The 144,179-nt window shown below is 39.1% G+C and overlaps 4 protein-coding genes across 8 annotated transcripts in view; 1 reads left to right on the top strand and 3 right to left on the bottom strand.

Moving 5' to 3' along the window:
* Positions 1–46,595, bottom strand: part of dync1i2a (dynein, cytoplasmic 1, intermediate chain 2a) — a 53,620-nt gene extending 7,025 nt beyond the window's left edge. The window contains exons 1-11 of one of the 2 annotated variants that reach the window (XM_056243490.1): positions 46,507–46,595; positions 43,896–44,007; positions 41,721–41,835; positions 40,154–40,244; positions 31,507–31,560; positions 28,914–29,029; positions 11,235–11,321; positions 6,837–6,999; positions 6,660–6,759; positions 6,208–6,333; positions 1,917–2,063 (exon numbers count right to left, since the gene is read on the bottom strand). In XM_056243490.1, coding sequence (XP_056099465.1) covers positions 1,917–2,063; positions 6,208–6,333; positions 6,660–6,759; positions 6,837–6,999; positions 11,235–11,321; positions 28,914–29,029; positions 31,507–31,560; positions 40,154–40,244; positions 41,721–41,835; positions 43,896–44,003 — 1,107 coding nt within the window. In that variant the 5' untranslated portion in view covers positions 44,004–44,007; positions 46,507–46,595. The remainder of the gene's footprint in view (positions 1–1,916; positions 2,064–6,207; positions 6,334–6,659; positions 6,760–6,836; positions 7,000–11,234; positions 11,322–28,913; positions 29,030–31,506; positions 31,561–40,153; positions 40,245–41,720; positions 41,836–43,895; positions 44,008–46,506) is intronic. The other variant, XM_056243491.1, reaches the window with a different exon arrangement.
* A 1,550-nt stretch (positions 46,596–48,145) lies between these two features.
* Positions 48,146–53,561, bottom strand: LOC130078033 (tripartite motif-containing protein 16-like protein). The gene is made up of 6 exons (XM_056243492.1): positions 52,845–53,561; positions 52,573–52,668; positions 51,933–52,157; positions 51,212–51,371; positions 51,058–51,117; positions 48,146–48,785 (listed from the first exon to the last, which is right to left on the bottom strand). The coding sequence occupies exons 1-6, from the start codon at positions 53,193–53,195 to the stop codon at positions 48,250–48,252; spliced, it is 1,428 nt and encodes a 475-aa protein (XP_056099467.1). The 5' UTR covers positions 53,196–53,561; the 3' UTR covers positions 48,146–48,249.
* A 6,738-nt stretch (positions 53,562–60,299) lies between these two features.
* pdk1 (pyruvate dehydrogenase kinase, isozyme 1) lies at positions 60,300–70,433 on the top strand. The gene is made up of 12 exons (XM_056243497.1): positions 60,300–60,361; positions 60,687–61,029; positions 61,459–61,600; positions 61,692–61,763; positions 62,620–62,804; positions 63,055–63,150; positions 63,716–63,793; positions 63,914–63,990; positions 64,182–64,280; positions 67,218–67,328; positions 67,642–67,755; positions 69,624–70,433. Exons 2-12 carry the CDS (start codon positions 60,921–60,923, stop codon positions 69,762–69,764), a joined length of 1,224 nt encoding a protein of 407 aa, XP_056099472.1. The 5' UTR covers positions 60,300–60,361; positions 60,687–60,920; the 3' UTR covers positions 69,765–70,433.
* A 3,575-nt stretch (positions 70,434–74,008) lies between these two features.
* On the bottom strand, positions 74,009–141,729 carry ppp1r9ala (protein phosphatase 1 regulatory subunit 9A-like A). Of its 4 annotated transcripts, XM_056243494.1 has the most exons (21): positions 141,601–141,706; positions 141,129–141,154; positions 139,295–141,069; positions 104,160–104,292; positions 101,439–101,559; positions 96,367–96,471; positions 92,480–92,603; positions 91,375–91,533; positions 91,238–91,291; positions 90,916–91,145; positions 89,634–89,730; positions 89,462–89,540; positions 84,518–84,669; positions 84,169–84,430; positions 83,657–83,708; positions 83,439–83,510; positions 80,802–81,000; positions 79,476–79,520; positions 77,383–77,499; positions 75,248–75,436; positions 74,009–74,372 (listed from the first exon to the last, which is right to left on the bottom strand). In XM_056243494.1, the coding sequence occupies exons 3-21, from the start codon at positions 141,020–141,022 to the stop codon at positions 74,214–74,216; spliced, it is 4,077 nt and encodes a 1,358-aa protein (XP_056099469.1). In that variant the 5' UTR covers positions 141,023–141,069; positions 141,129–141,154; positions 141,601–141,706; the 3' UTR covers positions 74,009–74,213. The 4 variants fall into 4 exon arrangements, with proteins under 4 accessions (XP_056099469.1, XP_056099468.1, XP_056099470.1 ...); XM_056243493.1 differs by having other exon boundaries at positions 139,295–141,154; positions 141,601–141,729; XM_056243495.1 differs by lacking the exon at positions 79,476–79,520 and having other exon boundaries at positions 139,295–141,154; positions 141,601–141,729.
* Positions 141,730–144,179: the final 2,450 nt, after the last annotated feature.

Below are 144,179 nucleotides of genomic sequence, written 5' to 3'. Positions count from 1 at the left end.
GGACAAAGCCGTTAAGCGTTTTTCACGTTGAGCGTTTTAGAATGTATTTTATCCGCGCACACAATTTGAAAAGACTCAAACGGACACAGAGTGAAAGACTGGATTTAGTTTTTTCGATCAGGTATGGGTACAAGTGATTTCAAAACATTTCAGCCGGTTCTAATTTGATTTTTGGATACTGTGAACACGTTTAGCTAAAAAGACTGCCGCTCCAGTTTAGCGTTTATTGTTGTTTCTGCAGTTAAAAAGACAAAGTTGACAATCCTGGCCATACTTTCGTTATTTTAATCATTTCTTTATTTTTATTTTATTAATTGATCACTCAGGGTGATCTAATTTAACTATTTGTGACTTGTGTTTTGAATATTTGTTCCCCTGCACTTTAGGCATTTTGCACACATTTGTTCTGCTTCTTGTGACTTGATTCTGACTTATTTCGTTTTTGTATTTTTTTTTATTAAAGGAGCTGTATGTAAGAAATGTATTTCAATTCATCATAAAATGGCCCTGAAATGTCACTAGACATTAAGAAATCATGTACATTTCAAATACTTATATCACTGACAACAGTAGTCTGGCCAGGATATTGTCATTTAAAAAGTGCAGTTGCAGCCCTCAACTGATGTTGATGTTGTCATGTTGTGTTTTGGTCTGATGCTCCACCCTCCACCTATCTACCAATCACGAAGTCAGTAGTGTTGCGGCATCCGGGTTGCCAGCTCTGCTCTAGTTACCACAGCTGCAGCTCGTCACGTTCCTGCTGGATCCTGCTGCCGATCTGGCAACCTTGAGTCAGGGAGGAGGGGGAAGGGATACACCACTCTACAGTAATTTGAAAGTGATTGCAGTACTAGTTTTGGCCACAATCTTACATACAGCTCCTTTAAAATTTATATTGTGTTCTTAATTGTTGGTTATTTTTCAGTCCATCGATGTTGCGCTGTAGGCTTACTTAGAGCATGCTCGTACAGGCAATTCAGCCGATTTAATTTGATTTGCATGTGAAATGCAAATCCTATCTGCAGTGTGGCCTTTCTGCAGTTATTTATGTTATTTCTTAGTTTTATTGATCCAAAATGTTTTTATACATTTTCTTCTATATCTTTGTGTGATGTTCTGTAGATCGCGGCTTTAAAATGTTAAAGCCCCGCCCCCTCCCCAACACCACACACATGATTCGACTATTAGTCGACTATAGGCAGGACTTGACGAATCTGATTCGACTATGAAAATCCTTAGTCGGGGACACCCCTAGATTTAATGTAGTAACACGAACTGTAACTATTGTATTGTGACAGTCAAACGCTTACGAGTACTACACATCTTTTTCCAGCACTTCAAAACTATAGTATCATATTTAAATGTTATTTTTAATGTGATGACCAAAACATTTTTTGTTCATCCTTCAAAAATTGTTGTTCCCATTTATAAAACTGAAAGTTTCAAGATGTAGGAAAACTCACTCACTCAATCAAAAAAAAAAAAAAAAAACCTTTAAATTACCGTTGTAACCAGTAGGCGGCTGCAGAGGACGCTTATTTTCACTCCCTGATATCTATTTCTTCACTCGTTTTGCTTTTGAATTAACATTAAGACATTATGAATGACAATAATTAAAGTTAATTTTATCTACACCTCAAATTAAGCTCAGTGCTTTATTGTCAGCCCCTCTGTGCTGCCAAATACTTTTTGGTATGCTCCAAAAAAAAATGTTAGTCTGGAGCTCTGGGTTAGGGTGTCAAAAATATTAAAACCAATGTGAAAAATAAGCAGTATTTTGTTTTTAGGACATCACAGTAATAATATCTCAAGATTCTTGGACTGCAGCTACTGCTTCCCCTCCTTTTCTGCGTGGTGTGTGTGTGTGTGTGTGTGTGTGTGTGTGTGTGTGTGTGTGTGTGTGTGATGCCATGTACCGTGTGGGCCGCAGCAGAGAGAGGGGTCCTCTGGACAGGGGTGCGCCTGTTACTTCTGTTGTCCCACAGGACGATCTGTCCTGAATAAGTGCCACCGACAACCAGGTTAGGATGAAACTTTGCAAACGCTGCGGACATGACCGCAGACTACAGGAGAGAGAGAGAAGAGAGAGAGAGAGAGAGAAGAGAGAGAGAGGAGAGAGAGAGAGAGAGAGAGAGAGAGAAAGAGAGAGAGAGAGAGAGAGAGAGAGAGAGAGAGAGAGAGAGAGAGAGAGAGAGAGAGAGAGAGAGAGAGAGAGAAAGAGAGAGAGAGAGAGAGAGAGAGAGAGAGAGAGAGAGAGAGAGAGATCCAAAAAGTTCATAGACATATATGAATCAAGCAGTTTAATTCAGGTCTTCTGTAGAGACACTATTGCTTTATATGAAGATCAGATGTAATTTAGGCTTTAATTCATATAAACATTGATCAAATATAGTCAAAGGCAGGGGCAGCTGTGCTTGTTTGCCACGTGAGAACAAACCTTATTGGTTCTTGCGGACGCTCAAACTCACGTGAAAACAAAACTCATTGGTTCTCACGCATCAAGCAAGCAGATTTGACCCTTCGTTTACCATATTTGATGTGCTTCATGTATGTGTTGATCAATGTTCATCACACTCTCCAGTTTACCAGCCACAACATACTCAGCTAAGAAGATACTAGAAGATACAACATACTCAGCTAAGTAACAAGTCCAACTCCGAACGCAGCTCTCTCTCTCTCTCTCTGTGTGTGTGTGTGTGTATGTGTCAAGTCAAGTCATCTTCATTTATATAGCGCTTTTAACAATGGAGATTGTTTCAAAGCAGCTTTACAGAGATAAACATACAATTTACGGTAACAGAGATTGTTTTGGCTTTATAGCGATTTTAAATAATGTTATTTCCGGCTAAAGTTGGTTTTGATTGATTCACTTCCAGCTAAATTATCATTTGTTATTACATTAGGGGCCACTAAGACGACGGCGTTCTCTCTAAACAGACTTTAAACGCGAACCTGTGACCTGATGGCGTTCACATGCGCATTAAAAATTTATTCTATATAGTTATATTCGTTTGAATTTGTGTGCGCAGGTTTGTAATTTCCCAACAAACCATGCCTAAACAAACTACTTGTCTTGCCTCTAAATTTGATACAGAATTTTATTTTATCACTTCAAGGTACGCGAACCGGATTTCAACAACGCTTTATCTGTAGAGTGGGAAAGAGATCCTCCATAGGGAGAGGATGTGTGTGTGTGTGTGTGTGTGTGTGTGTGTGTGTGTGTGAGAGAGAGAGAGAGCGAGCTGTGTATCCGTTCCTGAGGCCAGCACATGTGGTTCTACTCAGGCTATCCACAACGGATCACCTCAGGCCAAACACACACTGAACATACAGTAACACATACAGTAACAAATACACCACCACGGAGATAAAAATCTCATGACTTTACTGAGTGTTTAAATCAACTAAGGTCAACAGAGCTCACACTGGGAATTCTCATGTTATAAGGTCTTACAAATTTCATATAAAGATTTTTTTCAATTAAAATTTCTCATAAATATCGGTAATGTTTTTTTGTTTTTTTTTGCTGTAGTTCATGTGTAATTTGAAATTTCAAAGAATTTCTCAATTTTGTAATGGTCAATGGTATTTAATGTAGTAATAACATGGTTATTAACACAGCGACCTCTAAAAATGTTTAAATCTTTGCACATTTACATGTTGCTAAGAACTTATTAATTAGATGCATTATGATTTTAGTTGAAATTATTAATGTTAATTTAGTGAAATTAACCCTGTGGTGAAAATCAATCTTTTAATGTTGTTTATGTCTATGTGGTGTTTTTAATACGCTTTATGGTTAATATGCTGAGCTGGTGTGAGTGAGTGGAGGCGGGGCTCATTTGCATAAACCGCGTATACTAAATGACACAAGGGTGTTCAGTTACATTCAATCTATTTTAAGGCATGACGGAAACAAAAATTCAAGGACAATTTTTTAAATATGTCATTTTGGTGATCAAAGATGAGTTTTAAGGGATAAAATGATTGACTACAGGTAAGGGGGACTTTAAGATCTACCAAGTCAGAACTGAGGAATGCAAAAGGAGTACGCAGATTTTGTATTTGGAGGGTTTAGTCATATTTAGTAAGCAGAATACTGAATATAAGAAGTGTTACTGACTTACAAACCTCACGAACCTGAGTATGTGCATGAACGCGCATGTGTTTGCAGAGTTTAAAGTAATAGTTCAATCATAAATGAATATTCCCCCTCACCCATGTTGCTCTAAGCCTGTATGACTTTCTTTCTTACATGAAACACAAAAGAAGACGTTGTGCAGAATGTTACTTTTTTTTTCCATACAATGAGTCAGTGTCTAGAACTGTCAAGCTCCAAAAGGACATACAAGTAATCCATAAGCCAATATTTCAAGTCTTCTGAAGACATACAATAGCTTTGTGAGACTCAAATAAAGTCAATATTCACTGAAAGTCTTCCTCTTCCCAGCAGTTCTCAAATCTCAGCCTCACTTGTGTTCAATTTAAGCATGACTTTTGACTTTTGATTGATTGAACACGACTACGACAATATATGGTTTATCCGAGTTCTTCAAGTCTTCTCGGGTATTTTCATGATAATAAAGTATATTTATACTTCAAAGCTAATAGACATAGCCTTTATCACTGTATAGAATACTATGAAATATTATGTTGTGTGCCTTATTCTGTGTAAGAAGCCACGTCGTCTCACAGAGGGATGCTCAACTGTTGTTATGAAGTGAGTTTGGAGTAAAAATCATGTTATTAAATGTTGTCTTTTGTTGGATAAGAGGTTCATAAATGCTTCTCATGTTTAGAAAGATGTTTGGCGTCTTGCTTTTTCAAATGCACATTATAAGCGACTCAAACTCACAGTGCTTTCATATGGAGCAGCGTTTCCTACGGATCACAGAGCCGTGCGTCACTGACAAGCTGCGCATAAAAATAATAATCGCAGCCTTTGTGATTTCAAAATGGTTTAAACGTTAATTGCAATTAATCGTGCAGCCCTACTTTTGATCCATGTAACCTTTAATTCTAATAAATACGTTTTTTGGGGGGGGGGGTTTCACAACGAAAATTGTACACAATTGTAAAAATAAAAATTACAAGAAAAAGCACATGTACACAGGTCTATCAGATACAAAAACACTTTAAATGTTAAATTAAATGTTATCAAATGTATATATGAAGAGTTTGGTTCCAAAACCACTTTAAAAAAAAAAAACCATTTAAAAAAAAAATTAGTTACTGCAAAAATCAGTATTGTATCTGGTTGGTATTGAAAAGTCAATGTTTAATTTTAAGTAAAATGCGATATCCGCCGTGTTATTCTGTTCTCACTTTCTTTCCAAACCGCGACAAACGCCAGTCTCCCTTCTCTTCAGAATGCGATATATCCGCTCTCAACCAATCACAACGCACCATTCCACGCAATGTAAACAGTAACGGCAGCGCCTTAAACACACCCGGCTTCCTAGTTTTTCTTATCTATTTTGTACTTTTCGATCAACAAACAAACAAAAAAAAGAATAATTTTGACGGCATTGATGAACCTGTGGTTGTTTCTGCGGTGGGTAAGAAACGTAAGGCATCGAAATCGAATCATTTACGTGAGGAGATTAAGAAGATGAGGCACTCGGGAGGAGGAAAAATGTTTTCAATCTTCTTTACAGTTCTTAATAAAACTATTATATTAATAAACTTACGTTGTTGTGTATTTTCAACAGTTTCAATATGAAAAAAAACACTTTTAAATTGATTCAATGGATTAATTGCATTTTGAATTTTAAAAAAAAAATGGATTTATTGCATTTTGGGGGAAAAATAATCCGTTTTTATAATAAATCTTTGAAAATCAAAACCTGGATTTTTTTTTTTTGTTATTATGACCTACAAATGCTATGTGAAAGTTTGAAACAGAAAATAGTGGTTTTCATCTTTCCACTTTCTTGGTAAAGAAAACACATTTTTACTCAAATTAATCTAAATGGATTTATTGCGTTTTGGAACCAAACTCTTCATATATTGTGTAAAAATATAAATATAGATAAATCCTATTTAGGCTACAAAAGTTATTCAGTCAAGTGCAGTGGCAGATTTTCTCTTTTTCTTTTGTTGTTTGATTAACATTAACGACATAAACCAGAAAACTGTCGATCAGACAATGCATGAGTACCAAATCGAGTTTTCAGGAGGTGCGTGTGTGTGTGCGCGTGTGTGTACCTGACAGTGGAAGACATACTCCGGTGTGGCCTTCTTGTATTTCATGTTCCAGACCAAAGCCACTCCATCAGGCTCATGTGGGGCTTCCTCATTGTTGTTATAAGAGGCGACCAGCAACTCTGGATACTGTGAACACACGTGTACAGGTCAGCAAAACAAAACCTTTGTCTATTTAAGAACAACTTTTGACTACAGGCATTAAGTCTGGTTCACATTACAGCTCATTCTGGCAAAGAACCGCCCACTTACACACATTTAATCTTTTTTTTTATGCTGACTGTTACAAATATGCAAAAAATGACATATAATACATATTACATCCATATTATATCACTTATCAGAAGCATAATTTATTAAAACTTGATCAATACCTAATTTCATGTGTAATTATCATTGCATGTACTGTATGCATGCATGCTTGATTTATAAAGTGAAGTTTTGAGGTCACGTACCAGTGGGGACCAATCCAGACAGGTTACCACTCGCTGTTTGGACCAGCGGTCATCCACAAACTGCCTGTTCAGAGACAGTTTCGCCCCAGCCTGCATCTCACTAGATACACACACATCTCACATTAAACAGTGCATATGAGCAGCTCTGTGATTTATTTTTTTAGGGCTGATGGTTACCCCTCCTTCTCCTCCATGTCCCGGCCGCTGTAGTCGAAGAAAACATCCACGTGTTCGGACAGAGCGCGCTCCACGATGCGTGTGCTGTGATCGAAAAACTCCATGAACTCCTCCGAGTGCAGAATCTGTAACTTCTCCTCCTCTGTTAGCTCATGAGGGGCCGCTACACTCACCAACAGACACGGAACAAACGACAGGTGTGGAATTGGATGAAATTAATTCCATTTATAAATCAGAATAGTTGAATTCTTGATTCTAATGGTTAAAGGGATAGTTCACCCAGAAATGAAAATTTGCTCATGATTTACTCACTCTCAAATCATCCTAGGTGTATATGACATTCTTCTTTCAGACGAATACAATCAGGAGTTATATTAAAACATATCCTGGCTCTTCCAAGCTTTATAATGGCAGTGAATTGCTGTTTCTGTTTTGAAGTCCATAAAAGTGCATCTATCCATGATAAAAGTGCATCTATCCATGATAAAAGTGCATCTATCCATCATAAAAGTGCATCTATCCATCATAAAAGTGCATCTATCCATGATAAAAGTGCATCTTGCATCTATCCATGATAAAAGTGCATCTATCCATCATAAAAGTGCATCTATCCATCATAAAAGTGCATCTATCCATGATAAAAGTGCATCTTGCATCTATCCATGAAAAAAGTGCATCTATCCATGATAAAAGTGCATCTATCCATCATAAAAGTGCATCTATCCATCATAAAAGTGCATCTATCCATGATAAAAGTGCATCTATCCATCATAAAAGTGCATCTATCCATTATAAAAGTGCATCTATCCATGATAAAAGTGCATCTTGCATCTATCCATGATAAAAGTGCATCTATCCATCATAAAAGTGCATCTATCCATGATAAAAGTGCATCTATCCATCATAAAAGTGCATCTATCCATGATAAAAGTGCCTCTATCCATCATAAAAGGGCATCTATCCATGATAAAAGTGCCTCTATCCATCATAAAAGTGCATCTATCCATCATAAAAGTGCATCTATCCATCATAAAAGTCCATCATAAAAGTGCATCTATCCATCATAAAAGTGCATCTATCCATGATAAAAGTGCATCTTGCATCTATCCATGATAAAAGTGCATCTATCCATCATAAAAGTGCAACTATCCATGATAAAAGTGCATCTATCCATCATAAAAGTGCATCTATCCATGATAAAAGTGCATCTATCCATCATAAAAGTGCATCTCTCCATCATAAAAGTGCATCTATCCATCATAAAAGTGCATCTATCCATCATAAAAGTCCATCATAAAAGTGCATCTATCCATCATAAAAGTGCATCTATCCATGATAAAAGTGCATCTTGCATCTATCCATGATAAAAGTGCATCTATCCATGATAAAAGTGCATCTATCCATGATAAAAGTGCATCTATCCATGATAAAAGTGCATCTTGCATCTATCCATGATAAAAGTGCATCTATCCATGATAAAAGTGCATCTATCCATGATAAAAGTGCCTCTATCCATCATAAAAGTGCATCTCTCCATCATAAAAGTGCATCTCTCCATCATAAAAGTGCATCTATCCATCATAAAAGTGCATCTATCCATCATAAAAGTGCATCTATCCATGATAAAAGTGCATCTATCCATGATAAAAGTGCCTCTATCCATCATAAAAGTGCCTCATCATAAAAGTGCATCTCTCCATCATAAAAGTGCATCTCTCCATCATAAAAGTGCATCTATCCATCATAAAAGTGCATCTATCCATCATAAAAGTGCATCTATCCATGATAAAAGTGCATCTATCCATGATAAAAGTGCCTCTATCCATCATAAAAGTGCCTCATCATAAAAGTGCCTCTCTCCATCATAAAAGTGCCTCATCATAAAAGTGCCTCTCTCCATCATAAAAGTGCATCTATCCATCATAAAAGTGCATCTATCCATCATAAAAGGGCATCTATCCATGATAAAAGTGCCTCTCTCCATCATAAAAGTGCATCTATCCATCATAAAAGTGCATCTATCCATCATAAAAGTGCATCTATCCATCATAAAAGGGCATCTCTCCATCATAAAAGTGCATCTATCCATCATAAAAGGGCATCTATCCATCATAAAAGTGCATCTATCCATCATAAAAGTGCATCTATCCATCATAAAAGGGCATCTATCCACGATAAAAGTGCCTCTCTCCATCATAAAAGTGCATCTATCCATCATAAAAGTGCATCTATCCATCATAAAAGTGCATCTATCCATCATAAAAGGGCATCTCTCCATCATAAAAGTGCATCTATCCATCATAAAAGGGCATCTATCCATCATAAAAGTGCCTCTCTCCATCATAAAAGTGCATCTATCCATCATAAAAGGGCATCTATCCATGATAAAAGTGCCTCTCTCCATCATAAAAGTGCATCTATCCATCATAAAAGGGCATCTATCCATCATAAAAGTGCATCTCTCCATCATAAAAGTGCATCTATCCATCATAAAAGTGCATCTATCCATCATAAAAGTCCATCATAAAAGTGCATCTATCCATCATAAAAGTGCATCTATCCATCATAAAAGTGCATCTATCCATCATAAAAGTGCATCTAACTATCATAAAAGTGCATCTATCCATCATAAAAGTCCATCATAAAAGTGCATCTATAGATGCCCATCATAAAAGGGCATCTATCCATGATAAAAGTGCCTCTCTCCATCATAAAAGTGCATCTATCCATCATAAAAGGGCATCTATCCATGATAAAAGTGCCTCTCTCCATCATAAAAGTGCATCTATCCATCATAAAAGGGCATCTATCCATGATAAAAGTGCCTCTCTCCATCATAAAAGTGCATCTATCCATCATAAAAGGGCATCTATCCATCATAAAAGTGCATCTCTCCATCATAAAAGTGCATCTATCCATCATAAAAGTGCATCTATCCATCATAAAAGTCCATCATAAAAGTGCATCTATCCATCATAAAAGTGCATCTATCCATCATAAAAGTGCATCTATCCATCATAAAAGTGCATCTAACTATCATAAAAGTGCATCTATCCATCATAAAAGTCCATCATAAAAGTGCATCTATCCATCATAAAAGTGCATCTATCCATCATAAAAGTGCATCTAACTATCATAAAAGTGCATCTCTCCATCATAAAAGTGCATCTCTCCATCATAAAAGGGCATCTCTCCATCATAAAAGTCCATCATAAAAGTGCATCTATCCATCATAAAAGTGCATCTATCCATCATAAAAGTGCATCTATCCATCATAAAAGTGCATCTATCCATCATAAAAGTGCATCTATCCATCATAAAAGGGCATCTATCCATCATAAAAGTCCATCATAAAAGTGCATCTATCCATCATAAAAGTGCATCTATCCATCATAAAAGTGCATCTATCCATCATAAAAGTGCATCTCTCCATCATAAAAGTGCATCTATCCATCATAAAAGTGCATCTATCCATCATAAAAGTGCATCTATCCATCATAAAAGTGCATCTATCCATCATAAAAGTGCATCTATCCATCATAAAAGGGCATCTATCCATCATAAAAGTCCATCATAAAAGTGCATCTATCCATCATAAAAGTGCATCTATCCATCATAAAAGTGCATCTATCCATCATAAAAGTGCATCTCTCCATCATAAAAGTGCATCTATCCATCATAAAAGTGCATCTATCCATCATAAAAGTGCATCTATCCATAATAAAAGTGCATCTATCCATCATAAAAGTGCATCTCTCCATCATAAAAGTGCATCTATCCATCATAAAAGTGCATCTATCCATGATACAAGTGTCCCAAACGAGGGGTTAATAAAGGCCTTCTGAAGCAAAACGATGCATTCGTGTAAGAAAAATATCCATATTTAAAACTTTATAAAGTAAAATAACTAGCTTCCGAAAAGAAACCGCTATTCACTGCCATTATAAAGCTTGGAAAAGCCAGGACATTTTTTTATATAACTCCTGATTGTATTCGTCTGAAAGAAGAAAGTCATATACACCTAGGATGACTTCAGGGTGAGTAAATCATGGGCTAATTTTCATTTTTGGGTGAACTATCCCTTTAACAAATGTTCCAGGTTCGTTCTTGTTATTCCAGTTTTGAGCCAAGCAAGATGCTTAATTGTTGTCTGAATGCACAAGTATATATCAGCAACATATATACTTTCAGCAACAACCACTGCCAATTTTCATTTTCTGCAAAGACAGAACATATGTGAATTGTCTTCTTCAATCACGAATAATATAATGTCAACAAATATCACTGTTTGGATTATTATAGTGAAACATATAAAACATCCAAACACACCAAATGATCTGTAATGCATTCCAGTGGAGTTGGTAGGACAATGAACATGAGATGCATTCAATACTTCACCTTCCTCTTCGTGTTTCTCCACTGGTTTCTCTTTCTCTGCCTCGACCTCTGGTTGTGGTGCTGGGGCCTCTTCCTCCTCATCTTCCTCTGCAACAGTAACATCACACACATCAGGATCATTTACACCAGAGCTGCAGTGTTATTAAAGGACACATGCTTTAAACTGTTAATACTTGACTCTGACTGGGTTAAAGGGATATTTCACCCAGAAATGAAAATTCTGTCATCGTTTACTCGCCCTCATGTTGTTCTAAACGTATATGAGGTTTCTATGTTGTGTTGAACACAAAAGAAGATATTTTGAAGAATGTCGGTAACCAAAGAGATGCTGGTCCCCATTCACTTCCACAGTAGGAAAACAATACTATGGAAGTCAATGGGGTCCAACTGCCTGGTTATCGACATTCTTTAAAATATCTTCTTTTGTGTTCGACAGAAGAATGAAATTCATACAGGTTTGGAACAACTTGAAGGTGAGTAAATAATGACAGGATTTTAATTTTTGGGTGAACTATCCCTTTAAGAACACTGCATTTGTAAACCATTGGTTAAAGTTCTTATGTGGATATTTAAGAGGTTACATGGTCACACTTTAGATTAGGGTCCAATTCTCACTATTAACTACGACCTTTGCCTCAATAAACTCCGAATTACTGCTTATTAATAGTTAGTTGTTAAGTTTAGGTATTGACCAGGGATGTAGAATATGATCACACAGAATGAGGCATTAATATGTGCTTTATAAGTACTAATAAACAGCCAATATCATAGTAATATGCACGGCACGCTAATAAGCAACTAGTTAATAGTGAGAATTGGACCCTAAACTAAAGTGTTACCGGTTATATATATTCAATGAGGTTTGAAGTGAGAAAGTTTCTGATTGGTGTTAAACAACTTAATGCAGCACGGCATTCTTTCAAATTGTATACTTTTGACACCACAATTCAGCACACCCACATTTACATATCAACACCTTTTCACTGTTCAGCAACTTGGCCTAAGGACAATATGAACTGTTGCATGAAGTCAGCCAATCAAAACAGAGGTCATTAACATATGTAAACGACCTCTTAAAGGAACAGTAGCCTTTTTAAATGTATGGGTCAGAGAGTGTGATAAATGTGTAACACTTTCCAATAAGGTTTCATTTGTCGACATTAGTTAACTACTTTCGTTAACATGAACTAGCAATGCACAATACTTCTACATCATTTATTAATTTTAGTCAATTTTACTTTCAAAATGTACTACAATTCAACAAATATCAAAAGGTGTGTGTTAATGCACTATGAACTAACATGAACATTTTTATTAGCAAAAGTTAATAAATGCTTTAAAAATGTATTGCTCATTGTTTGCTAATGTTAGTTAACATATTAATGTTTAAATAAATGAGACGCTACCGATAAATGTTATTAAAATCTAAAATTAAAATTTTTGGTCCAAGATACCTTTAAAAAAGCAGACCTGTAAAAACAGGACACAGATTACACCAGTGTTTTTTGAGCATTCAGAGTGGGAAATGTACTTTTATTTTTACCGATCGGCCATAGTGGTTAGTACATGCTCTATTTTATCTGCCATTTTATAAATAACTCACTATATAAAGTAGCTCCAAAATATGTAATGCAGATTTTTAAGTGTAACTGGTACTTGAAATACAATACATGTATTTAAGATAAGATTACCCATCACCGCTGGTAACACACAAGTGAACTAGCAGGTGATAGATGTTAATTTCACTCTGAATGCCCGTAACATAAAATAACCAGGACTGTGGGAGGATGTGCTTCATTTCACTGGTTCTGATTAATATCAATTGAATAGGTGGAGAAACCAAAGTGAATCAGCCACCAAATTCAAAGTCCAGGACTGCTGACAGGCAAACAAGAACAACCTGTAGAGAGTGTGTGTGTGTGTGTGTGTGTGTGTGTGAACATTGTATCTAGTCTGTCTTCTCTCTAATCTACAGGGGTCTTCGCCATCACAGAGGTCTTAACCTACAGCCCGTCCAACAGACTCCCGGTGTAACGGAGACAGGGACTATTCAGCAGCGCATCCCATAGACACACGCAGGGCAGCAGGTGCCAGTGGCTGAGACAGCTGACGGCTGGCTGTGTGTATTAGGCAGATGGTTTTGCTGCAATTGTGTGTGTGTGTGTGGTGGCACGGGGATGGCACAGGGGTTTCTGGCTGACTGCTTTTAGTCAAGACTCTCTCCGGATACACAAGTTCATGCAATTAGAGAGTCGGCAGGGGGTCCATGGGCCGCTATTCACCCCCAAACATGAGCAGCTAAATGAAGCTGCTGCCCTGACCAGCTGTAAGCCACACACACACACACACAGCTCATCTCCGACAATACTCACACCACTGAAGCCTGAACAAATGCAAAAGCTCAGGGGGAAAAAAAAAAACATGTTAAAAAGACCTCAAAGCAATAGCTCCCAAAATGCAATGTCTTCATTTATTTGCCTTCACGCCATTCCAAACTCGTATGACTTGCTTTCCTCCATGGAAAAGGAGAATACCTGAAGAATATTATGGCCCCATTGCATTTTCAGTAAAAAAAAAAGGAAATGGGGACAGGTCTGTCAAGCTCTGAAATGGAAAAAATATAACCACCATAAAAAATAGCATTAAAAGTAGTCCATGTAAGGCTGCATGACTTTGGGATATAAAAAATATTTTTAAAAATGCCATTTTTCTGATAAATGTTGCAACTGTGATTTTAAACCCCATGTTTGATTTTTTTTTTTAAATAATAATGTTGTTATTACAAGATAAAAATCTTAAACATAATAAAAAAAATATTACTAGGGATGTCCCGATCAAGTTTTTTGTCCCGAACTTGTATTTTCCTAGTGTTTTTTGCAGACTTCAAGTACATTAAAGTTATTAAAATCACTCCAATGCACACAGGGATGTGCAGAGAATTCCTTAGTAATTATATCAAGTCAAGACAATGGTAGATGTGAACAGTGTGCTCACAATTATGAATAGATAAACTCCTTGCATGTTATGTGTACAATGAGCAGAATAATTGCAGCAGAATGAAAATAGTGGAAATAAGGTTAGAAAGCATGAATCTCGCTGTGTCAGAATGGCAGAAATATCCGAAGCAAGACACAACCCATATGGCAACGATGTCAGATAGTCTGATGGGCAGATAAAACATAAACTGTAATGACTTTTGAGTAATTTGTTACAAAAGTGTGCATTAAATGTGCTAAACACGGAAGCTGGAACGTGCAACTATGAGCAACGAGTTGCTTCTTTTCCTTTGAATGGCGGTACCCACTCAAAGGTGCATAGCGCCACCTACTGCATGACACCTGTGTTTACATGTGACGATAACGGTATCGCATTCAGAAACGTGCACTTTGAAGCCTGTTTTCAAAAGCTTGAGTTTTCAGGTCCTCCAAAACGCCATTGCTGTATAAATGAACGGCTAAAACCCATAAAAAGTTTTTTTGATTTTAGTTGAAAATGTGTGTCATGTAAACGTCCCCAAGACAGTTCTGTGAGGCATTATACCGACAAAAACTTTGGCTCAGGCATTCCGGCTTTTTTACGCACATCGAGAAATGTATTCAGTAAATGTGTTTCCATCGTAGTTTGAGCGCATTGTTTTTTTGCAATTGAGCGCATACGTTTCTTTATGCACGTTTTTAGAATTGATGAGCATCTTGGCGTTTCCATTCAGGGTTTTTTCATGCGGTGTCCCAAAATATGCATAAAAAACAGGACGGAAACATTGCTACTGACTACAATAGGTCACGAGTTCCTCACATTTATTTATATTAATCGTGTAGCCCAAGTCTATAGTAAACCATAAGACAAGCTTGTCTGTGAGAAACCGAATGAAATACATTCACTGAAAATCCTCCCGTCCGCCACGGCTCTCAAATGAAATAAGGCAGCAAATGCCATTTAGCCACGACACGAGAACCACTAGTCAAAATGACTTCTTGAACCATTTTAAATGGGAATATGATCAGTTAATAATGACTTTCAATGTTTTCCCCAGACAAAGCTCTGACCTCAGGACACTATGAACATCGCGCTACAACTAAAGACTTTGAACATCCGTCTAATGGACTGCTGTTGGTTTCCATTTAATAGAAAATAAAAGTGTTTTCCATTCGTCAAAGATTCTCACCTAATGACACAAAGCCAAAATAATGAATTTCCTTGAATTTCTCGACATATTCGATAATCAAAACGATGGTTTTGTGTTACGCCCATGTTAATGGCATGCTGTTTTGCATGACCAGAAAAACTTGTTTCAATAGAGAGCGAAATCGCCCTTTCCTGCAATAATCAAAATGATAATGTCATCTGTCAGCTTTTACTTCGGAAACGTGTCCACGGCTCTCTCTGGAAAGGCCGGGTTTGAAGAGAGAGAGAGGGGGGGGTTCGCTCTGATGAGTTTATGGAGTCGTTCTGATGACACGGGCCATCTCGCCGTGCCGGGCCCGTACTCAGGAACGAGAGAGGAGAGAAGGTTAAAATCTTTCCTTTCAAGGGCCTCAATCAGGCTTGGAGGAAAACAGTAATCAGTGTCTTTCAGTCCGGGGCCCGAACGCAGCGCGGCCCTTTCTCTGCCAGCCAGACCCGAGCAATCAACCTGCCAGGCATTAGCAGCGGAAAGACAATCTGAAAATAAGGGGTGTAATGCACCTGCCAGCAAAAATGCCCATTTGGAGAAAAGCAAGTGATCCTGGTGACCCCACAGAGAGGACGAGAGAGAGAGAGAGAAACATTTAACAGAATTCACCCTGATGGCAGATCCCCTTCCCATCGACACCTCATCTCAAAGCTGCAGCAATTATAGCTTTTGTATCCCTCAAGAAATAAAAGCTTTTTTTGCGGGAGGGAGGGCGTAAGCAGAGAGAGAAAGAGAGCGGCCGGTAATCGGCAGGCTTTGTCGAAAGGACAATGTATTAATGCGAGCGCCCCATGGGGTCAGAGGTTGTTCGAGAACAAGACTAATGCTCTTTGATGTCCTCTGCAGGTGCACAGACTCCGTCGGACGCCCGCAGGAAAGAGGACACAGAGAGAGACCCTCCGAACGCTGACTTCCTTGTTTGTGCTTGTGAAAGACGACCGAGCAAACCGTAGCTCTGTGAATAAGACTGCGGGACTTCTGCGCAACTCAATGAGCGGGTTGTTTGTGATTGGCTTTACCCCTGGAAAAAGAAAAAGAAAAAGATGTGCGCTTCGAGCTCACACAGGAAAGTTCATTCGAACAGATCAACAAAGATCAATGTTCAGGGTCACTTTTGGGCATCACAGGCCTGGATTTTAAGGTCACATTTAATGTCACATTTACCCTTGTTCAGCATATGTTTGTGGGCGAAATCCAGTTATTTCAATAGGAATCCACAGGATTTGGAAATTCACATATGGCGGAAAAAGCAAAAAGTCGCTGTTTGGATTTAAATAGGCAAGTGCTTAAGAGTCTATGATTGGATCATTATTGCAGTGATTATTAAGTTTCTAGCATGTTATATGTTTGGCAACAGTTCTTCTAACCAATTGTTGGAGTGTGTATCTTTTCATTTCTTAAACAATCATGTAGGAAGCACATAATGGACATATTCCAGGATGACCATGTCAGGATTCATCAGGCTCAAACTGTAAAGGAATGGTTGTGATGAGCATGAAGAATCATTTTCACATCATTGAGAGTCTTTGGGATGTGCTGGAGGAGACTTTACAGAGTGCTGGACTCTTGCATTGTCAATACAAGATCTTGACCAAAAACTGATGCAGCTCTTGATGGAAATGAATGTTGTAATATTATGGTGCGTTCACGTGCTATGGAAAATATTTTCCACTTGTGAACTGGTATTTAGCAGTGTGTTACGTTCAAGTGCTTTTGTTGTCGTAATGTGGTAAAAAGATGGAGATCCAGACCTGTTATTTAGCTAAAACTATTTTAGATTGCTTATGTCATCTGCTACAGCAAGAAAATGATTTATCAAAACTCAAACGGTAAATAATATGCTGTATATTTTCTAGATCATGAATAGTACATATTTTTACCATTCACGACTCCATTTTGAAAAGGTCAAAGGTTATCTCATCTCGGCAACTCGTGCGTCACAATATTCTACGAGCTGCCCAGTGGAAAATACCACATGAGGGGGTGTTCATGTGCATTTTCTACGTCGGCTTTTGGTATTATTTACCATAATTACCATATAGCACGTGAACGCACCATTATTTCCATCAAGAGGTGACTTTTTGGTCACCTCGTATTTCTTTAAAGGTGCATTGCGCAACTTTTCATGTTAAAAATACCTGTTTTTCTATCCTATACATGCTTAAAGAACTGCCTGATTGGCTGAATGAGCCCTTCTCTGCGCACTGAGATTGCCTCTATAATCCTGTACAGTAAAATATATAAGAGGGATTCGGGCTCGACTGGGCGTGACGTCATGCGCGTTCACGCTCACCTGGCTATGTCTGGCAGGTTTGTGTATTCGCCGGCGCCGCCATTCTCCGCATCAGCAAAGACAACTCGTGCGTCAAATGTAGAAGATGGATTCAAAGAGACCGGCTTGTAGTCCATTCCAAACTCCACGTAAAGTAAAGAAAAGAAAAATTTTGTCTAGTGCCACCAAAAGGTCCAAATTGGAGTCAGACAGGCGTCGGAGTAAGACGAGAGTCAACCTCGGGAAGGCATTCAACAAATGGAGAGATCTCCGGTCTGCTCTTGGTCTCAAACGGGATCCTCAGTTGGCTTTTTTCTTGATAAAACGGTAAGATATAGCCCAGTCTCTAATGTTTGATACAGCCAATCTATGTATGACAACAAATGACGATGCGTAAAATGTGTAATGTTTTAGCGTAAGCTAGATACATGTACAATCAGAATTGGTTTTACTACCATTGTTAGTGAACAGTTTCATAAACTAGGAATTGTGTTCGGAAGAATAGTACAACATGAAACATAAAACATATCCAATAAAAGATGCGTGTGCTCCATGAGCGTGCACAACTCTGGTTGCAGTTTCGCTTGTCGCCAGAGGGGGCGTAGTTCTGCAAAAACTCAAAGACTTGCGTTTTGCACCTTTAATTTTGTTGTAAAGACATTATAAATAAATACACCTCTAATGCCCCAATGTATTAAAATCTTACACATTTAACATTGTTCAGTGAATGTTTGCTGGCAAAATCCAGTAATTTGATGAGATCGGGAATGGGCGAAAGGTTTCCCTATGCAGATTTCGCAACGGGTTAAAGTTGATCATGCAGATTTTTCGCGTCGACCAACAGAAAGCTCAATACCAAGAGCAAAACAGGGGCTTTATTACCCCTATGATTAATGTCGCAATTCCTGTGTCATTGACTGATAGCTGATAAATGATGAACTAAGTGTATTTAGGAGATGATGGACAATAGTGTTCATTTCGAGATGCTGGGATCAGTGAAGAGCTAGGCTGAGGGTTCCTCACTTTAAGAGAGATGCTCTCCATATGAGAGGATCCTTGTGATTAGTACGGGATATTAACCCTCCCGTGAGCACACGGGCAATTAAAACAATCATATTTAATTCAATTTTATACTCTCACAACCCCTGGTGCTGCAGCAAAGCAGAGCTGTGGATCGGGGAGTAATGAAAGTGATTTCCGTACACACGTCTACAGCTTTTTGAATGCGCACCAAGACCACAAAACGGACGGATGAAGCACCACTGGAAAACCTTCAGATATCGGTCATATCAGGTCAGATTGAACATGAAAAAAAATTCAACAATTAAGATGTGACAGACAACTAGTGTTTCCCGGTGTGGTTCTACTCACACACCGCTAATTTAGCAACTCGCTCTCACAATGCAGGTGTGAGTCTTTAAGATTTAAGACAGTCAGTTAATTTACAGATTGCACTGAATGCGTGTGAATGTAACCGTATCTGGCACTCGAACACAGCTTCTGTCCCGCTGGGCACAGTAACGGCCACACACACCTCCTGACCTGCACAGAGCTGAGCCTTTAACAGCCCCACATGCCTCTTAACCACAAACCACTCCATCAGAGAGAGATGGGAAAACCTCACAATGTCACCCAGAGTGATTTGTTATGTGCTGGAGGAGAGACAGAAGAGAGCGTGAGAGTTGATGAAATGATTATACAGTGGCAGGAATGGAAGGAGAGATGGTGTGTGTGTGTGTGTGTGTTGAGAGGAGAGCTTTTGGACAGTCTGCAGATAAGTCTTATTTAACACTTTCAATACGCAGTGGGATGAGGCTCAGCGATACAAAAGTGGGAAAAAAATGTATAGCTCGATATCTTTTCAGACTTTTTACGATATTTGATGTGTATCGTGATATGACTTTTATGTAATTGCTCTGAAATAGCTTAAAAATATATATAATTTTTTCCCCCAATTCGAGGTAGCATCCTATCATCCAAACAGACATTGTAGCCAAATATTACGGAGGCGTATTGCATTCACCTGAAGAAAAAAAAATCTACTCTGTTTTTCTGAATTAACGAGTTAATTATCTCAGAATTACGAGATAATTTTTCATGGGAAAAAAATGTTTGCTCCGTTTTTCTGAATTAATTACTTAATTATCTCAAAATTATGAGTAACTCATTAATTCATAAAAACACGAGTGAAAAAAATATTTTTCAAGACAAATTTCTCATAATTCTGAGATAATTAACTCGTTAATTCAGAAAAACAGCAAAAACTTTTTTTTCATGAAAAAATATCTTATTTTCTGAGATAATTAACTTGTTAATTCAGAAAAACAGAGCAAAAACTTTTTTCCATGAAAAATTATCTCGTAATTCTGAGATAATTAACTCGTTAATTGAGAAAAACAGAGTAGATTTTTTTTCTTCAAGTGAATGCAATACGCTTCCGTAAAATATACTCAAGTACAATTAAAAATTACTGCAAGAAGTAAAATACAGTAAAAATATATTCATTTCTCACTAAAGGGACAGGAGGAATATTTAACTGATACATAACATTAACAAGTAATAAACAGCAATATTTATCTACATACATGCGTTACTGTTCAAAAGTTTAGGGTTGATTTTTTTTTTTTTTTAAGGGGTCATCGGATGCCCATTTTCCACAAGTTGGTATGATTCTTTAGGGTCTTCATGTTAAGTTTGTAACATACTTTGGTTAAAATTCCTCAATGGTTGTGTAAAAAACACTCAAATACAGCTCTGTTCACAGCGACCCGTTTCGGTGCCTGTCTCTTTAAATGATAATGAGCATCTGCTCCCCCCATCCCTCTCTTCCATGGGGCGAGTCGACACAAGACATGTAAAGTGCTGACCGTATACAAATGGCTGAGGGAGGAAATATGCTAATACGGGAAATATGCTAATACGGGACAGTCCGTCAGCGGTCGTGGGCGGAGCATGACCAAAATGACATCATATTAATCTGAAAATCCAAACGGCCTGATTATTGAGTGTTTAGGCTTTTAGAGGATTTGTCAAAAAAGGAGTTAATGGATTTTTTTTTTCATTGTATGGTGGTTGTGTCCACACACTGCAAAGACACATTGATATGCAAACACCATATAAAAGTGAATTTTGCATCCGATGACCCCTTTAAAGAAGTCTATTATGCTTCAAATATTCTATTTATGATCAAATAAATGCACAGTAAAAACAGTAATGTTACGAAATATATTACAATTTAAAATAACTGTTTTCTATTTGAATGTATTTTAAAATGTAATTCCTGTGATGTCAAAGCTGAATTTTCAAAGCATAATTACTCCAGTCTTCAGTGTCACATGATCCTTAATGTCTTATTATTATCAATGTAGAAAACAATTGTGCTGCTTCATATTTTTAAAAGTAAAAGTCTTTACTCTCACTTTTGATCAATTTAATGTATAAACTGAATAAACATTAATTTCTCATAAATATTACATGATCTGTCTCAAAGCTGTTATACACTGTGTTATTTCAGTTTTACCTTTGATTTTTATATTTTTAGTTTAATTTTTAGAATGTTTTTTATGGATCTTGTTATTTTGTTAGTTTTTTTTATATTGCTATTTAGGGTTAATTTATTAAATTATTTAGTTTTAGTTTGAATTTTTTTAATAATAGTGCTTCCAATTAGACATATTTAACTTATAAAGTATTCTGTAATAGAAAGTAAGTTTACTGTAAGAATAGTAAAAAATTAAAAATGATCCCTAATAATATCTGCAACAATTATCAACTTAATCAGACAAATGGCAATTTAATTGTCCAATAATTATACAGTCATGATATCCCTAAAAATAGATCCCTAAAAGGGCTTTCATTAAAATGTTCTTTCATTATCTCTTAAAAAAACATCAAATAAACATCTACACACACACACACACACACACACGCACACGGCAAAGCAGTGATCTTGTGTATTTGTCATGAGTGGGCCGGTCACACACATGCACGAACGGCCACATGAAAGGGCACAACTGCAATTACACAAATCCTGACCTGCCTTTGGACACACACACACACACACACACACACACACACACACACACACACACACACACACACACACACACACACACACACACACACACACACACACACACACACACACACACACACACACACACACACACACACTCCAATATCTCCACTAACCTTCTACTCATTTCCTGTGCCCCCTATCGCTCTGTCTCTGTAAACGGATGTGTGTGTGTGTGTGTGTGTGTGTATGTGTGTGTGTGTGTTTAATTTTGCCTTGACGTCTTATGTTTCTCGAGTCTCTGCAATTTTCCCTCAGCTTTCATCTCCATGTTCACTACTAGACGGTGGGCCGAGGCCCCGTATCTGCTTTACTTTTCGAAATGAATGATCCCCATGGAGGGAGAACCTGAATTTGTAAAGTTGGGACGGTTGTTTTATCCTCAACGATATGAAAAGTGTTGCCACTCCCATTTGTTGCACATTTTCCCCCGAAATCATAATGCACGACCGTAAATATGCAGGCAAACGCGGTTGCCTACTATATCAGTCGAGCCAATAGCGTGGCAAGATACTGACATAGGATTATTATTAACCAATCAGATGTAGCTTATTTAGAACAGTTGTTACGCGGATGATTCAGCTGTCAGACACGAACAGCATCTGCGGCGGCAGCACAGTGACAATCGCCAAGGACATTGTTTTTGTGATTGTAAGTATTCATTTAATTAGAATATGATATCTATGACAAATGTTTGTTTTGTACACTGTGTTGTTCAAACGTATGTAAGCGTCTCGTTAGTGTCGTTTTAAGTAGGGTAGTTTCAGCTGGCTAACTGACATAGTAGCTAGCATGTCTAACGTTAGGTCACATCTCTGAACCAAAACTACAACATTACTAGTAGATTAATGCATCCTTCATTTTAATTCCAAAATCTAAACCAAGCTAATCTCCTGCATACGATCTCTTGCGATCGTATGCATGAGATTAGCTTGGTTTAGATTTTGGAATTAAAATGGATGTAAGCGTCTCGTTAGTGTCTTTTTAAGTAGGGTAGTTTCAGCTGGCTAACTAGCAGTAGCTAGCATCATGCGATTACATATTTGATTTGGTGTAAAGTTTTAAGTACTTAATTCTAACGGTAACACTTCGTCCAACTCACATAGGCTACAGCTCCACTGTATGTCCCCGGATAATTACCTCAGACTGTTTTGCAAACGTTCGCCAAAAACTCAAGGTAAACATGAACCTCTTGATATATAAAACATATTTAATTATCAGTTATATCTGACATAACATTAAAGGGTCAGCAAGCAGCCAATATTATAACCAGAGAGCTAAGAGCTCAAGAAGAACGGCATGTAATAGAAATAAGATTAGACTATCAAAGAACATATGCTATCAAACAGAGCAGAGTTTTAATGTACATAAACATCGTACAGATTTACTTCTGACTCTGTTCTCTCATTTTTTTGTGTGGTCAGGTACCGGGTATAATCTCGATAGCAGGTGAAGTGATACCGTGCTTCACTAGCCACCAAGTCCCTGCCTTGGATATGGAGAAGGAGAGACTCATCCCTTCTCCCTTCAGCGGCGAGAAGCAATTTCCCGGCATGGAGTGTTTCACACTGTGTTAGTTTTTCTTTTACCCTTTTCCTGGTGTGTTTCTGAACCTTGTACTTCTCATGTTTGCAAATAATGCATTGTACTGGAAGGAGGTGTGGGGCTTGCTTGGATGTGTAGAGATCACGGGCATTAGACCTCAGAGCCCGTGTTTTTACTGGAGTTGCCTCACCATCCTCTGCCTCTACCACTAAAAAAAGTGTAAAACAATAGATTGAGGTTCTGCACCCTTCCCCACATCACTGAATTAAGAAATGGTTTGAAACTTTAGGCAGGGGAAAACTCATCCTTCATATATTGGTTTCACCTGTTCCCTTAACATGGTTAATAAACCAGTTTCACAGCGTTCAGGTGTCTGGCCTTGTTGATGTTAATAATGCCATAATTGGAAGGGTACATTTTTGCAGGATGTTTTTATTATATACAGTGTATTAACAGTAATATATTTATATTATTTGTACTATTATACTGTTACTGCTATTACACTGCACATAACTGTATGTGTTTGATCGTACTGGAAATCCATATCTATTACACTCTTATAAGGCTACTGCTAATACATTGCACATTTATATTTAATTAATATTACTGTAAAACATACTACTTTCTTAAATGTATACTACTGTACCGAATGTCTTATACTGCGCCACCTATCTATACAATATAATACTGCACTGTAATATACTGCGCCACCTGTCTATACAATATAATACTGCACTGTATGTCTTTTACTGCACCTCCTGTCTGTACAATATAATACCAACCTTCATTTGCAGTTTCTTCAACTAATACTGCCTTCTCTCTTCTCCTTTGTGCTCGTTCTATCTTCGTGATATTTGTGAAATGGCTGTAGCACTCCCTGTGGTAGCCAATGTTAGCTGGTTTGACTAACTGGTTTGTAGGTTCCTGGCTTTGTAATTTGTATGCCTGTACTGCCTCTTCTGCTATAATACTTTCTCTGCATTCAAGGTCTTTCCACAGAAACACAGATTTAATAAATTTCTCCCAACTTATGTCTGTGAAGGGAATGGTGGGTCTATTTCCCTCACATATATGCATGCAGCACTTCATGTTTTTGCGATTTCATCCATAGTAAAAATGTGCGGGAAAAAGAGAAATGTGCGTTTTTATCATAGACATAATCAATACATAGACGCCCAATTGCCCGCTGGAGCGTACGTCAACGGTGCGGCCATATTGCGGAGGGCAACTTTCCCATAGATTTCATACCGGGAATTGAGAAAAATGTGTTTTGTGTGCTGCTTGGGGCTGTACAAATCGCCACACAATTGAAAACAGGTCTCGAGCAATTACTTTTCACAAGCAAGACTGAAAATTTGTTTCTGGTTGTATTTGGCCATTATATAATTAGAAATTTCAAAATACTACTGTTATTGTGTCACGAAATGTAGTTTTAATAGTTTTTCAGTCGACAATGTAGTTGTCTAAAGCTCAAATCTATGGTTTATTCGTAAAGATAGAGCCTATTTAAAAATTTTAACTGACGTTTTTGGAGTGAGAGATCCGGGCGCTCATGTACCCCACCTGGAACAGCCTTACCTCGGCTATAGTGCTTCTGACGTTTGCCGCTGGCTCTGATGTCTAGTGGTTAAACATGATATATAATTCGACTTGTGTATATCTAACAGGTAATCTTTGGTCTCATTAATCTATAATTTGTTCCTTGGCAAATCGTTTTGGCTGAGGGCAAAGTAAAGTTTCATAACTTTATATTTAGGCTATTTTAACGTTGTATCCTGCTGTAGATGTCTATGGTTTTCATGATGTTGTGTTTCCAAGCAATACCATGGATTAAATGTGTGAAATCAGAACGGTATATTTATTAAAGATTACAACGAAATGACAGGACATCGTATGACAAAAGATGGTTACATAAAATAAAAACAGTGACAATGCATAACGTTACCTCTACATTCACATTTTGTGTCAAACTGAATACGTAGCATAAGTGGGCAAAATTAGTTAACAAGTTCAATCTTTCCTGGGCTAAAATCACTTCTCGAAAAGATGTGCACAGAGCATAGACTGTAGGTCAGACAGCAACTTCATATCAGCGCGCCCGTGTGTTGACAAACGCGTCACCAACACCGACACTTTCCGACGCACGCTATTGGATGAAGGCAACAAATACGTCACGCATGTCGGACCCAACACGTAGCCGCCTGCTCTATTCGCCGGGAAAATAACCTGGACAAAGTTACCGATATTATAGTAATGTGCAAAGTATGTGAGTGGCAACAATTTTTATTTGCTTTGTTGAAAAGTGTAGTGGTTATATATAAAAAACTGGGTTATCCATCCCCAGAGATCGTCTGAAAACACGAAATCCCCCCTCGGCCCACCGTCTATACGGTCAGATCATTTCCAAAAAGGTTCACACACTTCTGATGTCTCACGCACACACACACACACATCTGAATAGCTCTGGGATCAGAGGCTTGCGCTCTAACTCTGGGTGTAAACGCAGTGCCACTCAGCAGCCTCCTCCTTTGATTGACATGTGTCAGTCATGCTGTGTGATGCTCGGGATTGCTTGTTTTGACCATGATCTGCATCCTCAGCATTATAGAATCAGTTTCTACTTGATTCGGAGACATGTTTCATTAGTAACCAAAAAGATTTCTGGCTAAAAGAGAAGATCAAAAATAGAGATGCACAATATACTAGTGACCACAATCATAACAACCAATACTGCTTTATTCTTTATTAACTACTGGATTTTGATTATTTGCATTAGTTTATTTGTTGATTTCAAACTGTAAATTCAGTTTCTATAACAGATTTGAAAGGAAATATACTATACTGTTTGTGATCTATACTCTACATTAGTGATAGACTAAAGCCGTTTTGAGTTTCTCAGCATTGGCCAATTACTATGTTCACTTGGAGCATTAAAGTGCCCCTATTATGCTTTTCACATATTATCTTTCATGTAGCGTGTAATATAGCTGTGAATGTAAACGGTCTGCCAAGATCTAAGTACAGATAAATGGAGTTATTGACTCCCAAATGAAAAGAAAAAACTGAAACGAGTCGTCAGTAATTCCGGTCTTACTTCTTTGTAGGTTTGTAACACATTTGCATAATGCCAGTCTATGATCTTCATTGGCTGCCCAGGAACAACATATAGCTTGAGCCTCAAACACTGTAGTTGTAGCTGAGACTGGAAGAGTTTGACTCGTGTTGTTCATGTCGAGAAGACGCTGTTTTATGCGCTTTGGAAGCAAATCCACTGTAATGCACTTTCAAAAGGATGAGGACTTGCGAGAACCAATCACAACTGACTGGGTCATCTGACCAATCAGAGCGGAGTGGACCAATCACAACAGACTGGGTTATCTGACCAATCAGAGCGGAGTGGACCAATCACAACACACTGGGTCATCTGACCAATCAGAGCGGAGTGGACCAATCACAACAGACTGGGTCATCTGACCAATCAGAGCGGAGTAGACCAATAACAACACACTGGGTCATCTGACCAATCAGAGCGGAGTGGACCAATCACAACACACTGGGTCATCTGACCAATCAGAGCGGAGAGAACCAATCACAACAGACTGGGTCATCTGACCAATCAGAGCGGAGAGAACCAATCACAACTGACTGGGTCATCTGACCAATTAGAGCAGAGTGGACCAATCACAACTGACTGGGTCATCTGACCAATCAGAGCGGAGTAGACCAATAACAACAGACTGGGTCATCTGACCAATCAGAGCGGAGTGGACCAATCACAACAGACTGGGTCATCTGACCAATCAGAGCGGAGTGGACCAATCACAACAGACTGGGTCATCTGACCAATCAGAGCGGAGAGAACCAATCACAACTGACTGGGTCATCTGACCAATCAGAGCGGAGTAGACCAATAACAACAGACTGGGTCATCTGACCAATCAGAGCAGAGTAGACCAATAACAACAGACTGGGTCATCTGACCAATCAGAGCGGAGAGAACCAATCACAACAGACTGGGTCATCTGACCAATCAAGAGCGGAGTGGACCAATAACAACAGACTGGGTCATCTGACCAATCAGAGCGGAGAGAACCAATCACAACTGACTGGGTCATCTGACCAATCAGAGCGGAGTAGACCAATCACAACAGACTGGGTCATCTGACCAATCAGAGCGGAGTGGACCAATCACAACAGACTGGGTCATCTGACCAATCAGAGCGGAGAGAACCAATAACAACAGACTGGGTCATCTGACCAATCAGAGCGGAGTGGACCAATCACAACAGACTGGGTCATCTGACCAATCAGAGCGGAGAGAACCAATCACAACAGACTGGGTCATCTGACCAATCAAGAGCGGAGTGGACCAATAACAACAGACTGGGTCATCTGACCAATCAAGAGCGGAGTGGACCAATAACAACAGACTGGGTCATCTGACCAATCAGAGCGGAGAGAACCAATCACAACAGACTGGGTCATCTGACCAATCAAGAGCGGAGTGGACCAATAACAACAGACTGGGTCATCTGACCAATCAGAGCGGAGTGGACCAATCACAACAGACTGGGTCATCTGACCAATCAGAGCGGAGAGAACCAATCACAACTGACTGGGTCATCTAACCAATCAGAGCGGAGTGGACCAATCACAACAGACTGGGTCATCTGACCAATCAGAGCGGAGTGGACCAATCACAACAGACTGGGTCATCTGACCAATCAGAGCGGAGTAGACCAATCACAACAGACTGGGTCATCTGACCAATCAGAGCGGAGTAGACCAATAACAACAGACTGGGTCATCTGACCAATCAGAGCGGAGAGAACCAATCACAACAGACTGGGTCATCTGACCAATCAAGAGCGGAGTAGACCAATCACAACAGACTGGGCCATCTGACCAATCAGAGCGGAGTAGACCAATAACAACAGACTGGGTCATCTGACCAATCAGAGCGGAGTAGAATAGTTTTGTTGTCTGCCGTTTCAAATGCACAAGCTCTTTAAAGTTGGGTGGATTCAGATCGGCTGTCAATATTTTTATCAGCTGGAAAATACAATTTTGAAAGTGATTCCAACTAAATTGTTCCTCTGTGTCGCTATCGCTATAGTTGTAGTTCACACTTCACTATTCACACAGAATTAGAATGATTATTAAATTACTCATCATTGTTACAGTGCAATTATATACAGTATTTAAGTACCGAGTAATAATAATTAACTACATGTACTTAATATAGGGTTGGGTTTGGGGTTAGTTTCATGTAATATAATTTACATAATTTATAATAATATAATGTAATGTAATTTGCATAATTTACTGTTATTACTATGGTAAGTATATGTAACAAGCAGCAAGGACACTGTAAAATAAAGTGTTACATAAAAACATTGGCCATTACTGATCCGATCACAGATATATCATGATCCCTGAATTCCCCTGAAGCATGTAAAAATCTGCAGTCTGCTGGATGTTAGGGTGTGTGTTTTAAATATATAACAGATATAACATATCAGAAATTGCTTTGTTTACTGGCCATAACATAAAAAAAAGAATGTTTTGAATGGTATTAGTCAGAACTCCTGGATGTGCGTGACCACAGCTTACCCTCTTTCTGCTGTGTCGTGGCGGGCGTCTGCGTCTCCTTGGTGTAGGACACCACCTCTTTGGGTGGGAAATCCACGTGGGTCGTCTTCGCCATTGCCAACTTCAGAGGACCACGTCTGCGAGAGTGCACAAACACACACAGACACACAAATCATACGGAGGAACTGTGCACACACTGCTCAAACACATAAAAACTCACAGGCTTTTAATAAAATGCTGCTGTCTATGTAGTAGAAAGGCTTTTATTTATTTTTTTACTTGATGCTACATTGCTAGAGAAAACAGATACAAATGCCTATTCCCTTTTGCCAAAAACACTCATAATGCACTTTTGATTTTGGCGCCACCCTTCTGTAGTTTTAATAAAAGTCCAGTTTCAGTTGTATTTTTACTAGGGCTGTCAAATGATTAATCACGATTAATCACATCCAAAATAAAAGGTTTTTTTACATAATATATGTGGGTGCACTGTGTATAATTATTTTGTATATATATATAAATACACACACATGCATGTATATTTAAGAAAAAAATATTATTTATATATAAAATATTTATATTTATATATAATATAAATTATATATAAATCTATATACAGTATATACATGAAAATATTTCTTAAATATATACAAGCATGTGTGTGTATTTATATATATATAAAATAATTATACACAGTGCACCCACATATATTATGTAAAAAAAACTTTTATTTTGGATGTGATTAATCACGATTAATCATTTGACAGCCCTAATTTTTACAACTACCGACATTGTAACAATACAATATTTTTTTTAAATTCAGCTCATTTATCCTTTAAAGCCTCATTTACACCTAGTAAGAGCCCTCACAGCTGATCTGATCATAAGTGAACAGCACTAATCACAGTGCCGGTGTGAACGGGTCCAATGAGTCTCAGGCCCGGTTTACAGCTGGTATGAAGATGCGTTTTAGTCGATCGGATCACAAGTGGACGACACTAAATACAGGAGTAAACGGTGAGCTTGTCCACTTTCGACCACTTCCGGGTAGTTGAAAACATTAGACCGGATTGCTTTCGTAGTGTAAACACTCATGAGGTTGAATGTGTTCAAACAGCCACAAAACACCGTCTACTCTCCGTCTACTGACCTAATGAGTGATATTATGAGAAGAGCTCTAGCCAGACGGGGTTTAAACTTTGTCGGCTGGAGACCCAAGTTTGGTTTGAAGATGAAAAACATACCCAGCACAATGTTCTCTCACCATTCCTGATTTCTAACACACACTCACAGCGTTCGGCTGGTCTTGTGTCTATCAGAGCAGAAACTAAAGCTGATGCATTGCTCTCCGTATGTTTTTCCATCGTCTCTGTGTGCGTTCATATGTAAATTACACAAGCTTATTTTGTCCATTAGATCAAACTTTTTTTTTTTTAAATGACATAGACCCTCACCTCGAAGAAATCAGGACAGGAGAGGTTGAAAGTGGACAACAGAGACGGATTACAACACCAGGTGTGAACGGGAATGTCTCTCGTCTACTTGTGATCGACTAAAACGCATCTTAATACCAGGCGTAAACAGGGCCTAAGAAAAGCCTTGTGATCTAATCACCCCTACCACATTTATAGGTGACTAGAAATGAATGTAACATTCTGACATGAAAACAAATATCAAAAATGTGGACACACTTGACTAAAATGTGTTACTCATGATGATCTTAAAAGGCTTTTAGTTAAATGCCTAAAAATTACTTTATTACATAAATATAACCGGACTATAAATTAATTTCAAACAAAAGCAAAAACCATATAATTTTTTTTTTTTAAATGAATTAATTAATTTTAATCGAAAAGTTGGACCGGGTTGTGAAGGAAAAGTTGCCAACAGTGCACTTGGTAACTCCTTCAATACTGTTGGAAAAGCTTGCTTTAAATACAGATAGTTTTGATTTGTTTAACATTTTTGGTCATTATATATGACCAAATATATATATGACCAGACCAAATATATATATATATATATATATATACACACACTTGTGTCATTTCATAATTTTGATGACTTTACTATTATTCTAAGGCCTGGTTTCACAGACAGGGCTTAGATTAAGCCAGGATTAGGCCTTAGATTTATTCGGACGTTTAAGTAGCTTTTATAAGCATACCTTAGAAAAAACATTACTGGTGTTCATCTCGAGACAAAACAGTGGAACTCACATATTTCAAGATATCAGTGCAAGTTGCTTTCAGTTAACAGCTCAAACATGCATTTTAGTCTGGGACTAGGCTTAACCCATGTCTGTGAAACCGGGGGTTAATGAATAAATGCTAAATAAGTGTGTCTGTCCAAACTATTGACATGTAGTGTCAACATGCACCAAACTCCCAGAATCACTCCCAGATGTTCACACAGGTGTAAACAGTCCCTAAATGTCCTCTGGAAATCACTGTGCTCACATTATAAGTCTGCTTACATTTACATGCACATCTGTCTGGCATTCACAACATGCCGTTGATCTACAGTGTTAATCCCTGCTCATGATCATATGCCACTCATGACTCCTCTACAGGTTTGAAAGAGTGAAGGAGAAAGAGCAGAAAGTGTGCAGTACCCCAGCTCAGAGTGAAGCAGAAGAGTAGAGGGGTCGCAGTCCCAGTGCAGAGTCCTGTTAGTGTCACAGGGTTACAGACAGAGACAGAGACAGAGAGAGGTTGTAAAAACACAATGTTACGACACTTCAGAGCAGTTAAGAAGAGACACAAGCAGAAAAGCTTCTATACACACACACACACACACCACAAACACAGAAACAGAACCAGATGTCCATGTAGTGCTATGTTTCTAAAGGAAATCATCTGTTCTGATGTCCAGGAGACAAACCACACTCCTCCAGCACAGTCCCAGACACATCAGTTATTGCATTATCACCTGATGATCACAATCATTTGAGAAAATCCCATATACCTTAAATGACAACATCATAGATTTGCTATAAATATGTGAATTTTAAGTAAAAATGCCATCAAAATCATGTTTTCATGTGACCAGATACAGTAGTGCATATTATCTGGTCACTAAATTGGTGCAATGTTCGGCCAAAAAGCTGTCTGTCACCTAATTGGTTAGTTTTAGGGGTCTGAGACCTGTCTAAACTCAGACCATTTCAGGAGCTGTGAGTATGGTCCATTTAAAGTCAACATGCAATGAAATCTGCCACCTTTTTCCCTCTGAGTTAAACAGGATATTCTCACTATTTGGCAGTTAGAAATAAGAGGGAGTGACACAAGCCAAAAAGAAAAGTAGCACAAGAGCTGTTTACATTATGATGAAAGATAAAAAATAAAAAACGTATACAAATATTCTATAGCTATTCATGAAAATACATACAAAATACACTGCAAATGTAGCTGGTGTATAATGTGTTGTGTTCGACGAAGCTTCTAGCTGAGCACCAGTGCAGGGTCTGACACTAAAGTCTTTGCTTTCTTCTATTAAGACAGTGGGGCATGAAATAGCCTTCATCTCTCAAAAGAACAACAGACTGATGCGAATCTAGAGATTATTTTGGGCCATTTTTGATAGAAAAAGACATAGTGATTTCTCCACTCCATTAAGGCCCCATATATACTTCAAGTGAAATCTGAAAACGAACTGGCGTGACGTCATTTCGAACAAAATCAGGCCAAAGCTTACTTTTTTTTGGAGTTCGTTTCTGGAGTTTGAAACAGCTTGCCAAAGTGAACTTTACAGAAAAGTTTGTTCCGGCCGATAAACACTGTTAGTCGGTGGCGATGACGTCACGGTAGCGTGTGGCTCTGAGGCTCCGCCTTCTTTGACGTGTAAATCTTCTCTGGTTCATTTCTTCGGTTCAGTTCGTCGAGGTCAAACGTGAGTAAAAACATGAACACAGACGCTTTATAGCAGGAATTGAGGTTGTTATTCCAATTGAAAGAGACACTTTAAAGCAATCAGTTGCACTTTATTTTTTAGTACGTGTACTTACAGTGTACTTACCTAAGAAAGTACTGGTAATATAAGGTACTACATGGGTTAAGTTTAGGTTTAGGAGTAGGTTCAGAGTTAGTACCTAGTTATAACCCAGTTATTGCAATTACTATAAGTAGTACATAGTTTGTACATGGGGAACAGGACTGTAAAATAAAGTGCTACCAGCCAATCTATAGTTTAAATAATCGTGATGTGACTGGATTGCTGAATTGCAGAGCTGGTGCAAACATCTCCACATCGCTATGATCAGATGCTTTCTTAAAGGTCCACTGAAGTGTCTAGAAACGCGCAGCATTGTTCAATGTGGTGACTTAATTTCCACTGAAACAGGAAGAAGGGGCGGGAAATATCGAACAGCTCCTCCCCTTTTTTAAATAGCCAATAGTGTTTAGTTTATATCACATCTCGGCCGGAGCCGTTGAGCTCAGTAAAACCCACAGTTTCCTCCTAATCTCTAACCGTTTCTCCTCCTAATCTCCTCCATATAGCTTTAAAATACAGCATTCGGTGCAGAATTCAAACGTGTCTGATACGTTTTCTGGTCTGCACCGACTAATATGAAACCAGACTTCATTTAAGCTCCAATGTGAAGCATATTTACACTGTCTGAATCGTTCCCTATCCCCTATACAGTGCACTATGTGCCATTCACCATGTAGAACATAGCAAATGTGTGAACAACATCTATTTATAGTGTAGGGGGCGGAGCTTCAGATTCTAGAGAGCATTTGATTGGACAGAAAATCTGATGAGAAGCTGAAGTGCAGAGTGATGTCATCAAAATCTTTGATACATATTGGCGGAGGAGAGAGACTAAGTTTTGAACGCTTATATCTTCTAAATGTAAATTTTGTCATTGTTTTGGAGCACACTAGCTTATAGATAACAGTAAGACTCACATATTCATACTAAAAGCCAAAAAAGACTTTAAAGCAGCACTAAGTAGGAATTCCGTTTTTGTCAAACAGCGACCCCTAGAGTCGTTGTGGGGTACTTGTACTGTCGTGAATAGCACCAAATCCCGTCTACGGAAAGCCTGGCCACTCCCTATTAAGTCCTATTGTACCGACTTTTTGGTTGTAGTTCCACCAGAGTTCCACTAGAGGCAATAGTCCGAGTGCAAAATTAATGGGAGTCTATGGGGCTAAACGGCTAAATTTGTCTTTTTCACCTGATTGTCATTGAGAAATCTTAGATTTGAATGTAGGTTTTGCAAGTCCAACATGGGTTATAGGTCGAAAGTTGAATGAACAAGTACTTATGTCCTTTCGATTTCTTACAGGTTGAGTTGTTTTTGCCCATAACACGCTAGCATTCTGCTAATGGACGCTGATTGGTCAGTGAAGGACTGATTACGACCAGAGATACCGCTTGATGGCATCGTGGCATCCGAAGCGGGACCACATATGTATTTACCTGTGTCAGTTGTGTAGTAGATGCCTAGAGAGAAAAGAAAGTGCAGAACGCAAAAGTTTTCTTATTGTGGAAAAAGCATTTTCTGTGATTGACCCAATTTTAGCAATAACAAAGATAACTGATGGATCCTTTATCTATGGTAATACGATATGGTACGACTACAGTGCAGTGCAAATAGTAAATATAAGATAAAGTGAGAAGTCATATTAAATAGTTTAGTCAATAAAATAAAGATAGAAACAGTACAGCAAATAAAATAGTAATGAAAAGGCTATATAAAATATAGGCTATATAAAATAAAATGACACAACCCTGTCTATTTTTCAGTTTTATTGATCAGTAAGAGACATTATAACAGTATAAGTAGCCTAAAAGGTATAAGAAGAGTTATACAAGACAATAAATAAAGTAAACGATTCAGACACAGCAGGATACAACGTTAAAATAGCCACAATATAAAGTTATGAAACTTCACTTTGCCGTCAGCCAAAACGATTTGCCAGGGAACAAGATTAATGAGACCAAAGATCGCCCGTTAGATATACACAAGACGAATTATATGTCATGTTTGACCACAAACGTCAGAAGCACCGAGTAAAGGCTGTTACAGGCGGGGTGCAGAGCGCTGAGACCCCGGTAAAGGCTTGGATATCACAACTCCGAAAACGTCAGATCAAATTTTTAAATAATCTTTATAAATAAACCACATATTTGAGCTTTCAACAACTACATTGTCGACTGAAAAACTATAAAAACTACATTTCGTGACACAATAACAGTAGTATTTTTAAATTTCGCGGCTTCTCTAGTCTGTCTATGCGCGAAAGCACCAGTGACTGAAGGATTGCCGTAAAGCAGGTTTCTGGTCGTACGATGTGTATGACGTCATTGACATTTTAAAAGACTTTTTAAAGCAAATAAGTGACTCTAAAAAATCTAACACCCAGCAATGTGTAATTTCTTTGCATCTTCTTTCGAATACAACATTCGAATTACTAGACAAAAAATTATATCCTGAGAAAAGTGGATTTTTAGGGGTATTGCTCCATAGACCTCCATTCATTCTGCACTCCGCCTGTGAGCGCCCTCATATGGACCCAGAGTGGAACTGCAACAGTTCAGAACCCGGAAGTTTTATGTGAGTGGGAGTTCTCCCCATATTAGACTTTCTCTGATAGCACTCACGCAGAGATGGCTCACACTCACGGCCGGATCCCCTCCCCCTGTACACCGGTACCTTTTCAGTAGGATGGACGCTGTAACGAGTGGAAATAAGGTATGGTCCCTTTAAGAGCTGCGCGCGCCCTGTTTAACTGTCGGCAGTCTGTATTGTATGTGCGCCTCGAACACCACATGTATACGGCGCCGGGTTATTTCTGTTTGATGCTCATTTTATCAGAATTTTATCAGATCTGTTTTTTGCCGTAAAGCAATTCGTTACCTCGCGCGACCTGATATCACACGATACACGGCCCGCCGGCCCAAAGTTGCAAGGGTGGTTTTGCGGCTCACAGGCACCAGGGGGGTGCGAGACGACCACCATTCAACACGAAATCAGTAATATAAACATTACAATGACTCCAAAGCTGTTCGGTTAAGGTAAAAAAGTTACTTAGTTCACCTTTAACTGCTGTTTTCTCACCACTGTAATTTTGTTGTGCGTTTAGTTTGTTATTGAGAACAAAGAACACAGCACATATTTATATATGATGAAATAAGCTCACGCAATTTACATATGAACACAACCAGAGACGACAGAAAAACACACGGAGATCATCAGTTTTAGTTTCTGCTCTGATAGACGCAAGACCAGCCGAACGCTGTGAGTGTGTGTTAGAAATCAGGAATGGTGAGAGAACATTGTGCTTGGTACATTTTTCATCTTCAAACCAAACTTGGGACTTCAGCCGACAAAGTTTAAACCCCGTCTGATAAAGCCCGTAAATAGTTTTATCTCTAAAAACAGTTTAGCCTATAAAGCTAGTATAACGCTAGTATATTGGGCATAGAGAAATGACAAATAAAAATCGCTTGTTAATACCACTAACAAGGCTGAAAATAGACCCACACTAACACGGTAGCATAATGAGGGTCCCTACCTACCAGTTGATCTACGAACGCCGATCCAAGCCTGCTGTTCGCGCTCACCTTATCACAACTTATAGCTCGTTCACATCTCACCAGCGCACTTGGATCGGCGTTCGTAGATCGACTGGTAGAGACTGTATTTCAAAGATGGCTTCTGCCTGTATACGCGAAGTTGACTGTATGTTTAAAATATCTTCTTATTAAACTGTCTGGACACTGACAAAGTTCTCAATGCTTCGGTTTGAAGGTAGGGACCCTCATTATGCTACCGTGCTAGTGTGGGTCTATTTTCAGCCTTGTTAGTGGTATTAACAAGCGATTTTTATTTGTCATTTCTCTATGCCCAATATACTAGCGTTATACTAGCTTTATAGGCTAAACTGTTTTTAGAGATAAAACTATTTACATTCGATAATCATGAAAACAAATCTCAGATAACGGTTGACTAGGTAACAATGTGTAATTAGACCAAAGGTTCATTTTGCGCCGGAGTTCTCCTTTAAAATGTTTTAGACCCTGTTCACTCCTGTATTTAGTGTCGTCCACTTGTGATGCGATCGACCAAAACGCATCTTAATGCCAGCTGTAAACAGGGCCTTAATGATTGGAGAAATCCTGCATTCATCACCAGAAAGAAGTGTGTTGTTTTTACTATAAAGTCCAGTCATGGCATTTTCATTAAACATTATGAGGTCAAAGCATATAAAAAAGAAAAGAAAAAGAAATATGCATCAATGAATGGTTCACAATAAATGCATAGCTATAATATGCATTTAGAAAATAGATAGGGTTCATTTTTATTTCACGCTGACTTTAAAAAGGCAATGAAATCTTCACAGATCCTGACACTAACCCGACCCACATCAGCGGAAGCACAACCTGAGGCTGTGTGTGGTCATGAGTGCATAAGTGGGAGTATGACTGTGATGAGGGAGAATGTGTGTGTGCAGTTGGTAACATGACCTGCATGTGTGTAGGAAGTGGTGAAGTGGTGCGGGATATGAGTAGACACGGAGCCCCGGGGGCATCTGTGTGTGTGTGTGTGTGTGTGTGTGTGTGTGTGTGTGTGTGTGTGTGTGTGTGTGTGTGTGTGTGTGTGTGTGAGAGCTTCTGCTGTAATCAGGGGTTAAACACTCTCCACGGCAGCTCTTCACTGCTCCCACAGGTCTTATTCCAGCATAAAAATCTATAACATTTCTATATTCATAGTTTTACTAGCTGGAGCCATTGCCTAGTGCTTAGCTCATGTGCCTCAGAAAAGCATTGTGGGAAATGCGTGTTCGATTCTGGCCAGTGTCATCAGGGAATAGAGATCGCATTTCCCCACTGTGTAATATTTTCCAGTTTCCCCTCTATTTTGACTATCAATAATAAAGTGGCAATATTGTTTTACAACTGGATTTTTTTTTAACCCTAAACTAGAATCTGGTTCTGATAATAGATATAATGTAAGGCTGAGCAACATTATAGGCAAAGGGTTAAAAAACCCCCAAAAAAACTGGTTTTACTATTGGAAATATAAGGTGATGCAGGGATGATGTATATTTTGTAGGTCAAAACCCGGAAACAAGTTTTTTTAACAGGTTTTTGGTTTACATTTTCATGTTTTATTCTACGACATGAAATACATCATTTTTAAATACTCCTAACAAAGGTGTCTAAAAGGGACTAGAGAGCTTGTCGGGGACATTAAACGTCATCAGCCGAACAGATAAACTCATCTAATAACTAGTCGCTTTCACAGCCTTACCACAGCTATAATTGAGCTTTTGCAAACTATTATAACTCAAACATTCAGGGAAAATGTTTTTAAACAATAAAGACTGAAAGATTTGCCAGAAGCTTAATGGCAGAGGCATTGAAGTCATGTGATGAGTGTGGTTCGTTTATAGCACGTTTAGCTTTTTACTTCTGCTGTTTGTTCTGAGGTTTCAAAATTCATAAAAGAAAATTGTGAGGATTATCGTGATGAACAAAACATGTAAAAAAAAAAAAATCATAAAATTTTGTTGGTCACGATAGAGATCATTTCCTACAATAATCCAAAAGCCGTAAAAATCGTTTAGCCAAACTTTCAAATTGGCCTAAAAACACATTGTCATTGCAGCCCTCCATACTATTATCATTGATCGGAGCTTTTTGCAGTGCATTCTGGGATAGAATATCCTTTAGAATATGGCTTAGAAGGCCGCATCATCATCATTTTGGATCAGCCTTTGCATTAAGAGCACATCTATGATGCTCTCAAACGCAGACTAGATGGGAGTCAGAACACAGCTGATGTTTCATGTTTTCCTTCGCTCTTCTCAGGGGTTTTCCAGCAGTGAATTCTCTTTGAAGTTAAAGCTGAAAACAGCTAATGACAGAGATGTATTCAGCAGAAGCTTTCCCAACCTGCTCAGACCTGCACAGCACAGACACAACAACCCTTTCCCTGACGCTTCGTCCTTCATGCAATGTTAAAGCCACACACCTCTCCGCTGCCACATGCATGACATATACATATACACTCACCTAAAGGATTATTAGGAACACCACACTAATACTGTGTTTGACCCCCTTTCGCCTTCAGAACTGCCTTAATTCTACGTGGCATTGATTCAACAAGGTGCTGAAAGCATTCTTTAGAAATGTTGGCCCATATTGATAGGATGGCATCTTGCAGTTGATGGAGATTTGTGGGATGCACATCCAGGGCACGAAGCTCCCGTTCCACCACATCCCAAAGATGCTCTATTGGGTTGAGATCTGGTGACTGTGGGGGCCATTTTAGTACAGTGAACTCATTGTCATGTTCAAGAAACCAATTTGAAATGATTCGAGCTTTGTGACATGGTGGAAGTAGCCATCAGAGGATGGGTACATGGTGGCCATAAAGGGATGGACATGGTCAGAAATAATGCTCAGGTAGGCCGTGGCATTTAAACGATGCCCAATTGGCACCAAAGGGTCTAAAGTGTGCCAAGAAAACATCCCCCACACCATTACACCACCACCACCAGCCTGCACAGTGGTAACAAGGCCTGATGGATCCATGTTCTCATTCTGTTTACGCCAAATTCTGACTCTACCATCTGAATGTCTCAACAGAAATCGAGACTCATCAGACCAGGCAACATTTTTCCAGTCTTCAACTGTCCAATTTTGGTGAGCTCTTGCAAATTGTAGCCTCTTTTTCCTATTTGTAGTGGAGATGAGTGGTACCCGGTGGGGTCTTCTGCTGTTGTAGCCCATCCGCCTCAAGGTTGTGCGTGTTGTGGCTTCACAAATGCTTTGCTGCATACCTCGGTTGTAACGAGTGGTTATTTCAGTCAAAGTTGCTCTTCTATCAGCTTGAATCAGTCGGCCCATTCTCCTCTGACCTCTAGCATCAACAAGACATTTTCGCCCACAGGACTGCCGCATACTGGATGTGTTTCCCTTTTCACACCATTCTTTGTAAACCCTAGAAATGGTTGTGCGTGAAAATCCCAGTAACTGAGCAGATTGTGAAATACTCAGACCGGCCCGTCTGGCACCAACAACCATGCCACGCTCAAAATTGCTTAAATCACCTTTCTTTCCCATTCTGACATTCAGTTTGGAGTTCAGGAGATTGTCTTGACCAGGACCACACCCCTAAATGCATTGAAGCAACTGCCATGTGATTGGTTGATTAGATAATTGCATTAATGAGAAATTGAACAGGTGTTCCTAATAATCCTTTAGGTGAGTGTATATATTATATATAGAGAGAGAGATAATACCTTGGTCCGGTGACTCCTTCTCCTGAGTCTTGGCTCCCTGCCTCACTTGGAGTTCCCACAGATTTGGCCGTGGGAGATACGGGTGCAGGAACTAAAGAAAGAGAAAAAGAGATCAACATACTTTCATCTGCATTATTGAAGATTCAGTTCATTAAAAGACATTTTTGCTCAATGTCTTTTAATGAACTGGTGTTTTGGTGATTTTTAGTGGATGTATGTAATACTACACACACACAAAAAAAAATTACAATAATTTAAAAAAAGGATTAATATCAACTAATTAGAAACAGAATTATTTTAAAATGGATATAGATATCCGTTAAATGATTATTAGTCTGAGCATCAAACATTTGACCAAGATTGTCAAAGTTCCTATTCCATTTGAACAATATTCTTAATTAAAATGACAAAGATACAGAAAATGTGAGTGCTTGATGAAATTGCAGACACCATCAAAACTACTGTGGTGCACTTCTGCCCCCTTGTGTTCAATCTATGAAGCACACTACAGGGGTTTCTTCATCTAGTGCACACTCATAGGAACTTGTGAAGTGCACATAGTCTTGCAGAGACAGATTTTGAGTATTTGGATGCAGTCACATTTAAATTTGTACAGCGTAATTTCCGGGCCGAAATGAAGTCATCTTCATAGGAATCTATGTGACAAAATTGGGGTCCCTTTAAATCTCTCTGACTCAGAATGTATAACAAAAAGAGAAAGAACACTTTCAAATATGTCCTATATCTCTGTGTTGCTACCTACTATTTCTATAAAGTCTAAACTATATATTTATTTGACCCAACCCTTTATTGATCTGTGCATAATAATAATAATACATTTTATTTATATAGGCGCCTTTCTGGACACTCAAGGTCACCTCACAAAACATGATTAAACAGAGCAATAAATATGAAAAGTTACAACTTTTGAACTTCTGATATAAAATCAGAGTACATGTGTGCATGTGTTATTTATATTAATTTTTCCTTTTATCCATGCAGATTTTAGAAATATTATTTTATATTGTGCAACTTATTAAGTTTTATTTATGTACTTATTTAGTCTTTATTTATTTATTTATTTTTTGGGGTGGGGGGGGGGGAGGGGGGGGTAAACTGGGGTAAGGGGTAAAAAAAACTAAAACCATGTCACTGTTAAAACTTCATATTTGAAAAAAAAAATCGATGTAATCTGGAATTTCACGTGATGGATGCATAAGACGAAACACATGGATTTAAGTTTGTTAAACTTTAAGCATGAATTTGCTGCGCTGAACAATATAAAGCGTCCGACTTTAGAAGTCACCTATGAGTAAGTGCTGCTTAATGCATTGTTAAACTACTGATAATGGATTTGCTTTGCCCGTAAAATGCCCGGCAAATTTCCGATAATGTGACTGCACTTGTAAGATAAATCGTGGCCTAATAATATACCAAAAATATGTTGTTATTATTATTGAACATTGGCAGGAGTCGTCGTTCAGAGTTTGATATCTTAGGACAGGTGAATCTGAAGGACATGCTGTGTGAAACTGACACACACACACACACACACACACACACGTACCCGCAGGTGTGTCTGACGTGATGCCCATACTCTGCAGAAGAGCATCCGCCTCTCTGCGCTTCTTCTCCAGGTCTGAGTCATCCTGCTGTGGGACGGCCACCTTCTTCAGCTCAGCCTGACACAAACAGACTCAATCAAACACTTCCTTCAAAAACTAACTTTCTATTGTTCCCAAAGAACAAAAAACCAGCAATCTGACTCTTCCGCCAGGAACCCTCCTACAGCATGTACTCAATTTTGACACAAATTGTAGTGTTGCCTGCATTCATCAAGCTCAACCCTGTTAAAGTTATAGTAAGATAAACATTTCTCTTTCTCTTATGGGAAATCTAAGTTGATCAATAACTGCAAACTAACACCATCCTTTTTTTACTCATGTAATGTGCCTGAAAATATGCAGATAGTGCTGAAGATTGTGGCGGATTCATCGCTTAAACAACATTGCTTTATATTACTATGACATATGTTAACCAGTGTAAATGTCGAGTATTGTTTCTATCGCAGTTATGCACAGTATGGTATAAAAGCCAGTGTTGTGCTAGTTACTAAGAAATAGTAACTAGTTACAGTTACTAGTTACTTCATTAAAAAAGTAACTCAATTACTTTGTTGATTACTTACACCAAAAAGTAATGCGTTACTGTTAAAAGTAACTTTTTAGTTACTTAAAAAAAAAACATTCTTTAATGTTCCCATTAATGCCCTTTTATGCGTTATGGTCTATACAAACACAAAAGTGACTTAAACAGAAAGTAATTTTTAAACACTATTTTTTTTTTTGTCAGACCTAATACGCCGAGTTTCGGTTCATTTATGAGACGAGCTCCAGTTCACGCGCCGGCGCCTCCATTTCGTGATTATCTATCGTCTGCTATATTTACTTCTTATTTATTAAATCCAGGCAATTGGTTGATGAAACATTGATTAAAATTAAGATACAATTAATACAAAACGAAATTCACTTTAAAGAAAGGTTTTGTGCTTTCTGTTTGATGTCTCTGCAAGTATTAAAGCATCTTTTAGTGCCGCTTTCAGAGCGCGTCGCGTCCGTAACATTGTTTTTTCCTCATAAATGCGAACACTAAAAATAAAATAAAATGAATATTTTGTTCTGTGGAGACTGAGAGCCAACCCTTCTTCATTCGGTGGGTAGCCTAGTAGTTTGCGCATTGCAATTCACATAATTACTAAACAATATTTATTTTAGGCCTATAAAATTCAGCCCGTATAAATGTGCATTTTCTAAGCTTAGAAAATGGACAAAATTCATTTGATTCTAATCATAATGTAACATTATTGTGAAATTGATTTATTTATAGGCTATTTGCTATTAGTATAGTAAAGCCTATGTTTTTATCCAACTAGGCTATGTGTGGGCCTTATGTAAAATACGGGACAAATCGCGTCCCTTATTGATTTGATACGGACTCGTCATTTTACTTGTAAATACGGGACAATTCCGTATTTTAAGGGACGAGTGGCAACCCTACCACCAACAATGCGTCGCTGCTGTAAACAGGCTCTAGGCTACACTTCAGCCAAAATTAATTAATTAAAAAAAGTAACGGACAACGCACCATATGGTAACGGTAACGGAGTTAATTTATTTAAAAAGTAATGCGTTACAGTATGAGTTACTGTCAAAAGTAACTGCCAAAAGTAACTGCGTTACAGTAACGCGTTACTGCCCAACACTAATAAAAGCATACTATGCACACTAAAGACAAGCTGTTTTACAGACACGTCTTACAGCAACAGACCTCTGGCATGTTGGGCAGCATTGAGCTGCATTCTTGTGTGTGAATGAATGTACATAAAGTGGAACTTATTCTGGTATATTAAAGGGATAATTCACCCAAAAATCAAAATTCTGTCATCATTTGCTCTCCCTCAAGTTGTTTCAAACCTGAATACATGTCTTTCTTCTGCAGAACACAAAAGAAGATATTTTGAAGAATGTCGGTAACCAGACAGTTGTTGGACCCCATTGACTTGCAGTGTTTTTTTCTCCATACTGTGGAAGTCAATGGGGTCCAACTGTCTGGCTACTGACATTCTTCAAAATATCTTCTTTTACGTTCAAGAGACGAGAGAAATGGTTTTGAACAACTTGAGGGAGAGCAAATGATGATTGTTGGGTGAACTATCCCTTTAATGCAAGTAAAAAGTCTGTACCTCTTTTTTCTTGCGTTCCTCCTCCTTTCTCTTCTTCTCCTCTCTAATCTGAGCCAAGCGTTGTTTCTTTCGCTCAAGCTCAGCCTTCAGCTCACTTTTATCTGACATGATGCTTCACAACACACACACACACACACAAAGAAAAGTTAATGTCAGGAAGCCAGAATATATGTCATGTTAAACAAGGTTTTTCTGTAAAAATAATGTGAGAAAAGGAAAAAAATAGACATTATCATACAACACATAAGGAATAACATGGAATTCGGGACTACAAGTAGTGGATCAAACAATTAGATATCTAATGCTCATGAATGCATAAAATATTAACAGATAAAATATGAGCTGCGACTATAATAGGCACACTATAAGCAGATTTCTCTGTTCTGTAATAATGTGCATTCAAAATTATTACATCTAAAATTATTTAGAGAGACAATGTCAAAAAGATAAGGAAAAAGAGCCAATCTCAGCCTTTTTTTTAATGATTTTTTTTAGTAGCTATATTTAACCTTTAGATAATTAAAAAAAATAGTTTGCATGTGTGTTTTTGTTGAGTATCATATTTGATCACATAAGGTTTTTTTTGGCTAATATAGTTTGATATAGTGAGAATATGAAGCTCATTCTCGAAGAGGAAAAAAACACTTAGATTTTATTCAGAGGCACAAACCAAGCAAAAAATTGAAATTTTCTGCTGTTACTGATATTGATATAGCCAACAAGTGAAATTCTGATTGTAATGCAAATCAATGAGATCTTTATAAGCAGGCTATTTACATAAAACGCATATTATATAAAGACTAGTCGATGTATAAATACATCTGCTATTAAAATAATGTCTTAGTAAGATCAAGATGATATTCCAATGCTTAGTTATGATCAAAGCTCTGTGGCTTTTATTGTGAGGGCAAAACATATAATGCAATGCAATACAATGATGATTGAGAGATGAACAAATAAATCCTCAAAAGCCTGATGTATCATATTTGATTCGCACATTGTAAAGAAATTTTGTATGGATAATCAAGCAAATGTTCATCTTCAATATTACTAACAACATAAATGTTATTCTTTTGTCTACTTCATAAAATCAATAAAGATTTCACAGCAAAAAGACATGCGTACAACAACCCGAGGCGGTTATACTTCATAAAAAGTATGAATTATCATGACATCAACTAGCCGTTAGGCTATATGTTAATGTAGAGGCTTTAGAAAGTGTATCAAATAGGCTTTAAAAAATTGACTGCTGGGTTACTGTAACACACAAGCTTGGGTGTGACTTATTTCTATGTACATCCTCAGCAAACACATAAGGCGCTGTCAGAGGGAAAGAAAGAGACATCCTTCCTTCACATAGTCTCGTCTCGGGCTCTTCAGACAGCTTTACAGGAGTCGTGTGTGTGTCTGTGATCTGACTCTCTCCACAGACCGCTCTGAATGACCACATTAAAACACGCACTTGAAACGGACTAGTTTACTCCAGTAACCAGGACAATTTCCACTGGAGACTCCAGGACTGCATGAGTCCTGATACAGAAGCATCACACCACAGCTCGTGATCTTAGGAGGAGTTTCACAGCACAATAAAACCACTGTTAAGCTCAACTCTTTAAGCATAGAGTCACACAACATTATTTTTTGTAATTTCAGCATAAGAGAACGCACTTCTTTCAACCAACTTCCTGTATGATCTAAGGTGGCAAAACATACTGATCTTTTCTCAGAATTATATTGTTCTTCTTCATTCTTGCGCAATGACTTTAACAGATGTTTTTGTGAATTTAAGTGAATATATTTAATAATGTATCCTCAAGTTCACACACGTTCATCACATTAACTATGAACATCTTTCCACTTACATCTGACAGAATCTCACAACACCTTTTGGATTTTAAACATCTAATGTTTTAAATGACACTGCCTTTGAATGTGTTTATACAATAAAATGCATTTCCATTTATGCATTAACTATATTAATGCATAATAATTAACTGTCCAAGTCTAACATTATCAGCATTTTCAGAGTTATAGCAAAGAGAGCAGAGACACAGATCGATCATTCAGCAACTCGTGGGATCTTAATATGCATTGATAATGATAATAATATCATTGTTTGTTTAGGCACTACAAAACTGAAAGTCCAATCATCTATATCAAGTCTGTGTACACTTCTCTGATTCTGAGAGCACATAAACATTTACTGTAATCCATTTTAAAGCGGATTTATCTAACGTTACTTTCAGTAATCCGAATGAGATTAACTTCTGCCTTGTTCTCACAGCAACTAACGTTAAACAACAGCCATACAGACTAACAGCATGCATTATATATATATATATATATATATATATATATATATATATATATATATATATATATATATATATATATATATATATATATATATATATATATATAAACAAAACAGGACTTTAATGTGTGTTACTGCCATCTGATTCACAGTAGCAGCCCCAGTAAAAACCTAGCGCTGGACTACACCCAACATATTAAAAGTGACATACTGAAGGATAAACAGTTGACTTGTATTATAAACATACTACTGAAATGTTTTCTCTTATCTGAAAGCATGTTGTGAATGTGAACAGACCTGATGGAGTTTATTGCCTGCAGAAAGCGATGCTTTTGTTGCACTGATCAGTTTCCGGGTGCGCGGATGTGGAGGAGGCGCGACTGACGGGTGCCGGAGAGGATCAAAATAACCGAATGTCAAAACGCTAAAATTCTCCATTAAAAGAAACCAGCAAACATGACACAGTTATTGCTTTTTGTTAACTTATTGCTATATTTTACAGTTATTAGCCTACCCTCTGGGGGCATACCATGTAGGTTATTTGTACTTTAGTGTTTGCAAAAGGTGTGAACATATTTATACTTTTATTTAATTTTACATTTCAATTTATTTTTTTATAAATCCCAATATGTGTGTGGAAAATTGCGACATTGCAACGTTTATACATCAGGCCTCTGGTCCCTGGACTGGAAACCATTGGCTTAGTGCTTGAAATGTCTGGTTTGAGTCCAGCAGGGAAGAACACAGAGTCTAGTAGGCTACTATACATTCCACCTGACCGTTTTATTGTGCCATTGCAGCAAGAAGCAGAAGATAGAGATGCAGAAGATAGCCTAATGTGTGTGTTTGTTTTGTTTTGTTTTTCAAAGAACAAGAAAATACAAAATGCTTAAAAACAGGACAAATATTAAACTACACAAATGTACACATAGGCCTGGCTATATGTATAGCAATCAAACAAATATTAAACATATGAAAAGATAACACCTGAAAAATCTAACCTATGTCTTCAGGGTTGCTTAAAAATGACAGGCAGGTGTGTGTTTGATTAGGGTTGGACTCCAGTATCATTCCTATCCCTGATCTATATGTAAGTGTTTACAAATCTAACAGAATGCTGTAGTGATTGGTAGATGTACAGAGGTGTGCACAAACCAATGTGCACAACCAAATTTTTCGACTTTCTCAGTTTGTGTAAATCCACTTGGGGTTCAGAGTATTTTCTCCTCCCTCCCTCCACACACGGCTCTCACAGAGCAGGACACAAATAGAGGACACAAATAATTACATTTATTTGCTTTACATTGAACTCTCAGTATTTGTTCACCTGTTTCTCATGGTTTCTCAATAGAATTCATTAAAGCAATTAATGTAAATTATCTCTAACGTCATAGCCGCATAGTTTTAATAGGGGGCACATTGTTACACAGTGTTACATGCTCCATCTGCGTAACAGGGATTTTAACCTGGCTAGTGTCTTCTGCTAGTTAGCTAAGCATTAAAGAAGTATCTAAACTTTTAAATAACAGATCGGAGATTAAAATAAAACATTGTCTTGTTTTAAATAACACTTGACTTAACTTCAGTAAGTTGGTAGTAAAGAAATTGCTGAAGATTTCTGAAGATTTTTCTTTAGTGCTGACAACTAGTAAATAAATACACTAAGTTTCGTCATGCTAGCATGTGGATACGTTTAAACCATGTGTAGCCCAGCTTTAGGTTGTGTCCCGGTCACCCCTATTTAGGACTAATGACCAAATGAGTTTAAATAGGCAAAAAAATATTAATAACTTTAATACATTTATCTTACATTATTATTGATCACTCTGTTATTTGTTGTTTCTGCTTTATTTTGTCCATATTAATTTGCACCCGCTCTTAGAACATTATTCTAATGAGAAATTTTTACTTTGTTACTTTACGTGTTGAAATACTTGACGTGATAATTTACTAAACACCATAATAATATCTCACTGTTCCCGATTTATCATGCAACTCAAAGCCACATTGCAGTAATATTTACAGTCAGCTCTCTGTAATCTATAGTGTTAGATCGCACAGTTTTACTGCTGTCCCATTTATAACCCCAAACCCAGGATAGAGCGGATGAGTGAATGTGGTCTGGACTCTGTGGATGAGGGTCATTGTGTGGGAGACGCTGTAGAAGGACAGAGTTCCTGCACTGTGATCCACATACACTCCTATCCTACAGCCGCTGAAGGGTACAACGAGCTCAGTATGACTGTCATTGTGAATGAATGAGCATCTGGAGGTAGAGCAGATCAAACTCCAGGACTGATCATTATATCCGAACACACACTCATCTCTCTGTCCCTTCCTGTTGATGTACATATAAGACACTGATACACCCACAAATCCACTCCCACTCCACTCAAGCTCCCAGTAACAGCGTCCACACGCACTCTCTCTGCACAACACCTGAGGATAATAATGAAATCTGTCTGGATGATCAGGATATTGCTGGACACTGGCAGTGAAAGTCACGACTCTGTTCCCCTCGGACAGTTGGAGGTGTTTATTCGCTGTGTTTGGGTCTAGAGTGAACTGACTGGAATCTGATGGAGATAAAACACAAAATAATTTATTCATCCACACCATTTTGGTGTGTCAATAGCTATGTTTTCATCCCTCTTATTTTTAAGCACATTTTCTGATATGACATAAAAAAAACGCTCGATGCAAACGCCAAGATGCGCATAAATTTAAAAAAATATGCATTAAAAACGTAGGCGCTCAATTGAGGCTGATCATTTTTTTATCCGATAAGAAAACATGCACATAATAAACTACAATGGAAACACATTTACTGAATAAGTTCCTTGATGTCCATCAAAAAAGACAGGTGACTTTGCGGAATGGGACGGCATAACTGGACCAATCAGCGGACCGATCTCGTTGCACAGCATCTGAAAGCACCTGAGCCAAAGTCTGTCGTCAAAGTGGTTCGGTATAACTACCTCCCAGAACTGTCTCACACAACTAAGTTTGAAAACAGCAGGCATTCTCCTCCGAAAGCAAGATAAAGCACTAGAAAGGCCCGCAGAAAGGCAAGGTCCGACCATGTGCTGAAGGTGCGGCGACAGATCGGTGCGATGGTCACCCTATCTCGGGACTCTGCCGTGTAGCCAGTGCTGAAGGGGTCTCATATGCATCAATGCGGATGCCATATGCCCCAGGAGCCTCTGAAATTGTTTCAGTTGAACCACTGTCCTGCTCTTGAATAAATTCAGGCAGGTCAGCACAGTCTGAGCGTGCTTGTTCGTGAGATACAGAGAAAAGAGATACTCTGCCCAGGGGAGAGTTTGCTCTTTTCCCAGTTGACCCAAAGCCCCAGATTGCCCACCGCCTTTCTTGGGGAGGATGAAGTACGGTCTGTAAAACCCTGACTTGATCTCAGCTGGAGGGACCAGCTATAGCGTGTCCTTCGCCAGCAGGACCGGGGCATCTTTGTTTGCCACTGAGAAACATGAAGCCTCAGAACCTGAGGGGACGCCGGGAGAACTGAATCGCATAACGACCTCTCAGAAGGTTTAGCGGTAGCTGAAATGGGCTGTCGCATTTCTTCTTGGGCCGCACCGGAGCAGATTTACACGCCTTTGGTGATGGGCAGGTGAAGGGGCAGCCCTCGGCGGTCGGTCTGGTCTGGTGCTTGATCGCCTCCGTCTGCTTCTGTACTGCCGAGAACTGCTGGCCAATGTCCTCAACAGTGTCGCCGAAGAGGCCAACCTTGAAGATGGGGGCGTTGAGAAAGCGAACACTGTTGGCTTCCTTCATCTCAGCCCAATTCAGCCAGAGATGGCGTTCCTGGACCACCAATGTAGACATTGTCTGGCCGAGGGTCCGCACCGTGTTTTTTATCGCCCTGAGGGCGAGGTCAGTCACAATGCGCAGTTCCTGCATCAATACCGGCTCAGAACTACCATCATGCTAGCCTGGCAAGCCAGACCTACATCAAGATGTTAGGTCTGGGAACTCACAATTGGCATACCTCAATCCGAGGGGCGGGATAAATGGTTGTCTTTCAATATCCCTCGGCACGCAATATGATAGCGCTACAACCAACCAGAGCAACGAACGGCTGTGGCTGAGTGAGTCCCATGCGTTTTTCCACCAGTGAACCAGCTAGTTGGTATATTAAACTTTTGCCGTATCCGGTCGTCAAAACTCTGAACACATCTTCCTTTTTTAGGAATGACTTAAGTGACGTTCTCTTAACTCCAAGTCATCCAGAGTCGCGGGCAAAGCCGATTCGAAAAACTGCTGTTCACCAGCAGCATCTTCTTTGTTTTCAAGCAGAGGGAAATCCCCTATGGAAATCACGCGGAACCGTCACAACTCTGCCGTCATTATGTTAAGCCCGCCCACCAACTCTACACGATCTGATTGGCCGGACCAGTTTTTGTTTTTTCCAGCTTAAAAGTCTATGGAGAGTTGCTAGACCACACTTAGCTGCAAAATAATTTTTGCTGCCGCTAGGGTGCGTCTAGATTTCTAGGCTACCATCATGCAGCTCTTCTAGTGCTTTGGTCTGATGGACTTGCAGAAAGGCCAAAGCATGCATCCAATTTTGTCCATAAGCTAAAGTCACAACTTTGGATGGAAACAGTCACTGAGAAATCCCTACCACTAATGCAAAGACAAGCGGAGAGTAAACAAACAGTAAAAGGCATATTACTGTTGGACTGAAATACCACAAATGTGCCTCAGAATATTTGAAATCACAAAAATATCTGTATTGTGAGGACATCCCAATTGTCTTTGTAATTCAAATGGCTTGATACACATACTTAATAATATTTTAATGTAAATGTATTCATTGTGTCTTACATTGCAGGAACTCCTCCCTGATCTTGGGTTCATTGGTGGGAATGATTTCAATGTATGTTACTAAAAAACGAAACAGACATAGTTAATTTAGCTCCCATTAAAAAGTTCTTAATATTTATGATGTCTAAGAGTTAATAAATGTCCGCTACTTTACCTCTGCCCGATATCTTGTCTATCTCCTCTCTACATAAATCCTGCAGTTTTTCTTTCAGTTGAAAGGCAGACTTTCCCACATCATCAAAAGCGAGGAGAGAGCTGACAGTGATCCGGGGTACATCTGTAGATTCAGGAGGTTCAGAGAGAGACTGGAAACTCTACAGGCAGGTACAAAGACAAAAACCTTCATGAACAGATATTTACTCTGCTTGTTGATTCAAATCATCTTGAGTGACTTGTGTATACTTGAACTACCAGTTTGATATTATAGATGCTTTATTTACAACAGTTGTGTCTCGTATCGTTTTCATGGTGTTCTACTGGGCTCTTCAGGTCTAGTCTAGCACTTCTGTTCTAGTCATTTCCATAGATCTTAGAAATCCAATCAGTTTAAATGGAATACGATGTAAATGTTACACCCCTCTTTCAAGTCTTTGGGACTTTTTATGCTTTTTATCATCCATCAGGTGAAAATCCTAATGGTTAAGAAAAGTAATAGTGTCACCTTTTCTCAAAAAGCCACATGATTTTATGCATCATATATGTCTGTAGCACAAACAGTGCATGATGTTTAGTTAAGCACTAAAGTTTAAAACTTAACAGTTTTTCAGCTGTGTGAGTATACCAAACCCCACCAATTAAATAGAAATTAAAATGAAAAAGTCTCTAATGGGAAGGTGTTTCTAAAACTACTGTCCTGTATTCCAGATCTCTGCTACCTTGCGGAAACTATGTGTGCGAGAAAGCAGCCCCAGCTCAGCATCTCTCCTCCTGAGATCATCAATCTCCTGCTCCAGTTGCTCCACGAATCCTTCAGCTCGACTCACTGCGGCCTTTTCCTGATCTCTGATCCGCTGCACCACCTTAGAGCAGATTATGTCAATGTTGCCGAACAGCTCAAGGAAGATCCTCACGCTGTCCCCCACCGCTGTCTCTGCAGAGCGCTGTATAGGACACACGACACACATCCCAATCGGTCACCATGATTTTGCCAAGTAAGACATGGTCCTGGATCAACATATTTTGTTGATCCTGGATCAACATTCCTGTCCCTAAATGTAGTCCTTACCCAGTCCCTACCCCCAAACCTAACCCTACCCATAACTTTTCCCTAAAATCAGAGGGTAATGAAAGGTGAATAACACTGATGTTTAAGTACTTCACCCTGGTTCTAAGCCTAAACTTGACATAAACTGTAAACTTGTCCCTCAAATCTGATTAGTTGATTCGAAAGTAAGATGTTGATCCAGGAACATGTGGTACTTGGTGAAATCACGTTCACCCATCACAATCAGCTCTTTCTGTTCCCGCATACACGGCCTGTGTATCACAATAGGCTGAACTGTTCTCTAAACTCACCTTATGAGACTCCATAGCCCCTCTCAACTCCTCGAGATCTTTCTCTCTCTGCTGGATTCTCTGCTGGAACTCACTCTGTCGCTCTTTTAAAATCGTCTGGATACAAAAACAAGTAAAACTGCAATTGTCAGAGTAGCATGTGTATAAATGACTACATCCAATATTGGATACATAAATTCATTTGATTTTATGTGAATGTGGTTTGCAACCTATAAAGTGTGAGAGGGTCATGAAGCAAAGATCGATTTTTGACAGTAAGAGTTAAGACACACCAGATGTTTTTTTCCTGGCGTTTTCTTTCCTTTCTTCTTGCTTTTTTTTCCAGTACAGATGTCAGACTCCACATCTTTGGGTCGAGCAGAAACAGCAGCTTGGAGTTTCGTCTTCTTCAGTTGCTCCACCACTTCAGCCAGCATGGTGTTTTTATTTAACGCAGGTCTTGAAGTGAAGGTCTGTCTGCATTGAGGACAGCTGTAGACTCCCTTCTCATCCTCCTGATCCCAACAGCATGTAATACAGATCTTACAGTAACTGTGTCCACAGGGAATGGCCACCGGATCATTCAGTAGATCCAGACACACTGGACAGCTGAACTGCTCCTGAGAAAAACTGGCTTCTGCCATTTCACTGCATTTACACACAGACAGTGAAAGATAACAGCTTAGTAAGTTTCATTTTCTCTGAACAGCTGAAACGGTTTCCTGGTTCTGTTTAAGAAACGTGTGCAAAAACTAACCTTAACCCTTAAACACCCTCGCAGAAGACATTCTGCATTTTTACATTTACAAGAAACAAAGAAAGATAGAAAAACACATCATTTAGTATGATTTATGAGCTGTTTTTCTCGTGGGGCTCCACCGAATGTCCCAGCAATGTCAAAAATGTCCGATTTTACTAACTTTGTGAGGACATTAGGACCTCACGGTGTATGTAGGTAAAACAAGTTCACTGAGGGACGGTCATAGTGCATGACAATTATAAACAGAAATCATTCATTCCAAAATATCTGTAGCATTAAAAAAACAGAATGTAATGGTGTGAATAAAAGGGATAGTTCACCCAAAAATGAAAATTCTTCATGTTGTTCAAGTAACTGAATGTCTGTGACATAACGCCCCCTCCCAGAAGGTGCGACCTTGTGCCGTAACAAAAAACAAACCGATGAGGGAGGTGGCTTTTGGAGGAGTTGGCGAAGGACTGGTGTGAGCAGGCAGCAGAAACCAAGGAGGAGAAGATGGAGGTAGTAGCAGCCATGGTGGAGATGATGAAGGAGTGGCCAGGTGGTGTTGACCCAGAGCTCAGCCGGGATGGCGGTCCACGACGGAGTGAGGAGCCACCATCATCAAGTCGTGATGGTGACTTGGCTGACTTGAATCCAATGGAAGTGGAGCCCTAAATGCAGACAGAAAGCAGAGAGAGTGATGGGACGCCAACGACCTTGGCGGCCGCGATGGAGCCTCAGCGACGACCACTGGGGAATGGCTGGAGAAACCATCAGACTGTCCCCGATCACTGGACACAACAGAGGACACTTTAAAGCAGACGGGGGAAGAGATGTGCGTCAAAGGGTTTAAAGCTGAAGTGTGTGATTTCCACGTCACCAGACGTGGAAATGTTTTTCAATACACCACCTGTCTGCCATTGTTAGGACAAACAGATAATCCCACCCCTATCTCAAAACCCCAACATGTTATATTTGACCCTGTCTGGCTCCTCAAAATAAAATAAAAAGATTGTAATTTCGTTTGTTGCCAGTGGTGCTGCAGAAATGACACACTTCCCCTGTAACAAGACAGCAGGAATCAGCACAAATACAACATTAATGGCATGTGATGAAGGAAAGAGATTACACTGTTTCTTCAAATCATCATATTAAAATGATGATTTTTACGCCATATTTGATCAAATAAAATCAAAAGAATCCCAACTCCTTTCAGGCCAAAACAAATATCTTCAAGAAAATGATCAGTGTCGAATGAGGACGAGCTGGTGTGATCAAGGGCAGGGGTGGAGCCTGTGGGAGGCTGGAGCTTGCAGGAGCCGAAGGGGTGGAGGGCGGACGGGTGGGGGTGCATCAGGTGGAGCTGATGGTCCGAGGGAGCCCAGCAAGGCCGAATGGCTGATTGTCCCCACTGGAGTCGAGGGAGGAAGGAGCACAGGAGCAGGAGTAAGGATTAAGGACGACGGGTCAAGGTGGGACAGAGCTCTCCGGGGCTGGAGGCGGATCCGGAGGAACTGGCTCCCAGCGGGTCCGAGGTGTAACCACGCCACTGGGAGGAGGTAGAGGTGACACTGAGGGACCGATGGGAAAGATGACGACTGGGTGGCAGGAGTGGCTGAGGAGGACTGAGGATGAGAATGAAGAACAGCACAAAACCCAACAAAAAACAAAGCATTTTTAATAGCAGTCTGAAGAGTTGGTGGAAGAGTGCGGCTTGGCAGGGATAGCAGGACTGAAGAAGACGATACACATTCTGGTAAGATCATGGGCCACAAGGAAGCCATCTCTCCACACTCCTATAAACTGTCCATTAAAGGCCCACTGAAGCGCACAGCTTTGTATGATGCGTTGACGTAATTCCCACTGAAACAGGAAGCTAAGGCGGGACATATTGAATGGCTCCTCCCCCTTTTCAAATAGCCAATAGCGTTTAGTTTACCTCACAGACTGCAAGTCGTACTTGACCGCACGATTGAAGCAAATCCGAGCACGGATGATATGTTGGATTCAATAGTAGATTCTACCCATTTCATTCTTCACCCACGTACAGTTGGAAAACAGAATAAAACTTGAGCGTTTGAGCAAACGAACACACATCTCGAACCCATATTGCTCTGTGACATGTCAACACCGGTTGCTTTGGCCAGTTTATATCATAGGGGGCGCAGCTTTAGATTCTAGAGAGCATTTGATTGGTCAGAAGATGTGATGAGAAGTTAAAGTCCACGTGATGTCATAAAAATCCCTGATCCATTATAGAGGAAGTGAGAGACTGTAAGTTTTGAATGCTTATATCTCCTAAATGCAAATTTTGTCATTGTCAAACGGCGAGAAGGCAGAACTGCAGCGTAAACTCCATTAAATTATGGCCACTTAGGGCCAAAGCAGCAAACTGTGCTGCAATATCCATTTGTGGTCCGGTCTTCTGTCAGCAACGGCTGTGGTAAAGCACACGGAGAGGAAGATTCAGGCAAACACTCCAAAGACAAATCCAAGACAGTTAATCAAAGTAAACACAACCTTAACACAAACGAGACCGGACAAAGGACAATTGAAAAGACTGCAACTAAAATTCAAGGCAAATGAGGGTAATAATGACCAACACCTGTGATCATTCATAATCTCCATGACAACTTATAAGTGGCGGGAATTACTGTTCAAAGGAAATCGGGAAACTAATGAAAACTAAAAGTTAATGAAAATTAAACTAGGACAAAAATAACTGAATGTCTGTGACAGTAATTCTATACATTTGTACTTTTGTTGATAAACCTAAAAATAATAATATTAATAATAAATTCTTGTAAACGCGGAAAAAAACACACAACTTTCGCACATTCTGATTGACAGATTGTTGATGTTAATGTTATTTCAACAAACAATTTGCTTCATACACTCATCACCGTTATGGTAAATGTTATCATTCAACTGAACTGGGCACATGCATCTTAGAGAGAGTTTACACGACACCTTTTTCAACAAAAAACTGAACTTTTTATGCGTTCCGGCCATTCATTTACACGACAACATCGTTTTGGGGGCCTGAAAACACAAACTTTTGAAAACAGGTTTCAAAATGCAAGCTTTTGAAAACGATAGGCTACGATAATCGTCTATTTGTAAACGACAAAAACTTGAATTTGTGAAAACAGTGACATGTTCAGTCTATCGTGTTTTTTTTTTTGTGTGTTTTTTTTACAAAGTAACATCGCCAACTGGCCTGACAGCAGAATACCTATACAGCGTTTTCAAGGATCCGTGGGAACAAGGATCATTTTGACATTTTAGTACATCATTGTCGTGTAAACTTACCCTTAGACATCATTATGCTACATTATGTTGCCCCACGCATCGCATGCAAATAAATAAACTCGTAATTATTAATGTAATTATTTGAAAACATTTAGTCAGCATTTACGTCCCTGATACACGTACACCACGGAGACGTCTATTTGATGTGCGTGTTTACATTTGAAAGACGATTTTTTTTTTAATGTTTGTTTGCTCATCTGCAATACATCTAGGCCGTTTCCTGGCAGATTTCAAAACTTTTAGAATGTCTTTAAGATGTTTATCTATCTATTCTATTCAACTTTTATTGTCAGACTCAGGGTCCATTAGAAAAACCACACAACATTACAGACACCCAACACCTCAAAACATAAAAACATAAAACAAAACATTATAAAAGACAATTATACCAGTGATTCCACAGAGGTGACTGGTATCGCACAACACTTTTACTAGGATTTGTCAGTTGCTTAATAATGCCATTCTGAGAGCCATCCAGTCGACCAATAAATTTGTACATCAGATTTCTCAACAACGCATGGAGAGTGTTGACTGTTGCCTTACAAAACAAGTCGCTTGCACTGCACCACCTAGGTTTCTTAAGCAATATCCGCATACAGTCATTATAGGCCACCTGAAGCTTATGTATGGTTGTCTTTTTGAACTTGGCCCACAATGGGGCAGTGTAGAGTGGAGTACAATAGGCTTTAAAGAGCCTTATCTTAACATGGTCTGAACACATATAAAATTTTCTTGCTAACATATTAGCTTGAGCATACAGCATCCGACACTGCCTATATATGTCATCATCATCAGACAATTGATCTGTGAGGAAGTAGGGGTGGTTAATCGGTCTGATTTCCCGATTCGATTCGATTACGATTATTGAAGTCCCGATTCGATTACAGTCGATTTTCGATTATTAACGATTCTCGATTAGCGATTAGCGATTATTGATTTTCCATTTCACAACAGTAAACGAAAATACACTACAAAGTGTTTGCAGTATTAAAAAAAGTCAGCTGCTGAATTACTTAACTCTTTTATTGAGTAACAACAACTCAAAGCACTTTCTGTGTCGTGTAGTTATAACTTCAGAATTATTTGTATGTAGCTTATGTTCTGTAGAACACAGAAATTAATACATCACATTGTGTTGTGACTCATCAAGTTGAACTAAACAATAACAAATAAATGAAAGGCTTATTTCCTTTAGGAAGTAGATCAGAACCAACATACTGTAGAAATTGGACAATTTTCTTCTAGAAAGACAAGGTGTTGTAGCAAGCAACGCTCGTTAGGCCGGAGACACACTGGCTGCGTGGCGTGAGCGTGGCGTTTCTGTTGCGTGTCAGCTGCGTCGCGTTTTCTGTGTCTTTGCACACCAGAAACGTGTCTGCTGCTAGGTGACATAGAGGGACAGTCTACATTTGGGTTAGCGGTGTGTTAATCCTTACTACAACAATTTCAACTCTTGCCTCTTGCCTTTACGACAACAATTTCAACTGTTATCACACATCTTCCAAAATCCGAAAAATAGGGAAGTGGGCTGTCGGTTTATTTCAATAACATTTACAAATTTTGTGTAGCTTTAAAGAGCCTATATTTAGCCTGATGGTGGACCGTCACTCAGAAGACACACTATGTTGTTATTGTAGCCTATTATCTTTATATCCTCCTGAGGCCCAGAACGTTTTTTTCAAAAGTTTTTTTTCTTCTTCATGTAATCACATTGTTAAGAGCATAAGAAACAAATGAAAAAAAAAAGAGATATTTTATTCATATGTTATGCTATGACCTCTGTAGTGAACACCAGGACTCGATTGTTTAAAAAATAAAAATGACATAAATTTGTATATAGGCAAAAATAATGGCAATATTTGAAAATCGAAAATTATTATTATTATTATTATTTGTTTAAATTACATTGATATCTGAATTTATATCAAAACCTAGACTTTCAAACATCAAAATGTAATTTATTAATATGTATTCGTGTACAAAATGACATATAAACATCGTTTCCTATTCTATTTTGCCTGGAAACGCTTCCAACACGCTTGCGTGTCGCGTGAAAAATAGGCGTCGGTTCTATTTCTAGCATGCACGCGTTTTCCGCGCGGCTCATGCAGGCAGTGTGCAAGCTCTAACCTGTTAACATGGGAGCCGAAATAAAAACGGACACACCACGCAGCTGAGACGCCGCCACGCAGCTGAGACGCCGCCACGCAGCTGAGACGCCGCCACGCAGCCACGCAGCCAGTGTGTCTCCGGCACACCTGCTCTCACTCGCTCTGGCTGCCGTTACACGCGCTTGCGGAACTGGGCGCGTTCGTGACGTTCAACTTCCGGTATAACATTTTTTACAAAATAAAATAATGCAATTTTTTTTTATATATATATATAATAAAAAATCGATTTTTGAAAATGTAATAATCGATTCATACTCGTCCATAACATAATCGCGATTAATCAATAATCGATTTTTTTCACCACCCCTATGAGGAAGTGCCCCAGGTATTTTGTTTTATTACAAGTACTTAGCACTTTACCTGACAGATAAAACACTGGAAAGTTGAGGTCTTTATCCCCTTTTGCTCTGCATATCATGACAACACTCTTCTTAGCATTATACTGCACATCATATTTGAGCCCATACTCAGAACATATATTTAGTAACTGTTGAAAACCAGCACTGCTAGGTGAAACAATAGCCAGATCATCGGCATACATAAAATGATTTATTAGAGCGGTACCAATCATACAACCAGTTTTGCTGCCTCTTAGTTGTTCTGATAAGTCATTCATATACCGGTTAAAAAGGGCTGGGGAGAGTAACCCCCCTTGTCGTACTCCGTTACCAACACTAAACGGAGCGGAGACTCTATTACCCCATCTGACCTGCATACTCTGGTTGGCATACCAATATGCCAGGATTCTTATCATGCTGTCTGGCACGCCCCTTAGTTTCAGTTTCAGAAACAACTTCCGGTGATTGACTCGGTCAAAAGCTTTAGAGGCATCTATAAAGCCAATTAAAACTGAGGAGTTTTGCCTCCTATACACTTCAACTACTTCTTTCAAGGCATAGATACACAAATCAGTACCATGTTTAGCCTTAAAGCCAAACTGGTTGTCTGTGGTATCAATATACTCACTCAGGCGATCTAATAAAATCCTCTCTAAAACTTTAGATATAACACTAGCTAGTGCGATTGGCCTATAGTTCTCCACACTTCCAACCTTGCCAGTCTTGTCTTTAATGACAGGCACAAGAGTAACGGTTAACATCGAGTCTGGTAACATTCCATGGGTCATAAAGCCATTAAAGCAAAAGGCAAGAAGGGCTGCAACCTTTGGGCTTGCATACTTTAGATGCTCTGCTATAATTTGATCTGAGCCACTTGCTTTATTATCAGATAACTGAGAAATTGCTTGATGGACCTCTTGAGTTGTGATTTCCAGTATATCTATCTATATCTAAATTTATGATTTAGAATGTATGTAAAACTGGCATCTTAAAGACGTCTATCAGATGTTAGTAAACAGCAGATGCTTTCCAGATGAAGTGATCTTAACAGACATTTTGCAGACGTACGTGTGCTATCTAATAAGGGAACGCCGCAGACAGTCACGTGATTCAACGACTCCCACAATGCGGAAGTAAACAGAGTGGACGCTCTATGCGTTAATGAAACATCTATGTCAGTGCAGCATTAACGCGAGTCAACGTGTTTACAGCAACCTGGCAAAACAAATAGACAATCAAGAAAACAGGTCAGAGATTACGGCTTTTTTCAGGGTTTGTTGTCCTAGGAGTTCAGCCGGTGTTGTTTAGCATGTGTCTTGGGCTATTAATGCGGTCAGAGGCCCAGTGTACGCTGCTCCTGCGTATATGAGCTCTCTCACACACACACACACACACACACACACACACACACACACACACACACACACACACACACACATTGTGCTGGAGGAGTGCTTATCTGTCTTAACACACGTCAAGCATTACTCCGGGATTACCTACATGTGTAGGGCCATATCATAGGCTATGTGTGCAATGCCATTGCTGGGTAATACAGGACTGCATTTTCTACAGAGTGGAAGTGCATTTTCCAGACAGCCCTGGATAAACCCGGATCACTGAGTGTGAATGAGTGAACTGACGATGCATGTGCGAACATGACTGACATTCAACTTTACACCACGAGGAACAAGTACACAGTCTTCTGCTGACTATATTTTGGACAAGAAACTATGAGTTCAGAAAGCCAACAGGACATATTTTTCTAGATTTTCTGAAGAACTGAAGCTAACAACAAAATACGTCAATATGAGAATCTTCAGGACCTTGATGAAGGCTGCATCTATTTCCAAGCAAATCGACTTTTACTCCAGATTCTCGCCTTCTCCTCTCTCTATGAAACAGTTCATAGATTTTGGTAAGTCTGGAATCAAGTGGATACAATGTAATATGTGAACAGAACAGAACAGTATCTAACATGATCCAATCCTCAAGTGGAGTAGAATCGAGAGGGAAAAAAAAGTTTGAATCCCTTTTCTATTTTTGTAATTTTAAGTAGATTAGAATAGAATGTTAGTATCATGTGACGATGGAATTTGATATAAATAACAGTAATTTTACATATACTATGTTATTGTTTGATTAGCATATCTATATAGCTTTATATCATGGTGTTAACATTGCACTAGGCAGAGGTTTTCTGGGCCCCTTGTGCAGTTTATTGGACCCCCAAGCGCTCATAACTCTGGGAATCCTGTACTCAGTCCCAACTTTATCAATTAAATGTTGAAATCACCAAATGATGATGATGTTCTCATAGTCTTTCTGTACACATTTTCCTCTTCAGGTTCAGAGAACGCGTGTGAGAAAACGTCATTCACGTTTCTAAGGCAGGAGCTGCCTGTCAGGCTGGCAAATATTTTGAAGGAAATCGATTTATTGCCTGATAACCTACTGAGGACTCCTTCAGTGCACCTGGTGCAGAGCTGGTCAGTGGGAATGCATGCGTGTAGTGCTATTATTGGGATATGTTTCCATATCTGAGCTACATTTTTTTTTGGTTGTGTTGCATCTCTGCAGGTACATGCAAAGTTTCCAGGATATACTTGAGTTCAAGGACAGGAATATGGATGATCAAGTGGTCACACATGAGTAAGAGATCCATCAAATACCCTGCAGTAGAGGTCTTCTCTGGTCCTAAGATCTGTACCTGACCCCAATCATTTCACACGCAAACCCGACGTGCATAATGGAATTTAAAAAGAGACAGACCGCATAAAGTTATGCCAGAGTTTGACCCGACCCAAAAATAAAAACAAAAGGTTGGCATATTTTAAACTAAAGTCCCCTTGTGGTGAAAATCCAGCTTTTAATGTTGTATATATGTCTATGTGGTGTTTTTAATATGCTTTAAGACAAACCATGTGTAAATTCATAAGTCGACAGCATTGCTGAGTATTTTCTCCTTAAAACTGCCGTGAACCAAAGACAGCCTCAAAAACACGGTGTGAAATCGCTGGTGTTTCTGACGTCACACACTACCTTGTAACCAATCAGGTCAACGTGTGATCGTCAACGAGTGGATCTCTGAGCTGGAGCGAGTGAGTGAAGGCGGGGCTCATTTACATATTCATAGAACCGCATACTAAATGACGCATGGGTGTAGAGTTACATTCAAGCTATTTTAAGGCATGAAGACATGTTTTAAAGGAAACAAAAAACGCTTAAATATGTAATTTTGGTGATCATTTTGGGATAAAATGGTTGACTACAGGGAGACTTTAAAGAATTTGTCAATAAATCACATTTATATTAGAGTATAAACATTATTTATTCCCAAAGGGGGAACTTCACCCAATACATTTATTTAAAATGACTTTTTTTATACAAAAGTTTTGGACCCGTCCAGGTCCAAGTGGACCCGTGAAGACCTCTACCTTCCAGCTCTGCTTGTGCTAACAAATACACACACTTTTACACACGTACACACACACCTCTGTTGTTTTAGCTTCACAGATGCTGTGATTAAGATCAGAAACCGCCACAATGATGTAGTTCCCACCATGGCTCAAGGAGTGGTGGAGTACAAGGAGACCTACGGCACCGACCCAATCACCAGCCAGAACATGCAGTACTTCCTGGACCGCTTCTACATGAGCAGGATTTCAATCAGAATGCTCCTGAACCAGCACAGTGAGACACACACACACACACTTCTAGTGCTGTAGTTTATAATAGGGCCCATTATGGACAGCAGAAATGTGAATTCAGTTGAATGGGCTTCGGGAATGTTCACTCATAGTGTAGTTTGGATTAGCAGCACCGACTGGCATGTTTACGAGTTTCACAGCCATCAGTGCCCCACATTTCTGAATCTCATTCATTGATCGCCACCCTTTTATGTCCATATGTCAATAACATGATGATGTCTGTGTGTTTTCAGCTCTTCTGTTTGGGGGAAATGTGCGTGACAATCCCGCTCATCCCAAACAGATCGGCAGCATTGACCCCAACTGTCTCGTCACTGATGTGGTCAAAGGTGACCGGGATTTTTCTTTCATATAAACATTTAGCAATAGTTCAAATATTGTATTTGTGGGGTAATGACTGAAATAAGCATGGATTAAATTGAGTACAGCAAATGCTACCATGATGGATGACTACTTAATGCAATTTAGATAATATCATTTTTATACAGCAACTAATACAAATCTCATGAGAAACATTGAAAGAATTGAAATTTGCCTAATTGTTATGAAAATAATATCAACGCAAAAAAACCCCGAAATAGTCCTAAATTAGACTTGTTCAATCAAATAGATGTGATCTTTAACTTGTCAGTTTTGGCAAGATACCATGGCATAATCTGGATAATTTAAGACTAGGTGTGCATTACATGAGATATATATACATTGTAGACTTCATTAAGAAAATCTAGTTCATTTTGTATTATGCTGAGGTGAAATTTGATCAAAATGCCCTAGCAACCACCCAAAACATTGCATTGACAAGCACCACCCATATTTCTTCAGTATATGTACAAATCTACTTTTCTATTCAACATTTAAACATTTTCCCTTTTTTTTTTTTTTTTTTTTTTTTAGATGCGTGTGAAAATGCCCGAAACCTGTGTGACCGGTATTATATGAACTCACCTGAGGTAGTACTGGAAGAATTTAATGGTAACTTTCTGCTGCACACACATTCATTCACTTGAAGTCATGTGACTGAATTCACGATCTGCAAATGCATCACGGATGATCGTAAGTGTGACTGCTGTTTCTCATGTGTTTCCTCTGCAGTTAAAGGGCCGGATAAACCCATTGTTGTGGTGTATGTGCCGTCTCATCTGTACCACATGGTGTTTGAGCTCTGTAAGGTGCTGTACATAATTTTTCATCTCTGAAGTGTTGATGTATTAAATCATCTGTAGAGCATTTTTGCCTAAAGTTCGGAGTAAAGTGTAAGAGTTCAGTTGTGCTGCACTACTGTATGCCAGTGGTGTGAATGGCTTTGCTCTTGAGATGTGCAGCAGTGCTGAGCTATAAATATGTTGTGTGACTCCTGCAGAATGCCATGCGCGCTACCATTGAACTTTATGAAGATGCCATGGAATATCCCCCGGTGCACGTGCAGATCGTCCTCGGACACGAAGACTTGACCGTCAAGGTACGGACAGGCTGGCTGTGCTCAAATCTGCGGCCTCACCTCAACTTATTAAAGGATTAGTTCACTTCAGAATTATTCAATTTCTTGATAATGTACTCACCCCCACGTCATCCAAGATGTTCATGTCTGTCTTTCTTCAGTCGAAAAGAAATTAATGTTTTTGAGGAAAACCTTCCAGGATTTTTCTCCGTATAGTGACTTCAATGGGGTCCAACGGGTTGAAGGTCCAAATGTGAGTTTCAGTGCAGCTTCAAAGTCTCGACACGATCCCAGCCGAGGAATAAGAGTCTTATCTAGTCAAACCATCGGCCATTTTCTAAAAAAAAAAACATTTATATACTTTTTAACCACAAATGCTGGTCTTGCACTAGCTCTGCGATGCGTCACATATTACATACTCAGGTTGAAAGGTCAAGCGTGACGTAGGTGTAAGTTCAGACCTAGTGTTTACAAAGCGAACATGCATAGACTAAGTCAAGCGGCATTTACAAAAAATAAATAAAAATAAAAAGTAAAACAACGATGTCGAATGATTTTTAAGTTGGAGGAGAAAATTAGAGTTTTTCGCCCTACCCTACGTTTTTTTTAACCAGAACACGCTTGACCTTTCAATGTGATTACGTAATGTGTGACGCATCACAGAGCTAGTGCAAGACCAGCATTTCTGGTTAAAAAGTATATAAATGTTTGTTTTTTTTAGAAAATGAGCGATGGTTTGTCTAGATAAGCCTCTTATTCCTCGGCTGGGATCGTGTCGAGTCTTTGAAGCTGCACTGAAACTCACATTTGGACCTTCAACCCGTTGGACCCCATTGAGGTCACTATATAGAGAAAAATCCTGGAATGTTTTCCCTTAAAAACATTAATTTCTTTTCGACTGAAGAAAGAAAGACATGAACATCTTGGATGACGTGGAGGAGAGTAAATCATCAGGAAATTTAAATTCTGAAGTGAACTACTCCTTTAATTAAAGCTGAACACCCAGTTAGAGTCAATCACTTCCTATACCTTCTTCATAAGTTAAAGCTGCAGTCGGCAAGTCTGGCAGATTGAGTGGATTTAGGAAAATTTTGAATGTTTACAACTCTCATGCCCCTCCCCCACTATCAACGGATACCCTCCCACCCAGTTCATGCTCGCCAGTGCGTGTGCACCAGATTTTCAGTGAACGCCAGGGCTCTCAAGTGTCACGCATTGAGCGTGACAGTCACTCATTTCTGTCTTTTGTCACGCTCTCCCGCCACACATTGTATTTCTCACGCTGAAAAACTATTTGTAATATATTTAATATGCCGCAGCGCCCAAAACTCTGGCCGCGCCGCTCTCACTATGGAACCGGCATGAATCAAACGCGTTTCCTCTGGTGTTGTTCGTCGAGCTACACCATAGCCAATCAGAAAATAGCACTATTGTATCTGGGTAAGATTTAACGCAACAACCAATGACAAAAATGTAACCAACCCCCCGTCGGCTGGGTGTCACTCTTACCTGTCTTCAAAACTTGAGAGCCCTGGAACGCGCCCGTCTCATCAGCATCCATCAACACCATGGAGTATTTGGAGGTATGCTGTCCTGGCTAATCTACCGATAGATTGCAATTGCTAACGTCATTTATACTCTAAATGAGCTTACTTGATTTTCCGCCATCACACTTCGTTACTGCGCGAACTTCCGCGAACTTCAGGCGTGTGCATGTGATTGTAACGTGCGCGAGGGGTGGCGTGTGCCCGATCTGTGATTGACAGTCAGATCTCACACCCCCCTGCGCTGATTGGACATGATGAACCGGGAGCTGTGGATTTTTGCAAAACAAATAACACGCTCCAGGTGGAGTTAGAAGCTCGGTTTTTTTTCTAAAACCACTTTATTTATGTTGTTCTGTCAGATTATAGTGTCGATTTCACTGAATATGATCAAAAAAATGTTGCCGACGGCAGCTTTAAGGAAATTACCAGATTCCTCACATATTTTATCCAAACATTACCATCCAAAATTTGGTGTCAGTAATTTTTTTAGTAGTTTTATTCAGCAAGTATGCATTAAATTGTTCAAAAGTGACAGTAAATTCTTTTTAAAATGTTACAATAGATTTTTATTTTAAATAAATGCTGTTCTTTTGAGCTTTCCGTGCATCAAAATATCTGTTTTCACAAAAATATAAAGCAGCACAACTGTTTTCAACATTGATAATAATCAGAAGTGTTTCTTGAGCATCAAATCATCATATTAGAGTGATTTCTGAAGGATCATGTGACACTGAAGACTGGAGTAATGATGCTGAATTTTACGTTTTACAATTAGGACTGTCGAATTAATGCGTTAATACAATTAATTTGTTACAACGATTAGCGCATTTAACTCACCAGTTCAATTATACAACAGTACAATAAATAAGAAGTTAATATTGTGTTACATTTTAGACATAATATTGTCTGTTTTTGCTCAGTTTTACCAACGAGTTTTGCCAGAACTGTTGTGCGTCTTCCGAACAACACACAGCAGTATTTCATCACTGAGTGAATCCATGTTTTCAACTAATAGGGTGAACAAATTATTCAGTGGAGAGCCGTTTACTTCATTCATGAATGAATCTGCTGAATGAATGACATTTATTCTTTTTCTTGTTTCTTATTTAGAGTATCATTTCATTAAAACAACACACAAAAAAAGACATTTCCGTATTAAGAAAAACCTACTAAAGGGATAGTTCACCCACAAATCTGTCATCATTTATGATTCATGTTCTTTTGCGGAACATAAAAGATATTTTAGTTTTGGTCACCATTGACTTCCATTGTATCTTCTTTTATGTTTCACAGAAGAAAGTCAGTCGTACAGATTTGAAGCTACATAAGGGTGCACTTATTGTCAGAATCCTTGATCGATGATTGGCTAATGTGATTCATGATGACAGACTCTCATCTCGCTCTGTCATAGGTCAGTGATCGTGGAGGCGGAGTTCCACTGAGGAAGATTGACAGGTTGTTCACGTACACCTACTCCACTGCTCCTCGTCCTCAGATGGACACGTCTCGAGCCACTCCTCTGGTCAGTATGAGACACCACTGAAATATGAACATATAACCCAGTCCGCAATCTTTCAGGTTCTTTTTTAATGGGGAGAAAGTTAACTGTGGCTTAGTGATTGAGGTACAAGCTCAGACAGATGGGGTTGTGCTTCTCATGTGGATGTGGGACGTTCGAGCCAGCATTTCTTCATCTCTTGCCTTCATTATTTCCTGCCGTCTCAACTTTTCGATCAATAAAAATGGCAAATGTAAAGTCTTAAATGAGACGTCAAAGCACCCCCACAATATGTTTATTAAGAGTAAATGTTTGCTGTGTTGTGTTGTGGTCTCAGGCTGGCTTTGGTTACGGGCTTCCCCTCTCCAAACTGTACGCCAGATATTTCCAGGGTGACCTGAAGCTCTACTCTATGGAGGGATTCGGCACAGATGCCGTCATTTACATTAGAGTGAGTAAAAACTGTATTTCATCCACTCAAAAACATATACCGGTACTTATTTTCATTATTATTATTACAGAAAATGTATTCTATTTTAAGTGTCACCGACCCACCGGTGGGACCAAATCCATTACATTTCTAAAACAGTAATATCCTATACTAAACCTAAACTAATCTTGACAAACTATATATAATTTGAAAGCTTACAATCTCTAGTTTCCATATTTGGTCATTGATTTTCAAAATGAATTACAGAGGAGCCATAATTTATCAATTTTCATACTCCTAAGGCGTGTTTAGACCTTTATTTTGAAATAGTGATGAACATGAAAAATCATGAAAGAAGGGTAGAAACCTCAGTTTGTTTTCATGCCAAGAGTTCAAAAGATAGCATCCATTCAATTATTTTAGAAAAAAAGGTCTGAATTTTTTTTAAATATAAAGAAAAAAATGATAGATTCACCATTTGTGATGTGGCAGCAAGCTATAACGCACATACTTGTTCTTTTTGTGTGTTTCTTAGAGGTTGAATTCATATCAAAATCTGCCAAACTTCTCATATTACTTCTGAATAGGATGTTTACTGCATAAATTGTATGAAAATTGTGGAAATAATGGTTCATATCACTCAAAACATATGGAAATGGAGGCGCCCTTATATGGGCAGTAATGGAGTCTGGTTGTCATCTAGTGAAAAGGTTTGGTACTGCACCCAAACAAAATCTCACTGAAAGCTCATTTTTTGAGATATCAACCTAAAATTTGAAACACAACTTGTTCAGATTTTTTACTTTGATTTTTTTGCAGTTTTAGAGTCGCCCAGGTTTCGAAAATATATATTTTCTATAAAATATGAATAATTACATTTTTTACATTGTACATTTTCATAAACTCAAACTTCTATAACTTTTTTTCTGTTTCACTTTCTTAATTTATTTCACTTCTACAAACATCTGCCAACTGTCTTCTTTAAACCGAGACCAATCTTACGTCTATATTCCAAAGCATTCTTGAATTACAACCATTTAAGTTTGAAATGTGCATTTTCGTGTATATTAAAAAAAAGGAGGGAGGGAGGGGGGAGGGGGGGGCTGACACTTAAAGGGTTAAGTAATTTTTGGTTTATTATGAAATATGACATTCTTTTTACTGTAATGCAAAAAAAAAAAATCTCATCACAGTAATATGGGGGTAAAAAACAAAAACATTGTATTACAGTAATGAGAATGTAATAGAAATATATCTTGACACATTACACTGAGAATTTGAAACAATGGGAAGCCTCTACCGATATGTTTAATAATCACATGTCACAATCCAAAACGGTTCAAAAATAGATTTTATTTTAAATTAGTTCGAAATAAATATTGCATTTATTTTTTATTTTTTTGAGGATGCATTAAATTGACCAAAAGTGACAGTAAAGACATTCACTTGGTACATATTGTTGCAAAAATTATTTCTATTCATCAAAGAATTCTGAAAAAATATTAAGCAGCGCTACAATTTTTTAACACTGAATGATTTCTGAAGAATCATGTGACACTGAAGACTGGAATAAAAAACGGATTTCAAAATAGAAAATAGTTCTTTTAAATATGAACATTTCTCAATATTGCTGTTTTACTGTATTTTTGATCAAATACTTAAAAATCACTTGAACATAAGTGACTATTTTCAGAAATAAAAATTCTAACCAACCCCAAACATTTTAATGATCACGTATGATAATAATACATATTACAAGTGAAGACCTGTGCATGTTTTTGTAAGGTTCACCCACATGACTAGCTTTCCCTCTGAAATGAGTGTTTGATTTATTTTCTTTTTCTCTCCTGAATTCCATTTATAATAACGTGTTGTTTGGATTCCTGAAGGCTTTGTCCACCGAGTCCATCGAGAGGCTTCCCGTTTACAACAAATCCGCCTGGAAACATTACAAAACCATCCACGAGGCCGACGACTGGTGCGTTCCCAGCAAAGAGCCCAAAGACATGACCACCTTCCGCAGCGCCTAGACCCGTCCCGAACCCTGTACCTTCAGCAGATCTTCTCTTCATCCGTCTGCCCGTGTTGAAGAATCAGAGACGGTGTTACGAACGTGAGCATGCTGAAACCCCACGTGTTTCGAGTGTGTTCTCACGAGGAAGTTTAACAGGTGGTCCCAGTATTGGAAGTTAGCACTAAGTGCCATCACATCCCAGATAGACGATAATGCAGTTGCTGTTCTGGTGTATTTTGAGTGTGTATTACCTTTGAGTGAGATCCAGGGTGTTTTCTCTTGCTTCTATATTTAAATGTGTAAGTCAGTATTTATTTATCCATCATCATGAGATGGACTGTAATGTTGATCATTATTGCTTTAATTTCTATAACTGGGACTTCACATTCCACACACAGTCCCATGTGTTACATACGTTGTTTTCAGAGACGATGAAAAGCTCGAAAGGTCTAAAGAAATGTTTTTTTTTTTAACTGAGTGTAGCGTGAATAGTTTACTGTTATATGCTTCTCACTACCAGAAAATGTTCAGCTTCCGCTAAGTAACAATTCAGGCACTTAAGTGACAAAACGCATGTTTGTGTGAGTTGTGTGCTTCTCTTGATGGATTTAAACAAGTGTTAAGTTGTTCGAAACTCATTCTGTTCAATAAAGGACTGGGTTTAATTCCGGTGGCCTCTACTGGAGACGGACTGTAACTGCAGCCTCAGTTCAAATGGATTGTACGCTTTAAAATGTCTGTCATTACGCTTTCCTCATAATATCTAACTTCACTTTTGCAATAACTTAGTCAATTATTGATTAGAGGATTTTTAGTGGATGTGAAGTCAGTTCATGCAAGTTTTCTTACTGAGGAACTAAAAATGAATCACATATTACACTGTCAGAATGCATTTTTCTTTTTTCAATATTTTAAATGTTTATGTTTTTATTATTATTATTATTTGACATGTTTTCATGAGACTTGTCTCGTGTTCAGAGCACATTGCATTATAATGCACTTTTTTTAAAAAGTTGTCAGCAAGCACCAGCATTTTTGATCATTTTCTTAAAGTCCCCATGAATTCAAAATTGACTGACTTTGCCTAAATTGATCGTTTTGTGGTGAACAATTCATCCATGCAAGTCAATCCACACAAAAAAATTTTTTGGCTTCGTAATCTTTAATCAAAATCTGAAATTTCCCCTCCCCTCTGCATTGGAGGACCTTCCCTGATGACGTAGGTTTGACGGTTTGGGTGTCTGCTTAACATTAGTAACCACGCCCCTCCAACTGACAGTAGACAGGCTGAATGAAAACACCTACTTTTTTAGATCCAATCAGGTGCTAGTTGGAAAAAAAGCCACGCCCACTATTTTGGCTCATTTAGTATTCCGTTTCTCTCGGAAATACGTCACAACACTGGAGAAAAGTCGTTTGCAACTTCCGGTTTTACGGGGACTTTAAGTTTCATGGTCCCCAGAATATTTTGGTGCATACAATATAACAAAAGAAAGAACTGAGCTTCTGCTTTAAAAAAATAAATAATAAAATCTAGCTTTGTACATTTTGTTTTCTTTTATCAACACTTGAATGTGGGTAAGTTTTATAAAAAAGCAACATTATGAACAAAAAGCTGAGAAAATCATGGTTTTGCCTAAAACTACGTATTTTATTTCTTACTATGGAAGTCAACGGGGTCCATCAACTGTTTGGTTACAGACATTCTTCAAAATATCTTGTTCAGCAGAAGAAAGAAATTAGTACAGGGTTGAATCAACTTGAGGGCGAGTAAATGAGGACCGAATTTTCATTTTGAAGTGAACTATCCCTTTAAATTCAGGGTAGGTGATTTGTTCTAGAAACATTTTTTGTTACGCTGGTTGAAAGTCTCTTCACATCCTGATAGCAATCACTAAGTTAAGTGCTCTAAATGTATTTATATGTATATATATATCATGTGTGCAAGGCGTAGGACCCTAAAATGTTCGTCTAATCATTGCAGTCGGTCTGAATGCAATGATACGATGTCCTCCCTACCTGTCAGTGTATGCATTTCCACACCTCCACACACACATGCTCTCGCAGACATCACACGTCATCAGAACGTTTCATGCTGTGCAGAGTTAGACAGACGTCAGTCACTGAGAGCCACAAACGAAACCGCAGCCGCCTCTTACAGTTCCTCCTGAACCAAAACAACCAGCTTACATACCTCCTGTAATCTAGAAGAGATGGAAACCCCTGCTGTTAAACTCGGAGCGGTTCGTGACGCGAATTATGAATCTGCAGCAGTCAGGTGGTACAGGAGCTCTTTAAAGGTACAGTGTGATTTTAGCGGCATCTAGTGGTGATGTTGCGTATTACAACCAACAGAAGTTGCGGTGGCCGACAGGAAGTGATGTCGTCGTCTCAGACAGCAGAGAGTAGCCAGTTCAGCAGTGAGGTTTCTTTACAAAGATAAATTAAGAAATGTTCACTTTATTATTCAGTAAAACGATATGTTATTGTGAATATTATTGTTACTTGTTCATCATTGTGTCAGTGTTTCATTCGCTGACTTTAGCTAGCGTCTTTGCACGAAGAACAACGTAGTAACGAAACCCGTTTGTCCGTTTAGGGCCACCGTAGAAACATGTCGGCGCAAAATGGCTATTTCAGTGTAAGGGGACCCGTGGTGTGTGTAGACAGAAGGTAATAAAAACATAACGCTTCATTAAAAAAGGCCTTTATACACCACTGAAATCATAGTTATGTATATTATATTGCATTTCTGTCTACGGATCCTCCTAAATATTACATAATGCACCTTTAAGTTGTTTATGTTCATTATTATGGTATTGTTATGTGCTTTGAGACGAGATAGATTAACGTCGTCTCTCGTGACGCTTTTGTTTGCTCCTGCTGCTGTACACGTTCATGTGTTTTAAAGGAGGAGTGGCTTTGGAGACGCTCTGAAGGGAGGGTGGGATCTCATGCTTTCAAAGCTAGCTCGCTAATTTGCTAGCCTCTCTGAAATTGCCTACCCTACCTTTAATAGGTAACTGAGCTGTGACTGAAAAGGCTTTCTAAATTGTATGTTCTGAAAACTGTTTTATACTGTAAAAGAAACCACATTATGGATTGAACACACACAATCTTTTCTACGAGAGGTGAAAGCATTTATTTTGCAGCTTATGCACTTTGTACCAGATAGAAAGCTTGATTTTGTCTTACAGACTTTGTGTCCAAAATCATCTATTTTACAAGGTAGAAAAATATAACCAACAGGACACAGAATCATGATGACATGAGCACATGTGGCAAGCTTACAGTCATGAAAATCCAGTATTCATTACATCCTTTGTTATTAGTGAAATTAAATCTGGGTGATGGCAACTAATAAAACGATGCTATGTTTTGTAACAATTAAGTATTTCTGCACCATATATCCATAACATAAAAAGCAGTAACCGTCCAAATAAAAACAACCAACAGTATGTATTTATCAAGATTAGATGTACAAACACCTTTCACTGAGTTTCACTCTCTGCTTTTCAGAATTAGCTAAATGGTTTTAACCAACAAGCTATTCTACTTAGTAGAAAATGTGTACAAAAGTTAATGCATTTTCCTTAAAGCTATGCTAATAGTCGTGTATAAAATATTTCATTTGTACATTTATAAACCATGTTCCCCTTTGTTATAGTAAAAAATATAGTGCTCAATATCACTCGACTGTACAAGGTTCCAGCAAAAAGTACTAAAAATACAACATGAAATCTTTTTAAAAGCACTATCCGTGCCACAATGTTAGTGGCGAAGTTGTGAAAATAGGCATCTAAATATTTATATATCCCTTAAGTGAGTGTTTTTATAGCCCTTACAGTGGTTTCATAAAATACAATTAAAACTAATAAAAGTTTTGGTCAGCTATACACTGGACAGCCATATTCATTCTCTCCCAACCTAGTCTAATAGGAAAAAAATCATTTTCTTAATCAGTATTTTGTCTTGATTTCATATTCTCTGAAAAAATATTTTAAATGTATTTTTCTTCACTGGTAAATTAAGCTTTTATTTTAACAAATGTAACCAAATTTCGTTTGCTTCTTATGCATTTATCTTGCTTTAGGAGGTTTAGATTTTTTAATGGTAAAAAGAAAAAAATACTGTTTAAAAAAACAAATCTAGTTTTAACAGTGAAGGCAACAGGCCCAAAACTGGGTAGAGTCTGTAAACGCTTGTGTTATTAATTCACTACCTCTAGACGAACATGTATATTCTGCTCATATTTGTGTGTGAAGATGTTCTCATAAGCAGCTTCATTAGTGTTTCAGCACAGGTTATTACTGACCGTATGTGAGGATATTCTCTGTAGTGACTCCTTTAGAACGACTCATGTGTGTGTGTGTGTGTGTGTGTGTGTGTGTTGAAGGAAGTGGTCCCAGTCTGCCAAACAGGAATGAAAGGAGACGAAGAGAAGAAAGCGTGACACTGATGATCTTCAGCAGAGTGAGTCAGTGCTGGCGGGGAGGCGTCCGCTGCGTCTGGCCTCTTTCTCACGCTTTTCCCGCTGTTTCTCCATCTTCTCCTGCGCTTTCTTCATCTCCTTCAGCTTCTTCTTGATGATGGCGCGATCATTCTGACTGGACACACCCAGAGCCTGCGGGAGAGCGTTTACAAATCAGCAGACGACAGTGGCATTGAGGCACTTACGGCTGCCAATATACCAGTTGCATTTTGAAGTAAAAAGAAGTGTATTAGGCAAGCACAGCTGTCAATCATGACTTAGCATCAAATAACCAACTAAACTAAAACCAAACTTATTGGAAAAACTGCCTAAAATGACCACAAAAAAAAAAAAAAAAAGTGTAATTGCATTTTTTAATTTGACTCGCATCCCATTGGATTACATGGAGAGGGCGGGGTTTATGAGCTATACTGCAGCCAGCCACCAGGGGGAGATCTTTCTAAAAGATTGTGCTTTCATTTTTGCATTCATATCATTGACTGTGAAGCCAAAATATCCCTGAAATCATTTCATGTCACTATTGTTAAGGGTGGGCAATATACTGGTTAAAGGGATAGTTCACCCAAAAATGAAAATTAGCCCATGATTTACTCGCCCTGAAGTCATCCTAGGTGTACATGACTTTCTTCTTTCAGACGAATACAATCGGAATTATATTAAAAAATGTCCTGGCTCTTCCAAGCTTTATAATGGGTGTCAATGGGGATATTTATTTTTTTAAGTCCATCAGAGCATATGAGTAACCAAACAGTTGTTGGACCCCATTGACTTCTATAGTATTTTTCTTTTCCTACTATTGAAGTCAGTTGGTTACTAACATTCTTCAAAATATCTTCTTTTGTGTTCAGCAGAAGACAGAAACTCATACAGGTTTGAAACAACTTGAGGATGAGTGAATGATGGCATGATATTTTTGGGTGAACTATCCCTTTAAGATCAGATTAGAAACGGTTCTCTTCAGAAAATGACTGACATCATATCCTCCTCTGAGTGCTCAGCCCGCTCACCTTGAGTCGGTCACTGTCCAGGTTCAGGAGCTGCTGTCCATCGATGGCCTGTGTGCTGAACTCAGGTGTGTACTGATCCATGTTCATACCCATCAGCCAGTGACACACCTGCTGGGACGTCCAATCAGAGACCGGACGGGTCTGCCAGTGATATTCCTTCCCTCCAGAGCAAGGCTCCTCATCCAGCATCTAACACACACACACACACACACACCAGGTGAATCTCATGAATCTCATGAAACCTGCCAGATTTCACCTCAAAATCAAACAAGAAAGAAACATATTTTGACCGTTTGGCCCTTTAAAGGGATACTCCACTTTTTTTGGAAATAGGCAGGGATGTAGTGGAGACTAAACGCACGTAAACGCCGTTTACGCACCTCCCAATATTCGGAAATAGCGTTTACCCACCTCCAAAGTGCGTTTATCCACCTCTAAATAGCTATAAATTAAGCTTATGTCGTTTTACTTTCATATTGTTCATTATTAGTTACATAGGTTGTTAAACCTAAGACGAACTCTTTCATATTGCGCTGCATTACTGTCAGTGTTGTTGACTATTACTGACGGTAAGGTTGCGCTGTTGACGCTCGCGCAGCCTCTCGAGGAGAAATCTACACAAATGAGCGCACACACACACACACACACACACACACACACACACACTCATACTGCCTATAAAAAAATCTAAATGTGGAGTTTTTATATTTTTAACATAATAAGCAACCTCAATTATTTTTCCTGAACACCATCACGATTGAAAATGTGACATTGATTTCCTACAACAGTTTAATAAACAGTTAAAATTAAGTCACTTACATTTTAGATGCAATATGGCTGTTTGCAGTTCTGTTTCAGCAGCGAAAATAGTTCCAAACAAAAATCACAGCAGAACCACGGCGCATCTCACAGGAACAGTCGACCTGTTTTCATTACTGAATGATTCAGCATTTTGAACGAATCGATTGAGTCAAAGATTCAATGACCCATTCATAAACATCTGTCTCATTCTTGAATGAATCAGCCGTTTGAACGAATCGTTTGAATGAATGAATCAATGACTCACTCATTAAGACGGTCGCCTGCCGCCACCTACTGGCGGTTTAGTGTTATGTTTAAAAGTAGATCATTCTTTCCAACGTTTCTTATTTGTAAATTTAAATCAATTTCATAACATTATTTTATGCAATTGTAATTTTTCAGTGTAAATGATTTAATTTGATCAGCCCTATAGTATCTTATTCGAAATAATTGAATTTATTGATCAAATTTAGGAATTTAAAATGAAAGATGAAGCATACATTTAATAATATTGGGGGAGGTGATGCCCTTTAAAGGTGCAGATATTACAAAATGCGAATTTAAATATCAAAGCTGATTGAAAACTGATGAGAATATTGTTCAGAATAAATTAACACAAAAAAAAAATCCGGACGAGAAACTTTTTTACTCGGACAAGTGAGATTTACTTGTCCGAAGGACAAGCGTATGAAAAGGCTTAATGTCGAGCCCTCCCTATAGCAATGTCATCAGGAGATACACATACACCGGTAGGCAGTGGCCCACCTTACCGGGTGACCACGTCGTGGTCCACCAGAATTTATAGTTTACCCACCTCTTTTTTTTACCCCTACACCTCTGGAAATAGGCTCATTTTACAATATGCTAAGCTATGCTAAAAGTGGTACCGCCAGAACCGGAGATCGGCTGAATGGATTCAAAAACGGTAAAACTCAACAGTTTAACTCTGGGGGAGTTGTAAAATGAGCCTATTTCCAAAAAAAAAGTGGAGTATCCCTTTAAGGCCCATCATTTTCATTACAATTAATAACATGTTTATCCAAAATTCTAATACCATAATGCAAAAAACACACAGCATGTGTTTTGGATGGAATGAACGCTATCTGCTTATGTTCACGCCACATGCATCCGATCCTCTAGTCATGCAAAACAAACACTACTGACAACGGACACATGAAATGAGACGAGATCTCCATCAGCACACACATTCAGAGTAAAAATAACTAACTCAGGAACTCCATGAGCGAATCGAGACAATGCTTGACCTTCCAGAGGACCCTTCACACGCCACAGGAAAGCCATGCAAACGAAGGCGACGTCTGATCTGCACTCACCTCGCTGGAGGAGAAGGTTAATGTGTGAGAGCGGCCCGACAGGTTGGGCTCCACCACCAGCCCAGACAAATCTGGAGCAGGACTGCTATGGTTCGAATCATCTAGCACTGACAAACTCTGGAACGGGCACAGAAAGCAGGATTTGTTATCCAAACACAAATATTGGGGGATTCTCAGCTCTTTACGCCTAGAGAATGAGCTGATGCACAGCCGCAGAGCATCTCATAATCAATTCACATTACTACAACACAAACAAATTATAGTCCTGTTGATTGTACATAATATGCTGCATGTGTGTGTATGTACAGCACACTATTTACAGTGTCAATAAATCGAATTATCGCAGAAGTACTAGGATAAAAGTTTATTGTATCAATTAAATCACCAGTAGGTGCCGACAAATTACTTATAAATGTTTTTCTCTTTTAATCATGAGTCATTATGAGTGAATCATTGAATCATTCATTCAAGAGATTCACCTAAAAACGCTAAAACAAGTGGAGTCATTATGAGTGAATCATTGAATCATTAATTCAAGAGATTCATCTAAAACGCTGAAACAAGTGGAGTCATTATGAGTGAATCATTGAATCATTCGTTCAAGAGATTCACCGAAAAACGCTAAAACAAGTGGAGTCATTATGAGTGAATCATTGAATCATTCATTCAAGAGATTCATCTAAAACGCTAAAACAAGTGGAGTCATTATGAGTGAATCATTAAATCATTCATTCAAGAGATTCATCTAAAACGCTGAAACAAGTGGAGTCATTATGAGTGAATCATTGAATCATTCGTTCTAACTGATTTTTTTCTCTCTCGAAAATAAGAGGTTTTGTCAGAACCTCTAGTAAATTACACATTATTTTAGTTTAGTTGTCTGTATAGTGGGAGAATCATGATCTCTATTTGAAAACTGTTTTTGATTCTCAGTTTATCCAGAATCGTACAGCTCGACTTGTTACTGGTTTCTTGAATCGATTAGATTCACAAGCTTTGATTTGATTCAATTTTGATATTGATTCATTTGGTTGTACTGCATATCAGCTACTACAGTACATGTCAATTTAAAGGAAACAAATATCAACCCACTAATGCTGTAAAGTAGACGGGAAACCCTGTACGTTGGCACATTACAATAATATTAAAGGTTAAAATTAGAGTCCAAACTATTCAATTCAATTGCGATTATTTATTTTTTTGGATATAATTAACACTCAAATAAAAACTGAGTTGTATACAAACGTTTAAAAATTGCACATAAGGCAGTTTTTATCTTAACTTCTTTTAATTGAATTATCTTTCTATACTCCATTTGTTAATTTAAACAATGGTTGTTTCCCTGAAAGATTTATTAAACAGTAAACATAACTAACTAGCTTGAGTAAAAATATAATGAATATGCAATATACGGCATATATTTATTACAATTCTCCTCTCTAGTTATTTTTTTATAGCTAACTATCGAGATACGGTCATTGATTGGCTTTTCTGAGGTAAATGTAACTACGCAACATTGTTTACAAGCTGTTTTATAGAAGTCTTGAACAGCGATTATTACATTAGACATTTCAGTAAGTTACAGTAGAGTTACAGTACTGTTTCTTTCATCATTCCTTCTGATGTTCATCTACGTTTATTTCATGCTATAACTAGTAGTAAAGAGGAAGAGATGATCGGTTTACGTGCTGCTTGAAGAGCGACAAAACCACACGTTTGAATTTAAGAATCAATATCGGCTCATCAAAATTAAAGTAATCAACATTTTCAACATTCCTATTAATATTGCATTATATCGGTCAATCCCCACATACTAAACCAGATCGGCAGCGTAATGCATCTACAAGCAACAATGTTGTTTGGAAAAATAATCATTTGAAAAAAAAAGAAGAAAAAAAGAGTGATTGCACAAATAAATCTGATGAATTTATAAGCAGCATCATGCATCTAGTGCACTGCATTACTGAACAAACACACACACACTAATGTGATTCTACAACTATTAATGCTAGACACTAGGTCTGATATTCAGCTAGAATCTCACTACATCGCTAGATTACATTCGAGCGTCTAAAAGAGAAAATATACTGTACCAAATCTAAGGAGCGACTGAACAGAGAAGACCAGGAGAGGTTTGTCTGTTCGGGGAGAGGGGTTCATAATATGACATCACTGTCCCAAAGCTTTACCAAACACGCTTCGGCTGGAGGCGGTTCATATTCTGAGCACACGCGCGGCGTCTGGTTATTGATCATATCCATACGCCTGCAGACACTTTGACTGCTTCTCCTTAGCATCTCACAACTGATAACAAACTAAACCCAGTCCAGCTGGATGCCAGATATGTGTTGTTTGTGGTTTAGTTTTAGTCTTGTGTGTTGTCAGAAAGCTGGTTAGTTCTCCCATGTGACTCATATGAGTCAATAGTACATACACTACTGTTTTTTTTTTATTATTCATATTTTTATTAGGAAAGGATGCTTTAAATGTATCAAATGTGACAGTAAATACTTTTACATTATTAAAAAAATATGTATTTCAGATTATATTCATCAAAGAATTCTGAAAAAATTGATATCCTAGTTTCTATAAAGATATGAAGCAGCACGACTGTTTTTAACATTAATAATAATAATCATAAATGTTTCTTGAGCAGCAAATCATCATATCAGAGTGATTTCTGAAGGATCATGTGACACTGAAGACTGGAGTAATGATGCTGGAAATTCAGCTTTGATCACAGGAATAAATTACATTTTATAATATATTCACATAGAAAACAGTTCTTATAATATTTCACAATATTACTGTATTTTTTATCAAATAAATGAAAATATCTTACCAAACCCAAACTTGTGAATGGTATGATGGACATTTTTTAAAGAATATGAATCATATGATTCACTTTGGTGTCCCTTGACATCTCATGTTTTTGTTGTGAGAAGCATTAAAGAGAAGCATAAACTATTTTAAAATATGATTAACTTAGCATTAATACTATTTAGTTTTAAAAACTCGGCCTAATCTGATCAATTTTGCTTGATTTCTATGCTTGTTTAATGTTTCTTGCTAGAAATGAACACAAAAACAGCTCATATAATCCCTTTTTTGTATTCTATTTGTGAAATGTGCCACATATGTGTCAGATTTGATATATTTAGACATTGTGATTTACATATTCTTTAGCCCTGAAACTACAAGGATCAATATATGAATTAAGTAATGATACCAGATAGTGATGTCAGAATTCACACTCCACATAGTAAGATAATTGCTTTATGAATGGTGTAAAATGTCCATACACAAACTCAGTCAATTAACAGTCATTATGTTTCAGTTCTGAATTAGTTTTAATCTATGCGAGAGAATCGGTTCGGGTTTCCTGCGCAGAACCGCCCCGTGAGAGAAGAAGTGCTCACCTTGTTCTTGGAGTTGTGTGTGTGTTCGCTGGCGTCTGCAGTGGTGTATGGGAGACTGCTGGTGGAGGACGACGGCTCTCGGTCTCGCTCTTTGTCCTTCTCTCCGAACCAGGAGAAGGGCATGCAGGTGGGGATGGAGGTCATGGACTCTGACGGAGAGACTCGCACCCCGGACTCCTCCAGTAACTCTGCTGAACCCCTGCAACACCGAGACCAGACCATACACATACAGCCGATACAGTGTTGGCAGTGACAGAGTGTGTGTTTAGCTACGTTTGCTGCTTCAGTTGTAATGTTGCTGATTTACAATGTTTCTAGAGTGAAAAGATGTGTTTTAAATAATTGCGAAATAGCCACAATTTTACGGTAATTTCAAAACACAAATTTCACTGTTTTGGCCCTGGCATGAAAAGACCAGCAAACATCATTTCACTAATCGTATCATCAGCATATGGGAAAGTGTGAACAAGTCCTGGTTTAGGAAAACAAACCACTATGATTCTGATTGGATTATAAGAGCAGATTATTAAAGGTTCCCTTCCAACCATTTTTTTCTTGTTTGCAATGGTTTCCTCTAAAAGACTAGCCTGGTTAAAACCAGACCATTCTGAGTTGTAACTGAGTTATGGTCTGCAAAAAAGCGTCATAGACAAATCATTTCCAGAGGGGCGTCACCAACGGACGTCGCGGATAGACCTAAACCCAATCAGAGCGATGAAGGAGATGACGTATGCAGAGCGGCGGAGAATCATCTCCGAGTGTTGTTCTTTGCTCGGTTTTTAACTAAAAGGAAACGTTCAAATGGCTTAAAACAGACGCGATAGCTGATTCGAACGAGTGATGTTCGACGGCGGCATCCATCTTTGTAATGTAGGCTACAAAATCTGCTTCAAAATCCCAGCGCTGTCGTCATCGTGTAAAGCCCGCCCCAACGTTTCTGATTGGTGCCTCGATTTCGACGGATTGGAAATGGGCTTGAATGAGCTCTTTGCCAGACTAACTTTCAGAGCAAATCTAAATTTGCCGGAAGTTGTCTGGGTTTTCCCAGGCTACTAAAAGACGTCATCGCCTTGCATTAAAATGGCCTTAAGCCCCATTCACACTACACGCGACCAAGCGACGCGATACCATTCATTTCAATGGTGAGCGGGCGACTTCCGGCGACACGCGCGACCGTTGGCGACTAGATGGGGCGTGTCTAGCGACGCGACAAAGTTGAGAAATTTTTTACTTTATGCAAATGAAGAGCGATTTTCGCGAGCGACAACCAATAGGAGTGGAGCGCACGTGATCCTTCTCCTCAGCCCCTGTGCCTGCAGTGATGGATGGCAAGAAAGCTGATTCGCTGTCTTTTGGATGTCATACTAGTCAACCAGTAGTGGGAACGCCCACTAGCGACCTCATCGCCAGCAACTGGCGACTTGCAGCGACAAAGTCGCGTGTAGTGTGAACGGGGCTTTACATGTCCAAGTCACCCTTATTTACAGGTGAAACTCGAAAAATTTGAATATCGTGCAAAAGTTCATTTATTTCAGTAATTCAACTTAAAAGGTGAAACTAATATATTATATAGACTCATTACATGCAAAGTGAGATATTTCAAGCCTTTATTTGTTATCATTTTGATGATTATGGCTTATGAAAACCTTTTCGCAATATTCTAATTTCGCTTATTTCATAAGCTGTAATCATCAAAATGATACACTGTACACTTTTATTTTGTATTTGTACATTTGAATTGTTCTTAACTTGAAATGTTTGAGTACACTAATTCATACATTTAACTTAAAATTTCATGTAATCTCAATGTGAACACTTTTATTAGTATAAACTTAGCTAGCTTTAACAAGCTAGTTTGCTAACATACTATTTTGTTAACATCTTAACAATTGTATGCTATACAGTAACACTTGCATCAATATAAAGGTTTTATTTGCTCTCAAATCAAGCTCATGCACCACTTGTCACCATGATGGTAATTATCCTAAAACCAACATTAACAGAAATTCTTCTAAATTAGCATAACGAAACATTAATCATTACTAAATCACCCGCTTAACATTAATCTTGCACAAAAAAACATTGTATTACACTTAATTTTAGCATTTACTCTCCCTTTCGAGTGCCATCGGCAAAGCATGCTGGGAAATATACATCCCAGCCGTTTCAGTTAAACTTAAGTTCGTCTAAATTAAAAGAAATAATTTCATAAAACTCAAAACAATGAAACAGTTCAGTTTACTTAAAATATATCCATTCTGTGAACTTGAAAGAAAAAGAAAGTGCTAAATACTCATAAAAGTTCATTTGACTGAACTAATTAATTGGTTTGAGTAGGAAAATCTTAAATTAAACTAAGTATTTTGAGCGTTAGGGTTTACAGTGTAACAGGACTGTAAAAGGAAGCGTTACCGAAGATTCAACACTGTAGATAAATTAAAACGTGAGGAAAAGAAAATCTACAAATACAGAAGCAGCAAACTTTGCAAAACACACAATGATGCTTCCTTACAGAGGACCAGATTTGGGAGAACAGCTTTTACACTGACAAACCTCTAATGTCAAAAGGATTTGTATCCACCTTAAAAGTTGAATTGTGAAAATGTCATCAGTGTGTGAGTGTGTGTTCATGTGTACCTGCTGTCCAGTGACGCCCTTTTAGATTCTTTGTTCATTTTTTTCCCCTTTCCTCCAGATTTCCTTAAACCACTATCAGAAACAACATGCATTATATACAACAACACAATCATAATGAACTTACAATAAGAAAAAACTAAGTAACATGAGAGGCTCATGTACTGATTTTGTAAGATACTATGGAGGATGCTGGGGATTTGTGTGTTTTTTGCACCAACCCAAAATCTGGGAATCTTCTTTTGGGTTTTCCCGCTGCATCATTAGACTCGTCTGAAATGAATAACAGAACTGTATCAGAACACAAACACAGACAAACATCTGATGGCCTGGCTAACATGGATTGATTTGCATTGGTCTTGTTGTAGTAATGAGAAAACTCTGGGGCAAAATCCCTTACCAGTCGGACTACTTTAAAACATGGCATTCCAGTGCAACATTTCTCCAAGAACGATAACTGTAAATATACCTATAATGATAACTTATAGCAGCGTCCAGACCAGCGGAAGATAACGTTCTGTTTATTATACGCTGAGTGCTCGAGCTCTATAAAGCAGGAAGGATTCTGATTGGCTGTCATTGTTTTTATCACTCACCAGATGGAAAAAATCAATTAAAAAAAGATAATTTTTCTGAATTCATATCCCGAATAGGTCTTTTTTGTATCATATTGCTGTTGCTAGGCAGAAAATAGATAATTGTAAAAAGCGCCATTCTAAATCCAGCTAGTTACCTTTGACCTCTTTGCCCTTGCCTTTGGACTCTCTCTTCTTCACGTTCCTCAGGAAGCTGGAGGGGGAGGAGTCTTTAGGGGGCGAGAGGGCGGGGCCCTGTGGATCCCTCTGCACTGATTGGCTGCTGCTCGTAACAGATGCTTCATCCTTCGGGTGGTTTGCAGGGGAAGATATGGCCACCGGCAGGGACAAGCTCTCCTGGATTGATCTCCTACGGGTCAGTGGAGAATCTGGACTCAAAGACTCGCTGTCATCCTCACCCTGGAAAAGAGACAAGCGCATCCAACCTCAAAGACATTAAAAGAGACGTATTGGGTTTGCTCATGAATATCTCCAGCTCTTTGTGACCTGTGCTTGTCCCGTCGGCGAGCCGAGCATCTCTTTCAGTTTGCTTCGGGACGGGGGCTGGCGTTTGGACCTCTGAGCCGGATGGGCCCTCGCACGATGGGCGCTGGTGTCCAAACGCTCCGTCTCGGGAACCACCTCACTCCAGTCCGGTCCTGGAGAACAATCCACTAATCATCAACCAACGCTTTTGGAGACCTTTGGAAAGCTCTCCAATTGTCTAAATGACTCGCTCATTCCCTGTAAATTGCACTATATGCAATGTGGGCAGAATTTAAGACGCTCTGGTCCGTTTGTACACAGTTTTCTCAGGGAATTGGATTCCCGTATATCTGTACTCTATGTCAGGATGAGCTATGTTTGTCTGGATCAAAACATATTTTGAAAAAAATAGAAAGGTGCGGTCACATTTGTTACTTGCGTTTGGCGGTTGATACTTGCGTTTCAGATCGTTTAAAATAGGGCCCACAATGTTTGTTTTCATAGCCTTCAATATGAACATTGTTTGTAGCACAATATAGATCAGGATATGATTGTTTTTTCTTTTTTTTTAATTAAATACAGATTTCTTTTTTTTATTCAAATAGAAAAAAAAATGTAATATTGAGATAATACCATACCAATAATACCAAATTCAGATTTTTTTGGCAGTTGGCTATTGCCCAACCCTACCTTATGGCATGCTTTAAAGCAGCACTAAGTAGGAATTCCGTGTTTGTCAAACAGCGACCCCTAGAGTCGCTGTGGAGTACTTGAACTGTCGTGAATAGCACTCACGCAGAGATGGCTCGCACTCACGGCCGGATCCCCTCCCCCTGTACACCGGTACCTGTTCAGTAGGATGGACGCTGTAACGAGTGGAAATAAGGTATGGCCCCTTTAAGAGCTGCGCGCGCCCTGTTTAACTGTCGGCAGTCTGTATTGTATGTGCGCCTCGAACACCACATGTATACGGCGCCGGGTTATTTCTGTTTGATGCTCATTTTATCAGAATTTTTATCAGATCTGTTTTTTTGCCGTAAAGCAATTTGTTACCTCGCGAGACCTGATATCACTCGGGCCGGCCCAAAGTTGCAAGGGTGGTTTTGCGGCTCACAGGCACCAGGGGGGTGCGAGACGACCACCATTCAACACGAAATCAGTCATTTAAACATTACAATTAGTGCTGTGTTGAAAAAATCGATTCACCAATTCTGAATCGATTTTCATATTAATTTCTAAAGATCGATCCGTAACTCAGAGGATCGATTTTAATAGGTTTACATTTTCCCCGTGAACTTTAACTTGCCGCGACTGGGAGATCCCTGTATGCGCATTGAAAGGCTTTCACTCAGCGCGCACATTGTTACGACAACGGGCTTTGAGTGAGTCATTAAACCGTTCATTCAACGAACACGTTCAAAAAAGCTGATTCATTAAAAGAGATGTAATGAAACAAGGTGTTAATTATTTTTTAACTTTGAGTTCCACTTTTCAAGGCTCAGCTGAGCAGCAATGCGTCGCATGGGTAACGCTGAAGCTGATGCTTCACTTATTAGAGACCAATATGGCATTGATTCAATGCGTGACTCGCTGATTTTATTTCCCCGCGGCTTCCTCGCGCAGTGGGATGCTGACCAGCGCTGCTGCTGACGCGCATTTATGGTAAATACCCGTGACGTGAACGTTAAAAGGATGATACGACAAATATTTCGCTTTCCTTTGACACGGCAACCTTTTTCACAAATACATATGACTTCAAAGACAGACGCAGGTAATCGCACGCGCTCTGCCGATCTCTCTCATTCACTGTCTGTGCGAAGCCTCTGTAGGCTACACATCACCACGATAAACAGTCTTGTTTGTTATCATTATGAACTTGTTTAACATTCAATACACATGCATGAAGTTCAAAACAAGAAGGGTATAGCCTTATAAAAAACGTGAATATCGCGGTTGCTGCGGTTACTTGCAATCCTCTGCGGTTACTGCTGCTGATACCTCTGCGTCCTCTGTCGTCTACACCAGTGCAAGTTTGTGAAAGCAGTTGTATCAACACTCTGGAAGGGGGATTGTTCTTTACAACCATCAATACTCCATTAATTTGCAGTTAAATGTCTATAATAATTGTATCAATATGTTGCATAACTACAGTCCTGTAATTCAACAGCTGGAAAAAAAATATGCTTTTTTCAAAAACACTTATCTTAATCTCGAAGATCGGATCGGATCGAATCGAATCGAATCGAATAATGATAATCGATTCAAGATCTTGAGAATCGGAATCGAATCGATTCTTGAAATTTGAATCGAAACCCAGCACTACGACTCCAAAGCTGTTCGGTTAAGGTAAAAAAGTTACTTAGTTCACCTTTAAATGCTGACATTTCCATTTTTAGCTAAGCAATAATGATACATTATTATCCCTGTTAAATGGTTACTTAACAATTAGCCTAAATTCAGTCCGGCATTAATAATTCCGTTTGTTTGCAGAAACAAGCCATAGCAGATGTTTATGTAAAATAACGTGATCATCAACATTAAACAGCGTATAAATCAAAACTGCCTAATGTCACTGAATGAAATGTCGACCCAGGACGAGCTGCAGGACTGTGAAGCTTTAGGGGTGTTGATGGACTCCATCTACTCCATCTGTGTTTGGATCATCATTCTGAATCCGATTCAGACGTAGTCTTTGACAAAACGAGATTTTCTCAGCCTTTCGCTCAAAATGTTGCTTTTTTATGAAACTTACCCACATTCAAATGTTGATAAAAATAAAAAAAGCAGAGTGTCTATTCTTTCTTTTGATATATTGCATCTTCAGATATTCATTCAACAAGATATTCTGGGCGTCATGAAACTTTTGTGAAAATGATCAAAAATGCTAGTTATTGGCAACTTTTTTCAAAAAATCTGGCGGGGAAAGATTTTATAAGGGTCAACCAATAAGATAAATCACAAATTTTACCCACAAACAATTAAAACCAGAAGAAAATTATTTTTTAAGGCCCTTCAACACTGTTTAATTTTCAATTCATAATGGCAAAAAAAAAGAATAATAATAATAGTTTGCATCAATTACTGTCTGTCAATCAACATTACTTATTGTCAAATATTGTCAAATATTAAATGCTCAACCCGCAAAGCGATTCCAGTGTGTTTGGGAAATGTCCCGTCCCACTACTACAACACACTACTAACTATTATTACAATCTAATATTGTGACGTGTTCGTTCCCGGAAGAAAACTCAAGACTACAATGGAGACATTTTCAAGGAGTTGTGAAACTGAGCACTGATCTAGAGAACATATAGACTTTTTTCATGCTCAAATAGCAACATTACACACAAAAGAAAGAAAAAAAGCATAATAGGTCATCCCAACACTGAGAGTGGATTTCCCATGTGAGACGTCCATTTAATGCTTATTTAGCTTAAAGGTCCTTTCACACTGGACGCGATTTTGACGCACGAATAATTTGCGCGATAGTTTTATTTTTTGATCAGCTGTTTGTGTAATGAGTGCTTCCACACCGAACACGAATGTGCTGCGGCGAAAAAACGACTTATTTTTTTCGCTTCGATGTCGATTTTTTTTTACTTTTTCGGCGACAGAAAAGGCTTCAGCCAATCACATACATGGAAATAAAGGCGAAGCTTGTTGACGCTTTGGCCGCTCTGACGTAGCAGCATTATGTGCGAGAAAAGAGAAGTGTCACAACATGAAATGTAAACTAAAAACAAGCAATACATTGAAACTAGAAACCTTTTATAATGACAGCATTTTTATATGGCCTATTCCGCATCTCAACGCACGCATACCCATCATTTATGACATGACGTTGTTTGCTTAGGGACCAAAAGAACGAGGCATGGGATAACATAGCTGGGATAGTTGGTATCTCCGGCGAGTTAATGCTGATGATTTATAATATTTTTGACTAGGAGGGAAATAATTGATTTAGAATATTTTCAACATTCATGGTTGTGTGTTTCGTATTGTTTTTGCACGCATGTATAGGCCACACACCAGAGCATGTGCGAAAATAAAGCAGAGCGGGGTGACGCTTAAATAGGCCTATAAGTTAAAAAAACTCAAACATACGTTTCATATATACTTTTAAATAATATAATGCTATTTTTTTAATTTCATCTATGTTGATGATCTATTTGAAAAGGGAACCGCATGAGATGAGTATAAGGATCATAAGATGCCCAATATATCGAAAACATTTGGAATGGGTCAGACATAATTTTGGCCACTTATTAAGTTTTGTTTTGTAGAAAGCCTTTCTTTAAAGTTTATTTCGTTTTGTATAAATTGTATCTTAATTTTAATCAATGTTTCATCAACAAATTGCCTGGATTAATAGGAATAAGAAGCAAATATAGTAGACAATATAATTAGGACACGGAGGCGCCGGCGCGTGAACTGGAGCGCGTCTCATACCGAAAACGGACAGAAAACACTAGTTTATTAATAAACAATTCAAATGTTTAATGCATAATCCTTACTTTGGCCGGTTCTTTGTAGCAAAGTTTTAGCTACTTTACAAGATTAGCATACTCCCCTTTAGACTCTCTGTTCTTTAAGTTTGGGTGCACACAAAACCTTCTTTTCTGTCTTTTAAAGAAAACGAAAAGCTCGTCTTCACTGGATGATGATGATGATGATGATGATGATGATGATGATGATGATGATGATGATGATGATGATGATGATGGTGATGATGGTGAAGTGTCCGTGTTTTCTCAGCTGTCGGCGCGAAAGTTTTGGAATGTTGAAGCTCTGAACGTCGCAAATTCACGTCGCGGCTGATGTGAATGGTTTTGACGCGAACTATTTGATCCCAATTTTTTTTTTTTCATCTTATAACTTCAGTATAGGCTCAGCATGACCTCACAATCAATGAATCCTTCTTGGAATCAGAGAGCTATTAAAACAACAACCAGAGATTTAACTCACCCAAAAGAAGTGAATCTGCAGACTTACTGCCCGACAGTGAAGACTCATGATGACCACCGCCAGATTCAAGCTTGGCCAACTACACCGAGAGAGAGAGAGATCGACAGGTGGAAGTCAGAGAACATGAAAGCTGTGTGTGTGAGTGTGTTTCTGTTCGTGTTCAAATTCTCACCCTCTGCTGCAGATCCTCTATCTGAGTTTTATATGAAGCCTCTCTCTCCTCCAGAGTTCTCCTTAACTCCTCCTCCCTCTGCTCAAACTCCGCCTCTCTACAACACACACACACATCCAGCCAATCAGAATCTCTGAACTCTTAAGGAACATTTTAAGGGTTAGTTGACTGAAAAGGATTCTCACTCTCATATCATTCCAAATCTGGATCACTTTCTACTGTGAAACACTGAAGGAAATTGTTCATACAATTAAAACATACTGTGACTATTCCAAGTTTAAAAAGCAGTAATAAAAAAAATAATCACAAAACAAGTCCATAGAACTTGCAGATTATATTCCCAGAGTTTTGATGACAGCTTTGTGTAACGGAAGAACTGTAATCTGTTTGTTCCTCTACAAAAACTTGTTTAACTTGAGAAGACAGTGTATGAGTCATATGGACTACTTTTACAGAGCTTTTGTGTCATTTTTAGAGTTCAACAGCATCTGATTTTCATTGTACAGAAATTAACAACTTGGGCATTCCCTCAAACTGCTTCTTCCACAGGATAAAAACGATGATATGAAGATGAATAAATGAAGACAGAATTGTCAGGGGGGAAGCAAGTGTACTGTAGCAAAACAAACCTGCGCAAAAACAATTATGCATAATCTTTTTGAATGTACACCAACATTTAAAAGTTTGGGGTTATTTTTTCTTTCTTTCTTTCTTTAGATTAAGTCTGCTCACTCATTTCCTTAAGCAAAAACAGTAAAAACAGTACATTTTATTACAATTTAATATAAACAGTTTTTTGTGATGGCAAAGCTGAATTTCAGCATCATTACTCCAGTCTTCAGCGTCACATGATCCTTCAGAAATCACTCTAATATGCTGATTTGCTGCTCAAGAAACATTTCTGATTATTATCAATGTTGAGAACAGTTGTTGCCACTTCATATTTTTGTGGAAACCGTCTTTTTCAGGATTATTCGATGAACAGAAATTTCAAAAAGTTCTTTGTTTTGGAAATATTTTGTAACATTATGCAGTACTTTTAATCAATTTAATGCGTCCTTGCTGAATAAAATATGAATTTCTTTCAAACCCCAAACCTTTGAATGATCGCGTATAAACACTGCTTATAAACTCTGTGGAATACTTGATTCTGATTGGTCAATCGCGCCATCCAGTGATATTTCATTCCCCCGACAACAACGGCTGAAAATCCCTTACATAACAGAACATTTAAATGTTGGGTAATATTAATGGAGAGGTTGGTGTTGTTGTCTCCACTCACTTCTGCTGATAGTCTTTGAGCAGCTTCTTGGCTTTGCTGTATTTTTTATCCAGAGCTTCATATTGGCCCTGCGTGTCATTGAGCTGTTCGTTGATGCTTTTGCAGAGAGCTTGAGCCTCGAGCCAGTTCTTCTCCATCTGAACGATTCTCTCAGAGTTCTCCTGAACGCTCCTCTCTAACTGATGTTCCCTCGCTTCCCACGCCGCGCGCTCCTCCGACGAATCCCTCAACTACACCATCAAACAAACATCACCGTTTAAACACACAGGAACTGCCATACGTTTGATATCAATGGATAAGAAGATGGTTCATAAGTTCGTACTGTCTCTTTAAGTTCATCTAATTCCGCCTCAGCGATGGTGTGTTTAATCTGCAGCTGAAATTAAAACAGAATATACAAAGAATTAAGAAATCGTCAATGGCAAACTATTGAAAAACATGAGAAGCGCAAGGTGCTACCTCTTTAAATCTGAACATTAGCTGAGTGGTGTCCATGTTTGATGGCAGGAACACTTCTTCGCTCTCTGGTAGCTCGTACACTTCCACGTTCCTCCTGCCGAAACTGGAACCCAGGATGACATCCTCCCCCCCTTCCTCCTCATCCTCGTAGTGCTCGTCCTGTGACGACATCAGACACACAGGCATGATGCAACACACACAACAAGAAACAACCAGTTCAAAAATAGAGCAGAGATGAGAAATAAGTCATAAATGAACAAATATGAGCCGAGTAATGTTCCTCTTATGTTACATAGCTGGTAAAACATTAACCATTAAGAATTGACTGGCAAAACGTACCTGAAAAACCGAGTGACTCGACAGGTATAAACAACCCGATTTCGATTGTGAATGAACTCACAAATCTGTTTCCTCATTCAACATGGCGCATTTTTACATATTTTTTGCATACTTGAGAACATTCAACACAAAGCAGCTCTAAAGAGATTACAGCTGAAAAAGTATTCCAGTCTATCTTCAAAATGTCTTCTTTTGTGTTCAAAAGAAATGAATACAGGTTTGAAACAACTTGAGGGTGAGTAAATGATGACAGAATTTTCATTTTTGGGTGAAATATCCCTTTAACTTGAATGTCGTGTCACGCTTGAGATGCTGCAAAAGACGCAAGCGCAACTGTCAGACACGTCCATCTTCTGTTATGGATTTTGCCAAGCAAAGGTAAATACGAGTGCACCTTAAAACCCTCTGACAAGATTAACATAAAGTTAAAAAGGTACGTCTGGACCATGATGTCAAAGTATAGCATGATCCTCCAGGTAGATCCCATAACTATACCAAATCATGTTTCTTGATTGACATCATAAATAACATGCCGCAAACATTACCTTAAGCAAATTGGTACACACTTATGAACTTATAATAAATACACTTTAGGAGTCTTTAGGATCTACTATAACCAATAATTAACATCATACACAGGAACATACAGAAGTGTATTGATACTAAACTAAAGTGCAAAAGTAACTCTACACAAAACAATTGTCATATCACTTGTAACTTGTAGAATGCATGTGCAGGGATGGCCCAGTAGACGTGCTTGCCTGACCTCTTCAGTCGACTGCTCGTACGCGTCGTCCACCTGCTGCTGCTGGCGCTCCTGCTCCAGGGTCTCGCTGATCAGACGCGCCACCTCACTCTGAGCGCCTGGCTTCTCTCGGCCAATCAGAAACCTGCACGGGGGTGAGTGACAGGTGAGCAAGACGGAAACAAGAATGATTATGTGTGTAACGTGTACTGATCTGCTGATCGGGTAGAGAGGAAACAACAGAGCCTGTGTGTGTGTGTGTGTGCATATTGTTTATTTGCATGAGGGGAGCTGGTAACCTTCGGCCCAGAGCATTAAGAGCATTTTTTTTTAAGCAATTGCTAGAGAGCAAATAGAGCACAACTGTCAAGTCATTCTTGGTGTGTGTGTGTGTGTGTGTACAGCCCTTTATATTTAGGAATTTAACAAATCTGGTTCCTTCATGTTTTCATCTGTGATTCTTCTGGGGAAGAAAACGCATGTGTACCTAAAACATAACTGACTGTGTTTACGTGAATACTCGCCAAAACCCTCATTTTGACATTGTTTTGTGTGTATTTGACCGTTTAAGTAGCCTGGATGCCAGCCCGAACCCCGCCCACAAAATTTTTTGGTCGGGAAGTTCGGTCTGGACTCGATCCATTGAGGAGTAATTATGATCGGCTCAGAAATCGTCGGGCCAATCAAATTGCCAGGGCGGGGTTTATACAATGATGGACAGATGATCTGCAGTTACGTAATCATCACGTTATCAAGGAGCGCTTGGGTTGAACTGGTTTCCCTCAGAGATGACTGCCGCTGGAGAACTGAGATATCGCGTCTGTTGTAAAAGAAATCGACAGTGCATTCATTTTAAAAGACGAACAGAGAACAGCAATCAAAGCATTTTTCGATCGGAAAGATGTGTTTACCGTCCTTCCTACGGGATTTGGCAAAAGTTTATTTTATCAGCTGGCTCCGATGGTCGCTAAGAAGATGGGACGCAATGAAAACCCTGTGGTCGTTGTGGTTTCTCCTTTGGTCGCACTCATGGAGGATCAAGTAAAAGAAGCAATACTCATTATTTTACTTCTTCCAGCACGCGTGTAGTTGAGTTTTGTTAACAACTATGCGTAGCTCAACATACGTCACTTACTGCGTTGCTCTGATTGGTTGTAGGTCTATCCAATTGAGTGCAGAGTTTTTTTTTTTCCTGGTTCAGTTAAGACACACCTCATAATCAAAGCCCTATAGAGCAGTCTCAGACTCACATACTGACTAGAATATGAGTATGACGAAGTCAGGCTACCGTTTAAGCGCAATAAGCAGCGAAAAAGAACTCAATTTAGCACTGAGAGGCGGCTTTATGTGCGCACTCTTTGGGTGTGAGCACAAAATCTACCGGAATGAGTACAATTATGTGCAATACGTGCAAACTCATGCCGAAATTTAAGCCCTGTAACACCAACAATATTCACCCGGAGCAAATGAAACGAGTGAGTGAAGGGAAACGGGTTTGTGTGTAACTTGCTGTCTGAGAGATGACATAGAGAGAAAGTGCAGCTGATATCGTGTATCAATTCTGCGGAATATGAGTATTGGAAGCGTTTCAGATTTTTCAGTATCAATATCGATAAATCTATATTTTTTGACAACGCTACATTGTACTTAGTTTATTATTTCAGAGGCCTTTTTAAAAGACTACAATATCCCCACATTTGGTGGGTTGGCGGGTGTTAATGTCAAGCCCTGTCGGTAAGCGATAACCAGCTGATGTCATGAAAGTACATAAAACGCCATTTAGAGAAGCTGAGGTGGGATCATACCACCAAGGCTTCCAAAATTTAATAAAACCAGCCAAACAAATGTAGGCAGAGTTCGCTGGAGAGAAGAAAACCCTTTTTGAGAAGTGGTGTCTCTCTAGTGAGGTCACAAGTCTTCAGCAGTTGAGCAAGAGCTTATCTTACTAGAAGAGTTCACAACACGTGCACTTGAGAACATAGCTGTTCACTTAGATGAGCAAAAGGTCAACACACTCTCTGAAGCCACAGCGATAGCAGATGAGTTTGTGCTTACCCACACGTTTCATGTGAGTCTAAACCTCAGTCTGCAGGCATTGAGAAGTCTAAAAGAGAAATGTATGTTCCGTCGGGAAGAACAGACACAGTAAGTCTGTAGTCAAACGCTCTGATAACAAGCATGTTTGTAATCAAGGTCCCGCCCACACGCCCTTAATGCTAACTCTCTTAGTAAGTCCATTACAATTTAAAGAGACACTGGTGCAGCACAATCTCTTACTTTAGCTGATATTATGCCGATCTCTGTCAAAAGTTACCCTGGTACTGATGTGCTGGTCCACGGAATCGAACTAGGGTGTCTAACTTAAATCTGATTGGTTAAAGGTGCAGTTCGTCTTGGTGTACGACCTGTGTTTCCAGTGAAATGTACTCATTCTGCTAACCTGAGTTGGTTCCTTCTGAATCTATTGACCCAGATCAGGAAGCAAAGTCCCTGAAAATTGCCAGAGAGTTACTTAATCGCTACTCAAAGGTCTGGCCCGTCTCTAACCGGTAAGCCAAATCAAACTGCTTCATCTGCTGCCCAGCTTTCACTTGCAAGAATGGGAAAAGCTGTTTGAGCAGTTATTTTTTTATCATGTTGGGATCTTACATAAATTCAGACCTGTTGTACATGTCAGCAGGGCTGTTTACTGTGTGTGTGTGTTCCTTTGAAGCACAAATTGGGCGTTTTCAGGGGTTTGGTCGGCTAGTTTGGTGCGGCCCAGGGTTCAGATGGCAGCTCTAACAGGGCAATCGCACCAGAGCTCGTTTGGAAGTTGTGTCTCGGTCCGCTTGTTTGGTGCACACCAGGGTTCGGATGGCAGCATTCTCACACTTATTCAAATGAACCACACTAACAGAGTAATCTCAAGTGTGCCAAGTGTGAACACACCCGAAAGGTGATGATACACAGGGCAACTTTTTGAGCAATGTTGCTGGGCAATCTTGCCGAGCGATTGTTGCTTGGGTACTTTCTCATTGAAAATTGGCAATACATTTCTATCTGGATACTTTAGATCGGTCGTGGACCCTGTGTCTCATCTGGTTGCCCGTTGACGTCAACATTGTCCAGCAACATTGCTCAAAAAGTTGCCCTGTGTATCATCACTTTAAGTCTCATGACAAATCAACAAGCCCCTTTTCATCACGTAAAAATAACAGCTCGTCTATTTGGAGGGTGTTTAAGGCCAGATTAAGGTGTGATGTGGCTCACATTACAGTTAGAAGTCTGCCAACACAAGACTATAAGAAAATTCGAATCACACTTAACTAACTAGACTGAATGTGAGGTTTTTCCCGTCTTTTTCTTAAACTTCGTTCTAACTCATAACAGAAGACTTCATATTTATGTAAATATGTATTCATATTTATTCTCAGTGGTTCTCAAACTCTTCTGGTTGCACTCCCCTTTAAACCTATAAAAAAAATTGTGGCGCTCCCCAACCCCACCTCTGCCTACCAAATAATTTCCCCAAAAAATTATGAAAATGTAAAGATTTTCAAATATTTCAGTGATGCTGATTAGTATGACCAATGTACAACTAGTGGCTGCAGTGAGCTCTTGTGACGGCTGCCTCACGAGCTCAGCTTCTTGAACATGTTCTCGCTGGAACACGAGTGGAGAAGCGAGTTCACAGCTTGTGATGGCGTTCACTGAAGAGATGCAGCTCTACGGTGATGATCTTGGGCTTGTTCAGACAGTGAAAAGTCAACAGTCTGAAGAAGAAAAATTCGGAGGAATTGGCATTTGGTGCCGCTTTATAAGGCACAGAGCCAACCGCCATTTACACACTCGAATGCCTTTTCCACAGCTGTTTTCGTTTTTTGTTTTCTTTCACTGATGTAACAGACAGACAGAGCAGGACTGACCTGACCGTTCCCTTCGTGTTCTTGAGGACGGTCGCAGCAAAGTGTTGCGTCACACCAACCAGACTGATGCCGTCCACCTCCACAATCTGATCATTCACCTGGATCCTGGAACAGAACATGATGAGGTTTAATGTGTTACACTGACAAAAGTAATCTTGATTTCATAGGTCTCATTAAGCAACTATTAATGTATACTTAAGTTACAAACCAAACAGCAAACAATATTAGTGACGCCTCAAACCAGTGTAGTGAAATGCTACTTTCAAAAGTTACACATTCTCAGTGATGGGAATAACGGCGTTATTTAACGGCGTTACTTTTTCCAGTAACGAGTAATCTAATTGATTACTCTTCTCATCTTAATAACGCCGTTACTGCCAAAAAATGCGGCGCGTTACTATAACTAATGAAGCTGGGGTTTTTTTCATCAGACCAACTAGATCTCTGAGCGAGAGGCAAATACTTTTTTTACTGTTCTTCCTTGGTTAGTGGGCAGAGCACGAATCAAGCGCATAAATGCTGACGATTGGCTGAGGTAGAGTAAAATGTTATTGTAAGCCAATCAGAGGTAGAGTTGGGCGGGTGTTCGAAAGCACGCATTGTAGTGATGGGCATTCGGCTCTTTTGACTCAGCTCACTGAAAAGAGCCGGCTCTTTTGGCTCACAAAAGGCTCTTTAAATGACTTTGACTATAATATTTCAATTTTTATTACATAATTATTACATTTCTATAGGTTAAATTTGTAAAAATAGAGTCGGCTCTTCAGATATGCGAGCCAGCTCCCGACGTTCACCTAAAAGAGCCGGCTCTTAGAGTCGGCTCATTCGCGAACGTGTCGAGTCATAGTCGGACAGGGTAGAGGTGGGGTCACATTTGAGCATTTAAAATTTTATTTTACTTGAAAGTAACGCAATAGTTACTTTCTTAAGTAACTAGTTACTTTTAAAATTTGTAACCGAGTAACTAATTTAGTTACTTTTTGGAAGAAGTAACTAGTAACTGTAACTAATTACTTTTTAAAAGTAACTTGCCCAACACTGCTCATTCTTGCATTGTTATATGTAGATATTCATCATTAGTTAATCCTAATAAAAAGTAGCTTAAACGATACAGATGTTTGAATATTACTGTAGCATCAATATACCGATCTAAAGTTTGGTATGATAAAATATTTTAATGTTTTTGAAAGAAGTGTCTTTTGCTCACCAAAGCTGCAGTTATTTGACAAAAAAAAGTAAAAACAGTAATATTGTGAAATATTTTACAATTACAATTTGTTATTAATCTCAATTATTAACAATGATTTTTATTATCAGTGTTGAAAACAGCTTTTGCCGCTTAATTTTCTTGTGGAAACCATGACACATTTTTTCAGGATTTCTGAAGGATCATGTGACGCTGAAGACTGGAGTAGTGATGCTGAAAATCCAGCTTTGATCACAGGAATAAATTACAGTTTAAAATATATTAAAATCGAAAAAGAATCTGGGCTGTATAATTAATTAAAATTAAAATTATATTAAACTGAATTTATAAAATAAAATAAAAACAAGTTCAATTTTGTAAAACTAATAATAAAAAGTTGAAATTACTTATTTTTATGAGCTAAAGCCATGTAAAACATGTTGCCACGACTTACTGATCATATCATTTTTTACAGGCCTTAGATATGGCAGCATACTTTGTGCAGATGTTTTGAAATGCATTTGTAAGTAAATGCATGAAATAAAATTAAACGTAATTCAAAAGTAACAATTTACTTTAATATCCGATTACAAAACACACATCTTAGGCCGTGAGACAGAGGGTTGATTGGTACCATTTTGAGGGATTAAACCGCATGGTGATTTTTGTGTAGGTATATGACCCTGTATTTGAAAAATGTGTGATAGCATTAGATTCAAGGTAGTTTTTGGTTAAGGAGGACGATTTTCAAACATATGTCAAGAAAAAGGATAAATTAATTTATCTTTAAATAAATTTTAAATTTTATAAAATTTTTATACATTTTTATAAAATTTTATACATTTTTATACATTTTTATACATTTTTATAATAAAAAAATTATATATTTTTTTAATACATTTTTAAAATTATAAAAGGATAAATTTTTCTCTCTTGTAGTCACTGAACACCTTACCCTGAGGTAGGATGATATAAGTGTTGATTTCTAATGAAAGCTACCATGGATCGGATGCTATCACACATTTTCCAACACTAGAGATGTGTACCTTCATGAAAATCAAAAAGAAATTTAATCCCTCAAAATGGTACCGGTAGCCCAAATTTGGGGTCCCGTCTCATGGCCTATCTCCCTCAACAAAGCTCCAAACCTCACTGTAATGTAATCCTCTAAAAGTTGACACTGACGATGTTAAACATCTGGATCTTTTCATTCTATGTACTTCACACTGATGTAAATGTGCTGCTTAATGCTGCACAGTGACACGTAAAATACATGCTAAGCACATGTTCATGACTCCGTGAATGAGTAATCGCACCTCTCTGAGGAAGACAGACTGCTTACACTTCTCACACACCTAATCTGCACTGGAACTATACATCACAACATGTTTACGACTGCCACCTCTGAGGCCTGATGCCCAGCTGGGATGCTTTTTCCACACAGCACTGAGTATTTCCAACAGTCAGCAGTTGGCAGCGAATGCTGAGGTTCACAGGGAAGAGGAAGTGTGTTTTCTGTGCTGTGACAGAGACATGAATGCAGTGTGTTTGGACAGAGAATGTTCAACAGAGATCAAACGTGTGTGTCCTGCTTCAGTTGCCCTCAGGAAGCAGAACATGAAGACATGCCCGGCGCTAGCGCAGCTGCAACATGACCCGAGACAGGGTTCACCAGCAGGCACACTGTTCAGACGTTTGGGGTCGGGGTCAGACTTTTCATGTTTTTTGAAGAAAGTCTCTTATGCTTATCAAGGCTGCATTTATTTAAAAAAAAATAAAAATAAATAACTGTTTTGTATTTGAATATATTTTAAAATGTAATTCATTCCTGTGATCAAAGCTGAATTTTCAGCATCATTACTCCAGTCTTCAGTGTCACATGATCCTTCAGAAATCATTCTAATATGATGATTTGCTGCTAAAGAAACATTTCTGATTTTTATCAATGTTAAAAACAGTCGAGCCTCGTCATATTTTTGTGAAAAACATCACCATTTTTTCAGGATTATTTGATGAATAGAAAGTCAAACATTTATTTGACAGAAATCATTTATAAAAGTGTAAAAGTCTTTAGTCACATTTGATCTATTTAATGCACACTGGCTGGAAAAAGTATTAATAAAAGTAAAAAAAAAACGTACTGGCTCCAATTATTTGGACGATCGGTCTGATTAGGATGATATAGCCTAATATATGATAGAGCTGCGCGATTCTGGATCAACTGAATCACGTTTTTTTGTTCTTCTTTTAAATAGAAATCACGATTCTCCCCACGATTATGGACAAATTAAACAAAACAAAATGTAACTTACTAGAGGTTCTAACAAAATGTTAATTGCTGCAATCCTGATTTAAACATTAAAAATGTTTACTTAATTTTAGTGCTGTCAAACGATTAAAATATTTAATCGCGATTAATCGCAATTAATGTCATAGTTAACTCACGATTAATCGCACATTTTTATCTATTCTAAATGTCTCGATTTCTTTTTGTCCCATTATTATTTTTTCTCATTTTAATGTTCTTATCAACATGGAAAAGTGGATCGGCTTGCTTTGTGCAAATGTTTTTTATTGAAAACAACATTGGCATATACGGTGTTCAATTTCACACTAACATTCTCACTTGGAGCAAATAATCTCTCAATGTAACACTGTCCATCAATAAAAGGGTGAAAGAAATACTGACGAGGTCCTGATATTGACGAGGGGGCGGAGAATTGGCATCAGCTGTGTGTGTGTGTGTGTGTGTGTGCTTGGCCATCAAGTGGTGTTTCAGACTGGACGTGCTGCGATGATGATAGCTCAGTTCACAACGACAAAACACACAGATCACTTTGGTCTTGTCAATGGAACCATTTGGCAACTTTTTAAAAGTAAACTTTCCATTCAGAATCTTATTGGCATCCATTTCGGCGTCTCACGCCCGTCATCCACTCAAAACGTAACGTTAACCAACTATTTGGCCGGCTCGCAGACCCAAACAAGTGTGTGCGGCGTCGTGCCTGTTGTTGTTTCCGGTCCAGCTAGATCCGCTTGCACTTTGGTCGACGAAGCAACAAAACGTCCTCGCGTGGCACAAGCCATTGAAATGAATGGGTTTCATAGCGCATCGCATGCCGCGTCCTGTTGCAAAAGCATGTGAAAAAAACTAAAAGTTTGCTAGGCCAAAAAGAACGTTAATCGCGCGATTAAAAAATTGACGCCGGTAAAATGGGTTTGCGTTAACGCCGTTAATAACGCGTTTAACTGACAGCCCTACTTAATTTGAATGAACAATAATAATAAAAAAAACGGTTTGAATGAATGATTCAATGACTCACTCAGACTTCACTCGTTTCATTCCTGGATGAATCAGCGTTTCTCTCGAATCTCTTGAATGAATGATTCTAAGACAAATACCTTTTGTAACAGTCACTTCACTTGTCGCCACCTACTGGTGTAACAATATCATTGATACAATCGTTAATTTGAAGCGTCAAGTTACTTTCAAAAGGTGATTTGCTCTAATTGAATCACTACCGCAGACATCAGTGTTTATATCCGAACTATAAACTTTTATCCCAGCACTTCTGGGACAATCTGAATTATTGTAAGACAGAACGCAGGTCTGAATGTTCACTATGATCGTACTTGTCAAATGTTTAATAGTTAATAGTTTAATTGTTGTCATTTAGGAATAAGATCGCATGGGTGTTTGAGGAGAGGTGTGCTCCCTCAATCAGACCTGTGTTTGTTTTGTGTGCTGGATGAAAAACAGGTGTAAAAACCCACAGTAAACCCCATGTAAAGAAGGCTATATGTGAGCTTCCAGATGTGTCACAGCTGGTAACTAATAATTACTGCCCTGCTCAGTAAATCACTGCTTGTTGTGAGAAATTCTCACCTCCCATCTCTCTCTGCGGCTCCATCCTGCGTGATGGTCTTGACGAAGATGCCCAGTTTCTCCAGACCCTGGTCTGCCCCAACACCCATCCCTATAATACTGATCCCCAGCCCTTTATCACCTTCACAAAGAGAAGTAAAAAGAGAGAAAAAGAAAGGCAGAATGATTAAATGACTCACTCAGAAATACTTCACTTGTTTCATTACTGGATGAATCCGTGTTTTAAAGCCAATCTCTTGACTGAATTATTCAAGGTTTGTCTTCAAAAAGGCCATATTACAGGAACAGACTTTTATTAAATTATGAATATCAGTTTTGCCACAATTTATGCAGACATACTCTATAGCATTCACAGTTCCTCCCCAGTTCAATTGGAACATGTATTCAACCCTTTACAATGGGAGTAAATCACTTGCATACGAGACCAAATTTCATTAATTTAATTAAGTCTTTCATTAGCCAATGGCTAGTAAACTGTACGATTTCAGTAACCTGTAATTGAGTTAAAGGCAAAAAAATAAGTTTAGCGCTGAGCAAAGAGAATTGACGTGCTAGGGCTCGACAAGACTGTCCTGCATCGGCATGAAGGTCTATCATTTGCACGTACTTTTTAGCCTTGCCTATTTAAACATTCAAGCGCAAGAAGATGCGAAAGATAACTTGCACGAGTCTGACAGGACGCGAATGCTGATTTGAGCTCTTTCACGTTGTCTTGCGCTTGAACAGACAATTTCACACAAAATTATGTCAAAATGCCCATCTTGGAGAGTATCCTAGTGAACATAGTCGGTTGTCCTAAAGGATTAGTTCACATAAAAATGAAAATTTCCTGATAATTTACTCACCCCAATGCCATCCAAGATGTTCATGTCTTCCTTTCTTCAGTGGAAAAGAAATTAAGTTTTTTGAGAAAAACATTTCAGGATTTTTCTCCACAAAATGGACTTCAACGGTAACCAAATTGTTGAAGTCCAAATCAATGCAGTTTCAAAGGGCTTTGAAGAGCTTCAAACGGCTCTGCACGATCCCAGCTGAGGAAGAGGGTCTTACCTAGCAAAACGATCGGTCATTTTCTAAAATAAAAATTGATATACTTTTTAACCACAATTGTTCGTCTTGTGCTGGTCTGCGACGCGCCAGGCATTACGTCATCACGTTGGAAAGGTCACGCTGGACGTAGGCAGAAGTACCGCCCCATTGTTTTAAACATCCAGGATACACGAACGAAAGGACCATTTTAAACAATAAACTGACACAAAGACATAAATATGTCATTCAACATACAATAAAATTAACAATCCTCCTTCTCCACGCTTGTAAACAATGGAACGGTACTTCCGCCTACGTCCAGCGTGACCTTTCCAACGTGATTACGTAATGCCTGGCGCATGGATGGCATTGGGGAGAGTAAATTATCAGGAAATTTTCATTTTGAGGTGAACTAATCCTTTAAGTAAACGTAAACAGTCGAGATAGAAAACACGTGAATCAGTATATTGGATCCGTGCATTGTCAAAGTGACAGCAGCCTAATACTCCTGCTGCTGTCAAACAAAAGACTCACCGCAACAACAAAAAATAATGCTCTTGACTGAATACCTTTTGTAACTTTAATAAGGATTAATCGGTTTAGTTTAGACAGTGAAGACTATACAGTGTTATATTACATTTGATAACTTTCTTCCATTTCTGTACCTAATCTGTTTCTGACTACTGTTAGATCTATCTGTAAAACCTGAAAAGCACCGTTTATTTATTTTGTATCTTTGTTCTATTGTTTATTTGTGCTATTGCTTGCCATTTGATTATTGCTTCTTATTTTGTCACAGAATGTTTACTTTATTTATATTTGATATTATTTTTATGTCGAATTTTTTTGTTGGTACTAAATAAAAAAAGTGTTTTGTTCATAAATTGTTAGCGCAACGAGTTACAGCACGAAATAAACAAAGAACATTATGCCGAAAGATACCTTATAACTTATTGACATACAACAATCCTGTCTCAATTGCTCAATCAGTGTTTCAACTGACGTCAATAAAACAGCTTGTAAATGTTACATTTACCTCAGGAAACCCATTCAATATGCATTGCTTGATAAAATTTTGCTAAATATATGCACTATATTACATATTCATTATATTTTTATGTAACCTGTTCTTCAATATTTAATATTTGAAATAAATCGAATCATGAAATTTGCGTCAATGGCCAGTCCTAATATGTACAGCGGTAACAACGGTTTAAAGGCCCGCTCACACAAAGAACGATAACTATAACAATAACTATATTAACGTCCACACCAGCAGACGATATCATTCTGTTAAATGAAATGTGCGCTGCAGTATTATCGTCTGCCACTTTAAATGCTCGAGCTCGTTAAAGTTGGAAGGATTCTGATTGGCTGTCAATGTTTTTATTGTTCATCAGCTGGAAAAAAATTGTTCTGAAACTGATTCCAAAGATATAATTTCTCAGTGTCGTTATCCTTATAGTTGTGGTGTGAACTGCTATTCTTATATATTTAAAAAGATTTTTAGAACTATATCTTTATGGTAATCTTCAGAATTATCATTCTTGTTGTGAATGGGCCTTAATTTAAGGATCAGTGAGAGGATGGAAAAAAAAAAAAGTTAAAAGTTAAACTTGTTTTGACTGTTGGTTTATTAATCAATAAATCCCAGAAAGAGTCAAGAGTGTTTTGTGAAAGACACATCCTCACCTTTCTCTATCTCCACGGGAAACACGTCCATCTTCTCCACCCGTTTCTCCAGCTCGTACTCCGCAGACGCCGCCACAGGATCCACATCGTCATTCCTCCGGTCGTAGTCTTCATTGGAGAACGTGCTGTACACCTGAGACACCACAAACACAACTCAAGATCAATTACAGCTAATAACACACAATAACTGTTCATTTACTTTCATAATCTTTAAGACTGCTTATTATGTGTATTATGAAGATGAGACCCCTTCCTAGATCACAGGTCAGTATTTCAGTTATTGCAAAAACAGTGGATATTTCACAGAAACCAAAACATCAAAGCTGTAATCAGTTTCTCTACAGTCTTGCCAAAGAAGGGCTTCCTCTCTGCTTTAATATCAGCCCGGTGAAAGCAGCCCTTGTCTACTTTAAAAGAAAATCACTTCAAAACAATAACTGCACACACAAAAAATCACTTATTACAGATTTAATCATTCTTTATAGTCAATTTAAGTCAGAAGGTTTAAAAAAATTGACATCCGATTAATCTTTTCCATGGTTTTACAAAATTATGGGGTCGCAGTCCTGCGGGGCGGCTGCTCTTAATGCAACCGTCAACTAACAAGCAACAATCATAAAGGACATTTTATCATTATAGTTTTGCTGTATACAGTATCAATTAAGACCATTAAAAGAATAGTTCACTCAAAAATACAAATCCTATCATATTTTTCTCACCCTCATTTAGTTTCAGATGCATAAGATTTTCGTTCATCTTCGAAAAACACATATGAAGATATTTTAAAGAAATCGGAGAGATTTCTCCCCATTTGAAAGTCTATTACTACGGAGCCCCTAAAGGGACATGGAAGGAAAAAAATATGATGGAGGAAAAATTATTTGTCAAATGCCATTTCTCTCTCGCAAATGTTTTGCATTCCACCGAGAAACTTTGCTTTCACTCGCAAAAAGCTAAAAAGGTTCCGCGAGCGAACGCAAAGTTTCTCAGGGAACGCAAAGGCTTCGCGAGCAAACCCAAAGACTTTCTGAGGAACGCAAAGTTTTTCAGAGGAACGCGAAGGGGAGAACGTAAAGATTCTCTGAGGAACGCAAATGCTTCTTGGGGAAACACAAAGGTTTTGTGAGTGAACGCAAAGTTTCTCGGAAGAACGCAAAGGTTTTGCGAGTGACCGCAAAGTTTCTTGGGGAAAAGCAAAGGTTTCTATGAGGAACGCAAAGGTTTCGCGAGCGAACGCAAAGATTTGAGGAACGCAAAGGTTTCGCAAGCTAACAAAAATTTAGCGCGGAAACGCAAACATTTCACGAGTGAGCGCAAAGTTTCACGGGGGAACGCAAAGGTTTTGCGAGCGAACACAAAGTTTCTCGGAGGAATGCAAAGATTCTCAGAGGAACGCGAAGGGGAGAACGCAAAGATTCTCTGAGGAACCCAAATGTTTCTCGGAAGAACGCAAAGGTTTTGTGAGCGAACGCATAGTTTCTCTGATGAACGCAAAGGTTTCGCAAGCAAGCGCAAAGTTTATTGGAGGAACGCAAAGGTTTCCCGAGCGAACGCAAAGTTTCTCGGGGAACACAAAAGCACTGACTTATTATTTTTCCTCCCAGATCATCTTTTTTTTCCACCACCATGCCCTTGCTATGTACATTATGTGCTTTTTTTTTTTATATATATATATAATTGTGCTTTTGTGTTCCACAGAAGAAAGTCAGTCACACAGATTTGGAACAACATACTGTAACAGTAAATAATGATGATTGTGTTTTGGTTTTTTTGGGGCTGAAATATGTCTTTAAATTGTATGCAATCTTTTTTCTGATTAATGGATAGAGTTAAATGTGTGTGTGAAATAGGAAAGAGTGAAAGCGGATTAAGTCTGATCACTGTGAGAGAGTAACAATAAAACTTTGGGTTTGAGTAAAATGATCTTACTGGCTTCCACTAATTATATTTTATCAGTCTGAGAGTAGAAATTTGAGGGGAAACTCAATATAAAATGAATCCAACTGTAGACAGAGTCAAACTATCCTAAATTAAGTATTATTTTGTTGAGAGACACACAGACCGAACTCCAAACTTTGAATGAACAAAGTCGATGCACAAATCCATGCCAGCTCTCTCTCTCTCTGTATCTCTCTCTCTCTGTATCTGTCTCTCTCTCTCTCTGTATCCGTCTCTCTCTCTCTCTATGAATTGTCTCGCTCTGTCGCTCTGGGAATGTGATCAGTCCACTGATTTGGACTCTGTGAGGTGTTATTTAACCTGGTAAACATGTCCTGTGTGTGAAATACCAGGAGCATGTTGGAGCTTGAGCGACTACACATGAACATACACAAAGCAGGCCAACAGCAGTCAGTCAGCTCATCTGAGTCGCGTCATACTTTTATCAGACAGGAAGGAAATTGATGTTTTTATCATCATATAATCCGTCTGAGAGCTACAAACTTTGACTAAGAAAAGACACAAAGACAGATACCATCATAACTAACTAACCGCTCTTTCTGTAGAGGTTTAGAGAGCTTCTCCAACTACAGATCTGCAGTTTTAGGGGAAAAGAACATTTCTGATGGGGTCCAAAGTATTTCGCAATCTGGGTTTATATCATTGAGGGTTGTGGTTTGAATTAAATGGCTTTAAAATTAGGAGCAGAAAAGAGTAACTTTATTACAGAGAAACAACTACATCACTGCACAGAAAACAGCACTGCAACTCATGTGATGAAATGCATCAGAATATATCAGGATGATGCCAAAAAGTCAAATAACAGCACTGGTTTCGTTCTAGAAAGCTGCATGTGTTGGAATAATGTTATATTTTATTAATACATTTGAAAAACACTATCTTTAGAGATTGATCAAATCATTTCACACTTTACATCAGTTTGATTTAAAAAGAAAGTCTTATTGTGGACTTTTCTTGCTCTTTTACATAAGAGTGCAGAATATTTACTGAAGCTAAACTGAAAAGCAGATCATGATTATGATGTCAAAACCATGATTTATTACCATATGACCACATACATTTACATATTAATTACGCATCACTTATTCCAACTTCACTTACTTGGCAAGTCCTGATGAAAGATGAGAACAACAGAGGGCAACAATGTGCGTCCACTTTTTCAGATGCATTGGTTCCTGAAGTATTTTTCCCAAAGGGATTTTTTTTTTAAAGTCTTCATAAAAGATTTTATAAGTCATGAACTAAACCAACCAGCCATGAGGTGAATCACAACATTACAAACTTTAAAAAAAAACAGACAAGATTTTTCCTAACCCTAACTAACCCTAACCCAAAGACAAAGTTACTCTGCTTTAATGAGAATCCCATGAAGCATTGCAAATGGTACTGGTAAACCCTATGTTGTGGGGACATTCAGTAATACCAGACATTTTTGGACTTTTTTTTTTGGTTCCCATGAGGAAAATGGCTTATAAAAGTATGCTTTTTTTATGTAAAAATGTATGGAGTTTTCTGTGATGGGGAAGGTTAGGGGAAATAATACAGTTTGTACAGTATACAAATCTAAATATCTATGGAAAGTCCCCATAAAACATGGAAACCGAACAGGGTTGGGTTGCGGATGGTGATATATAAATTGATGTAGTCCAAAAACTGGAAAAAAGTGTTCAGCTTCCTGACCTTGAACATAATCTCCAATCCACACGACTAGACGTCTCTCTGTCTACACACACACAGTCTCCTCTCTCAACCACAGGGACTAACTTTCCTAACCAATAATAATTGGTCGTAACTACAAGCTAAACAAAAACACACTGCTTTTGTACCATATTTTAATGTTTGAATGAAACTTAAGACATTTTAAGACTTAAAAGACTAATACAATACAAGAATTTAAGGACAATTTGATATATATATATATATATTAAAAAAAATTATAACCACACTACAACAATACAAAAACACGCTGTTTCCAATGATTGACTGAAATGGACAGTTCAAAAGAACTGACTCACACATAGTGGCTTTATGTAGAGACCATCTCAACACTTTCACACTTGAGATCAACAACTACTGTGCGCTAATATGCTAATCTTTCTTGTTCACTTATTTTTAGAGTTAAGAAGAGAAGTTAAGATAAGTGACTGAGTTTAGTGGTGTTAATTTTAACCAATCACAAATTATTTGTTAAACTGATCTAAAGGGGACCCATTATGCAAAATTCACTTTTATAAGGTGTTTGAACACAGATGTGTGTCCACATGTGTAAACAACCAGCCTATAATGCTAAAAATCCACCAACGGTACATGCTAGTCGATGAGTTGAATCAACTTAACGCCACAACAACTACATAAATGTATTCACGAACCATTCAGAAACGTCCAGTTGCCATTTAAAAGTTGTATCTTCCATCAGTGTCCGACTCTGTTTCGAACATGTAAGTCTGAACACAATTTCTGACATTTTGGCTGCGTGAGATTGTCCAGTTTTGTTGTCGCCGGAGTATCCGAAGCTCGTGTAAAGGGGGCGGAGCAACAGCTCATTTGCACTTAAAGGGACACACAAAAATGGCGTGTTTTTGCTCACACCCAAATAGGGGCAAATTTAACAAGATATAATAAATGACCTCTGGGGTATTTTGACCTGAAACTTCATATAGACACATTATTGGGACACCAGAGACTTATATTACATCTTGTGAAAAGGGGCATTATTAGTTCACTTTAAATTCCATGTCCATGAACCCTTTCAATTGATTTATTAAAAAGAACCAGCTCATAAGAGTCATCTTCAAAGTGGTTACACTGTATGTTTAATAGAGTAACATTAACTTATTCCATTTAATTCAGACTGCATGCACACTTGTGTGAAATAGGATTTCTTCAGCCATGGCGCTGTAGATTCCTCCACACTCCTCACAGGATTTAATCTAAACAACAGTCGGCAAATGTCGGCTGGGCGGCACATTAGAAAAGAAAAGCTCAGCATGAATCTTCACGGAAGCCACTGAACAGAAATCTCTCAATGCAGTTCACCCACTGACTCGGTGTCTGCTTAACTTTAGAAGCTTGTTACACTGGAAGAAAAAAAATCTAAATCAATATTTTTGTCTTGATTTAAAGAACAATATCTTATCCTTAAAACAAGATCAAATTCTCTTGAGAAGCTTCTAAGACTTGTTTTCAGAGATTATATCTTGAACTATATTATTGTTTCTCCATTTTCAAATATAAACCTCAAGATACATTCTCTGAAAACAAGTCTTATCTAATCCAATTTTGCCTATCAAGTAAATGTATTTATTTATATATTTTCCGGGCAAGCTAGACGACATCCCAATTTAAAAACGACTTACACCCACCAGAGAATGAACCTGTGAATATCCATCTAGAAAAATAAAAGCGAGACTGAGAAACTGCAATGATTGCGCGTTAATTAACTGTTAAAATGATGAGAGTATGTGTGTGTGTGTGATGAATAGCAGGCCTGCGCTGACCTCACACCGCTCTGTGGTTACACTTGGCCTCTTTTTCTCCTTCTCTTTCTTTCTGTCTCTCTTCCATCTCTCCGGTTGCCGTGGACGACGCCAGCGATTCGAACAATGTTCCTTTTCATTGCTGAAACCTGATCACTCTTGGTCTCTGAGAGTGAGAAAGATAATCTGTGCTGTGCTGTTCACACCTGCTTCAGCTACACTACAACATTCAAACACCTTCCTGTCGACTTCTGACCTCCTCTCTCATCCTCATATAGAGAGCGGTTACATTTTGGGAACCAAACAAAATGACTGTTTATACTAATATTGTTCCAAACCTTTTATGACCCACAGAAGAAATAAAGTATCACAGGTGTTACATATGATATACGACTCATGTTCTAAATCCACTACATCTACCATAGTCATGTGACAGCTTTGTGTGAGAGACTAGATGAAATTGAATGTCATTATTTACTGATAATCTTCCTCTCCAGAGAGCTGGCGATAAACAATATCATATCAAGGCTGCACTAACATTTACGAACACTGTTGAGAGACACAGACTCAGGTAATTCACACACGCTTAGTCAGTTTATCAAGCTCTCTCCAATAACTGGCATTAGTCTGCATATCAATGGCTTAAAGCAATACCAAGGAACTTTTCCTCAGCGTCGCCCTACAGGTTGGAAGCGGAATTGTCCATTACCGCTGTCGTAAATAATTTAGCCTACCGCAGCCTACTGTCGCACGCGCACGCTCGCTGTTTACCCAGCACCGGCTTTGGAATCAACAATGGCAGACATCCCAACCTGCAAGAAGTCATTTCAGGGAGGTATACCTTGGTGACTGGATTGTTGTTTAGGGGGGGGGGGGGGGGGGGGGGGGGGTGGCGGGTTGACTAGCTTTCGTGAGGCACACTTGCAAGGTCTCTCGCTCTCTCCCTCTCTGCCGTGCTCGCACTATGTGTGTTATGCGCGCAGTATGTTCTGTCTCGCACGCGCGCTCTAGATTCCGGCAGATACGAACTAATTTGCGGGCATCGGGGAGACGCTATAGACTTGGGATGTCTGCAATGGCCATAGACAATTTGAGGAAGTGGTGGGGGAAGTGACGTATGCCGTAAAGCAGTCGAGTTTTGTAGTTCTTTTTGTGCTCGGGTTACTACCCGAAACCCGAAGTTACATAGTGCGAGTAAAAGCGATACAGACCGCGTCAGGCTATGGCAGACGTGTCATTTAACCTATTGTAAGTCGATGTACCATCACAAGGGTCTTGGAAATATATTATGAAGGTTAAAAAGTTCCATAGTGTTGCTTTAAGCCGTTTTTTTTTATTTATTATTGAACAAAGATCAACAAGGGGATGGCTTAAAACTCTTAAAACTAAGAAATTAGACCTACACACAAAAGCTTGACTTCATCAGTCACCAGATGTGCGAGATCCAATTATGTTTTGTATTAACACCAACAGACCTGTCAGGATCCATCGTAATGTACAAAGTTTTAAGATGCTGCGAAAAAGAATGCATGCGATTTGAGAACTACCGAGGAAGACACTACGATGTTAGTGATTAACGAATTTGGACGTGTTTCTCGACTTCAGAAGACAATAGAAATCATCAGAAAGAAATCACGTGGAAAGCCCTTGGTCAATGAATACTTTCAGTGTGTGAAAAAAGAGCCGTGTGAACATTCTTCTGAAGAGCAGAGAGGAATTTGGGGCAAGATGAGGATGAGCAAATGGAGACAGAATGCTTAATGCCTGACCACTGTGCATGTTTTATGTCCTGATATTTTTAATGTGGGTGAATTAATACTCATACTGTACATCTGCAACACATTTACATTTATACAACTCCAGTCCAGAGAAAGTCTGGAATCCCCGACCAATCTCCCGTGTATGTCTCCATCTCTCCCTTCAAAGACAATACTTACTGTTCAACTCCATAAAGCTTCAACAGAGAGGCGTCTTACACACACACACACACAAGCTGTGTGAGGTGAAGCAAACTCAAATCCTGGTCCAGGAAACAGAGGTAGATTTCAGCAGAGATTGGTGGAGCAAGTGATGTGATCACAGTTACAAAAACTTGAATGGAACACACACAGACACATCCATGCATGCATATTTACACAAACCGTACAGATGGCCACCAACAGAAGCAAAGATGATTAAGAAAAAAATAATTATTTTCCAATTGAATGTTGCTTTTTCATGAAGCAAGGAGGCAGCCATCTAACACTTTAACCAGAAACTTAATAGGAAATCTCAACAAGTCGTGTACAATATTGTCTCTGAAATATGCATTTTTTACAAATCTATTTATTTAAAAAAAAATTAACAAATGATGTGTAAATTAACGTACTTGACCTTTAAAATGCGCTGATCATCAAACTCAGGAGTGCAACATGAGACCATTTATTTTCTATTCTTTTTTATATGAGGTCGATATTATGTCAACAATATTTTACATGGGACTTGATTCCGTCGGGAATTGATTGGTTACTAATTGCTGTGACAATAGCTTGTTTTCATATGACGTCACGCCACTGCGTTGCCATGGCGCGAAATGCAAATGGAGGGCAGGAAGTGATTTGCTGTATTTAGAAAGCACTATAACAAACTCAAAATGCCTATGTTTTGCGTCGTTTATGGTTACTTAAATCGATCAAACCACGAGGATTTTTTATCGTGTACCAAAAGTTGTTGTTCATAAAGGGGGAAAATGCAAGAAATTGACCGAAAAACTCCGGAAAAACGGCTTGCGGTCGGGAGGAGCCGAATGGGAAAATGCCCGTTTGTGCAGTGATCACTTCGTCAATGGTGAGTTAATTAATTTGGGGCGGCAGTGGCTCCGTGGTTCATGTGGGTTGTCTACAAACCGGAAGGTTGGTGGTTCAATCCTCGGTTCCACCTGACCAAGTGTCGAGGTGTCCATGAGCAAGACACCTAACCCCAGCTGCTCCCGGCGAGCTGGATGGCGCCTTGCATGGCTGCCGTCGCCCGTCGGTGTATGAATGAGTGTGTGAATGGGTGAATGTGAGGCAAATGTAAAGCGCTTTGGTGGCCATTGGGTCTGTGAAAGCGCTATATAAATGCAGTCCATTTACCATTTAATACAACTTAAGTGGCTATGTTTGTGTAACGTGTAACGTTTACGAACTTTGTAAAGTCAAAGTATGTCTGTAAGACGAGGTAGTTGCTGATATCTACCACCTCGATGGCAGGAAAATCTTTCAATTCAGTTGAAAATCGCTCCTCTTCATAATGTAAGGATCACGTCCAACATATGTTTGATTTTTTGTTTATATCTTTCTCTTGTAATAGCGTGTAAAGTAGTACAGTACGGACTTTCCTCCATCTCGTCCATTGCGCTCTTCACTCCCCTGCCCTCCATCTGAATTTCGCGCGTCATCATAATCACGTGACTGAAACCCAGCTATTATGTTCTTGATTGAAAATTAAGAGGGGACATGTTTTTTTTATGTATTATAAATACTCCAAAAATTGTCTATTTTGATTTTATGGTGAATTTAGAACTACATACTTTTAATACTCGATTCATTTTTTGGTCAAACGCTAAACAAAAGTATTGGAACACAAAAAAAAGACACCTGACACCCTGGACCCATTCCAGTTTGCTTACCGGACAAACCAATCCACTGATGACGCTATCGCAATGGCCGTACACTCTGCCCTGAAACACCTGGAGAGTAGAGACACCTCTACAGCTACGCATTCAACACCACCATCACTACCAAACTTACAGCCAAACTGAAGGATCTGGGACTTAACAGTCACTTATGTAACTGGGTCTTGGACTTCCAGACTGGCAGACCCCAGGTGGAGAGAATTGGCCACCACACAGCATCCTCACTCACACTCAGCGCTGGTGCCCCACAGGGGTGTGTACTCAGCCCTCTCCTGTACTCCCCGTTTACACACGACTGCTCTGCTAAGCACAGCTCCAACATCATCTTCAAATTTGCTAATGATACAACCATCCTAGGACTCATCACGGATGGTGACAAGACATCCTACAGAGATGAGGTCAGTGTACTCTCAGTATGATGTGACAACAATCTCGTGCGTCACTTCAAAGCGTCAAGGATCTACCTTTATGTTGTTAAGTTAGGTTATTTATGAAATAATAAAGATAAAGCATGATGCTCTGTTGATATATGTGTGATGTATGGTTTATTTAAACTTTAAAAGTAAAGCATAAATGAAAATTATTGCGACAGATACCCTTCACGGGAGGAGAATTCGTGCATCAGGTTTCTCGACAAGAAAGACTTCCGCATAGGATACACCTGTGCATCCTCGCTCATCGCTCCTCAGGAAGATTCCTCACTCCTCGTTACTCGCCTCCTCACGGTGCAATTAGAGAATTGAGATGTCCTTCAAGATGGCTGGTTACCGGGTCATAGGCTGGAGGACGGAGGAGATAGGAAACGAGGAAGCATCAATTTGAGTATTGAGAAGCATCCCAAGGAGATGATTGTGGACTACACTACGTCACAGAGAGGTGGACTGGACACGTTCCCCTTAACATCAATTGGGTGGAAGTAGAGAGAGTTAGGAGCTACTCAACAAGTTCCTTGGCATTCACACTTCTGAGGACCTTTCCTGGAGCCTACAATAAGACATACAAAAACAGCCCGTCAGCATCACTATTCCTGCGAAGGCTGGAGTGATTTGGCATCTCCTTTGACATCACGTCAAACCTCTAATCGCTCCACCATAGAGAGGATTCAGACCGCCTGCATCACTGTATGGTATTGCAACTGCTCTTCCTCCGACCAAAAGCTCTTCAGAGAGTAGTGAGAACAGCTGAGCTCATGACTGGACACAAACTCCCAGCCTTACTGTACCCACACACGCCGCCGACTTGAGCTTCCAAAGTTACCGGAAGTCATTCATTTTCAATGGAAGCTGGCTTCTCTCAGTTGCAAGGAGCGTCAAATCCATCGGCGTCGCGTTTTGAGCGACCAGAGCGTCAATCAGAAAGTACCTCAACTTTATGGTAATGAGCTATGATGCGGTTTAGCGGCAAGCAGCGGCAAAACGCCAGCAACCAATCGGAATATAGACGTCCTTCGCGCTGGCTGATTCCGGAGAAACATACAATGTAAACTTTTGTTCCTACCAAAACATTAGTTCAGAGAAAATGGAGGAGACGTCTTCTCCGCAAATACAATACACCAGCACCAAACACAACAACTTCGCGATGATCCATCGCGATGATCCCAGTGATAACACATTTGAGGATGAGCGCAAATTTTATTGGAAATATTTACGAACGCTCGTTTTACACGGGAATGCAGTTCATTTGCTCACGGTAACACCGATTTGACCAATTGCACTAGATGCAAATAATAATAATAATAATAGCTAATTATTCTTTTTTTTCCCCGACCAAATGTGACAAAAATGGTTATAAAAATGCTGTCATTATAAAAGGTTTCTAGTGTCAATGTATTGCTTGTTTTTTCTGTTTACATTTCATGCTGTGACACTTCTCTTCTCCCATGATTGAACATAGAATGCTGCTACGTCAGAGCGGCCAAAGCGTCAAGCCATCCCGTACTTTTTGACAAGCATCCTTGACAGGGCGGACAGAGCTTCTTTGCAGCTCAAGTCGGCGGCAGTGTGTACGTACAGTTACAGGACATTCACCAGACAGGCTGTTTGAGAAAGGCCGGCAGCATCAGCAAGGAGCTGTTACTACACTGCCGTCTGGCACACGCTACGATCCATCCGATCACCAGACTGAAGAACAGCTTTCCTCTTCAAGCCATCAGACTGCTTTCCTGCCCGCTGTCCTTCATCTAGATCTGCAACACTGTAATACCGATGCTTAAACACTGCCACTTGGACATTGAGACGACTTCTCAGTTTCTCACTCAGGTTTACTTGCAGCGCTTATTACTTTTACTATTTATTGTCTTTGTTACTGCACTCTTGTATTTATTCATCTAGCTCTTACTTTGGACACAAAGATTTCTACCTCAGTATTCTTACTCAGGACTACTTAATACTCTTTACACCGCTAAAGGCCTGTTCACACCAAGAACGAGAACTATTAAGATAACTATGTTAGCGTCCAGCAGACGATATCATTCTGTTTTTCTAAGCGTGTGCTTGTCTGTCACTTTAAATGCTCGAGCTAATTACAGCAGGAAGGATTCTGATTGGCTGTCAATGTTTTTATCATTCATAAACTGGATAAAATCATTCTGAAAGTGATTCCAACGATATCGTTTCTCTGTGTCGTTATCGTTATAGCTGTGGTGTGAACTCTGCTATTTAATATTGAGAATGATTTTTAGAACTATAGCCTATCTTTATAGTTATCGTCCTTGGTGTGAACGGGACTTTAGACTTGATTGTATTTGTTAATGCCACTTATTATTGCTTGTCCACGTTTTATTGTTTTTATTGCTTTGTCTACCTTTTATTGCTCTGCCTGCAGAATAGCACGTCTCTTTAATATCCCAGTGCTCCACTTGTGTGTATGGTCATGTTTACTAAATGTGTGTGTTTGTATTTGTGTATGCTCCTGTTAATATTACTGTATGTCTGAGCCTCGTCACAAGCATTTCAGTGCCCAGTTTTCCCCAGCGTTAATTGTGCAAATGACAAATAAATGCCTCTTGATCCCTAAACACCGGCAGCACACCTGTACAACACCACCTCGCACACTCCTGAAAATGTACAACATGCCATTTTGATTAATTTCCACCTGCCATAACGGAGCTGATTTAGAGATTTGTGACAACAGGCACATTATTAACGCTATATTCTTTCTGACCAATTTAAACAACACAATTTCATGCTCTTTAAGATTTGACTGATTGACAGCATGTGTCATGATTGTGAAAAAAAAAAGAGCGCCAGTGAACCGTACCCATGCTGTACTTTATAACCAATTATTAATGAGTAACTGTTTCAATGTTATTATTCATTTGCTTTGGGTTGCAGTATTTCTACTCACAGTGGCGCCATAAAGTATTTGGACACTGAAGTCTCACATCAAATTTAATGAATGTCGTTGTATGTGACAACATAACAAACACAATAACTTAACATGTAGAAGTTGAATTTATATAATGTTCAACATATTTTTTACACTTCTCATAATTTAAAATTTCTAACATATTTTTTTTTTGCGCCACTGCTTTTGGCAAAGCATCTGTCAGCCAAACTAACATCTGGGAACACAACATTTTCCAGTGCAGTTGTATTACAATAGTATTTTATCTTTCTGTCTCACATTTATTCTCACAAAACCATGTGGGAAAGACTTTGAGTCTGTTGATTTGAGTTTGTTGGTTGATGTGAAAGCACCCAAACCGCACCTGTACCGCAGTCTGCTTGAAAAGGTGGTCTGGGATACAATTGCGATAGACTATATTCTCCAAGTGAATACACTCCAAGCCGGTCATTTTGACATATTTTTGTGTGTATTTGATAGTTTAGACGCACACACGAAACCTGTATTATTTACTTGACTAGTTGCGGTCCGTTTCGGAGTTGGAAACGGCGTCTCCTGCGGGGATTATGTTTTTAATATCTCGTTTTATCATCACACATGTCCTGCAATTTAGCAACAAGACTGAATTATACACCAATCAGTATTCTTCATTGTCACTTGACCTTAATGTTGCAATGTGTAATTGAGTTTAATAAATCTTTTTCATTGTTAACATGAATAATTTACGATCACTTTACTTCTCAGCTACCAAAAAAAAACAAATATATGCATATTTCTGAGGCTTCATTGAGGAAATATGCAGACTTTCAATCATTTCAAGCTTTGATTTCAATTTCTCCATAGAAACACTGCAAAGTAATTTAACATCTCATCCAATTAATTATGAATAAAATGAAAGTAAAGATCTTTCACTATCATTCACTTATAAACTACAGCGAGCGACTGCTGTGTGCGTTCACAATAATCACACATATTTCCAATCAGCTCTGAATTTTCAGCTTTAAATATTAATTAATATGTGTGTGTAAACTAGTATGTGTGTTCTGCAGAAGAAAGCAAGTCATACAGGTTTGGAGCAACATGAGACACATTTCCATTCTGGGTGAACTATGCCTTTAACATTGACAGCCCTAGAAAAAATGTCTTAACTTTTGGCAGTCAGATCAAATGATAAGTCAAGGAGGAGTTGATATTACTTCCAGTTCATTGATCTCACTGTCAAGTCAAGCACACAGCATTGTGGGATACAGTACTCCACACAGTGTGTTCTGGTTGTTTACTGCATATTTGCCATCCAAATGCTATTATGTATAGTAGTGCACTATTATACACATACTCCTTGATTAGGGGGAGTATTTCCAAAATATGTTCAATTAAAGTATTTAAAGTATTTCAGAGAGAGACACAAAGAGAGAGAGTTACATTCCTTAGGTGACGGCTGATGTGTGTCACAGAAACATGAGTATTCCCATGTTTACACCACACCCGTGTGTTTGTTCAGTTTTTTTGTGTAGCTTTGAGGAGAGGCTGTTGAACTTCCTGGAGTGAACGGTAAGAGGTGGGGCGACCGGCAGGTGCACTTCATAAACACATGGGACACACACACACACACACTACAACGGCCAAACCAGGACACAACAGCACACAAATGCACATTAAAACCCTAAACAGGAGGAACATACCTTGTGCTGCTAAATATAACAACAACAGACGGTGTGTGAGGATGAAGGAAATATAAAAGACTCAATGAAATAGAGCAACAGACACATTTTCTGTCGAATTTGAACCACAAACCCAAAATAGCCTGTCGAATACTATAGGTTGTAATTTTGAAACATTTTGGAAGTGAAAGCTGAAAGGTGAATATGGATTATTGAATTTTTAATTGATAATGTGTGTGAAATGTTTTAAATTGAAATATTCACAGCTTAAATATACAACCATGTTGAATTTCAGCCCATAAAAAAGCCAGCCCTAAAAATACAATGCATTCAAATGCAAGCAGGGTTAATGCAATGCATATTTCTTCAAGTAGTGCAATTCTACAAGCTTTTTTGTTTCATGTTCAAAACATTTGGCATTACGAGAATACTTGCCGAGATAGGAAGCCTCAGATAACAGTGCACATACCAAATTGAGTTATTTTTTGCCTTTTCTTGCATTGGAATGGTTTAAAATCGCTTGAATGTGTAAATTGGCAAGACAAAAAAACGTGCAAATGATAAACTTTAACTCTATGATGATTAAACTTTGCAATTATTCCACGAATCACATGCGTTCTGAATCGTGGGACCGTACGGATCACGGATCAACTACGATCTGTTTAACCACTAGTTAATATAGGCCTAGATCCATTTGCACTCTTGCTACATTGTATATATTTCCTTTATTTTTGCCATGACCAAGCATTCTAGTTTAGACAATTAAACAGCGAGTGAATCAAGAGTTCAGAAATTAAACTCACACTTGAACTCCCGATGTGATTTCAACTATTTTACACACGACAACAAAAATAACCCTGTCTTTCAGAGAGAACATGACAGACAGACAGACAGCTGTTACTGTCATAATAAATTAATCTCACCACTTTTAAAAATACGCACCACCAACAAATGTTTAAACTATCATCACATATGAAATGCGCAATAGTATTTGTGGTTTGAGTATTTGAGATGCCAGCAACGGAGTTACACCCACTGCAAACACACAGTCAACGGCTCAGGGAAGCTAAGCGCTAACTTACCAACCTGTCATTACCGCAGTGAGGTGTCATCACACGCCAACTAACTATGTGCTGTCTGCTCTTTACTATGGCCCTAGTGTTAACATCTCCGATGATCTAAACACAAGTGTTCAGCAGAGATAGATAACTGTTGACACCTGCTAGTAACATGCATCTCACTTGTGAAGGGTTTTGAGGAAAAGATCAAAAAAGTGGTTTCATTGTTGCTTCAGATGTATGCAATGCTCATCGTTATTTGTCATTGTAAATGGTCAGACATGTAAAGTCACACGTAACCTGCACTGTTTAAAGTGCTTGTTTTAGTACAGTGAATGATTGACAGATGAGTAAAACAGTCTTTGACTGTTATCCGGGAAGCATCAGGATGCATTAACGTTTACACTACAAATATATTTAACTGCTTTTAAATTTGGTTCAAGTGAGCAGACACTCAAACTCTTTGGACTCCTCCTATATCTACCTACAACATTACATACCACAATCTACACGAGAAAACTTATTCAAAAACTACTGAAAGAATAGACAGGATATTTGATAAAACAATGGTCCTCATTCACTAATCATGTGTACGCACAAATTGGTGTGAAATCTGCATACAAACTCTACATAAATCCTAATTTAGGAATAACTTTCATTCATACTTACATTTATTCTAGATTATGAAAAAAATAGTGGCATATATTCATCCTCATTACATTCTTGAGAGATTAGCCAATCAGACTTTTGTGATTTTCAGAACACATTTGGCATTCTATATATATGTTTGCTGAGAGAAATGAAAGCAGAGTAGAGCAATCAGACTGGGCCATCTGACCAATTAGAGCGAAGTAGATCAATCACAACAGACTCATCTGACCAATCAGAGCGGAGTCGACCAATCACAGCAGACTCATCTGACCAATCAGAGCAGAGTAGACCAATCACAACAGACTCATCTGACCAATCAGAGCAGAGTAGACCAATCACAGCATCCTCATCTGACCAATCAGAGCAGAGTAGACCAATCACAGCAGACTCATCTGACCAATCAGAGCAGAGTAGATCAATCACAACAGACTCATCTGACCAATCAGAGCAGAGTAGACCAATCACAGCAGACTCATCTGACCAATCAGAGCAGAGTAGATCAATCACAACAGACTCATCTGACCAATCAGAGCTAGGGTTGGGAACCGAGAACCGGTTCTTATGCAGAACCGGTAGCTAGTGTTTTTTCAAAAATACCGGAACCGTGCGAAATTCCTGAGTTTCGGTTCCGAAAACGGTTCTGATGCGATGTGTGGACGAAGTGCTGGGAGCTTATCCTTTAATAGCGACGTCTCACCACATGAATATTAAAATTGTAATGAATGCACTGTCCCTCGCGCTATTCGTATAACAAGTTACATTTTATTTTTGCGTCAGATATCAACGCAGAGAGAGAGAGAATAAAGACAGTAGAGCTGCACCATTAATCTTTAAACGATCTCGATTCAAACACCCACGCAATCTTATTCCTAAATGACAAAAACTTCACACCGGGACATTCAAATCTGTTTGCGCTGTCGCTGACCCAGAGAGAGCAGTTCTACATGAAACAGCTAGCTTTACTTTCAGTCTTTTCAACAACACAGTATCGATATTTCTGTGTTAAAAATATTCAAATGATCACAGAAGTACTGAGATAAAAGTTTATAGTTCGAGAATAAACACTGATGTCTACTGTAGCAACCAAAACAGTTAATCACCTTTTGAAATATTCGCTTCAAATAACGAAAATTCGCTTCAGAATTTACAAAATGTATATAATGAGCGATTACATCATGAATGCTTTATTTCAAAACGTGTTTTTGTCTTATCCTGAATCACTACGGTAAGGCTGTAATAAGCGTTTAGACTCGGACTACTTTACACTGGTCGGTTCGGCACTGCTGCGGAGTAGCCCAATGCCTGCGTGACTCACCCGCATCATAGACATAAACATAGAGAATTAGCTCCGGCTACAATGTTCTTCCGCAAGACGCATGCATTTCTGTTTATTAACTGCTAGAGCACTTTAATCCAGTAAGGAAACAAGTGAAGTTTTTATGAATCAATCATTCAAACCGATTTTAAAAATATTATGTTTCACCTGTCTGGATCTTACATGTGTGTTCAAGCATATTCTACCCCTTCTGAGAGGGTATTCCACTGCTGGAGATACAATAAGATATAGGAGAGGTCCCAAATTATCCTTGAGAATGCAACATTTTTTATTTTCCTTCAGAAAAAATTATTGCTAAATAATATGTTGCATTTGTTGACATTGCCAGTCTGTTAAACTCATTTGACAAGTATCAGAAATAAAACACAAAAAGGATTGTGTATTTTCCCCGTACTACTATTTGTATTATTTGTTTAATAATTTTTATTGAATGGGAACCGGAACCGAAAAATTTCTTACGATTCCCAACCCTAATCACAACAGACTCATCTGACCAATCAGAGCAGAGTAGACCAATCACAACAGACTGGGCCATCTGACCAATCAGAGCAGAGTAGATCAATCACAACAGACTGGGCCATCTGACCAATCAGAGCTGAGTAGATCAATCACAACAGACTGGGGCATCTGACCAATCAGAGCTGAGTAGATCAATCACAACAGACTGGGGCATCTGACCAATCAGAGCAGAGTAGACCAATCACAACAGACTGGGGCATCTGACCAATCAGAGCAGAGTAGATCAATCACAACAGACTGGGCCATCTGACCAATCAGAGCAGAGTAGATCAATCACAACAGACTGGGGCATCTGACCAATCAGAGCAGAGTAGACCAATCACAACAGACTGGGCCATCTGACCAATCAGAGCAGAGTAGATCAATCACAACAGACTGGGGCATCTGACCAATCAGAGCAGAGTAGATCAATCACAACAGACTGGGTCATCTGACCAATCAGAGCAGAGTAGACCAATCACAACAGACTGGGTCATCTGACCAATCAGAGCAGAGTAGACCAATCACAACAGACTGGGGCATCTGACCAATCAGAGCAGAGTAGACCAATCACAACAGACTGGGCCATCTGACGAATCAGAGCAGAGTAGACCAAGCACAAAAGACTGGGCCATCTGACCAATCAGAGCAGAGTAGATCAATCACAACAGACTGGGCCATCTGACCAATCAGAGCAGAGTAGACCAACCACAACAGACTGGGCCATCTGACCAATCAGAGCAGAGTAGATCAATCACAACAGACTGGGCCATCTGACCAATCAGAGCTGAGTAGATCAATCACAACAGACTGGGTCATCTGACCAATCAGAGCAGAGTAGACCAATCACAACAGACTGGGTCATCTGACCAATCAGAGCAGAGTAGACCAATCACAACAGACTGGGGCATCTGACCAATCAGAGCAGAGTAGACCAATCACAACAGACTGGGGCATCTGACCAATCAGAGCAGAGTAGATCAATCACAACAGACTGGGGCATCTGACCAATCAGAGCAGAGTAGATCAATCACAACAGACTGGGGCATCTGACCAATCAGAGCAGAGTAGACCAATCACAACAGACTGGGGCATCTGACCAATCAGAGCAGAGTAGACCAATCACAACAGACTGGGGCATCTGACCAATCAGAGCAGAGTAGACCAATCACAACAGACTGGGCCATCTGACCAATCAGAGCAGAGTAGACCAATCACAAAAGACTGGGCCATCTGACCAATCAGAGCAGAGTAGATCAATCACAACAGACTGGGCCATCTGAACAATCAGAGCAGAGTAGACCAATCACAACAGACTGGGCCATCTGACCAATCAGAGCAGAGTAGATCAATCACAACAGACTGGGCCATCTGACCAATCAGAGCTGAGTGGATCAATCACAACAGACTGGGTCATCTGACCAATCAGAGCAGAGTAGATCAATCACAACAGAATGGGTCATCTGACCAATCAGAGCAGAGTAGACCAATCACAACAGACTGGGCCATCTGACCAATCAGAGCAGAGTAGATCAATCACAACAGACTAATCTGACCAATCAGAGCAGAGTAGATCAATCACAACAGACTGGGCCATCTGACCAATCAGAGCTGAGTAGATCAATCACAACAGACTGGGGCATCTGACCAATCAGAGCAGAGTAGATCAATCACAACAGACTAATCTGACCAATCAGAGCTGAGTAGATCAATCACAACAGACTGGGTCATCTGACCAATCAGAGCAGAGTAGATCAATCACAACAGACTGGGGCATCTGACCAATCAGAGCAGAGTAGATCAATTACAACAGACTCCAAAATAAAATTATGAATGTTTAAAATAGCATTATAGGGGCACTTTAGTAAATGTAGGTTTAACTTACAAGATGACATTTATATGAGTGTTCCAATTAAAAACAATAAAATGTATATAATAAAAAATTATGGAAAAAATCATTATTTTGGCGTGCCGTCTTTTTTGCTTGTCTCTTTTAAGTAGACCGTGATGATCATTTTCTTTGGTTGTGCAGCATTCAGTCCCTCCCAGCACACATCAGGTTCAACATGAAGCCTTCCATGACAAACCAGCAGACCACATTAAAATAATGGCTATAAATACACAGTTAATCTTTAGTAATTCCTGGAATAAATCACTTAATCCTATCAGTTCTTCGTACATATTTGCCAGAGACAAAACAAGCACCAGTAAGAAAGTTTGACAGCGTTAGCAACAGTAACTAACGGGGCATGGCAAGCGGATGTGCCAATCCCACACAACAGATAACACACGTATTATTATGGTCTTCTTTGTGGGAGTAAAGTACTACCGTCAACATCTATAGACCTGCCTCTCCCTAATGAACGATAGTGTTTACTAGCTTTGTGTTTACTTACTGAATAGCCAATCACAACAGAAATATTTACATATATAAGTCTTAAAGGTACAGGTCCACTGCACTAAATTCTTGTCCGAAATTTTCCTCACGTTAAAAAATAACTACGACCTCACGTTGTGTCAATCACGTTTACAAAACTTCCGTCTGTCATAAAAATTCGGATCGGGTTTGATTTTTCTGCATTTTTTGCATGCGCAGCAAGCATTTTGAGAGGTGTTTTGACAATTCAGAGCCACCGAATGACGAATACAAAAAAACAAAGTGGACTTAGAACGTGACCCTTTATAGATCACAATGACTTCGGGAGCTACAGAGACATCTAACAGAAGAGAGTGATCAAGGGAGTTATTCTTCTGAACAAAGAGTCTCTCTCTCGCTCTCTCTCTCTGTCTCTTCCCCTACAGGACAGTCTCAGGTTACTGTGAGAGCCGGTTCAGTCCCGAATCCTCCCCTCTGGAACACGGGACAGACTGTTTCTGGTGCACCCTGACTCCAGGAAACCAATGGAGCCAATCACACTGGACCTTGCGATCATCAGAAAACTTTTGCGTGCAATATGCATCAAACTGTTCGTAAACTGCACAAGGCTGGCAATGTATCCTAACCATGTGTGGCAATCTGAGCTCTCTCCCCCATATTAATGAGTTTCTGTCCCAACCAGCTGCTACTGAGACAACAGTTTTGTCTGTCGCTTGGTTTCTATTTCTGCGGCGATGTGCTGGGTGGCCCCGCCTCCAGGGAAATGTGATTGGTTCAAAATCTTGTATGCTAAATGTACTCTGATTGGCTGTGATTGTGGGGCCTTATAAAATCCGCTTTGTTTTTTCCCCCTGCCCAAATACATTTTTCTGGATTCCGTTTTAATAGTTAAAATAAATTTTAGTAATTCACTGAAATCATGAAACGTATACAATTAAAAAATATATATATATATAATTTTAGGGTCCTATGAATATCCATCAACCCCCGCTATAACTAATTAATTCCCCCCTCAAATAATTCAGTTTTATTTTTCCCAATTTCTGTTTTATTTTTCCCAATTTATGTTTTGTGCATTTTAATTTTACTGGATTCTAATTAAATGGTTTAATTACATTTCAATAATTTATAAAGCATGTCTAATCAACTGAATTTATCAAACTTTAACAGTTTAATTATTTATTTATTTATTTAAACATAGGGCCCACTGAATTTAATTAAAACATTTTCAAAAATATCTGGATTTATGATGTACAATTTATTATCAAAAACTGTGGTAACCAAATGAAGGCATAAAAAATTAATCATTTAATGAATCTTTTAAAATGTAATCAAATGAAAATGTAACAATTCTTTTTATTTTTGCCAAACAGAGGTTTAAGAAAAAAGTAATATTCCCTACAAAATAAAGGTAATAATTGTATTATTATTACTTTGAGAAGTACATTACTGTACATTAGTAATGTGTCACAATTTCTTCAAGTTAAACCAAAGTTTTATTTTGATGGCTTGTCGTGAAGACCTTTGAGTTTGTGTGTATATAATAAGACAATAGTTCCATCAAATGAAACGGTGAAATGCTCGTGAAGGTCATGTGGATTGACCTCATATTCCGTGACATTTTATATTATTTTCCATTTTTATGACTGGATTACACTATTCCACTGAATGGTGTCTGGTTGTATGGCATTTTCATTTTCAGGGTTCACAAAAAGTTACTTGTAGGAAATTCCTTGAGTCACATCTGGTTAGGACACACTGTGAGGCTCACAAGACGCAGATTAATAAACACTGAATCCCACATAAAAACAAAACAATTGTCCACACACTGCAGTGAACCGTTATAAAGTAAACTTGTCAAATGTTAGAAGCATAGTTTGCACAGTGTTCCTATGTCTTCACTCCAGATTATAAACTTTAATATCAGCAGATAAATCACAGTTGTGTGAACCTCCAAAAATACTTTCCTGAATCTGACAGACAACTAATATAATTTGTACATTTTTAAATGAAGTCATAAAAGATCCCTCCCAGCTGAGAACACATTTGAATGACTGAGTGTGAGGGTTGTAAAAGATCATCCCCAAAAAAATAGCAGAACGTTTACAGCGGTCCGCAGACCATTGACCAGACCGTCTGCAGTGTGTGTTGATGTTGGCTCGAGAGCTTCACAGGGCTGTGTGAACTGCCAGAGTAATGTCTGATTGTTCAGTGTTTGTCTGTTAAAGGGACAGTTCACCCAAAAATGAAAATTCTGTCATCATTTACTCAACCTCACCTCGCTCCAAACCCATACGTTTTTTACATTACTGTTCGGAACACAAACTTTTTATTTTATTTTATTAAATCTGAGCGCTGAGTGCTTTAAAAATTATGTGGGGAAAAACTAGGGTTGTGAAACGATTAATCGCATCCAAAATAAAAGTTTGCGTTTAGAAGAAAAATGTGTTATTTATATATAAAATATTTATATTTATAAATATAAATTATATATAAATATATACACAGTATGTATATGCAACTATTTCTTAAATATATACAAGCACATGTGTGTGTATTTATACAAAACAATTATACACAGCACACACACATATATTATGTAAACTAGGGCTGGGCAATGATTAATCGCGATTAATCGCATCCAAAATAAAAGTTTGTGTTTACATAATATATGTGTGTGTAGTGTGTATAATTATTTTGTATATATAAATACACACACATGCATGTATATATTTAAGAAATATTTGCATGTATAATATACTTTTTATATATTTATACATATTAATATATCAAATATTTATATATAATATTAACACATTTTTCTTAAATATATACATGCATGTGTGTGTATTTATATATACAAAATAATTATACACTACACACACATATATTATGTAAACACAAACTCTTATTGTGGATGCGATTAATCGCGATTAATCGTTTCCCTGCATTCCTAGGGAAAACAAGACAATAGTCTGCAATTTTTAACCTATTGTTTGTTATATTTATTTTCTTGGTCAACGATGTCGTTATGCGGTCAAGAACTGCTTGGAACTACTTTAGCTTTCCATAAATCTCAATGCTGCTCCATGTCCAAAAATTGTTAAATATTACCCATATTCAACGGTCAAAAACTCACTTTGCCCATAGCTGATAAGTATTGTATTTAAAGGGGAACGTCTGATAAATAAATAATGTTGAAACTGTGGCTTGTTTCATTATACCAGTTTGAGTGACAGAAATACACTGAAATGGTCAAGTTGTGGCACATTAACTCGTTCCCTGAAGTCTGTAATTAAGCTTCTATATCTGAATCAGTTTCAGAGATATTTGGTAGAAGGACTTTTGTTGATTTAAACAGCTTCTGATGCCAAGAGTTCAAATATGCAGTGTCGTAACTACATGTTTGAAACAAGTGTCATGCCTCTTAGGAAAGTGTGTTTGCTCTCCCCATACATTGTTTTCACATCAATAAACCAAGATTTGCCGCACCTGGATTAAGTATTACAATTTCCTATTGTTATAGCATGTGTGAAGTATAGTCATAGATCGAGTAGTATCCACGGCTAAAGGGCATTTTTGGTGAAATAACTGATAATACATCAAACTTTAAAACATTTAAGAGCTCTCACACTTGAAATAGTCATTCTAAGCCCCAGGTAAATGGGATCCTGGGTTTCACACTGCTCATACTTTACCCGGAGTTAAAAATTAATCCTGGTTATTCATAATCTGACATAGCCCTGGGTTACCGTTATTATTTGCATATATGCCATCAGTCATTATGCATTATGTTCTATATCCAGTTGTTTTGATAGAGGGAGACATGATATATTTCTACTTTCAATATTATTTGTTCTTCAGAGATTCTTCTTTAAATACAATAATTATTAGCTGTATGAAAAGTGACCCACATTTTGATTTCAACCATTGAAAATGGGTAAAATCCAATAATTTGAACAGTCACATTGGGATCCCCATATCTCTGGGATTTGACCATATAGGGCCTTTAAAATGAAGATATGAAGATTCCCAAAGAAGTTTATTAAGAACCAGAATCTAAAAGGATTTTGAGATATCTTTAATACTGAAGTTACAGGCATGCAAACTTTGAAAAATGAATATGGTACTAGGAATGCTCTATGCAATTGTTTTGATAAAGGGAAACAACAAGATACATTTCTAGTTTCAACTTTCAACATAATTTGTTTTTCAGACATTCCTCTTTAAAAGAAAAAAAAAATATCAGGTAATTGCAAAGTGACCCACGTTTGGTGTTTGACCCCTGAAAATTAATACATTTTAACAATTTACTCATGGAGCCACATTGAAATCCTTCTGGAATCGTATGGGAAATGAACCATATAGGGCCTTAAAATTAAGACATTAAAAGAAAAGTTTGTGAAGAACCATAATCTAAAAGGATATTAAGATAACTTTAAAAGGCATAAGGCAAACAGTGCTTTTTCACATTTTTGCACTGTCACCGTTGGCATTCAATGCAACATAATATGGCTAAAATCATCTGATACACCTCCTAATCTGTGTAAAAATAAAACAATGATCCTGCATCTTTCTAAAGTCATTTTTGATCCCCTCCTAAGGTCAGGTGAAAATTGTCATTTTGACTCCTACAAAATAATGGATTACTCATTAAATATTCATCCATGACATTTCATATTTTGGCTTTCTTCTTCATTAATATTTGCCTTTCACCAGAAAAGAAAGTCAACATTTTTAGCCGGGGACCTCTGGTTCAGTTGACACGGAATGACCCAGTAAATACATACAAATGTGTTAAAATTTTACACAATTTTTCATTTTGTGATTGGTTATATGGTGTGATTTTCGGCAATACCTTGCTTTTTGCAAATAGTTTTTTTAATACTGATCATTTAAATTTTCAAAACAATCTCCAAAATCAATAACGGATTTGAAAAATTATGCATATCCAGGATGCATTTTTCCAAGTTTAATCATGCATATATGATTTTTTGATTGTATGTATGTATATATCTATGTATAATATATATACAATGTGTATATATATATATATATATTAGTGCTGTCAAACGATTAAAATATTTAAATCGCATTAATGTCATAGTTAATTTGCGATTAATCGCACATTTTTATCTATTCTAAATGTCTCTTGATTTCTTTGTCCCATTATTTTTTCTCATTTTAATGCTCTTATCAACATGGAAAAGTGGATCGGCTTGCTTTGTGCAAATGTTTTTTATTGAAAACAACATTGACAATACTGTGTTCAATTTCACACTAACATTCTCACTTGGAGCAAATAATCTCTCACACAATGTAACACTGTCCATCAATAAAAGGGTGAAAGAAATACTGACGAGGTCCTGATATTGACGAGGGGTCGGAGAATTCGCATCAGCTGTGTGTGTGTGTGTGTGTGTGTGCTTGGCCATCATCAAGTGGTGTTTCAGACTGGACGTGCTGTGATGATGATAGCTCAGTTCACAACGACAAAACACACAGATCACTTTGGTCTCGTCAATGGAACCATTTGGCAACTTTTTAAAAGTAAACTTTCCATTCAGAATCTTATTGGCATCCATTTCGGCGTCTCATGCTCGTCATCCACTCAAAACGTAACGTTAACCTACTATTTGGCCGGCTCGCAAGCCCAAACAAGTGTGTGCGGCATGCCTGTTTTGTTTCCGGTCTAGCTAGATCCGCTTGCGCTTTGGTCGACGAAGCAACAAAACGTCCTCGCGCGGCGCAAGCCATTAAAATTGCCGCGTCCTGTTGCAAAAGCATGTGAAAAAAACTACAAAGTTTGCTAGGCCAAAAAGACCGTTAATCGCGCGATAAAAAAATTGACGCCGTTAAAATGTGTTTGCGTTAACGCCGTTAATAACGCGTTTAACTGACAGCCCTAATATATATATATATATATATATATATATATATATATATATATATATATATATATATACACACTCACAGTATATATCCTCGTCACTTAGGTCTTAACTGAACTTAAATGTCTTATATTTGATCCATGCATTTGCTCTTAAAGTGACAGCAGCCTAATAGACTTGCTGCTGTCTGAGTCATTAATATTAATCAAACAACAAAAGACAAAGAGAAAATCACTTTTGTAGCTTTAACAACGATTAATTATATTTAATTTACACAGTGAAGACCATGCAGTGGTATTTTACATTTGATAATTCAATGTCTGTACCTGAATACAGTTAGATTTACCTGAAAAACAAAGCACTGTTTATTTCATTTGTATATTTGTTCTATTGTCTATGCTTGTCATTTGTTTATTTATTTTTTCTATGCAGATTCACTCCCTGACAAAATCACCCCAATCAATCATTCTAGACTGATTAATTAATCTGATGAAATGGTTTTCATATCGCAATATATATTGCAGAAAAACTAAATATCGCAATATTAGTATACTACCTTACAATACTGCAACAGACCTGACATTTTTTCTTATGTGCCAGTGGACACTTAAGTGGCCCACAGCTATAGGACTCCCAAAACAAATCTACAATTAATTTACAATTGATTTATATTCTATTTAAATGACAATTATTACAATCATTGTTACAACAGAAATGTTAACTACAGCCAGAGGATAAAATCTTTCACTCTGCTTTTCACTTTCCTGCCTCAAATCTACCAGAGATGCAGACTGCCAGGTCTTTATTATGTTTCATTCACACAATTCACCAAACCGGTTCATAAAAAGACTTGACCAGCCATGTAGTAAACATCTGAATCCCTATGAACCCACATCAACAGCAACACTGCAGCTCAACATGTTAAAACCAATATGAAACACAATGGTGGAAAAATACCTCCCTCAAGCCAGGACAAGACCTGTTTACACAGTTACACACCTTCATTTCACAATCACAGAGAAATAAGAGATGGATGAGTGTGAGGTGGGTCCTAGAAAGGTTTATACATACATATAGACCTAAGCCAGGGTAGATCCCGATTGATTCCCATATTGAATTGTATGTGGATGAAAAGAGGCTGTGAAGGATAGACTTAACAATGGCAATGTAACATTTGGGCCAATAGGCAAGAAACCACCTAGAATACCCTACCAACCACACAGCAACATGGAAATCTAAGACGTTCTGAGTGGCTTTACCATGTCGATTAATCGAAATCTTAAAAATATTTTAACGTTCCTATCTGAATACAGAGCGCCTAAATCCAGCGGAAGAACAGAACAGAGTGGGTTTACAGTTAACAGCATGGAAGAAAGCACAGTAAAAGGGATGGTGAATTCAGGGCAAGATTAGGACTTGGCCAAAGAAAAATCAACATCCGTGGTTTGGGAATGTTTTGGATACAGGAGAGATGATGCATCACAGAGCCAAGAAATTTGCAAGATCTGTCAAACTATCATTGCCGCAAAACAGAGTAGTGGTCATTCACAGAACGCGATTTCGTTAAAAACATGAGACGCGGGTCTAGAGATGCGCTTAAAGAGTTGATCTTCTTTTACCTTGTTTCCGCCACCTGGAACGGCGTGTCAACGTGCGAGATGCTGCAAAAGACGCAAGCGCACCGGTTAAATACGTCCGTCTAGCACGCGTTTACATGGAAAAACAATGGCACATTCCAAACCAGGTAAACAAAAACCGTTAATGCAGGCATACTGCACAACATACGAAAAGAGTTCAAAAAGGCATAAAGAAATAACCAATGCCATCACGCATCATTAAAGGGTTAGTTCACCCAAAAATGAAACTTCTGTCATTAATTACTCAACCTCATTTCGTTACCCGTAAGATCTTCGTTCATCTTTAAAACACAAATTAAGATGTTTTTGATGAAATCCGAGATGTTTCTGAACGGCAGTAAAGACATCGTTAAAATAGTCCATGTGACTCCAGTGGTTCAACCTTAAAGGGATTAGAGCTGTTGGAACGAATTCCGAAATTCGAATATAATTCGAATATTTAAAAAATCAATACTATTCGAATGCTGAAGTTACTATTCGAATATTGTTTTTTTATGTATATTTTAATTTTTTTTATATATATAAACAGGAAAGAGGCCGCACTATGCATAAATTGTTTTATTTGCACAAATGCGTTTCAGCGCGTGCCTTGTTGTGCAAATAAAACAATTTATGCATAGTGCGGCCTCTTTCCTGTTTAACGTTATATATTCTAATCATCAGGCCAGCATTCTTAAAGTTTAAGTTTAATCATTGAGTGAAGCCTGCTCCTATTCCCATTCATTAATTTTTTTATATGCAATCTTGCCTTTCTCGCCACCTTGGCTTACACACATGTGAAAATGAAATGCTTTTGTTTCGTCTGATGAACAATAACGTTTTTGAATAGTAACACAATTGTGCACGTTATCCACGCTGTATCATCATAACAATACTGTCAAAAATGGTAAATGTTTAACAACGTAAAAAAAGCCCGTGAAGCGCAAATATCTCGGTGAAAACTCAACGGATTCGGCGAGCACCAAACTCGTTGGAACCGTCTAGTCGAACTGAAAAGAACAATATAAGTTTCAGAATTTTTGGTGGTGTTTTAGCGGAGATATTAGCCGAAAACCATCGGTAGCGCTGCAACCATATTCAGCACGAATAAAATGTTTATTGTAATGTTAGATATCCCTCTAGTGGACAGAACTTGTAACAACAACCACATGCTATTAGTGGCATTGGCGATCCATAAGCCTGAGTAAAGTCGTAAATATTAATAATAGGATTAATTTGAACATTTAATATTCGAATATTATTCGAATATTACATAAAATAAGGAATGGAATTCGAATAGTATTATAGAGGAAGATTGACAGCCCTAAAAGGGATACTTCAGGATTTAGCATTAAGCTTTGTATTAGTAGAAAACCTGTAGTATTTTCGAATTACCATGCTTTCCACCCTCATATCCACCTGAGACGAGAGATTTACGTATTTTTTGTCTGGAAAAAATCGTCATTTTGCGTCATCGGAGGATTTTTTGGCCAGAGGCTAAAGACTACAGCCAGTAGTAGGGGCTGTCCCGCATGTTCTCAACCCACCCATAGAGGGCTGGATCTCACTCACAGAATGTACACATAGTGTCAGACATCTTTTTTTGGAAGCTAAGCTAGCAGGCTCTTGTTCTGTGGAGAAAGCGGAGTAGTAGGGGTTACCATCCTCTTTTTCCCGGACATGCCCGGCCGTCGATGTCCGGGATTCAGCTTTTGCTTTCTGCAGTCGCCATTCATTTGCACATTACATGCACTACATTCATTACATGCACATTCATTACATGCACACCTTTTGTTTCAATCTAACTGAATTCATTCCGACTGGTGAATCTGAATGTAGTGTTTACATGAACGCTAAACAAGTGATCGCTTGATGTGCGTTTTAACATTGCTTAGAAAATTCCCGCTCCTCCGTGAGAGATACGAGACCGATGCGTCTCACAGGTGTCGCTCATCAGTAATCACGCCACCGGCCTCGCGTCGTTCTCCCGCGGCCCTCACTCGTCCTGCTCGCCACAGTAAACATGACTCGTGTCGTTCTCCCACGCCCCTCACTCGTCCTGCTCGCCACAGTAAACATGACTCGTGTCGTTCTCCCGCGGCCCTCACTCGTCCTGCTCGCCACAGTAAACATGACTCGTGTCGTTCTCCCGCGGCCCTCACTCGTCCTGCTCGCCACAGTAAACATGACTCGCGTCGTTCTCCCGCGGCCCTCACTCGTCCTGCTCGCCACAGTAAACATGACTCGTGTCGTTCTCCCACGCCCCTCACTCGTCCTGCTCGCCACAGTAAACATGACTCGTGTCGTTCTCCCGCGGCCCTCACTCGTTCTGCTCGCCACAGTAAACATGACTCGAGTCGTTCTCCCGCGGCCCTCACTCGTCCTGCTCGCCACAGTAAACATGACTCGTGTCGTTCTCCCGCGGCCCTGACTCGTCCTGCTCGCCACAGTAAACATGACTCGAGCCGTTCTCCCGCGGCCCTCACTCGTCCTGCTCGTCACAGTAAACATGACTCGTGTCGTTCTCCCGCGGCCCTCACTCGTCCTGCTCGCCACAGTAAACATGACTCGTGTCGTTCTCCCGCGGCCCTGACTCGTCCTGCTCGCCACAGTAAACATGACTCGCGCCGTTCTCCCGCGGCCCTGACTCGTCCTGCTCGCCCCAGTAAACATGACTCGCGCCGTTCTCCCGCGGCCCTCACTCGTCCTGCTCGCCACAGTAAACATGACTCGCGTCGTTCTCCCGCGGCCCTGACTCGTCCTGCTCGCCACAGTAAACATGACTCGCGTCGTTCTCCCGCGGCCCTCACTCGTCCTGCTCGCCACAGTAAACATGACTCGCGTCGTTCTCCCGCGGCCCTCACTCGTCCTGCTCGCCACAGTAAACATGACTCGCGTCGTTCTCCCGCGGCCCTCACTCGTCCTGCTCGCCACAGTAAACATGACTCGTGTCGTTCTCCCGCGGCCCTCACTCGTCCTGCTCGCCACAGTAAACATGACTCGTGTCGTTCTCCCGCGGCCCTGACTCGTCCTGCTCGCCACAGTAAACATGACTCGCGCCGTTCTCCCACGGCCCTGACTCGTCCTGCTCGCCACAGTAAACATGACTCGCGCCGTTCTCCCGCGGCCCTCACTCGTCCTGCTCGCCACAGTAAACATGACTCGTGTCGTTCTCCCGCGGCCCTCACTCGTTCTGCTCGCCACAGTAAACATGACTCGTGACGTTCTCCCGCGGCCCTCACTCGTCCTGCTCGCCACAGTAAACATGACTCGTGTCGTTCTCCCGCGGCCCTGACTCGTCCTGCTCGCCACAGTAAACATGACTCGAGCCGTTCTCCCGCGGCCCTCACTCGTCCTGCTCGTCACAGTAAACATGACTCGTGTCGTTCTCCCGCGGCCCTCACTCGTCCTGCTCGCCACAGTAAACATGACTCGTGTCGTTCTCCCGCGGCCCTGACTCGTCCTGCTCGCCACAGTAAACATGACTCGCGCCGTTCTCCCGCGGCCCTGACTCGTCCTGCTCGCCACAGTAAACATGACTCGCGCCGTTCTCCCGCGGCCCTCACTCGTCCTGCTCGCCACAGTAAACATGACTCGTGTCGTTCTCCCGCGGCCCTGACTCGTCCTGCTCGCCACAGTAAACATGACTCGTGTCGTTCTCCCGCGGCCCTCACTCGTTCTGCTCGCCACAGTAAACATGACTCGTGTCGTTCTCCCGCAGCCCTCACTCGTCCTGCTCGCCACAGTAAACATGACTCGTGTCGTTCTCCCGCGGCCCTCACTCGTCCTGCTCGCCACAGTAAACATGACTCGCGCCGTTCTCCCGCGGCCCTCACTCGTCCTGCTCGCCACAGTAAACATGACTCGCGCCGTTCTCCCGCGGCCCTCACTCGTCCTGCTCGCCACAGTAAACATGACTCGTGTCGTTCTCCCGCGGCCCTGACTCGTCCTGCTCGCCACAGTAAACATGACTCGTGTCGTTCTCCCGCGGCCCTCACTCGTCCTGCTCGCCACAGTAAACATGACTCGTGTCGTTCTCCCGCAGCCCTCACTCGTCCTGCTCGCCACAGTAAACATGACTCGTGTCGTTCTCCCGCGGCCCTCACTCGTCCTGCTCGCCACAGTAAACATGACTCGAGCCGTTCTCCCGCGGCCCTCACTCGTCCTGCTCGCCACAGTAAACATGACTCGTGTCGTTCTCCCGCGGCCCTCACTCGTCCTGCTCGCCACAGTAAACATGACTCGTGTCGTTCTCCCGCGGCCCTCACTCGTCCTGCTCGCCACAGTAAACATGACTCGAGCCGTTCTCCCGCGGCCCTCACTCGTCCTGCTCGCCACAGTAAACATGACTCGTGTCGTTCTCCCGCGGCCCTCACTCGTCCTGCTCGCCACAGTAAACATGACTCGCGCCGTCCCCCCGCGGCCCTCACTCGTCCTGCTCGCCACAGTAAACATGATGAATGGCGACTGTAGAACGCAAAAGCCGAATCCCGGACATTTTGGGCGATCTCGAAACACATTTTCGGGCAGACTCACCACGAAGACTCACTAGTAGGCTAGACTTGTTGTTTAACTACTGCGCTCTGTTACCGGTAGGCGTGGCCTCCTAGGGCAGCGAAGCAAGTGCATTCTGGGAGTTGTTGTCTTTCATCCACATAAGCCAAAAATACATTTTCTGGCTTTTCTCGGTCTAGAAAGCTCCAAATTCAAAAATAATTTCACATTTCTTCTACATAAATGACCCATTTTAAATACACATTCATCTTTCCAGAGGTGAAGTATCCCTTTCATGTTATAAAAGGGCGAGCATTTTTTTTTTCCGCAAACCCCCCCCAAAATAATTACTTTATTCAACAATTTCTTCTCTTCCACGTCATTCTCCTATGCTGTTGACGTAGTGTAAGCAGTGCAGCGCTTCCGGGTTCTACATCGGAACGGCGCCTCACTATTGGCCAGCTCCTGCGTCAGCAGCACACGCATGTGTCGCGATGCTCACATGACCAGCGTCGGCCAATATTGAGCCTATGTTCTGACGTAGAACCCGAAAGCGCTGCTTACAGTTTATTGTTGACTAAAGTCATTATTTTGTAGGGGGGGGGGGGTTCACACAAAAAGTGTTTTCTGCACTTTATAGCAAACCACTGGAGTCACATGGACTATTTTAACAATGTCTTTACTACGTTTCTGGGCCTTGAAAGTTGCAATTACGTTGCTGCCTATGGGTGTTTCAGAAAACTGAAGATGAACGAAGGTCTTACGGGTTTGGAACGACATGAGGGTGAGTAATTAATAACAGAAGTTTCATTTTTGGGTGAACTATCCCTTTAACCCATGTAGGCCTAAAACGCCTGCTAAAAAAGGCCTTTTTTACATCACAGATGTGTGATCCGGTTTTAATGGGTTAATGCAAAGATTTTCTCCAACAATGGAATTTGGGTTTCTTGCCACTGACACCTTTGGCTTGCTTGATTAGGGACAGTTATTAATTATATTTATACAGTGCAGACAGTACAGTGAGATTTTACATTTGATTAATCAATTTCTGCACCTGAGTAGACTTTTAGACTTAAGGCCATTGCACACTGAGTCCGAAATTTTCGTATGCGTTTTTTCGTATTCGAGATTCGGTGGCTCTGAATTGTCAAAACATCATTCAAACACCATTCAAACTGATTGCTACGGATGCGAACAACGCAGAAAATCGAACCCGATTCCATTTTTTTTATGACGGACGAAAGTTTCAGAGGCAGTGTGCAAGCGTGATTGACATAACGTGAGGTCGTATTTATTTTTTAACGTGCGAAAATTTCGGATGCGAATTTCGGACTCAGTGTGCAATGGCCTTTACATGAAAAACAAAGCAATGTTTATTTCCTTAGTTCTATTGTATTTATCTATGCTTACATTTTTCTGTGGAGATTCACTCCCCAATAAAATTCTAGAATGATTAATTATTTGCAAAAAGGTCTATTCAAGTCATCATATTGCAATAGATATTGTAGAAAAACAAAATATGTCAGTTTTTCCAATGAAGCCCTAGTAAAAACCACTCAGAACACCTTAGCAATTATGTATCAATCTAGAAAACCCTTGCAACTGCATAACGATATGTTGAAACCCACTCGGGACATCTTAGCAACTACATAGCAAAGCCCTGACAACTGCATAGCAACATACCAAAAATTGTTCAATTTTGCACAAGAATGCAACACCAGTTTCTGTTTTCGATGTAAAGTTCTGCTTAATGTCTAAAGATCTCCAAACAGAGAGAGACAGAGAGAGATGAATGAAGATTGCACAGAAGTAAGGGTGTTTCATTTCACACCTGTTATGAGCGCGGGAGTTCACAGTAGCTTTCCTAGGATAGAGGGAGAACATCCCAGGTGCTGGAACGCCCCGGGAACAGGCGAATACTGGGGTTTTGTCAAATTGCTGACACAAAGGCAGGCAGTGCTCGGTTTATTTTTTTTCTAACAGCCCAATGGAATAAAACACACTGTGTTGTTGATCATTACCAGCACAGGTGTGAAAGACATTCCAGAGCTCAGAAATGCATTACATGGAAATGATGAACTTAAAATAGATTAATAGACATTAAGCGTCTGAAGGCCTGATCAGACAAAAAGAGCAGCGTGGCAAAGTAGATCAGGACCATATGAGCCTGGCGGGCTGCCATAGGACGGGAGTGCAGTCTGATCATTGTGTTTCAGGGACAAAATCAGATCTGAGCAGTGTTTGTGCATGCAGTTATATGGTAAAACTCACAAAACATGTCCAGGTCATATTTAAGCCCAAAAACAAACAAAAAATTATACATGAAATGTTTCATTAAGAAAATGTGAGCAAAAAGATTGATATTTTAAAGACTTGGTAACCAAAAAGTTTTGGTTACTATTATTGACTTCCATTGTAATGACAAAAAACATTGAGACATTTTTAAAAAAATATAAGTCATACAGGTTTGGAACGACATGAGGGCGAGTAAATGATTTCATTATATGAAATATCCCTTTAAATTCTCATTAAATAATCACATTATTAAATAGTCCCATCTCTGCTTTTGTCTTTCATTTTATTCTATTTACGTTTTAGGCTCAGATATGACCCAGACATGTTCTTCATCAGGAATTTTTCAAAGGAATGCTGTTCTAATGAGCTTTGCTTTGCTAAGCCAACATACTTCTCTATATACCATCCGCATTTCAGGTCTCTGTCCCTCATTGGGCCACAATGTCAACAATATTTCTAAAAATATTCCCCTTTTTCAACCCCCAAACAAATGTTCTGCAATGAGCCCTTCTGTTGCCCAACTGTTGGCAGAACTTTGACCCCAGACTCACAGAGAGCAGCTTTCCTGCTCTCCCAAAACTTCTTTTCAAAGACACAATCATGTTTCTGACTGCTCACAAAACATAAATTGAGTGTTTTCCTTAAAATCACATTTAAAACTAAAGCGTTTTACATTTCAAACCAAAGTCATGTGAAATGAGACAGAATAGACACACTGACATTTCAGCTGAAATGTCACAATTGCAAAAATATACTAACTAACTAAATATATTTTTGTGAGATTTACCCAGATTTACTGTTTTGTCACCAAGATATTGCTTACCCGTATCGGCTCGGTGGAGAATCTGATTTTCCTTCTTGGAGACCGTTCCTCATCCTCAGACAAACCGGGAGCATCATCATACTCCTCATAGACCTCATCTTCATCCTCCTCATCCTCCGGGTCCTGAACCCCTTCCTTATCATCCAAAAACGCGGCATTCTCAAAACTATAAAACACCGGAGAAGATTTCCCATATTCGTCTGGATCTTCCTGCTCGCTCTCCTCGTCATCATCTTCATGACAGCTATTCCTCTTTTGTATGATCTCCTCCTCCTCCTCTTCTTCTTCTTCTTCTTGATTCGGTTCCTCTTTCTCCAGCTCTAATGATACACATACATCCCTCTCCAGCCGTTTGTCCTCAGTATGGTTTTGAGGTGATGACACCTTCAGAGGGTTCAGATCTGCTTTTGGAGCCTCGGATTTAAGTTCCCTTTGTAGCTTCACCTCTGACATGGCATCCTCCAAAAACTCTTCGTCGTTCTCCTCGCTTTCTGAAGACTCGTTCTGGACCACTACCAGCTCGGCCCGTACCACTCCCGCACCAGTCGGGTCCAGGCATTGTGTGGCGGTCTGCTCATGAGAGACGTCCCTAGATGGACTGGGAATTATGTGGTTCCCACTTTTTGGTTCCTCAGGACTCCAAGGCCGTTTATAGAGACTGGAAGAAGATTTGAGATCGTTCGCAGGAGGACTACTTGGCTTACTTGTCAAGGAATCTTTCACCGAGTCACTTCCAGAAGACGGAGAGCGTTTAAATGGGCCGTGAGCCGTGGGCGAAAGAGGCTCGCCGGTGCTCCTGCCGGTCGGGGAGGTCGGTTTGTATGAAACCGGGCTGATGGACTTGAACGGAGGGCTACCGGCTACTGGTTCTGTTTTACACGGGAGCGATTTGGGTGATGCGTCAGGGTTTGGGGATGTGGGTTCGTGTGCTTGATCAGTAACTGTGGAAGTGGGTTTCTGGGATCTCCCTCGTAGAGGCGACGCCAGCGAGTGCTCAGAGGCGCTGCTCAGTTTCTCAGGGCTTTTAGCGGAAACTTGCATTGACTCTTCATTATCACCGTCCACAATGAAGTTCTCCAACCGCCTGGAAATAGGTCCCGCATTCAGCGATAGCCTATTGACCTGTTTTGAGTCCTCAACGTCCCTCTTTTCCTCTGCGGCGCTACTCACAGGTGACGTTGGGCTTTTGCTGACGCCATTGTTGCTGGTGTTTTCAGAAGATCCGAAGGACCTCCGGGTGACTGAGGTCCTTCTCTCCGCGACGGGCTGCTCTTTTATCCCTCTTTCAAAGAGCTTCCTTGTCACTGAAAATTTCTCCGCCAGGGCGACTTTATCTATTTCGCCCTCTTCTCCCTTTGGAGTTCTGTCTGTGTTTTGCGGTTCTTGGTTGTTGGCAGTGCTGAGGGAGGTTTTGCTGGTGCTGACTGGGAACTTGGACACTGGGGACACAGGAGATGATGCATCTGTTTTTTGAGCAGGTTTACTCTCCTGACTCTCCTGCGATTGCTGGCCATCCATTTGCAAGAAAATGTTCTTGATTTTGTTTATCCGGTTGCCAAACGGCCTCCCCCTGGTGTCCTCTCGGGGGTCGCTGGCTCCATTAGCATAAGATTTGGCCTCGCTGTCGGATTTGGTCCCATCAAAAGTGCACTTAATGGCGTGGAAGTCCGACTTGTATGCATTTCTATGCGGGGACGCGCTCCGCAGGGTGCGTTCACCCTTGATCATTTTCAATGACTTTAAAAACTTCCTACTTTAAAACTGTATTTTTAGGTCCGTGGTCCTGTAATCCTCAATTGGACAATGGAAATTAGCCCTTCATAGTCACTCTGATACATTGTCTCGAATCCCCGCGCACATCTGAAAAGAAAAGAAACAATAACACTCTTTACATTTTAACGCGATTTGAAAGCACGCGCACGTTATTTAGGCGCTCTTTTGTTATCAGATAAAATCTCCACGACACTCATCCGCATGATCAAAGAAACTTTTCCAACTAAGATCAAAACTTTCCGACAGTGGCTTGCAGGCAGATCCATTGGGCTTCATTGAATCAGTGTTCAATATCTGACAGCGACTCAGAATAGATATTATCCAAAGAGTCGAATCTAGATTATATAATGTTCTTCAAATGATCGACAACTACCGCGATTAGTGTTAAACCTCACCACCAAACCCCATAAAGCTGACTCGCCGTGGAACAATAGCTCAGCATTAGTTCCAACAAATCATCCAAATAAAGTTTCGGAAATCGAGTTACAAACAATTACAGCTTCTGCAACACTCAAGTCATCTGCTTCTCTTACCTTCACGGATATCTCACTGTCTACGGGCGCCGGTTCTTCTGCTGTGTGTAATTTAGATCCCCAACCATGTCATTTGTTTCACCGCCATGGTTCTCCAACGTAGTGCTATCCGATTCGCGAAGGAATCGTTCATTTGAATCAGTTCGTTTAAATGATTCGATCGAAACGATTCAGAAAGCGTTCGTAAATCAGTCAGTGAGGGAGACCGTTGCTGGGAGTAAAACTTTAGTGACACTAGAAACAAGCAACATTTGACACACTTTTCGAGCAAGTAGGAAAATATCTATCTGTACAATACAAGAAACAACCAGGGTCTCAAACAGAAGGACACAAACAAATTAGAACATAAAAAGGCTATTAAGTGTAGCTTTAGGTTTTTTTGTTTGTTTGTTTGTTTTAGAAGGACATGTGTAATTGGATATCGTAATGCGCCTACGTTTTTGTACGTTTAATGTAAAATAAACACTATGTAAACATTATTACATTAAACATTTGTTAATGTTAAATTTTGTACGTTTAATGTTAAAAATGTACGGTTTTTTTGGATTTTATATTAACCAAATTATTGTTTAAAGGACTTCTGGGAACTATTGAACTGAATGACTGGTGAATTGTTGTATTAGAACCGGCTCGCTGAAATGAACAGACAGAACGAATCGATTCGCCAAATGACTCGAACTCCCTAAGCGTCTGTCTTCCTATTGAACTCCACTTCACAGACCTGTCGCACCGCTGCGCGCTCCCGACGCTACACGAGCACATTCCAGGGCTGCTAATAATCCCAACCCCCTTCCCGACTGAGAATTTGCTAATTCTACTATGGCGAAGGATTTGATAATGAATATTAATTAGCGCACGGTGACGAGACTTGGAAACCTGCGTGGAGCGTCCAGTCACCAATTCTCAGTTACTATTCTTCCGCCGGCCAAACCTTCGCAATAGTATGATTTATTTCGTTTCCAGACCAAAAGGTTGATTCAGCACAGGTTAGGTCGAGAATAGCGTGGGAAAGAACCGATTAAGCTGCTCCACCTCTGTGTTCATGTACAGTAGGCTAAGGAGAAGTGTAGCCTATCGATAACCAAAAATTAAAATATGTAGGCTACATATTTAAATATTTATACATTTTTATCTGTTTTATTATTAATAATAGGGTCATTCCTGGGATTCGGTGCCGTTTGTGTCACCAGTAAAGATGATCTTACTGCATTAAAGTGTAATAATAGCCTACCAATTTTAAACCTGTCTTAGTCAATCATAAATAACACCATTTGAATTCTAAGCATATTGAAGTTGATTTAAAAAATGATTTGAAACATTTTACCGCATTTTAAACCGCCACATATATATCATAATTTTTCCTAAAGTCCCCAGGCCTGCAGCCTATCCCATATTTCATTTATTTGATAAATACAACAACACTTAGGCCTACTATACATTTTTTTTACATTGTTAGTAGGCTATATCAGTAATGATTCTCTCCAATGTAGTGTTTTTTTTTCAATTATTACATTTATTTGAACAATTATAATCAAGGTTTTTAGCTTGTCCCTCAAATTATTGTCCACCCAGTTATTTTTGAATACTTTCCCTTTAAATGAAAGTTGGAACAATTAAATGACATTATATTAGGCTACTATATAAAGCAGTCATCACTTCTTTGGAGGAAAACAACTTGAGCGAGATCGTCGTTTTTTTTTTTTTTTTTTTTTACCAATTTTATCTTTCAAATTTGATATGGTCAACCTTAGTACATCCTTCCTGTTAAGGGAAATATGATTTTTTTTTTTTTTTTTTGAAAAATCATATTTTTACTATTAGGGCTACAGTTTTAAAGACCATGCAATTCTTTATTAGATACACTTTCTACAGCTTCTTGTTGCTCAGATATCGTGCAGTGGCTGATTTTAGTCAGAATGTCCGAACCTGTTATATCTGAAGAGTGATTGTGAAAATAATGTATGTCTAAAGTTGAAGAAGTATAGTGCATTTAAAGTTTGTTAGATATGTTTAATAATTTCATAAAATCAGCACCAAAAAAAACCCAGTGACAATGAAAGTGTCAATATTGTAAAATAATGTAATATAAAAAAATATATATCAATAATGTAGTATAAAAAGTAAACAAAATGCCATTTGTATCTGTCCCTAACGATGGACATTTTTGATCTCCTATTTCATTTATTTTGTTTAATAAATGGTTAAATTGACCAGAATATTTTTCAAATGTTTTACATCATCACGTGACTATATAAAAAAATAGTTTGATTTTCCAAATTTCTGAGGGCCAAAAGGCACCGAATACCAGGAATGACCCAATAATACAATAATATTGTATTTTATTAATTTTAAAGAATTAGATTTTTCAATTTCAATTTTTTTATTTTATATGTAATTAATTTAATTATCTATTTATGTATTATTATTTGTTTTGTTGGAAATATGCTACAGAGTGTTCGATATTGGAGCATAAGTCATTTAACACCTTATTAGATTGATTTTGGTCTTGAATATTATATTACACAAGTTCATAGGTCGGAGCAGAGTTCAAATCACAGTGTGAATTCCTGCTCCTGTCA

Source organism: Rhinichthys klamathensis, unplaced genomic scaffold (genome assembly GCF_029890125.1).
Source record: "Rhinichthys klamathensis goyatoka isolate OS25496 unplaced genomic scaffold, OSU_Roscu_1.1 h1tg000800l_1, whole genome shotgun sequence".
Taxonomy (NCBI): domain Eukaryota; kingdom Metazoa; phylum Chordata; class Actinopteri; order Cypriniformes; family Leuciscidae; genus Rhinichthys; species Rhinichthys klamathensis.
The sequence above is the reverse complement of the archived record's forward strand: the minus strand, read 5'-3'. Positions and strand labels throughout refer to the sequence as shown.

Excerpts from the sequence above, each read along its gene's own strand:
- LOC130078033 (XM_056243492.1), bottom strand. The coding sequence starts at position 53,195 with ATGGCAGAAGCCAGTTTTTCTCAGGAGCAGTTCAGCTGTCCAGTGTGT. Across the intron at positions 51,372-51,932 it reads GCACACATAGTTTCCGCAAG|AGTTTCCAGTCTCTCTCTGA; the intron begins GTAGCAGAGATC and ends ACCTGCCTGTAG. Across the intron at positions 51,118-51,211 it reads AGACAAGATATCGGGCAGAG|TAACATACATTGAAATCATT; the intron begins GTAAAGTAGCGG and ends TTCGTTTTTTAG.
- pdk1 (XM_056243497.1), top strand. The coding sequence starts at position 60,921 with ATGAGAATCTTCAGGACCTTGATGAAGGCTGCATCTATTTCCAAGCAA. Across the intron at positions 62,805-63,054 it reads AATGCTCCTGAACCAGCACA|CTCTTCTGTTTGGGGGAAAT; the intron begins GTGAGACACACA and ends GTGTGTTTTCAG. Across the intron at positions 64,281-67,217 it reads ACGAAGACTTGACCGTCAAG|GTCAGTGATCGTGGAGGCGG; the intron begins GTACGGACAGGC and ends GCTCTGTCATAG.
- ppp1r9ala (XM_056243493.1), bottom strand. The coding sequence starts at position 141,022 with ATGATCAAGGGTGAACGCACCCTGCGGAGCGCGTCCCCGCATAGAAAT. Across the intron at positions 96,472-101,438 it reads GCCGCAGAGAGAGATGGGAG|GATCCAGGTGAATGATCAGA; the intron begins GTGAGAATTTCT and ends GTTCTGTTCCAG. Across the intron at positions 81,001-83,438 it reads AGGGCGTCACTGGACAGCAG|GGGTTCAGCAGAGTTACTGG; the intron begins GTACACATGAAC and ends TCGGTGTTGCAG.